This window comes from Astatotilapia calliptera, chromosome 7 (assembly GCF_964374335.1).
Source record: "Astatotilapia calliptera chromosome 7, fAstCal68.1, whole genome shotgun sequence".
In the NCBI taxonomy this organism is placed as follows: Eukaryota; Metazoa; Chordata; class Actinopteri; order Cichliformes; family Cichlidae; genus Astatotilapia; species Astatotilapia calliptera.
Window position 1 is genome coordinate 43,206,288 of NC_137428.1, and position 144,179 is coordinate 43,350,466.

Sequence of the window (144,179 nt, forward strand, 5' to 3'; positions counted from 1 at the left end):
TGGAAAATTATTTTTTAATCATTTTAAAGAAAATTTACAAAATGTTAAGCAGCATTGTCCATCCATCTATCCAGCGATGCATCTATTCATCCATTCTTTTTAGCGTTTTTCCATTTCTGGGTCAAAATGTAAATCATATACTAGAGTAAAATGTAGAGTGTTAACATTCATGTGACTTTCTTACAGGACTGGACTGAGACAAAAACTTGGCCCACCATTACATACGATACGAACACACATATATTTATATATATACAAAGTGTCTGTGTGTGTGTGTGTGTGTGTGTGTGTGTGTGTGTGTGTGTGTGTGTGTGTGTGTGTGTGTGTGTGTGTGTGTGAATATAGTATATAGTAAAAAGGTAAATATAGTGTATAGTAGATGACCTGCTGTACCTCCTGAGCTACAGCCACCCCTTACAATTTATGGACATCTGTGGTTTGATTTCTTTGCATGTGTGGATTGGATTAATTGTTACTATTAACTGGGGAGAATTTTATGTCAATAGCACCTTCAGAAATATATTCAAAATTGGTAACATATTCAATACTTATTGTACCTGCTGTATGTCACTAATAAATCAAGGAATCTCTGTATGGCTGTCCGACAATCGTTCAAATGCTCCACAAATGTTCTTCAAATTTAGTGTTAGGATTTGTTTAAATCAATAATTGCATGACAGTTGGAGCCAATTAGGTATATTTTTGTTCCAATAAATTTAATTCAATTTTATTTATACAGCGCCAGTTCACAACAACAGTCGCCTCAAGGCGCTTTATATTGTAAGGTATAGCCTACAATAATACATACAGAGAGCAAGCGCTTTGGCGACATAGGGAAGGAAAAACTCCCTTTTAACCGAAAAATAACTTCCAGCAGAACCAGGCTGCGGGAGGGGCCGCCATCTGCTGCGATCGGTTGGGGTGAGGGGAGGAAGACAGGACAAAAGACATGCTGTGGAAGAGAAAACAGAGATTAGTAACAAGTATTATTCAATGCAGAGAGGTTCATAAACACATCACGAGTGAGAAAGGTGACTGAAGAAGAAACACTCAATGCATCATGGGAATCTCCCAGCAGCCTATGCGTATTGCAGCATACCTAAGGGAGGAGTCAGGGTCCCCTGATCCAGCCCTGACTATATGCTTTAGCAAAAAGGAAAGTTTTCAGCCCAAAGCCTCATCAAATGAAAATGTTTGTCATGTGATGATGTTGGACTTCAGAAAGTGGTTTACACACTTAGGTTTGCTTTATAACCTCACAGATGATGTGACACTCCTCTGTGACCTCAATATGGTTCCACCACTTCAGATAATACTTAATGAACAAACATCCACTGACTGTGACATTGTTTTTTGTAAATCAGTGGAACACTACTACTTGTCCAGTGTTCAAAGTGTCAGCTTTAAAAATGTGAAGGATCTGGACTTCCCTGACTCTATACTTTCTTTTTAGAGTGGAAATACTATTGTGTGTCTTAGGCAGTGAAGTTACCGCTCTGTAAACAAGATAATCGGCTTGTGTGGGAGGAAAGTTGGCACACCTGGCCTTGACAAGCCGTTTGGGTGAGGCAGGCCAGGAGGGTCATTCACTGATGTCCTTGAATTTCTTGTTGTTAATGTTACCAAAGGGTGTGTTTTAAGCCAAGCCATCATAATTTCCTAAGCCTAAACAAATAACAACAAACGTATATGTTACGCACACAACAAAAATGCAATAATAAGGCAAGAGCATCATAGAAGAACAGTCCCACATGGAACACCACCTCAGTCCTGTGTCCTGTGACTGACCTATGTCACCACCACCCTTTGTTCTATATAAAAGAACTATATCATTGTTCAGTTTCCTGTCTCTAACAAACGCAGTTGCAAATCTCAGCTGTAGTACTCTGCATGCTGAAAAATGACCCTAAAGAGGCACTGTGGTAAAATGTCACCCCAAGGGGTTGAGGGTGAAGAGCTGAAAGTGAGAACGTGTTGAGCCCAAGTGAACTGTTCTTTAGGTGTGGATGCTTTTGGAAAGACGACTGAGACAGAAATCTATGTAGTGATGTTTCATTCTGTCTGTGTGTATGACCTTTAACCTCATTATCTCAGGGTGGCCCAGTTTAGGGTCATACTATGGAAACTGCATACAATAGCGCCTGTAGATTCTATTGAGTCACCAAGACCGAGCCCTCCTACAACAGAGATTGATCTGTGATGACCAGCTTTGCTAGCCTTCTGCTATGTTGTCTGTTAAAAGAATTGGATAAAAAGTGCCCGGCAAGCTTTAGAAGAGGTTAAGGAACTAGAAACACTTGTAATATAAAACAACTTTATGTCTGTCTGACTTCAGACTTCTCCAGGCACTTTGGACAATGAGCCTTCACATTCTGGAGCATTTGCATGTGACTGCAGGGAAGGAAGGACGCTTCCATAACCTCTCAAGTGCGTCAGCGTCTTTTAAGTCCTTGAAAGGCCTGTTTATTATGACAATCATATATGGACAACAGAACAGAGAAAGGCCCAGAGTGCCCCCAAAGAATCTGGCCTTCATCCCCCACTACTAGCCCCCAACACCTCTTCCACATCTAGGGGGGATGGTACTGTGCTGTGCTTCCACTGGGCATTTACAAGTGAATAATTTACTGCTGCATGTTAGAGAACAATTTATACCTCTAACATTTAGAGAATAACAGATGGGCTCATTGCAATCAGACAAATTATAATCTCTGCAGTTTTGACAATTGCAAAAAACTGTGTTGTAAAACATTGTACCACCTACTGAATCTAGAAGTATGTCTGTTAACAACGAAGCAAAACACCCTCATAAACCTACAGCGAAGGAAAGTGCTTTAGATATGCAACAGGATGTACCATGACTAAATCATTACCCCAGTTTACTTTTTTAATCTTTTCTTAATCAAAATATAAAATACCAATATATCAATGATATTGTCCATTATCTTCTAATAATTAATAGTTTTTAGTGTGCTCTAACTGTAACAGTAATATGCTCGATCTTATGTTAACACTGAAATCAGCTGTTATGGATAAATATTGATAAAGCCATTGGTCTGAAGCATATATTTACTTTTACGAAACCAAATGTAGTAGAGCATAAAACTAGCATTTATTTGACTTTTGATAAACAAAACCAAGAAGATTACCCTGTATCTCAGTCTTTCTTGAGAAAAAATATTTCTAGAGATACCTTGTTGACAAGAAAAACTGTTATTATGCTTTTACTAAGCTTATGAAGGCTGCAGATGAAGGCTTAGAATAAAATTAGAAAATAATGTAAAAGGTAAAATAAAAGGTAAATGGTTCCTCAAAGAAAACAGTATGTAAAATTTAAAAACTATAAGGCATGCCTTGAATACTCCACTATGAATAAAGCATTTTACTGATCCTCCCTGAAGATCCTAAATCAGTATGATCACTGTGTTAAATTATACAATGTGAATATAACCATAGAAACAGAAAAATATTTCCTTTCCATAAACACTTTCTAAACCAAGGATAAAAACACAAAGAGCATAATGAAAAGATGTCTAGAGTAATTGTCCTGTTAACTGATCCGAAAAGACAATGTATGGAGAGGGTGGAGTGTGTGTGTGTGTGTGTGTGTGGGTGTATGAGAGAGAGAGAGATAGAGGGAGGGAGACAAGAAGAAAGGTTCAAGACAATACACTCTTGGGTGCTTCTCATTTTTTTCTCTTTACCCCCAAAATGACTGATAAAAGTAAAGCTTTTAAAGTGAAATGTATTGACTTACTCTCATATATACATATATATGTGTATATATATTTATATATGGATGTAGAGAGATAGACACAGCTCTCAACTGAAATGAAACAAATGGTCTCTCGACTTAAAATTTAAAAAAAAAAAATCTTGAGAGGTAGAAGAAACATGACTGGCCAAGTCAGCATCTTAGTGCTGTAAAATTTACAAGTGTAACAGGCTAATGCAAAATGTTGAAATGCAAGACATTAAAGCGTACTTTTATATGATTTTACTGGACAAACATTTCTTACAGTTAGTTCCCAGACAGTGAGGGAGGCTGGTAGGGTGACTGACAGGCATGTAGGGTTCTTGAGAGGTGAGAATCTGAAAATTTGTTAAGGTATACACTACAAAGTAAGATCAACACAGCATGGCTTTCTTTGCGTTGACTGGCTTGAGAAAACCTAAAACCACAATAGCAGGTATCACCACAGTGGTTCTCATCTTTCTCTTTTAACTTGGGCTTTCTGCTTCAGGCATATGTGTGAGCATACTCACATAAAAACATGTTTAACATGTCAGACGAGTCTTCTTTAACACAAAATCACCCAAGGTGATTTTGATCATTTATGGAGTATATAGTGTAGGTGGCGTGTACTCTAGTATAAATTCCACAAATGGTCAAAAAGCCACCAAAGATAGATTGAAATGTAAATGCTGTCTCCAGATGAAAAGCAGGCGATGACATATTAGAGCCAATATTTTATTTTACAATATGTTGACCCATATTTAAATATTTTGTGATGATCTTTACATCATACAGTATGTGTTACTTGTAATTTTGATCTTGATCATTTCAGTTTATGTTGTAATTTAATATATTATGCTCCGTAAATTTGTCCTGGCTTCTCTTCATTCGAGCCTTTAGCTTCCAGGCCGCTTTTCTGTAGAACCTGCGCCCAGTGTCACAAGGCCTGGAGGCCACCATGAGAGATGGACCCAAATGCAGATACCAATATACTGACAGAGATCAGATTCACAAGTCTTTATTCTAAACACAGATTTAATACAAGGAACACCACGCAACTAGTGTGGGAAATCACTGGGGCAGTGGGTTTGCACCACGGGAGAAATGGGGTTAATGACAGTGATGGAACCTTTGAGCCTGAGATACTAATGGGAGAGAGCAATGGCTTACTTGCAGGGGGAGGCTTTTCTCCGACTAGCGGAGGGACAATGTGCACCAAGTGAGTGGCAGAGTAGTGTGCAGAAAGAGAGATTGTCCAACCTGATGCTGTGAGTTTTCTAGAGAAGACAGAAGGCGGGCAGGTGAGGCAAAGATACCCAAATATTGACGGTGGAGCAAGATGGATGAGGTGAGATTTTCAGCACCAGGCTGCAGTTTCTTGACAGCATGAGTGGTTAGACAGAACTGTGAACACAAAGAGACAAGGTAAGTGAAAGACAAAAGATTAAAGGAAACACTAAAAGCATGTGGCCTGTTAGGCACACCCTACGACACACACATATACACACTGTGGCGAGATGTGGCTTTGGCGTGGTTGCAGAGGTGGATGAGACGCATCGGAGCTCCATCAGCTCATCACATCTCCCCAGTTCAAAGGACTGTGCCGGGACCTGGGGGTTGTTAAGTGTAGGATACAGCTGAAAAGCTGCGGCCGTGTGTAAGAAGTGACAGCCGAATAAAGAAGTGTTGAAAGAGTGAAGTATGCGGTTGGGTCCATCGTTACTGCTACACACACACAGATTCAAATCGAGACTAAATGGGAAGGAAAAAAACCTGGAATTTTTAATTGATGTTCACAGGATCCTTCTAACAGAAAAAGCCTTTGACACCATTTATAATAAAATGAAGACCAGTGTCTGGTGTCCCCAACCCTTAATTTAATATTTTGCTTGTTTATTTTTATGATTTTGAGGAATTCTAGCCTTTTCTGTTGGAGTAATGTGTTGGAGTAATGAAATATTAAGAATTCCTTTCAACTCCTGAAAAACAGCCCCACACCATAATCACCAAACTTTACACTTGGCACAACACAGTCAGACATGTACCATGCCCTGGCAGCTGCCAAACTGAGACTCTGGACCGAGCAAAGATCCCGTGGAACTTCCAGATAATGTAGGACAAACTGGTGATGGCTAACTAACTGGACATAGTAGTGGTGGACAAATAGAAGAAGATGGTCGTAGTAATAGATGTAGGCATACCAATTTATAGTAACACCAGATAAAAGGAACATGAGAAGATGGAGAAAACCCAATGACTGAGAAAGGAGCTCAAGAAGATGTGAAGGGTGTAGGCAACAGTGGTCCCCATGGTAATCTGACTGCATGGGGCAGTCACCTCCAAACTGGGATGTGGCTCCATCAATTCCCAGGTGCAACATCCAAGATCACTGTTGAGAAGTGTGCAGTCCTAGGAACAGCAAAATACTGTGCATTACCCTCAAGCTCCCAGGCCTTTTATAGAGAACCTGAGACTGAAGAATACAGAGCGAGTAGGGAATTCTTTTCCTTTTGTATTTAGTCCACATTTTGTGTACACTGCCAAACTATAGCCAGCTGTACAATGAGTTCTGGGTAACCAGAGTTCTGGGTAACCATGTGTGTGTGTGTGTGTGTGTGTGTGTGTGTGTGTGTGTGTGTGTGTGTGTGTGTGTGTGTGTGTGTGTGTGTGTGTGTGTGTGTGTATGCATTTGGCTGTCGAGGTGATTAGGAGATGGGATGTAATTAAACAATATAGAGAATTTAGTGAACCACTAAGAAGCGAGGGTCTCTGGACAACCTGCTGGGCTTAAATCTACTAAAACACACACACACTGAGGCATACAGCACACTGCAACTTACACCATTGTTCAGTGAAAGCTGTCTGGCTTGAATTGTCATTATGTGTTGGTATTGTTGCTGCTATTGTTTAAGCCAGTAGGATTGTACTGAGTTCCTATGTATCTTGATGGCCATTATGCTGCTGTAGACGGGGCCATGTCAGATCAATCCAAGCGTAGGGGAAACAAAGAGACAACATAGCTTGGCTTGAACCGTGTGGTAATGGGCTGAGAAAAAGAATGGCAGTGAATATGAAAAAACTCAAATGCTGGAGCTGGATGGGCTGCATGGTTTCACTTGTATTCTACCTAGGATTGCAAGACTGTGTTGCAGAAAAGGAACAGGAGAGATGGGAGAAAGAAAGAAGAAAGCTGACTTTTGTTAATACTTCTACTGATCAGTGAGCTAAATTTGACAGCTTGCAGCTAAAATGAAGAGGGCTAAAAAGCAATCACATTTACTAAAATGCTATCATTAAACCATTTGCTATTGTGATTACCTTCTCTTTGAAATGTAACTACATTTGTATCCACAGGTTGTTGACCCAGTGTTCTGTGTTTCAAACCTTTTGAATCTTGTTAAATTCCTTTTTGATTTGGAGAAGTGAACCTATTTTCTGGATTTTATTATACTGGGCTTTCTTGTTTTAGTTCTTGTGACTAAAACTCTACAAATAGAAATTGTAGAGTTTGGTAATCCCTGGTAATTTCCCTGCAATATTATTAGAGGTCTCAAGTTTAGTTTTAAGTTACTTTAGGGTTATCAGTTTATGCTCCTGTTCCCTTGGTCTGGTCTCTATGTTTTGTTCCTTGGTATCCCCTCAGGTCTGTCATGTCTCTCTCCCTCTCTCTCTCTTATCCCAGTCATGTCTCTCACCCTCATGTCTCTCTCTCTCTCATCCCTTTCATGTCTCTGTGCTCTGTCTCCATGTCTTCTTTCCATTTTCATCCTTTGTATACCCCAGGCTGTCATGTGTTTCCATGTTTGTTTATCTTAGTGTCAAGCCTTCATGTGGCTGTGTGTGTGCAGCCTTAAAGGCCGCATTTTAAGGCCGATTACGTCACAGTGGCGCACCGAAGGCTGTCCCAATTCAAAGGCTGCTCAAAATGCGGCCCTCAAATGCGTCCTTCATTTCCCTGAATTTTAAGGCTGTGGCAGTGTAGACTTCGTGGTCCCATATATCCCACAATTCATAGCGCGACAGTCGGTGTGGATAATTCTGCCGCAGATGGGAGAAGCGGAGCAGCCGAAGAGTAAGTACTGAATATTATGTCACTTATTTATGTGCAAATGTTTAATAATGAGGAACATTAAAACATTACTGTTGGCCACATGTCGGCGAAGTTATTTGCCATTAGCGATGTTTGTACGTTCAGCTTTTACTTGCTTTTAAAGCCTTTAAAATATAATAATACAATAGTCGACCTTAATCTTACAGAGAATGTGATGATTTCATGGATAATCAAAGTCAGTCATATATCCACAAACACAACAAGCTGAAAGTCAGTGATGCTGCTCGGTTTGCAGTCCTGAACATCGCGGCACAAGCAGGATTCACGGCACTGTTAATGTTAGCTATGTTATATTGCTGCCTCTGTTTGGTGGTGTCGAGCCAAACGGACTTTAACGTGTGTTTGAACGAGCTGACGGTTCACTCGACAAGCTGAAAGAAAGATGCTTTAATCACAGCAGTCACACATGTGTCCACTGTACCATCTGGGAACTCTTCTTGTTTAGCACTCGTAATAAAACAAACACTAAATCCTCCTGTTTGTAGCAGTGTGTACACCTGAGACACCTGTCTGTCTGTCCTGCACTCTCTGTTTCTTTCTCTCTGATTGTGTAATAAAAGTATGAACATGTATTTATAAGTTACACTTGTGTTTGAATCCTGTAGCTTATCACACATTTGATTTCCATGTGTGACAACTGCAAGTGTCCAGAGTGAGGACAGACTGAGGGACCCACTGCTGCACATCATCTGTGAGGCTTTGCACCCCTGATGATCCACCAGGACAAACTCAGCAGTGTGTGAGGAAGAGGAGGAGGAAGAGCCAGCAGCAGCTGACAGATGGAGAGAATAGACAGACTGTTCCCTGTTTGTGAAGGACTGCTAGGAAAGTTTAAAATAACTAATTGTCTGTCCTGAATCAGTCTTATTAGGTAATGCTCAAATAATTTGATCATTCCAGTGTTTTCAGTGTGGGAGAAAGTACTCAGGGCCTTCAAGTTACACACTATGAAAGGCAGCAACAAGTTTAATATTCAGAAACCTAAAGTATGTATCAGCAGCAGAATGGAGCTAAAAATAAATGTTTGTTTCAGTTCTATGAAGCTTTGAGTATTTTGGATTAGTAGCACTGCTGTGTTTGTTGCATCATATTGCTGTAATTGTTTATATGCTTTATATATTCTGAGGTAAGTTGATCTATAGTGTTACACCATATTCTATAAGGATGTTATGTGTTTGTATACTTTCTGCCCAGTTTGACCCATTTAGCAGACGTCAGCCTGTTTAAGGCTCTGATATCTATTCTGTATGACTTAAAGCAGTTATGACATGGTCTGATTTTCTCACCCAATAAAGGAATGTTTCATATATCAGTCTACTCTTCATTTTATCAGAAACAGTTATCACAGCTCGTACATTTGACTTTTACACATATATGTAAGCATTGAGCCAAATGTAATAATGCCAACATACTGAAGGAACAACATTTGTCTCTTATATATGATACATCTATATATGCACTGTCAAAAATACTTGTCTTTGAGTGAAGATTTAAGGTGATAGGACATATAAATAGCTGCAACTTGAATCTGTACTGAAGCTCAGTATTTGAAACAGAGTTCACTCACATGTGCTGTACCAGTGTACCTGCACATGTGATGTGCAGGTACAATAGAAGTGATTTGATTTGAGAGTTCAAACTCACTGCTGTAATAGCTAATAATGATTAATATAATAACTATAATATTGGCCATATCATATTTACACTGACTTTAGTCTCATGAACAACATTAACTATTTGTTATTTACTAGCTAATCTTAAATGACTGTTCAGTACAGATATGAAGCCCAACAATCATGTTTTACAGTCCTGTGGTCTCAGCCTCAGATACTTATTAAATCACACAAAGCTCATGTAGAAACAAACAAACGAACAAAATATGTTCTCCTTCATTTCTGTCAACCACACGTTTCCAGCTATCATGGTTGCTAGGCAACCTGGGCAGCGCGACGGAGGCCAGACCGTCCCATTTCACAAGCCTCACGCTTCCGGCCTTAGCGGTCTTTGAGTACGCGGCCCTTGAGGACCGTTGAGGCTGCGTATTTTAAGGCTGCAGACCCTGAATTGGGATACAGCCCTTGTCTGAGGCTTGGTGTGCGTGCTACTTCCTGTTTCATTTTGACAATCCCTTGTCTCTTGTGCATTGTGTGCGGTTTCGCTTCCCCTGTATTGTTATGCCTGATTTGTCCCTCCTGTGTTGCCATGTGTCTCCACTTTCCAAAATAATCCTCATGTGTATATATTAGAGATGGCACGATACCACTTTTTAATGTCCGATACCGATACCGATATCATAAATTTGGATATCTGCCGATACCGATATGAATCCGATATAGTGTTTTTTAATCAATAAAACGTTTTTTAAATATCTTGCTACATTTTGTATAAGTTTATATTCAAGTTTAAATAAATAACAACACTAAAGGTATTCTGTTATACCTGTATGTAAAAAATACACTGCGCCCAAAATATTTCATAGTTCAGCAACACTGATCAATCTAATAGAATTAGAATAGAATTCAACTTTATTGTCATTGCACATGCACAGGTACAGGGCAGTTTCGGTTTAATAAACTTAAACCTACTCCATCCTCCGTATTCTGGTATTTTAAAGAGTACTTAGGTTGCTTAATATTTCTGCTAACTAATAGGGTTGCAAACTCCCAGCAAAACAAAATAGGAAACCACCCCCCACCCTCCACCTCATGATGCTTAATTGATGTAATCAAATTTAATTTGATGCAGGGGGGGAAATGCACAGAAATAAATTATTTTTCAAGAATAATTAAATAGATTCAACATCTTTCTTCAACAGAATTGCAGAATTCACAGATGGTACTTTCCCAAAGGAAAAAGTACTATAGCTTAGGGTATATTAGACTTAACAGTTACTATATACAGTAATGGACTTCTATACATTTTACATCAGATTAAAACTTTGGGTGTAAGAGTCAGATAATTATTTATTAAAAGCTCGACATTTTAAATGAGAATAAGAAAGAAAAGTATGTCTTTGTGCCCCCTTTTCCCTGTTCATGCCCTATCGGCCCCCCTGGCTAAACTTTGCTAGATCCGCCCCTGCACAGTTACCAGCCGTCACCTATGTAGAAAAGGATCCTGGTGTAGAAAGTAATATTAAATATATCCTAACAACAGATTAACAAGCTTAAACGTGCTGCTGTTGTTCAGCCGCTGGTTTCCTCTTTCTGGTGAGAAGTGGGCAAAAAACAAAGAAGAGAGACGGACTCACGACAGAAAAGCCGATCAGCTGATCATTAAGCAGTTTGACAATTGAAGTAGCAGCAAGAGAGAGAGAGAAAGAGAGGCAGTTGCTCCGATTTAACGTGGGAATGCTTTACAGGCATTCAGAGATGAACTTACACACTTGCTTTACTTCTCTCTGGGAAAACTTCCTTGGAGATGAAATGCTGGTTTGGTAGCGAGGCTACAAATACACACAGCCGCTCTATCACGTGATGCATACTGCTGCAAGTGCTACGGTTATGAGCCGAGTTACGCCTTGTAGCAAGTTTTGTGAGGTGCTTTTTTGATATTTAATGGATCGGATTACATTTTTTATTTCTCGCCGATATCCGATCCAGTAATTTGGGTCAGTATCGGACCGATACGTAATATCGGATCGGTCCATCTCTAGTATATATACTGTATCAGTTCCCTTTTTCCTTCACAGGAATGTCAGTTCACCTCCCTCCATGTGTCTTGTCCTTGTTCCAGGTTTAATGTTCTATATTCTGAAGATTTTGTTTTGCATAGTTCAGTAAAGTCTAAGTCTCCCTTTGCCTAGTTTGGTTTTTCACCCAGCCTAAATAAACGGCTGGCTTTTTGTTAAGTCCAATCTTGTCTCTACACATCTGCATTTGACTCTTCTCTCCAACACAATCTGTGCATGACACATGAGACAGATCATGACACATGCATACAAACTTAATTATAATCTTAACTCTGAGCCGTTGTCCATTGACAACGTATCCAAGTGTACACACACACACACACACACACACACACACACACACACACACACACACACACACACACACAGTTACGGTTCAACGTGGGGGACTCAAGCGCAGGACTCCAGAATCAGTTGAACACAAGAATTTATTTACAGAGTTTACCCGATGTATATACAGGAAGTGCAGGGCAGTGCTATATACAACAATGTGGGGAACGGGGCTCCAGGGAAATCCAAAGGGGGGAATCACTCGTTCTCCAACTCTCCACACTCACGACCGCAGTTCCTTTCTCCACACTTGACACAAAGATTCACACAGGGAAGGTTATCCAGGAGGTCTGTATGTAGGCGAGGAAACAAGAATGAGTTACAACGTTCACAATAGACACTTGACTTAGCTTGAGCTGTAGCTTGACTCTCACTGACGCGTAGTAGACAACTATCCAGCGAAAACCAGCAGACTCCTCCTGGCTTAAACGCCGTTTGCCTTGATGGGCATCAGGTGTGTTCCCCTTCAGTGGGCGTGGGCCGAGGGTGTGAGCCCACAATGAGTTCTGCCCCAGCAACAGAGAGGAGGAGAGAGAGAGCAAGAGAGAGAGAAAAAGGCGGAAATGGCCGATCAGCGTCTTGCTGATCCCCCAGGCCATGACACACACATCGTATACAAGTGTACACACACACACACACACACACACACACACACACACACACACACACACACACACACACACACACACACAGATTTATGAGTTGTTTTGCTCATTTCAATTTTAAATCAATTTCAATTTATTTAAACAGCGCCAAATCACAACAACAGTCACCTTGAGGTGCTTTATATTGTAAGTTAGTTATATAATGTTATATATGTAAGTTATATTGCAACCCAACTATCAGACGACCACCTATGAGCAAGCACTTTGGCAACAGTGGGAAGGGAAAACTGCCTTTTAACAGGAAGAAACCTCCAGCAGAACCAGGCTCAGGGAGGGGCGGCCATCTGCTGCGGCCAGTTGGGGGGTGAGGGGAGGGAGACAAGACAAAAGGCATGTTGTGGAAGAAAGCCAGAGATGAATAATAACTCATAATTAAATTCCCCTTCACTCACTGTGTGTTTATATACAGTGAGTGAAGGGGTGAGAGAAGGAGAAACACTCAGTGCATCATGGGAAGCCCCCAGAAACCCAAGTATACTGAAGCATAACTAAGGAAGGATTGAAGGTCACCTGATCCTCATGTGTATATAGCCCTAATTATAAGCTTTGTGACAAAGGAATGTCTTCAGCCTAATCTTAAAAGTAGAGAGGGTATCTGTCTCTAGAAACCAATTTTAATTGTTGGGTTCTTTTCTTTATGTATTATTGTATGGTCTACCTTTCAATAAGGAGATAAGAAGACTGTTGTTGTGATTTGGCTTTGTATAAATAAAAATGAATTTAATTGAATTATGTCCAGCTGTGATGAGTCAACTGCATGAAGGATGCACTGGGATCACCCGGTGGCATCTAGAGCCACCCATTTAAGTTCAAGGTAGTCCGTAGGCCAGGGGCATAGATTGCCGTGGCTGTGGAGGTGGGAGGGGTGTGTGTGGAATAGGGAGCAGGGGGTGTAAGGTCAGCCGGATGGCTCTCCAGCTTAAGTTAGGGTGATGGGGGTATGTGGCGGGGTGTGGTCTGCGACTCTGCTTCAGAGAAGGGGTGGTGCAGTGAGTTCAAGGGGGCAGTGCCAAGGAGGCTGGCAGGGCAGCTGGGACCAGAGAGTGGAGAGCTAAGCACCAACAAGGTTGTTGGTGCGCTCCACAAGGAATTGTAGACATTGTAAATAAATTGCCACTGTCCTTGCAATATTGTGTGATCATTTGGTCATACTTGCAAAGTGTAAATATCTAGAGATAAGATGGGATACATTGCTGTGTCAGACAGAAAGACAGTTCCAATGATTTAATTAGAGAAATAATCACTAAAATATTAGAAAAATGATGTTGTCCTGATAGCCATTATTTATTTTTTCTCTGAGCCCCTACATTCACCCCCGACTCTGCTCATTTTCTGTCTCCCAGCCCAATTCCGCTATCCTTCTGTCCTTCACACATTCTCTGTATTCTCCTTTCCCACAGCCTTGAGTCTATGTGACCCCTGGTGTGTCTATTGTTCAAAAAGTGGGGCAAGATGGACCAGCCATCTCCTTATTGAACCAGTAGTTGGGAAAATGAGGCCATGCTTAATGCCAGTTATTGTGTGTGTGTGTGTGTGTGTGTGTGTGTGTGTGTGTGTGTGTGTGTGTGTGTGTGTGTGTGTGTGTGTGTGTGTGTGTGAGAGAGGGAGAGAGAGAGAGAGAGGGCGCATGAGCAGGCAATGAACGATATGCTGTTTAATTCTAATCCTATAAGGATATCCTGTCTATTAAAGGATTATGGGTAGAAAACATATGCACTGTCGCATAATCACAACATAACAGTCTGTAATGACATAACTATAGAATAATCTCTTAATAATATTTTAATAGTGCACTGCAATCAGTGTGAAATGTTCTCCATGTAGTAACTGAACATTACTACATAGAGAAAAATATCTAAGAATAACTAAAATAACTAAAAATAACTAAAGTATCTTGAATAAGACTGGCTTGGGTTGAGAGGACAAAGACAGTACAAAGGCATGCTTTGGAAGAGAGCCAGAGATGAATAAAAACTAATGATTAAATGGAGAGAGGTGTATGAACAGAGAGTGAGTGAAAAGAAGTGAATGAAGAAGAAACTCTACACAGTACATTACGGGAAGCTCCCAGCAGCCTAGACCTATTGCAGCATAACAAAGGGAGAATTCAGGGTCACCTGATTCAGTCCTAACTATATGTTTTGTCAAAAAGGAAAGTTAAGCTGCAGGTGATTCTACAGAAGAAGGGCCTGAAAGCTGAAGCTCTCCCTCCCAGTCTACTTTTAAATACTCTGGGAACCACGAGTAAGCCCGCAGTCTGAGAGAGGAGTGCTCTAGTGGGCCGATAAAGTACTATGAGGTCTTTAAGATAAGATGGGGCCTGATTATTCAAGACTTTGTACATGAGGAGCAGGATTTTAAATTCAAATTCTGGATTTAACTGGGAACCAATGAAGAGCAGCCAAAACAAACACAGATATGAGTCAACTGTCAAAGGCCATAAGAAGATCAATGCTGTTTCTGTACTGTACTCTCCTTTCTAAAAGGAAAAAAGGACGGTTAGCGATAGAGGCCTATATTTAGCGAAAACAGGTGGGTCAAGAGATGGATTTTTAAATAGAGGCCTAATTGCTGCCACCTTAAACATTTGTGGTATGTATCCCAATAATAGATACATTGATCAGATTGCAGCATTAATCAATCATAGGACTTCTTTGAGCAGTTTTATCGGAATGGTGTCTAAGAGAGACACTGGTGGTTTGGAAGAAGTGATTACTGAAGTTGAAGTAGACATATATGCATATAGAGTGTGTATACACATGCAGTGGACCCAGGGGTGGGTCCATTTCATACATACTGTAATAGAAGAGTTACAGCTCTTTTTAATTTTGAATACTTAATCAGTGTTGCAAGAATAATGTGATAGTAATATCCTTGGATTAGCGTTATAAACAGAAGGCACAAGGATTTTTGCAGGATTATATCCCAAATGAAGGTCATTGTCTGTAAAGACAACTATCAAGCAAATCTTTACCAACTTAAAAAGCCTGAAAACAACATCAAGTTAGTGTAAGAAAATCCTTCACGTCAGTCAGCCTGTGTACATTTATGCTACACACACACATATATATATATATATCGCACATCGCACATATTGGCACAATTGTCGTTTTATACCTCCTGAGCTACAACCACCCTGGTGTGTGCAATGGGTAGGATCATTTATGCACGTGCGGTGGCATACCATCTTTGGAATTTGGACTAATTTCCTGGCTTAGAGCATTTTTTGTTCAACAATAAATGTATGTGAAAGATCCTAAGAAATAAGTCTTCAGTTGTGTGGTATCAGCTATTGGATCCACTAAAGAGCTTTTGTCTCAACTATGACTGTACATGTCTGTGTAGGTTCTCAGCCATCCAGGTCATGGTAGTCTAAGGAGCTTGAAAAGAAAGCAACTAGATTTCTTTAAATTTCTTGACGACATTTCACCTCTCATCCAAGAGACTTCTTCAGTTCTAACACCAAATGGTGGAGAGTCCCAGGCATTTAACTAGTTATGTGCCTAATCACATGAGTCAAGGTGTTTGGGTCATTGCCACTTGAGTTTTGCGGTAAAACCAGTGTGAGACTTGAAAAACATTGAACAGAAGGGGTTGAAGTTAAGAAGCTTCTTGGATGAAAAGTGAAACGTTTTCAAGAAATTCCCTTAGATTATGACTGTACATGGTTCCTGACCTTAAATACATCTTTTAAGTAGGTTTTCATTAAAAACTGGCTGAGACTAAAGCTGAATTAAAATCAGATGTCAGTATATGTTGTCAATATTATTAGGCATAGTAACTTGTTCTGGTGCTCCTAGTGGCCCCAGAACACCACCATCAATTTAGCTTTGAAATGTTCTTTTAAAAACTCTTTTAATATCAAACCAGCTGCTAATAGAAACACCAAGACATGGTGCTACACAAATACATTGGAGGTAGTGGGTAGGGGTGGGTTTTTATAATCGATTCATCGATTAAAATCGATTCTGGCTTGGATAACGTAAAATCGATTCATTAAAATCCTGAATCGATTTTTTAATATAAATTTATTTTGTCCGAAATGCCAGAATCTCTGGTGACATCTCACAAAATTTCAAGAACCACCAAACAGTAAATGAGAGCAGGTACAGGGATTCTGCACATAGACTTAAACACACAGCGCGACCCGCGGATCAGAATCAGTTAGATGTCGCCTTTCTCACAGTCGGGGCTGAAAGCCGACAGCTCGCTGATCCGGGTCCGCGCTTTGTGTTCACGCCCTTTATGCGCTGATTCTAAAGCTGTTAGTTTGATCTCTCTCCAAACAATATTGACCGAATCAGCAGCAAAAGAAGATCCAAACGCTTCACATAAACATCGTCATGAATTCACTCTTTTACTGTTTTGCTTCCATTGCAATGCGCAGCTCTTTCTCTCTCCCTCTCTCCCTCCCCCTCTCTCCCGAATCGAATCGAATTAAATCGAATCGTGGATCGAATCGATTTGGGACCTTGTGAATCGGAATTGAATCGATTCTAGAAATCAGTGACGATACCCAGCCCTAGTAGTGGGTAGTGGCTTGCTCCTACTCTGTCTGCATCATGTAGGCATTAGATCCATTTAATAAAACAGGATAACTGACTGTGGGATGAAATGGTGAAATCTTTCCTGTTTTCTATCTGAATAGAGATCTGTCCTGTGGTATCTGCCCACCTGTTTTTATGATTATTGCTTTGTCCATTTGATCTTTCTAGGCCTCCTATCCCATTTGAATAACTGTAAAGGATTCACAAATCACTTAAGATGATGATTGGCCATAAAATGAAAAGTGGTCAAAGGTTATTTAGGGTGACTGGTTCAAGGGTTCCAGAGAAGATGCTGGTATTTAACAACCTTTGGGGATAACAATCATAATAATATTTATGTAGTTCTAAAAGCATTTGTCAAAGACCTTTTTAATAATCATTAAAACCTTTATCATTTAAAAGCTTTTCTGAATTATTAATCACAGAAATCTATGATAAAGTATAAAAAACAAATCGTGCAACAAAAAAAGGAGGAGTCCACTGTGGGCGTGGTTTGTGGCTCATCTGCAGGGGTGGAGTGGACCAGTAGATTCAGAGGTGAACTGGCTGCTCCAGTTTGCATGCCAAATATCCATGGATATGATACTGCTGTCCAATGCATCCATTGGATGCATGTGTGATGGATAGAAAGCACAAAAGCATATAAGAAAGTACTTGTGTGAATGAAGAAAATAAGAATCAGACCATCTGCCATCACATTACTCCAGTGTTAGCAGCCTAGTATAGTATAAAGTATACTTTATACTGTGGCACTGTTCAAGTGACCTCAGGCAAACATCAACTGTAACAGTTTTTAAAACTAAGCTGAAGACATGTCTTTTCTGTCTTTTCTGTAAGCTTATGGAAACTGCTGATTTTTCTATTGGTTGCTGTTGGGTTAGTTCATGTAAACATTGTGAATGTATGTAGGAAGTTGGGTTCCTAAAATGTTCCTAAAATGTTTTAGGAACCTTTTTATTCTATTTTACTTTAGTGTGAATCACCTCAATTTTATATGTGCTATAGAAGTCAAATTTATTGAATCAACACCAGTTCCTTTCATCTCCAGCTACTTGCAAAGGTGAAGCCATTCCTCTGTTTCAGAGACTTTGAGAGAGATATCCATCCCTTCATTTCATCTCATCTCGACTTTTGGAATAGTAAGTCTGTCATCAGTTAGCCGACTGCTGCTGGTCCAAAACGCTCCAGCACGGTTACTAACTGGCACACACAAACGAAACCACATATCTCCCAAACTAACATTCTTACACTGGCTGCCAGTGAGTTTTTAAATTGATTTTAAGATTTAATTATCTAATGCTCCTAGCTGCCGCAAGGTCCAGATTAAAGCACTGAGGAGACCAGGCCTTTGCTGTGACTGCTTCTAAATTGTGGGACAAATTGCTCCTTCACATCAGGACCTCCCCAACATTGGACACTTTCAAGACCCATCTGAAAACCCACTTTTATTCTTTGGCTTTTAAATCAGAATGAGTTTGTACTGCTTTTATTTGTCTTATTTCTTACTCAAATCTTCCCATTTTATGCTTCTTTTCCTAAATAATATCAGGCATATTGTCTATATTATTATCTGTTTGGATGATCTTAAATGTACAGCATCTTGGTCAACAGTTGTTGTTTTAAATGTGCCATATAATTCATTTTGACTCTGACTACAAAAATGAATCATCATGAAGGTGTTTATCAGCTTGGTAAAATAAAACCTGGGTTTAACTGGGGCACATGAAAGGGAAGGTGTTTTGTGGCAGATGAACTGTACATAAAAATGTGCATGTTTTTAAAACACATAATGACTTGCTAACATGTGTCATTTCTTACAGGAAGAAAAAACCTTTGGATGTCAAAGAATCAAAAACTTGGAGAAACCTAGGTTAAAATAATGTAAAAATACCACAACAACTGGTCCCACATAAAAGTAAGTGCAGGTCGCGTTATCATTGCAGAAAGGATCAAATTACAGTTCAGCTGTGGATTTGTTTATTCTGTGATTTTTGAGGCCCCTTTTACTGATATATTCAACAAGTCAGCACAAAACATTTTGCAATCTGTGTGGTATTTCGGCAGGTTGAGCATCTTTTTGGAGGGAAAAGGGAGCGTGAAAGGAGGAGAGAGTAGAGCGAGCATTAAAATAATGTCAGGTGCGAGGGAGCGAAAACAGAGAGAAAGAGAAAACCAACCCAAGCAGCTGGTGTAATTACAGAGCGGCAAACACAGGGAGAATAAAGGGAGAGAAAAAACAAAAAAATGATATAAGATTGAATGCTGGGCTCCACCTCTTGCTGCCTCTGTGCAGCCCTCAACACCTGTCTACCAGCTGGACTAACTTCACTGGACCAGTTTGCTGTTTCTCTCTTAGTATTTTTAAACTTTGACATGCATTCTCTTAGAGTCCTGTATTTACGGCTCCAAGACTTATTCCCAGCACAACACAGCACATTACCTGGGCTGTAACATTAGCAGACCCTCAAAAGTTTGGAATAAAAACTTTTTTCTTTTTTTTTTTAAATCTACAGCTTCTATAAACTATTACTGTCAGATGAATACAGGTTTTTATCATGAATATGGTATTTCAGATACCCTTCCGTTCTGGTAGAATATAACAAAGGATTTCCCCCTATTATTTTTTTCTTTCTTTTTTTTTTAAACACATCGTCACTGCAATGTCAAACACAAAGAAAGCTCAATAAACCAGGAATCCAGGATCAATCAGTGACGCCATTCCTGAGTTGCAGTTTCCAGAGGTTCCAGGTGTCGAGAGTGCCTACATGACTGAAACATGACCACTGCTCAAATCGGTTCATATGATGAAACATCACTGGCCCTAAGAATACTTAAAGAGAGATTTTTCATAGATTTTCCAGAGAGATAAAATGAGGAAGACTCTTGATGAAGCGGATATACTGGATCGCAGGTTGACCCAGGGCACTGCTCTGTGTCAGTGGTGGTCTTAAAATGTACTCCCAGTTTCTAGATGATACTTCCTTCAAGCAGTGGTACAGGAAGAAGCTCAGTCAACAGAAGTCAACATGATATACAGAACAAAGTTCCATCATATCTGCAGCCAACTACATTACACTACATTGCTCTCTCTCTCTCGCTCTCTCTCTCTCTCTCTATTTGCCTATTTGCACTACTCTGCCTGGTTTGCACTCAATGTCATTTACCCTTATATTGTATATTGTATAGCTTTCTTGTTATATGTAAAATTGTATTATATTATTTAATTTTTTTTACTTTAAAATATTTTACTTGCATTTTTAATCACTCTTATATTTAAATGTTCATTTTCTATTTTATCTAGGAATTGAGAGTAACGAAGTTTCTATTCTCTGTATGTCCTGTACATGTGGCAGAATTGACAATAAAGTTGACTTGACTTTGACTTTGACTCTCTCTCTCTCTCTCTCTCTCTCTCTCTATATATATATATATATATATATATATATATATATATATATATATATATATATATATATATATATATATATATATAATATTATATTCATCTGTAAATTCTGCATGCTAATAATATCTAAACTTAAACTTAACTTAAACTTTCCCTCTGCTCTACATGTTCAGGTTTCAGATGTGGTCATTATGCTATCAGGGAATATACAAGTATAGGCTAAAATTGTGTTTGCAGTGGATCAAATACTTGTTAAGATTGATTCATTTGACCCCTTTAAAAGTCACTAATAAAGGCTTTGGAGCAGCACTCGTTTTGCTCTGCTTTTACCCACATGGGGGCAGCAGAGCATTTTGTAAAGACGACTAAACGTGATCAATTGTTAATGTTATTAAGGTGTTTATAGGAAACAGAAAAGGTTAATAAAATGAATAAATTGGATATTTGTATTTTTTTCTGTAGTAAGTAATCTCCAGCAAAGGTTTTGAAAAGCGTTTTCTCTCCTTTTAGGTGACTGTTGTTCACAGTCCAACAAAACACATGGACCCTGATGTTCACATATAGCATAAGGTCTACATATTATAGATTATAGATAGATTATTGATGGATGATGGTATGCCGTGAAAATGTCTGATGCAATTGAGAAATGATTTTAGAGATTATATCAAGTTATATGTAACATTTGTTCCTCGCGTGATATAAAATATTTAAATACGTTTAGATGGACAAATCAATGAGCAGAGATAAAAACATACACAGCTCCAAGGACCGAGTTCATTTACTATATCTACCAATAGGTGTCGCACTCGCCACACGAGGCCGAACAGCCTTATGAATACGTCTGGTCAGGCGCTACAATCGGAGGCTCGTTGGTCTAGGGGTATGATTCTCGCTTTGGGTGCGAGAGGTCCCGGGTTCAAATCCCGGACGAGCCCTCTTTTCTTTTTATTTGTACATTTCCTTGTTTCTTCAGAAAAGCAGTGACTGGAAGCAATTACTGCATGATTTTTCTTTTCTAACATCTACATGTTAGAGCAAGTTATACATTTCTTTCCATGATTTCTTTTAAAGCATTGTGACCGTATGTGATTTAGTGGTTGCCTTGTTATAGCTGAACTCCTCAGCAGCTCAGAGAGACACAGTGTTCTGGTTCCTCTGACTGTATCTACCTCCAAAGAGCTTTAAAGGATATGCAGAGGTAAAAAAGCCCACATGGGCTTTGCATTTGTTGTACTGTATGTAGTTTCTGTGTGCTTCTGTTTTGTATTTTCCATTAACCAAACCTTAGATGGTTTCCCCTCCCTGATTCTGGTTCTGCCACATTGCCTTCCTGTTGTACAGAAGATCTTGTTTCCCACCTTCTGCATCTGAATGCTGGGATGCTCTCCAAAACTGAAGGGTCTTCACCTCATATAAAGCAACTGCGACTGTTGTAGATTATATAAATAAAATTGAACTGAAGTGAACTGAATAACCTCAGACAAAACTTTCCTTAAAATAAAACCTTTATTATATAAAAATGCTTTTGATACAAAAAATGTCACAAGGGTAAATTACGCAAAGCATTCTTAGCAGAGACAACAAGTACAGGGTTTTACTGACACAGTGGTTTGAGGCAGGGCCTATAGCCCTCAACATAAATGTGTTGTGCTGCTAAAAAAGCACCCAACTTCAGCTACCTAAGCTGGAAATCTATTTTAGCTGTAATGTCACCTGACTGGAGATAATTTAATCAGGCAACAGGAACAAAGCTTACTCCAAGACCATGCAATTCCTGACCTTTACAAAGTGCTGCCAAACTGCACTTCCCTCTAACTCATCTAACACAGGTGAACTTCTTCCAGGCACAAAGGGGCAACAAAGGACACTTTCACCTTGATGACTGCTAAAAGAAGCACTTTTCTGACCCACTATCTGTCTTTGAACTTGAAAATGGTTAATTCTTGTGCCAATCTATAGTCTTTACGGTAACAGTGCCAAATATTCCTATAGGGAGTGAATAAAGTTGTGCCCCCTGGATCAACATGAAATATCGTTGGAGAAAATTCTTTCTTTGAAGCAGGACACAACCAAATTAAAACAGGTCATTCGTAAGTTTAAAATTGTTCATTCTTTTAGGAGCATGATCACCAGCTGTTACTACGACATCAATTTCTTGTATGTAACGAGCAAAGATTAATGGGTCAGCAAAGTCTCGAGATTTCATCCTCAGTGGACTACTAATAGACAACTTCTTCAAAATCTCTCCAGTAGTTATTATCTTACAAAATGTGGCAAAGCTCAGAGGCCAGAAAGTTTGTCTAACCTGAGGCAACTGCTACCTTTGGTTTAATTTAATCCAATTTAATTACATTTTATTTATACAGTTCCATATTAAAGCAACAGTTGCCTCGAGGTGCTCGGGATTACTCAGGATGCTTCAAACTGTGTGTGTTAGACTCACAGCATCTAAACCATCCTTCAAGCTCAGGTTGTGCAGTGATGAGTTCATTGTACGAAAACCCGCAAAAGACTTTGTGGGGAGATCAGGGAAGAGTCATCTGAAGCATGGAGGTTTTCAACCTTTTAACCTCCTTCCAAAAATAACTCCTTCAAACCAAACATTTCAACTGACACAGAGACATACATAATGATCTACATACAAAGTACAAAGAACAAACATGGCTATAAGAATAATTTGCTATTAACTGTAAAGTAGCTTCACGATCTACTGTCAGTATAAGAGTGGCAATTTTGGCCTTTCTGTGTAATGATAGTAACTGATATCGTATGTACACAATAGCAGCAAACATATTTTTGGTAAACAGGATGATGAGAATACAGAAAAAGTGATGGAAGAGGTTCTTAGTTACACCAAAAAGCATTAATTTCTCATAACTCAATCACTGACTTCATTACACATATTTACAATAGCTTTACATGTTGGCATTCGTCTGGTGTTTGCAGGCAGGCGGTGACTTTACTCAATGAAGAGACTGTTAGCAGTCGCTTTGTTGACTGGAGAAGGCTCTACTTCTTCACAAGGCACAGGGCTCAGCTATGGAGGATTGAAAGTTTGGAATGGAGGAACACAATGTGGGAAAAGAAGCAGACTTGACCTCTGTGATCATCCACTCATATTATAAATCAGTCATCAGATTTTTCCAATTCACCTAGCAAGCCTTCACATGCCTGTATGCTCCTGTATATTCATTCATCCTTCATTCACACACTCACTCACTCCACTGTCCTTTGTTTTCTGTCAAGCTGGGGATCACCCACTATGAATAAAGTATGAAAAACATTTCCATTATTTGTTGTTTGTTTTTTTTGTTTTGTTCATGTGATTTTTAACACTACAGTATATACAGTCCTGCTGACACAGATGCTGTGAGGAAGGACAAGACAGATCTGTGAAGATTGGGGGAGATGAGGTGGTGGTCTTTTGGATGCACTGGATCTGTGGTTTTCACACTCAATTGGTGAGGTCACTGCATGCTGAAGAGGAAGTAGCATGAGAAATCAGGATCCTTTTTGGACTGATGGAAACCCAAAACCGGCCCAGCACAGGAAGGTTTCTTCATTCCATGGAATGAAAGTTAAAGAGGGAATGCCCTGAGGCATGGCAGGGACAGCCTTGAACCTTCAACCTGTTCCATGAGAGTGAATGTTCAAGCAGGGCATTTGGAAGATTAGACAATGGCCACCCTGAGAACTCCTGGATGACTGGAATGATAAAAGGACCAATAAGGCACTTGAGCCTAATCAGCTGATATGAAGCTCTCGTAGCTAGCTGACTTCATCCCTTTCTTTCTCACAGGGGTCCCAGGCTGTTGAGGGTCATGAAGAGTCAGTGCAGGGAGAGGGAGGAGGGGGACATAGGTGGAAGTAGGAACGCTCTGTAGAAGGGGATGGAGGGCAGCTTTCCTCAGCTGACATGTACTGGGATCGGGGCGTGGGGGGTGGAGGGTATGGGTCAGAGTCTGAGTTGAGGTCCATGTAGTACTTGTGTTTGGTTTGGCTGCCATGGCCAGAGCCCTTCCAGCGACCCACTGACAGCCCCAGCCCAGCCGGCGGGTGGTGGGGAGTGTAGTCGCTGTCGCAAACATCGGTACTGCAGGGAGTGGTAGGTGGGACGGTGCCACGGACCGGGTTATAGGGTCTGAAGGAGAGATGACACAAACTTAGTTTTCATTGCAGTTTACATACAATTAATCTTTGTTTACATCATAATAACCGAAAAAAGTAAAAAAAAAAAAAGATCGCAAAATCAACAGCAGGAGATGTGAACGTCTCCTGCTGAGGAGGAAGTCCAAAGCCCAGTAAAATAATTACAGTGTCATAAAGTTTGCAAGTGTCTGGTAAACACACACATGACAGACACTTGCATCTCTGGCATGTGTGTGCTTGGAGATAGGCAATGATAAGACTGTATGACCTATATGATCTGGTGGTAGATGGACTGTTGGAAGAGTAGAAGATCTCTGTGTTGTAGAGAGAGCGGTCAGTGGCTGGAGAGGGAGGAGGATTCAGGATCTACAAAACAGAACAAAAATCTGTAAGTAAACCGGAAAGTAAACCATAAACAGCCTGTGCACTGTGTGTGTGTGTGTACCTGAGGATAGAAGGCTCCCTTTGTAGATGAAGAGCTGCTGGATGAAGCTCCAGTCACATGATTTCTATCATAAAGAGGAGCTCCACTGCTGCTGCTGCCCATCAGACTGACAGAACTCATCATGGACTTCCCACAGGAGATACCTGCACACAATAGTTTACAGGTATTATTAACACCTGTGCTGATAAGTAGCAGTGTAACCATAGCACTGCTGTTGTGTGCTCCAGCTTACCTTGATAGGTACCATGCTGAGAACCGCTGGGGGTGATGAAGTTGAGAGGTACATGGGGTGTCCCGCTGATGTACTCATGAGGAAAAGTCCCACTGGGGCCTTTGTATCGTCGACACACCACACGCTGGCAGACAAAATAAGCTCCCCCGATGATGAAGACGAGCAGGATGATGGCAATAACTGGGCCGATAGTGTTAGGCCCAGTGCTAGGGATGCCACTGGAGGGAGGTGACACATGCTCTGAACATGGACAAGAAAAAAAGAATACAGTGTAAGACGGGAAGTTTACCAGAGAATATACAGCCATGTTTCTGCAGTTTGAATATCTGTGTTTTTACCGCAGGCGAGCTCATCTGATCCATCAGGACAGTCGGAGTAATTGTCACACTGTTGTTTCTTTGTGATACATTGATTGTCACCACAGCGGAACTGGTTGGGAGGGCAGATAGCTGGAGTAGAAGAGGAAACGTAGCAAGATGTTTCAATGGCATTTTTTTGTTTAAAAAAACAATAAAACCAAAAGCTGTCGCATTTATGTACATTTTATACGCAACAGGAAGAAGAACGATGGAAAATTATATGCCAGTGATTGGAAATTTTCTTTGTTTAGACCGAGCATGGGGGGAACTGTTACTGAATGCAACACAAATATGAGGTGGACAAGATAGCAGAACACATACGTGGAACCTCTGCAAATATTTCTGTTGCAAACAGACAAATCCAGCCATAGCAGTGGAGAATCAACAAAAGAAGGGTGACGTTTCAAAAAGTAGGTGGGTTGGTTTTGTGACTAAGGAGACCCAGGGAAGATGCTCTTTATATATTCTATGAATGATCAGATCGATGAAAATAAACACACTGAGAGCTCCAAGACAGACACGAACAGTGTCGCTGACTTATTGTTTTTATCTATGCAACTGAAATTTCAGCAGTTTAAAAAACTGCAGACATCTTTAAGCGGCAGTTGTGAGCCTGTATGAAAATGTGAAAAATGGCTGTTTGGTGCTGGCGCTACTCATTAGACCAAACACAACAATGCAAGACTACAAGGAGTCACTTTAGTAACTGGCTGTTTTTGTTGGTCAGGCTTCTGTGGCTGTAAATGCAATAGTCTTCTATTCTCCCTGTAGTTTAATTTAAACACAATCTGCATTAAGAGGAGCCAATAATGCTCCAAGCACGCACTTGGCAAGAATGGTAAGGAAAAACTCTTAACAGGAAGAAACCTCCAGCTCAACCAGGCTCACACATGGAGAGCCAACTGATGTGAACAGTTGGGGGTGAGGTTAAAGAGAAGACAGCAGAGGGAGGTAAGGCCCTAACTATATACTCTATCAAAAAGGACGTTTTTATAAAACAGTTTTTGAAAAGCAGAAACTTTTTAGAAAGAAGTGCACTATTTGGTCAGTACAGTCCTATGGGTTCTTTAACATTATAACTATATACACTGATAGAGCTTTAGAGGACGTAGAGAGGATGATTTTTTAACCCCACGACAATTCTGGTCCTAATGAGGAAAAAATGACTTAGAAACTTCGTATAAAGAGTATTTATACATTTCATAACTGTAAGGGTTTATCTTACAATAGAAAGTGCTTCGAGGCAACTGCTGTTTTGATTTGGTGCTATGACTCATAGGTAAACTCAGGCTATTATTTGTTTAGTAGAAATATCAAGCATCCTAAAGAACACTGAAAGTAAAACCTAATTTATCAGTCACAAAACTTCCATGCATAATGCTGCAAACATCTGTGCCTGAGTTGAGCGTGTAAACCTACTTTCACAGTCCTGCTCATCAGAGTGATCAGCACAGTCCAATTCACCATTGCAGCGTCTTTGAGCATCAATGCAGCCTCCTTTGTCACATCGGAACTGGTATGTAGAACAGATGGGACAGTTGTCTTCATCACTGCCATCTTCACATTCTGGAAAGCCGTCGCAACGCCAGGCCATAGGAATGCAATCAATCTCCCCTGTGGAGCAGGTGAATTGCTCTGTTGAGCAGGTAGGCGGCTCTGAGAAAAAACAGAGAAGACAACATATAAGGAAGAGAATGAAGCAGAGAGACAAGTCACAATTATCTGTGGAAGGGAGAAGCACTGAACTTTAGATTAGACCCTTCAGACTAAGAGGGACAAAACCTAAACAACAGGAGTGAACATGCATGCAAATGTATATACAGTGTATGTACAGTGTGTCATTAGACATTTAAACATTCCTATAAATAACCTCTGTCACTGTTAGAGTAATTACAACCAGCATTGCTTCCTCTCTGCTGCCTGTATTAATCTGTTGTGCAACAGTATAACTAAAACACAAAGAGTTATTGAATTGGAGTTTTAGAAGAAAAAGCCTTGAATGTCCTTGTACTTCTGAAACTCAATCAGATATGCAGGTCGGACATGTCTGCTTCTCTGAATTCTCCACCCAGAAATGAAAAGGCACCTGAGTGCTGTTACTGTGTTGCTCACCTCCACAGTGCAGCAGGTCCTGCAGCAACACCAGGTGCATGGGACAGGAGCAGCGAGGTGTTCCATCACCCTTAGCAATGCAGATGTGAGAACAGCCCCCATTGTCACGAGAACATGGGTGGGACGCTGTAGAAAGAAAAACAGCCATTGATACAAAGGCCAAACCATAAAGCCACACTAATATAGCTAATAGTTCTGTGGGAAAGATCTGTACCAAACTCCTGTGGGTCGATCTCTTCCACAGCGTGGATGGAGGTAAGGTATGATATCCGTCCCTGTATGCGTGTGCGCCCATCTCCAGTAAGTTTGTCCACCCTTTCAATCATCTGCTGCTGACGGTCAATCCAGTACAGATGGTCACCCAGCACTGTCAGCCCCATAGGCTGGAGAATGTTTGAGTCCTGTAGGACAATGCGATTTGCTCCTGGGATAGATGCAATGATATAATAAGAACAAGAAAATAGTTTTTCCTGGTGATGATAATTGAGAGTTTGTAAAATCCAACAACCCTACGTTGTTTTTTCCTCACTTCTCTAAATAAAAATATTGATTAACGACAACTCATTGCCACCAAACTAAATGTGTCAGTGTCTCTGGTGGACAACCTCAGGGATGGGAACAGTAAGCTTGGAGTAATAACCACTTATGTGATATATTTGGGCAATGTAAATGAAGCCTATGCATAAGTTCAATAAGGAACATCTGTAATCATTCATCTGCCTGCTTTCCTGGGTGTTCATCTGCTTTTCTGTTGTAAACACAACTACTGCATTCCCACGCCGTCAATCACAATACTGACAACATTACTCTACTCGCCCGCCTTGTGTGAGCCAATGGCGCATGGTTTAAATCTGTGCTCTCCCTCATTCTCCCTTTCTGACTTTTCGTGCATCCCCATCTGCACCTCAGACACCTCAGCCAGCGCACTATCCAAGCCTCAGTCTTCATCTTCACCACCACCAGCGTCTACACTCCAAGGGGCCCTGTCCTAAATCTGATCATCACTGGGATTTTGTTTTGCCATGATGGGTCATCTGGGTCTAATTGCCAAATACATGAATTTCTCTATCTCAATAAATCTTGTTCACTACTTCCAAATGATCTCTCCTTGTTTCATATTTGTTCATATTTCTATTTTATTTTCAATATTTACTGTGAGGCAATATTTGAGTCATATTCTGGCACTGTTCTTTGTTTTATCCAAATGTGTATGAAAACATTTCTTTCATATAAATTACTTCTTTTTATGGTGACTCACCTGTCAGGTCACTGCTCTCAATGCGTTTAAGGTCAGCATCAACCCAGAATAGTTTTCCCAGCTTATTGTCGAGTGCCAGAGCTACTGGTCTGATGAGACCAGTGGTGAACAAAGACTCCCTCTCTGTCCCATCCAAACTGGCACCTTCAATCTTAGCTGAGCGCTCCTGCACTGTGGTGAAATACATGTACCTGTAGAAGTGGACATGTGTCAGCAGGGTACAACTCAAGTTTATTAATAAAGCACCTTTGACGGACCTGAAGTCTCAAAGCACTATATAGCAAAATAAAAAAAAATAGGGATAATCACAATAAATTGTAATAAAAATAGTTAATACTGATATAAAAACAAGGTTAAACAGAATAAAATAGAATAAAAGAAAACTGATCATTTAAAACAGTTAAAATGAATTTAAGCAGTGTACAGAGGAAGCTAAATAAACTTGGAGTTGGAAACTCGTCCAACTTCCAAAGTGCTAAAGACTGAAAGGCTCTATTCCCTCACTCTTCATTGTCATACGAGGAAAAGCCAATTGATTCTGAGCTTGCAACTGAAGACTGCGAGCAGCATTGTGTTGGAAGGAAATGTAAGAGTGGACTTAGTAAAAAGTGGCAGAATTCTGCCCATGGCATTTTGTATAGCCAGGAGGTGAGAAAGAGGTGATTTATCTAAGCTGGTAAACAGAACCGCGGAGTTACAAATGCAAGAGCAATTTTCTCCTGTTCAACCAAAAAACTACAGCTCTCAATTTAGAAAATCTCCTTAATTGGAAAAGGAGTATGCAACAAATGTCACATGCAAGTCAAAGCCCAAAGAGGAACCAAATATTATATTACATTATATAACCAAAATTATGACTGGTGGACTTTCCTTGGCTGATTTGTGAATGTAGTTCGGGAAGAACAATAATCATGGTCTCCTGGTCTTTTAAAAACGAGACTGAAAATGCCCCAAATCAGCAATTTGCATGATAAAACTCTGAATTGACTTTACAGAACTTTTTCTTAAAATTTGCTTATAAACAGCATGTTTGAAATAGCCTGCCAACAGAAATGGCATGAAAATGAGCATTTTTGAGTCACCATTTTCCTCTGTAACTGATGATTAAATGCAGAGAGGTGTACTGTCTATAATGGAAATGGTCCTAGCGTGGAAGCCTGTAGGACTCCATAATTAACGTGTGTGTTAAGAGGACTCTCATCTCTCAGGACTTTCATTCATTGTATTATGAAGCACTTTGTGATTTTCATCTGTGAAAAGCGCTACATAAATACATTTTACTTACTTACTTACTTACTCCATTTACATGGTGGAGTCTATTACATAGATATGATTAAAACCACTGAAGGACCGTTGACACCCACAGCATGCTCTACTCGCTGTAATAAATTATTATGGTCAACAGTACTGAACGCTGCCCTGAGATTTATAGCAGGACAAGCACAGATGTACTGTGATGAGCTCTGAAACCTGACGGAAGCTCTTCAAATAAACTCTTTCTCTACAGATGATTAGTTAGCTCCTTTACAACCACTCTTTCAATCATTTATGAGATAAAAACAATATTGGAGATTAGCTTATAATTAGTTAAGATAACTGTCAAGTGATGGCTTTTAAGTAATGGTTTAACCTCTGCCAGCTAGAACCATCAATCTTTCCAACTGAGCTTAGTAGAGTCACTGTCACAAAAATGAGCTTACCCTTTCTCAGCATTGACCACAATGGCCCTTGGCTTGTCTGTGTCATCCTTGATGACCACGCCCACAGTGTGACCATCCATCCTCTTGACGTTGATGGTGTTGGTTGTCTCACAGGTCCAGTAGATGTTCCGACTATAGGCATCCAGGCTCAGGTCATGAAGCTGGTTGTCCACTGGTTGAGCAGTGCTGCTCACTATCATTGACGACTGAAAACAAACACAGTAAGGTCATAAGGTCAACATTTGACCTGTTCTGACATTCACTTTGAGTCACATGAAGCATGAAAATAATATAATAAAAAGGTCTTAATCATGATTCTATTCTAATTTCTAAGTCAATGTTTATTTATCCTTTTTTCCACAAAAACAGCCAATGGTGTCAAATGCTGTGAGTATGTGTTTTAAGAGGGTGATGTGGATGTACCATGGCCCCATCATCTCTGGCTCTGCGTATATTCTGTCGCCCATCGAGCCAGTAAACCAGTCGTTCCACCGGGTCATAGCTGACAGCTCGAACATTTCTCATTACATGGATAGGAAGGATGATGTCGGGACTCTGCTCTCCTAAAACCATTCTGCTGATACTAGCCTTTTGACTGAAGAGCAGGAAACTTGAAGGAGCTGCAGACAGAGAAACAACAGAGAGGGGTGTGGGATTAACAGGGTGAACAAATGTAGAGAAAGGGTGTGCCTGGTGAAAAGACTCCATGTTCTCTCTGGCAAAAGAAAGCCAAAGTTTTCTCACACTCACGCACACACACACACACACACACTAGAGGAGCTACACTCATGGGAAACAACTAAAGTATGTTGGCTTTCACAGTCTTTCTGTTGGCTGTTGAGAAAGAAGCGGCCGAGGTTTATCGTTTTACTTTCAGTCATTTCTGTTCCATTTGTCCTAACTGTAGACGCATAGTCGTATAACACCAGCAACTATTTTAATGATCATATTTTTCATTGACACTCTGTTCAAGCCACTAGCCTGCACTCTCTCTTACTTGTGTATATGTGTGATTCCCATCAGCTGTACTTACAGCTACAGTTTCGTCCATCTGGGTTCAAGGTGTAGTGGGAGGCACACCGGCACTGGGCACCAGCAGGAGTGGCCAGGCAGAGGTGGGCACAGTTGCCGTTGTTGTGTGTGCACTCATTAGTGCCATCCTGGCGAGAAGAGTGGAAGACCAGGATGTCTAGCATCAGCTCAAGCTGGCCCTGAGGAAACAGTGTGTTAAAGCTCAGCAGTTTCAGATGGAATATGAAAGGACCAACAACAAGTTAGCAGTGCCAAAAAACAAATACACTAGTTAAATGCACAACAGTAAAAATGAGATTACATTTCCTTATTAGGAATACAAAAAAATGTTATGGTCTTAAAATGAGCCGTGTCCAAGTATATGCAGGTCATTTGGAAAAAAAACAAAACAACTGAGCACAAATTAGCAATCCAGTTGTTAAACATATGATTGAAACTTGGTATAATGTGGGAAAATATTTAAAAGAAATAGAAAGTATCTAGTGAGAAGATTTTAAAGTACAACCATGGAATAGAACAGAATAGAATATAATAGAACAGCTCTAAACATGAGGTTATTTGAGAAGGCTTGTGGATGTGGAAAGTGGACTGGCTTAGTTTGATGTAAACTGTGGCTTTGAATAAATGGGTCAGAGTGTTGTTTAGTTTCTTTTCATTCCAGTTGTTTGGTTCTTGTCTGTTTGTGTTGTCTTGGTTATATAATAAATTGTTATATTAATGTAAAAAATGAACACATTGTTTAGATAATTAAAGTGGTTTCATACCTGCAGCACCACAGTACGGTTGTATCCGCTGCGTTTGTCTGCACGTTCAATGCTACGCAGGTTAAAATCAGTCCAATAGATAAAATCGCGGTACTGTGTGAGACCAAAGGGATGAGGGAGGTCATCTACTATGATCTCTCTCTGAAGGCCTGCAGAAGATATTGAATTGGGACAACACAGGAAAACTCATAAAAGCCCTAAAATCAATACTTTTTTCTTTTTGCTGTAAGAATTTCTTGTGTAAATTTACCAAGCAGCCTTATGGATTAGACAGGAAAAAACTAACAGACTATAAGACAAATTCTTTAGTTTGCAATGTGCCTAAGGGAATTACATACATATAATTGTATGTATGTATCTGTATATTGGTATTACACTCTCCACTGGCCCTGAAGATGAAGTGAAACTTTCTGTGCATATACAAAAGCATTTTACTCTGTGCAATATCCCACAAAGTCTGTAGCAGCCACTGGAATTCAGTGGCTGCCAACCAAAAAAAATTGTCTAGAAAAAGCTAGTGATTAATCTTTTGCTTTTAAAATTACTAACACATAAACAATTGTAAAGTTGTGTCCAGCAGGCTCTAAAAATACAATTCTGAATATGAGGAGGAAAACAAATTGATGAGTTGACCCATTCAACAAGTATTGGAAAATATGGTCATTTTCTTAATTCCTGGTCACTCCACAGTTCTGCCACTTTCGCCTTCTGTCTTTGCAAGTTTTCTAGTGAAGCACTGCCAAGTGTTTAGGACGAAACCCACACAGGCACAGTGCAAACATGCAAACTACACATAAAAAGGCCTTAGGTAACACTGATATTTAAACAAGGCATTTTCTTGGCAACTGTGCTACTTTGCTAGTTTCCCCCTGGTCTGCCCCACCCTCAACAGTTTCTTTTGTTGTACTCGTGTTCCTACTAGATCGTCTATCTAACTTTATGGACTGGTTTTTGGACTTTGCTTGCCTCATTGCTGCTACAGTGTATTTTTGCTGACTATTGAAAGTTTAAGTCCTCTTTCCCGTGAATCATTACCATGGTAAGTTCTTGGTGTGTGTTTTCAAACCTTGCATGTTGGTGCTTTCAATCATGCATGTGTCTAGGTCAGTCCAGTAGAGACGATGGTCTACATAGTCAATGGTCAGTCCATTGGCACGGCCCACTTTATCCACCAAGGTTGTGATGGTGCTGCCATCCATGTAGGCTCTGGCTATGCGTGGCCGACCTCCCCACTCTGTCCAGTACATGTAGCTGCAGACAGAAAGAACTCTTATGCCTTGTGATACACATGACCAAGGTAATCACATCTGAACGTAAAAGGATGTAAAAGCTTTTGGTGGTTTTATTAAAATCTGTTTCTTTTTGTTTTTTGGGTACATTATTTATCTAACTGGCTAATCTAATCCAAACAGGGAACACGCTTCGACTTTAAGAAGACAACTTTGTTTTTCCTGTTATCAATATTTGATCATGGAATGACATCAGCTGGCTCCAGGCAAGTGTGTTGAAAGGTCTGGCCCATGACAGCATGAAGCCATCACCAAGTGTGTAGCAACTTGGCATGCTGACACACGTACTTAACAATCAAACAGAAAGACTCACACAGGCACATCAGTATGTTTTGGGGTGATCTGCATACAATGTAATAATGCAAGGTTTGTTAATAAACAGGTTTAACAGCACCATCCCTCACAAACTGAAGGTAACTGAGGAGAAGGCAGTGGGATGCAAATGTTGTTTTATTTGACTGTCCATTTGTTTGATGACATACATTCGTCTCACACACATATTCATTAATAAAATGTAGAAAATCAAATGACAGACTTTTCTGCAGATTGTATAGATAGATAGATAGGCCACAGGCACCTGGTAACGCCCCTGTACTATGAAATAGGGGAGGAATTTTTATATCCACAGCAGTGAACTGGGCCAATATATCAGGTATTTTTAAAACTGTATGGTCTTACCCATTGGCTGGGTCCAGTGCTAGTGATCGTGGGTTGTCCAATGATCGAGGATTGTCAAGATCCTTACAGACCAGAACCTGTCGATACTGGCCATCCAACCGGGCCACTTCAATGCGGTTAGTGCCTGTATCTGCCCAGTAAATGTTGTGACCCATCCAGTCAACTGCCATGCCTTCTGGGTAGTCCAGCCCAAACTCTATAATGTGTTCTACAGAGCTGCCATTCATGTAGGCTCTGCTGATTGTCTGGCAGGAAAACGAGCGGAGAGCAAAGTAAGAGATAGACAACAGGAAAGAAAAAGAGCAAATTCTCCTTTAACTGATAGAAGTGAAGAATTCCCAGTTTCTCTTAATCTGATGCAAAAAAAAACCTAACACATCAGGACATTTCTGTTGCAAAACATACCTTTGCCTGTATGTCTGTCCAATATATTCTTCTTTCATAGACGTAAACATCAAGAGCAGAGGCCTCTTTAACTCCTGTCACAGGAATGACCACATCATTGCTGTTGGTACCTAAAGAAATACTCCTGATGTTGTCCCTGAGGAGAAAACAACACAAAAGAATCCCTAAAATTCCCGTGCAAGTTACATTCTCACCTTCAAGGCTGATGGTGAAACAAGCCCGAGGTCAAAGTCTTCCAAGATCAAGTCAAGTCCAAGGTGACAAAAGTTAAAAATCAAACAACGAAAGAATGAAACAAAATAAAACTTCAAACTTATGTCCTACTGTTGTTCAAGGTGCACTACAACAGTATGAAACTCCTATTTCTCAGGTTTGTGACATTTGTGACATTTACAAAAACACGAGATAATAAAATGCGAGAGTATAAATGTGGGGTGCATTTAGACAATTATAGAACCTGGTAAGGACCAGATGATTTTTTTATTGTGCCCTGATACATAAAAAATTAGTACTCAGTATTGTGTTCACCGTCTCTAATTCAGGCCACCAAACAGTCCACTACCATTTGATACAGTGAAACGTCCTCCCCACTGATGCATGCATGTTGTGATAGCTGCTCTAGCCTCACTGTGTTAGAGCCATTTGTTAATACTAAAACTATAAAAAGTAAGAGGTTACAGTTGGACAGTGCTTAACAGTGTAGGAAAAGATGAAAGAAATTTGACGGCTGCAATACAGCAAATCTTCAGAACCCCCCCAGCAAAAAAACCTTATGACACTTCAGGGGAAAAAAGAAAAAAATCAGCTGAATTTGTTTGAAACCAAATACTGTAGCATGAGGTCTGCACAGACTGCCAAGAAGTAGCCACTTTAGTCCTCCTTCAGATGGCACATTCAGGCACACTACTGAGTGTGGTTCACCCTCATTTTGAAAGCACTCGCATTCCAAGACACAGTGAAGTTAGACGTATAAAAACAGAATAAAACAGATCTGAAGCATTAAAATAAACTGCATCCATTGTGTAGACAGCTGGATTGATTTAAACTGACGTGTATCTCTTCCTTCAAATACAGAAAAGAATGAAAAATGCAGCTGTTATAAGCTTGTATAATCAGAATTACTGACACAGATTGACACACAGCAAAGTCAAAGCACCTACTAGACTAAATCATGTCTGAGATAGCAGACACTTTCTCAGGACTGAAGCCTAAACCCAAACTGAAGTACTACAGTCAGGTAAGGAGAATGCTAATCCCCTATGCCATTCATGTTTGTGAGCTTTTCCTGTTTTTTTTGTCATTTGTTTTTGACATAATAATAACAGAATGGCTGTAATATGCACCAGTTACAGATAACAAGAGCAGCAGGGCATTTCATGCTATTGATTGAAAGGCAGACAGACCTATTAGTGAAGAGCAGGAAGGCTTCGGGCACCACACAGGTCTGGAGGTCTGAGAGGAGCTCCATCCCCATTGGACAGGCACAGCTGACAGCCTGCTGACGCCAGAAACACAGATGGCTACATCCACCATTATCACCAGCACATCCATTTGTACCTAAAAGAAAAAAACATTTTTTTATATGCCATTTGATTTTTTTTTTCTAAGTTCCGCTTTGTTGCTGCATGTACAGAACTCAGAGGAAAATAAGCTTACTCACCAAAGGTCTCTGTCACTTTAGTTGCCTTCAGCCCCATTAAATCTGGCAGCTGATCGATAATGATCTCTCGTACAGCTGTGGTTTTGTGGACCCTCTCAATGCTCCGTCTCTGCCAGTCAGTCCAGTAGATATAATCCCCCAATAGAGTAAAACCAAAGATATGAGGCAGCTTGTCCTCTAGTAGAGTCTGTCTGTTACTACCATCCACACTGATCACCTGAAACAGAAACAGAAATGATGATCAGAAAAAAGCGCAGATTAAAAGCTCAGCTTCTTTAATCCATCCTTACAGTTGTCATCATCCTAACCTATAGTTATTTTTTATAGATTAAAGGTGAAAATATAGTCTATGTCCATGTTTTAACTAAATGTAAAACACACAAATGATATAGATTAAAGAATTTGGTCCATATAAAACCATCAACCATTCACCAAAGTGTTGCCAAGCAGAATAATTAGTTAAAGAGGTTTGAAGAGTGGGATTTGAGTTTGACGCATGTTGTAGCAGCCAAAGAAAACACTGCTGGCAATGTGAAACCCTTCCTGCTCCTAACAATATGGTGACACGTCACGTGTGTGTGTGTGTGTGTGTGTGTGTGTGTGTGTTTCTATAAGCAGAAATTGAGAGCTACAATTGACAAGGCTGCAATTAGAACTTGTGTCCAACCCTCCTCCTCACCGCCTGTGCTATTACTGGACTGGCCTCAACTGAAATAGACACGGGGTTTTATTTTAGACACACTACAGTCATTTGCAGTCTACATGAAGGTTTGCGAGCGTGTGTGTGCATGTGTGTCTGGTCACATGTTAACTACAAGGTCTCTAATGTGCCATGGTAGACATTTCGCAAACTATGAGCATGGTGGACAGATATATTAAAAATGAGTGCTGGGAAGCGGTTTAGCATAGTAGAGTAAAGCCTGGAGCTGGGGAGGGATCTACCGTTTTCAATATAACTGAAGAGATTATAATAGGCTATTGTTAATGCCAAGTTGTAGCACAAAGAAAATGATCTATGTTGAGACTGAAGGCCAGCTTATGAAAGGTAACTGCTGTTCTGGTATGTACTTTCTTACTACAGCCTAGGCCACACAGTATTAAGTACTGGGGAGTACATGACCGTGTTCACACTTCCATTTACACTAAGCATTTGTTTTCACAACAAAATCCAGTATAACAGAGGAACATACTGCACTTTCTAATTAATTACAAGCAAGCAAAAAGTTTACAGTTCACTGGTTTCTAAATGGGGTCCAGGTATGCTGTGGGATTTTGGAACAACCGTACATTATTGCAACATACAGCTGCACAAAACTTTGGGAATGATTTATTAATTCACATTTCCCCTAACTAACCACCAGTGCAGATCACCAACCACCAGTCTAATGCCTTTAACTGGACCAGTGATGCTTACAAGCACGCAGGCTAGATTAGAGTAAGTCCATGGCCTAAAGGCTGGTTGGCGACGCCCAAACAATCTATGGTTGCCAGGAAAAAGAGTGTATTCCCTGAAAGGTTGGTTGATCGCTTTTCCAAGTAGTAAACTTCAGTTTAATTCGGTTTTTTATACAGCGTCAAATAACAACAAAGTCGCCTTGAGGCACTTTCTATTCCAACAGACCAAAATTTTACTGTGAAGGTTAACGTTCTCTGTTTACAGTTTGGATAGCACTTGCACAGTTTCTGCACATATTGGCTAAAGTAACATCAGACACCTAACAAGAAAACACTTTAAACTAGGGCTGCCACAAACGATTATTTTGATAGTCGATTAGTCACCCATTATTTTTGCGATTAGTCGACTAATCAGATCATCATCCATTGGACGTACAGCTTATTGCACCAGCAGCATCTGCTCTTATATAACTATCATTAGCTTACAGCTTTAAGTGTTTAAGGTCTGTGCTAACTAAAAATAAAGACAAGATGATAGTTTATTAATTTTTAATGAAATTTGCAGATTGTTTCGGTGAAGTTTAATAAACTCCTTGCTATCTAAAATATAACAGGACACCAGAGTAAATTCTGGAGCATCTCACACTTCTGATAATCAGCTGTCTGCTTGAAGTTTATTTAGCTGTGTAAAAACTATAACTTTAATCTCAGCCAAACCGATTTACTCAGGAACAAATAAAATACTAAAGAAAGCCAAACAATAACATTAAGTTCTCTAAGTGACTCATATATCATGTTTAACCTGAGTAGCGAAAGACGGCGGTGGGTTTGAAAACGATTTGCCGGGAGTCCGGTGTTCTCACGGCTCTAGTTAGCCTTGCCCCCGCCTAGCTATCGAGCTAGTGGGTAACAGACGTCTCCGAAAACGTCGGAGCGCTTTTGAAAATACGTGGTGTCTTGATAAACTGAGCAGATATTTGAGGTTTACACAGCTACATTCTCGCCTGAAAATATGTTAAACGTTTATTTTGTGACCCAGAAAGAATAATAAGAGTAAAGTTAAAACTAACTAGCTGCCGCCATTGTTGACAGCTGCGCTATGAATTCTGGGACACAGCTTCTTCTTCTTCGGGGTTTAACGGCAGCTGGCATCCTTGTACATGCAGTGCTGCCATCTTCTGTTTCAGTCCGTTATTACACTCTTAAATCCTACTACTCATTCCTGCGTCCTTTGTGATCTTACAAAGCTTCAAACGATGCGTCGACTATTAAATTAGTCGTCGACGATTTTAATAGTCGACATAATCGTGACTAGTCGACTAATCGTGGCAGCTCTACTTTAAACAGAAACTTTTTTTGTTTAAAAGTGTGTTGCATCTCAACTGGAGGCAGCAAGACTGTGTTGATTTGTGCGAACATGCATAATAAGGCAGTGGAAGCAAAGTATTTACTACAGGACCACTGACATTCTTGCAAAATAATTGCTAGGTTGTGCTTGATCAAGACGAAGCAGAGAGGCTGTCAAAAACGTATGCGTTGTCAGATCACACATGAACACATCTGGGGGCTGATATATGTGCAGGTGTACCCTTTGGTGTACCTTCAGCTCAAGTTTAAAAATCTCTGGCTGAGATGACACTAACATGATCATTTTACTGTTCATCATTGGATTAGCCATCAATAATTCTTATTTCACATCAATAATTCAACATTTGTCAGACTCCAAACTGAAAATAAGGAGTACAGACTATATGATACATTGACTGAAAAACTTGCTACAAATTTGAATTAAATTTAGTCGTCAGTATTACCTTTCAGCTCCTGCTTTTATATATATTTCGAACACAAGAAAAAAGCAGAATTAGAATGAGTGTTTTGCTGTGACGGGCATCTGTTTAATGAATACTCATTTAAATATCCATTCACAGGCCGAGGGGGTGAGCAAACAGAAATAAATAGAACATTCACTTTAATGGGCCTCTGATCCAAGGCAGGCTCCTAACCCCTCCACAAAAAAACCTATTCATTTATCACTGTGAAACAATTAGACATGGACATCCCAGTGAAAAGATGGCAGAGAGACTCCCTTTATCTCCTCTCTCGTCCTCTCTTACTCACTCTTTCTTTCCACTGACTTTTTCAGGAAGAATTATGCACTGGGAATGTGATTTTTTTTCTCATCTTTTTCATTTTGGGTGTGAGAATGTCGCTTTTCTTGATGGACGTCCGGGGGGGATGGGAAGAGGGGGCAAAAGAAAGCTAGCGGAAAAGTAACAAGGTCTCATCAAGCACACAGTGAGACATCAGAGCATCGGATGGTTCACAGACGCTCACACGTGGATTTTCTCTGATAAACATAAAGACAGACCCAGGATGAATAGAATCTACACAAAAAACCAAAGAAGCCACAAAGCTTATACCAATCACAAACCACACCACAAAAGCTTTGACACAAGCAGTGTTTTCCATAGGCAAAAAAAACTACCAATGCATTCACTGTAAATGTCTGGTCCAACATTGATGCTGATGTGAAAAAAAAAACTGCCAGGAAAACAGAAGCACTAAAGGAAAAAGCAAGAGTGATTTTAACGACTTCCTTACATGTGTCATCAGCACTTCTGTGACTGGTTAGTTTCCCTGAGCGCACTTGATCGTAATTAATTAATTAATTAATTTGCAATTGCGTTCACATAAAATACTGATTGTCTAACGTTTTCTGATTGGTATGATCTGATTTTTTCCCCCAACATAGTAGAGATGAGCACATTTGACTTCACTCTAGTTTTAAGCCTTAATTTCTTTAGTCTGGTAAAATAATCTTTACTTATACGATCCGTATACTGTCTTATTCCAAAGCTTTTCATTCCAACTTTTGGCATATATCTAGCTATTAGAAGTTCCACTACACTGAACTACACACATAAGAAAACCAGATTATAAAGACTTTGACAGGAATACATAAGAATATTTATCAGTCAGATGTTCAATATAGGGCTGCCACGATTAGTTGACTAGTCACGATTATGTCGACTATTAAAATCGTCGACGCATCGTTTGAAGCTTTGTAAGATCACAAAGGACGCAGGAATGAGTAGTAGGATTTAAGGGTGTAATAACGGACTGAAACAGAAGATGGCAGCACTGCATGTCCAAGGATGCCAGCTGCCGTTAAACCCCGAAGAAGAAGAAGCTGTGTCCCAGAATTCATAGCGCAGCCCAGCGCAGTTGTCAATAATGGCGGCAGCTAGTTAGTTTTAATATTACTCTTATTATTCTTTCTGGGTCACAAAATAAACGTTTAACATATTTTCAGGCGAGAATGTAGCTGTGTAAACCTCAAATATCTGCTCAGTTTATCAAGACACCACATATTTTCAAAAGCGCTCCGACGTTTTCGGAGACGTCTGTTACCCACTAGCTCGTTAGCTAGGCGGGGGCAAGGCTAACTAGAGCCGTGAGAACACTGGACTCCCGGCAAATCGTTTTCAAACCCACCGCCGTCTTTCGCTACTCAGGTTAAACATATATATAAGTCACTTAGATAACTTAAATGTTATTGTTTGGCTTTTTTCAGTATTTTATTTGTTCCTGAGTGAATCGGTTTGGCTGAGATTAAAGTTATAGTTTTTGCACAGCTAAAACTGTCAAGCAGACAGCTGATTATCAGAAGTGTGAGATGCTGGAGAATATACTCCGGTGTCCTGTTATATTTTAGAAAGCAAGGAGTTTATTAAACTTCACCGAAACAATCTGCAAATTTCATTAAAAATTAATAAACTACCATCTTGTCTTTATTTTTAGTTAGCACAAACACTTCAAGCTGTAAGCTAATGATAGTTATATAAGAGCAGATGCTGCTGGTGCAATAAGCTGTACGTCCAATGGATGATGATCTGATTAGTCGACTAATCGCAAAAATAATGGGTGACTAGTCGACTATCAAAATAATCGTTTGTGGCAGCCCTAGTTCAATATGATGCCCTCACTGGAAAGCGTGATGTACCATGTCTCTATCTATTCTAACACTTTATGCACACATCTGGGGGGGAAACAACTACAACAACATGTTAGACCTGTTGCACACCAGCAGATGGGAGGCATACAGAAATTCCACAAAGGCTAAAAATTTGCTTTAATTTGTCACTCATCGGGAAATATATAGACTGCTGATAGATCTATCCTATCCATTTTGGCATTCCCCCTATAAAGTTTTCCTGTTGCTTAGTCTATAGCCAGTCCATTTGGCCAGCCCAGAGAGATTTGGCACATATACAGCAGGTTAAATAAGTACTGACCATGTCAACAATTTTCTAAGTAAATATATTTCTAAAGGTGCTATTGACATTACTTTTCACCAGATGTTGGTTACAACCCAATCCACACATGCAAAGAAACCAAACCATAGATGTCCATAAATTAAGTTGTTTGTAATAATGAAAAAATGACTCAGGGAAAAGTATTGAACACACGAAGAAACAAAGGTGCAAAAAAGCAGAGAAAGTCATGACACCAGCTGAAATCCATCAGTAATTAGGAATCCTGCCATTTGTGCAAATTAATATCAGCTGGTTCAGTCCCAACTAATGGCCTGTAAAAATGTGTCATGTGTGTCACACAAGAAATACAACCTTATTGTTGCAAAACATACAGATGGCACTTGACACACAAGAATTTCTGAAGGTTACAGTGAGCACTGCTGGGGCCAAAATCAGAAAGTGGAAAGATCATTTTACCACAAACTGATCACAACCAGGTTCTCCGACAGAGCAGTGAAAAAAATTACGAGAAGCTATCCAAGAGCCAAGGAGCACTTGTAGAGAGCTACAGAATGACCTGGAATCAGCAAGTACAATTGTTTCAGAGAAAACAATAAGTAATGCACTCAAGAGCCATGGCCTATATGCACGCTCACCATCCAAGAATCCAAAGCATGTTGCATCATGTTTAAAGTTTGCAGACAACATTTAGACAAGCCTGTGAAATACTGGGAGAAGTTTGGTCAGATGAGACCAAAACTGAACTCTTTGGATGCCATAAAACACACCGTGTTTGGAGGTCAAAGGTCAAAAGGCACTGCACGTCACCCCAAAACCACCACATCAACAGTGAAGTTTGGAGGTGGGAACATCATGGTGTGGGGCTGTTTAGGCTGTGCGGAGGCGTTCTAAAGCTGTCATCACCAACAAAGCCTTTTGTACGGTGTTTAAATAAATTTCATTAAGTGTGTTGAATAATTTTTCCCTGTGTCATTTCTCATCATTACACATAATTTATCATTTGATTTCTTTGCATGTATGGATTGGATGGATTGCGATCAACATCTGCTGAGAATTTCATGTCAGTAGCGCTTTTACAAATATATCGACTTAGAAAATTGGTGACGTGTTCAATCCTTATTTGACCGGCTGTAACACCCCTGACATTCTCTCATTCTATACAGCATGAAGCAGTGACACTAGACTTGTTACTCAAAAAAAAACAAAAAAAAAACGCGCAGGGCCTTAAGCAGGGGAAATTCCACTATATACACCTCCCCATTTTCTGAGTCCCACATCATTCACTCACACACACAAAAAAAAACACAGGCACACATATCCACAAGTAGTAACCATATGGCTCAACAGAGTGGCTGAATGGCGCTACGCACAGTCAATCTGCATAATCACAACAAAGCAGCCGTTTTATGTATGTGTGCTGAGAAAGCAACACATCAGTCAACGCTTTCTCACATGAACACATGCTCGTTTCAAAAGGAGGGGGCCAGCGCGGTAACTTCAGAGGGGTTTTTTCCACAAAGAAGGAGGCGAAGGGGGAGTCAGATTTCTTCAACAAAAAGAGTTGAAAACACTAAGACAGAGGAGGGGCATGGGTGGGGGTGGGGGCAAAGAAGAGAAGCAAAGAGAGGGAACCTGAGGGAGTGAGAGCATTCCTCCAGTGTTCTTAGAGAAGTTCTTCACTTAGCCGAGGCCTTTTGTCGTTCTCTCTTTTAGAAGCTAAAAGGCTATGTGCTGTTAGGCTTTCAGCTGTTTGGTAGGCTTGCTACAACCGCTAACAGTTATGTTTCCAACACTTCAGAGGAGCTTACATGCTATGATATTAATCTCCTGATAAGCAGAACTACTATTCAACCCTCTTGTGGTCATCACACTAAAATTTGCTGGTTGCATTATGGGGACTTGATTCTTGCTCCACAGTGTAGAAACACTTTTTATCTTTTCACAACAGGAGTACATATACACACACATGCCTGAGGTACAATCCATAATCAGTTAAAACAGTTAAAGTGTAAAAGAATGGTGAAACCTTTAACCTTCTAGGACCTGGCGTCCACATATGTGGACATCACATTTTGGATTATTTAGACTAAAATACTCAATTTTGCTCTACATGGGCCTGATATCACTTACGAGGACATTATACTGCTCCTGTTCTATCAAACGTTTAAACAAATATCCTCATATGCGGCTCTTATTTTTCTTAAAAACAAAAATAAGGTTAAAAAAAAATCTGGTAATTCTTTGTTTTTACATTCATCGGGCCCCAATATATCCAAAGATCAAAGAGAAATTAAAAATGCATGTCGTGAAAGAGTTCGGGTCTTAGGAGGTTAAAGCACTTTTCTGATCTGATCAGGACAGTCCAACCAGATACTTACTCTGGATGGCAATGCCTCCAGTGACACTATGAGGAATCTTGGAACTGGATATGTTCTTCAAAGTGCATATTAAAAAAATATGTAGGACTGCTTTGTTACACTGTTATATTTCTTGTTTCATTGTTGGGGTTTTCTCTGTATTGTTGGAGTCTTTACCTTACAAAATACAGCACCTTGAGGTGACTGTTGTCGTGATTTGGCACTATATAAAAAACTGAACTGAATTGAAATTAAACTGACAAGGAGTAGAACAAAAATTCTGTAAAGGCTAGAAATTTTACTTTCATTTGACACTCATCTGGAAAAAGACAACTGTTGAACGTACCTCTATCTTATCCGTTTTGGCATCTCCCCAGTAAAGTTTTCCTGCTGTATAGTCTATAGCCAGTCCATTGGGCCAGCCCAGAGAGCTATTGACCAAGACCAGCCGGGCTGTTCCATCCAGATTGGCTCGCTCAATCTTCGGATGCTCACCCCAGTCAGTCCAGTACATGTAACTGTAATAAACAAGAGACAAAAAAACATTTTAGTTCCACTGACAGGAGAATATTAGATTAGGCAGGTATTCTTTTTGAAGCTTGCAAAAGAAATTTCACATTCCTCACGGTAGACAATTATTTGTAAAATCTAATGTTATGATATAAAACATTTTTTTTCTTTCTTTCTTTGTTAGGCCATATGCTTTTTTCAACATCAAAATCAATATTTCCCAACTTGGAACACTTGGGACTGCATTTTGATTTGCATGTTATAAACTCTCATGAATTTGGATTAATATATGGATAAGACGACTTTTGTATGTCGGATGACAGCTGTGTTCAGGTGGGAGAGCCAACTGAAGTACTCACCCATTAACAGGGTCCAGAACAATGGCTCTGGGTTCTTCCAAGTTCTCAGAAATCAAAATTTTCCGAGAGGTTCCATTTAGCCTGGTAACCTGCAACACCACATAACATTCCAATGTAAAAATGTAACACGACAATGCAACATATTTTTTAGATTTATTCAAACGGTTTGTTTGCATATATGTTTAAAATTTCATAGTCTTTTCTTTTTGAGTAATAATCACCAGAAGCTGTCTTGTCAATTGCACAGGCATAAACTTCAAAAGTCTGATTGGTAATCGGTTCACACAGATCCAAAAGTATGCAGACAGGCATTACAAGTGACCCAGTTAGACTTTTGTGTTCAATTCTTTTTAATATAAACCATGCAGCCTAAGAGTAAACTGTACTTAGAGTTTTACATAGTGAATTTTGAAAAATCTAATAAAATCTCTAATGTAACAAATCAGATATACCTCAATCCGATCAGTGCCCGTGTCAGTCCAGTACAGGTTTCTGGCAACCCAATCTACAGCAATGCCATCTGGGTGGTTGATCTCCGTGGTAACCAACATCGTGGCATTACTCCCATCAATGCTGGATCGTCGAATGGCCCGAACCTCATCATCCGTCCAATAGACATAACCTTCAACTGGGTCATAATCTATAGCTATGGCATGGCGAATGTTATCAACCTGCATAATTAGAGGAACAGCAATGACCCTCAGGAACCCTAGCTCAGGTAATTCAGGAGCAGTCAATCTTCCTATGTCTTTTTACCTGCAGTACTATGTCTGTGAAATCTGGCAGGTCCAGTGAGATCCTCCTAAGGTCCGTCCGTCGAGCCAGCAACAGAACTTGCTCTGCTCCTAAACAAGACAGACAGTTAATAATAAGTAATTAGTAATTTATTATTACATTATAGAAATAATGCAATGTATTCTATATACTATAAGCACTCCATCTACTTCATATCCACGGCTAATAAAGAATCCTCAATTAACCTAACATGTATGTCTTTGGACTGTGTGAGGAAGCTGAACCTGAAATAAACGGCGTACCTGAAGTAAACCCATGCAACCATAGGGAGAAAATGCAAACGGCATAAAAAAGTCCCAGCCAGGGTTCAAACCCAAAACATTCTTGCATGTCGCCCATGCACAAGGACAAAGCAGCACAATGGCAAAAATCCCAGTTCAAGTCATTTGTGTAGCATGTTATGTACTGCCTTCTAACTTGGACACTACACACTGTTTCATTGAAAACTACCACAATAACCGCTGACATCAAATAAGATGACTCTTGAAGGAAATTGATACCAGAATTTTGCTTTTTATAAATGGATTCAAAGAACTTTTAGAATTCAACTCCTACCCCCCCAATCCAAAAAACATATGTTTAATATTGTTAATAATATTAGCTGTAGTTGTATCTTAAGACAATGAGATGGCATTAAGCTTGAGGCTTCTATCCTGCATATGTAGGACTAATCTGCTGTTTAGTCATAGTTATTATGCACAAATACCCGTCAGACATTTCTGTCCTATCTGGAAAATCTAACATTTGCCAAAGCCTCCGTTATTTAAACATTTATATCAAGAAGCCATCCAACAAACCAACAAAAGTTGGAGTATTTGGTATCTGGGTTGGAGCCAAAGCCCACAGCCCAATATAAATCTGTCTGTTGTCAAAAAAGATTTCAAGCCTGAGCCAAGCTTGCACTATTATCAGTTTTCTTGCCTCCTCCTTACTCCAACCAGTCTGGAAACAAAGGGCTCTGCTATCCTGGGGGATTCTCCACTGTGCTTGGCTGTTGATTGATTTAACAGGAGCCAAACTCACCTCATGGGAGACAATTAACTATTTTTCTTTGTGTCTTACACGTCTGATTCTGAGGTGCTCGGATTATAAAAAGTTAAAAGTGTTTCTTTCTATGTTCCTACTTGATTTATCTTTCAAATCAATTCACTCAAATCATAAGACAAAACAGTTACTGTACAGCACGTCTGTAAAATAAATTACAAAACCTACAGACAATAAAGATATGTAACTGAACGTTACAAAATACACACCACGCTGAATTTTACTCTATCTGGATAAATCTCTAAGAAGTAAAATCTCATTTTCGAGGCCTCCAAATGTCAGCCTAAATATAAGCTCATATAAAACACACTTCTCCAACGTGTCAGCAAAAGCTTTAATCTGTGTTCTTTCAGCTGCACAACCAGCCAAAATCTGGCATCTCTCAGCCTTGGCACCAATCAGATTTTACAATGAGAGTTATTCATCGTTACTTAAATGTCTGAGGCAAGGCGGGATAAATAAAGGAAGAGAATGAAGAGAAAGGAGGGACAGCATCTGTGATTCCACTCTTCTCTTCGCTTGACTTCATTTTGAGACACTTAAAGACCCCTAACAAACAGTCTTACACACACACACACACACACACACACACACACACTCTACAGGCAGCGCAATAACAAACGCCTTCAATTTAACCAGCCAAGCAAAACAAATTAGAAGCACACACAAAAACACAAAGACACACACACACACACACACACCCACAGACACACAAACTGCAGCCTGACACAATAGGGCATTGTTGTTTTTATTGTCAACAGTGGCTAAGTGATTGGTTGGCATGCTTCATTCAAATTTAATACATTCCCATAACACAGCCTAACAGACACAGAAAACTCTAATACAGTGTTGTGCTATTATAGAATAAAGCTCTATTGTTTTAGCCTCATGGGAATCAGCATGGTGGCCGGTCAGCTAACTGTTAAACTACAGGGTTCATTTTACTGGTCATTTTACTTGTTTTCTAGCTGATGCTCCCCACTCTGCATCACTTTTCACACACCAAACGCAGTGGTAAATGGGGTCGGCAAGAGTACACACTAATTATTCTAGGAAACTACAAATAGAACTGGGTTACTCTAGACCAGGGGTCACCAACCTTTTTGAAAGTGAGAGCTACTTCTTGGGTACCGATTAATGTGAAGGGCTACCAGTTTGACACACACTTCTCAAATTTCCTCAGTTTAACTTAATTATGTGTTATCATTAATAATTAATGATATTCATCTATGTACGGACACTAATTATGTTAATTATTTTTCGCCATAATTATAAAGAATGCAAGCAGTGTTGGGGAGTAACGGAATACATGTACCGCCGTTACGTATTTAGAATACAAAATATGAGTAACTGTATTCCGTTACAGTTACCGTTTAAAAAGGTGGTATTCAGAATACAGTTACTTTGTTGAAATAAATGGATTACACTGCGGTACTTTCCTGTTTCATTTTGTCGCGGGTCAGGACTGTTTGGGTTTTGTTTGACAGCTACGTTCTGTTGTTCCAGGCGGCAGCGTTACGGTTGCCATGGTTACAGGGCGACGCTCTCTCTCTCTCTGCGACTGTGTGTTTCCTGGGTGAGAGAGCGCCTTTTCGTTGTTGTGCTAAGCTAACAGGCAGAATGCTACAAGCATAGCTCTAAAGAATGTAGCATCATGGGCAGTGTAGTCCGTGTTGCAGGGAGAATGGACTGCCATACACGTTATGTGTCTGTGAGCGCGAGGAGGGAGAAAAAGGCGAGTGGAAAGGTACGAGTTGCCGTCGAGGAAAAACGGGAGCTGGAAGCATGTAAATATAATAATAACCACTGCAGCCAAGAAGAGTGCCTGACGAGCCCAGTTGTAAGTAAGCTATTAAGACTCGTGTTTTCCTCCGAAAACAATAAGTTCCGTTGGAGCAGTCTTTCAACGCCTCTCTCTGTCTCTCGCAAGAAAAGTTGACCCACACAACAAAGTAAAGCTATTTTTCGGCTACGAGCCGACAGGGACCCCGCCGTATTAGTCAGAGGTCCCTTTACTACAGTTCGGAGTCGCGGACCTTCAGTAACAGTAATAAATCACACAGCAATAGTACATTCACGTTGTTGTAAAAAGCACGATAATATATTAAGTAATCCAAAGTATTCAGAATACGTTACTCTCATTGAGTAACGTAACGGAATACGTTACAGAATACATTTTGGGGCATGTATTCTGTAACGGAATACATTTTAAAAGTAACCTTCCCAACACTGAATGCAAGTAGGAAACAAGGTAGGAAACATAAATATCAATATGCAATGCTTTATTTCTATATATCTCTGCAAGTATTTACATTTTGAAGTGATCACTTCTACAACATTTTCACTTACCACTAACAAATTTTAACAAATCATGCACTGTGACATACATTATTTTTGTATGTATGTAACATACAAAAAATCAACTTTCAAATTTTACAGAACTTTTCACCAAATTGGCAGCATTTTAAAGCAAATTGCCACTGAGAACATCTAATATGGCTTTCTTTGTCTGTTAGTGGGAAACCTGGCATTGCATGCTGTTCACCAGTGTGTTGTAATCTGGGGTATAACTTGACACTGCAACTCTGAGTGAGTCTTGCAGATGTGCATCGGAGAGGCGTGTTCTGTGTTTGTTCTTGATGAAGTTCATGTCAGAAAAGGCTGATTCACAAAGATAGGTTGAACCAAACAGGCTGGCAACCTTCATAGCTGCTGTGCAAACACCACTGTACTTTTCTGTGTCAACAAGGCACCAAAAGTTTGGTGCACCCTGATAGGCTTTGAGGAGGACGTCATTTTGCAATGTTACAATTTCGATTTCCACCTGTCCAGCATCCAAGCTGAACATTGAACTTAGTTGCTCAGCAATGCATGTTGTGTCCACATTCATGAAAGGATTGGAAACGAATGAGATGCATGGCTCAAGCTGATCAAGGTCACAAAACCTGTTCTCAAACTCTTGACCAAGTCAGTTTATGACTTGAGTGTACTTTTCTGCAACTTTGGCAAAAGTCTCAGATGCAGAAGCATTGTCTTTCAGCACCATCTGCACAGAAAGAAAGTGCAGCACCTTTTTTCTCTGTAAATGCACAGAGAAGATGCTCATCTGGGCTTTAAATCCATTTAAAGCACTTATTATGTCAGCAACAGTCTTACCTTTGCCTTGCAGCTCACAGTTCAAATGGTTCAGTTTCCCAGTAATGTCTGTTAAAAACGCAAGGTCAAGTGTCCACTCAGTGTCCTCCAGCAGAGATGTGTCTTCCCCTTTGGATTGCATGAACTCCTGGATTTCACCCAAAAGTGACAAAAAACGAAGCAAAATCCGTCCCCTGCTGAGCCATCGGATTTCCGTATGTAGTAGCAGGTCACCATATTCAGCTGACAGCTCCTCCAATAGCACCTTGAATGTTCTGTGCTGTTTAGCTCTGGAGCGGATGCTGTTTATGATCTTCACGACGGGAGTCATGACGTGCTCGAAGCCGATCACCTTTGCGCATAACGCCTGCTGGTGAATGATGCAGTGGTAATGCATGAAGTTTGGGAACTCTGTGTCACCTTTACAGTGAGCGATGAATCCCGTATGTCGGCCGATCATAGCAGGAGCCCCGTCGGTAGTCACTGATACCAGCTTTTCCAACGGTACCTTTTTCTTTGCGAAAAACTCCTTCACCGCGTTATAGATGTCAACTCCCTTCGTAGTTGTCTTTAGCGGCAGTAGTGTCAGAAGTTCTTCTTTTGTGGAGAAACCATCAAATACCATCCGGATAAAGACCATCAGCTGTGCTGTACTGCTGCTGTCCACGGACTCGTCACACTGGATGCTAAACCAACTGCACTTTGCCAGATCCTGATCCAACTGATCGGCCAAGTTCCCGGACATAGCCGACACTCTTCTAACAATTGTAGTTGCCCCCAGCTGGACATCAGAGAGAGTGGAGATTACATCGTTTCCATATTTCTCGTCTTTAAGCACAGTTTTTGCAATTATCATCATTGCTTCTTTGAAAACCTCCCCGTCTAAAAATGCCTTCTTTTTCTTAATCATGAAATGTGTAGCTCTAAATGAGGCTTCGGTTGCTTTTTGAGAGTTTTTCACCGGTCTCGTGAAAAAAGACTGCTGTTTGCTCAAACCTGCCTTTAATTCGCGGGCCTTTTCCGCTGCCCTTTGGGTAGTTAGCATGGTAGCTTGTGTGACACGTTCGGAAATGTCTCTCCACGTTGTGCCGCTTTGCCGTTGCCACAGTTGCCCCGCAAATGAGACACACGCATGAATCTTTCACAGTGGTAAAAAAGAACTCTTCCTCCCATTCACTGTTAAAATTATATGTTTTCTTCCTTTTTTCCGCCATGTTTTCCTCATCTCCTCACCTTTGCCTTTGCTGGTCTTCACGGCAACTGTTTCCGTGGAGACCAGCTAGCACTAAATATTAGATCATGATCTAATATTTAATAATAAACTTTTTTTTTTATATATTATCTCTTTTTTTTTCTCTTTTTCTTCCTTCTTTTTTTCTTTTCTTTTCTTTTTCTTTTTTTTAATATATTATCTCTAACAAATTAACACCAATGCAATTGTGATTAAAAAAAAATAGCAAGAAAAAATAAAAATAGATGCAGCTTACTGGTAAGTTGTTATGGTGAGCTATTTTTAGAACAGGCCCGCGGGCGACTCATGTGGTCCTTGCGGGCGACCTAGTGCCCGCGGGCACCGTGTTGGTGACCCCTGCTCTAGACTGAATATGATTAGCACAGATATGAAGATGTAATTAATGATTATATAATTTATACTCACTATATATTAATTGCCCTTCATTTGTGGTAACATATTCAAAACAATCACGTATTTATTAAAGAAGTCGTTTGTTGTTGTCCACTCAGTAAAATTTCATGGTGTTGCTGATCATGGCATTAAGTTTTTATTTAAACGGTTTGCTAGCATTGCTACCATTCTCTGAGCTTTTTACTACATTTCGCAGACTTACAGACAGCTTGCTATGTCACAGATTCTGATTAACTTTATTTTTTATAACTTTTATCTAGAACTTCATTAATATGACATTACTCCTCCACATATGCTAATTTCTCATGAGCAACATTTAAACCCTTTTTAGGCAATAACTTACTCATGTACCTGAAATACCAGAAAAGTCCACAGTTATGTTACAGAACACAATACATCATTTTTCAGTTCAATGGAATTAATTTTATTTATATATTTATACATTTTGTCTACTCTCTCCAGTAGTTTGTGTTTTGTCCTTAGCTCTCTATGCTTTAATTTTTTCCCTCTTCTCTTTCCCCTCTGAGCCTGGCTCTGCCAAAGGTCTCTTCTTTTTAAAAGGGAATCCTTCCCCATTGGCACAATGTTCCTGCAATAGGAAACTGTTTGAGTGTTGGAGTCACAATATAATAATATATCTATCCTGAAGCAACTATTATTGATAACTACCATTGCAAAAAAACCCAAAAAACGTTATTTTTTATTTGTGCACGGCACGCATACTGAGTTTTTCACAATAAATTACTGGATTTATCTGTGCTAAACAGCTAAATGCAGACCAACAATGGAATGGATTTTTGATTTTAAAAAATGCAGCCTACCCTACCCCCTGGTTCCCCTGCGACATGCAAACACCCCAAACAAAAATAAAGAATGCCAAAGAGCAGAGAAAATGGACAAACAGACCCAGTACAGAAACTAAACTTAAAAACTAAAACTGAAGGAATAGAGCCATTCCTTTAAAACAAATGGTAAGTAGACTAGCCCATTTCTACTCAATTTGAGCACTAAAAACACATGTTTTTATCCGTACCTAAGCACTTTTAACTACACGTCCATTCTTTCGCTCTCTCTCTCTAGTGGACACATTGGGGGTAACTTGGGGTTCAGTATTTTACCCAAGGACACTTTGACACATGGACAGGGGAAGACAAGGTTTGGTTTATTCTGAGGTTATAGTAATGTAAATGATCCATACCTGGTTTGCATGTCTTTCTGTCTGGTTTAAGCTGCACGCCAGTGGGGCAGGCACAGCTATAGAAAGGCTCAACTGGAGAGAGTAAGCAGAGGTGACTGCAGCCTCCATTATCGATACTACATGGTGTCTGGACTGCAACAAAAATACACGTTGGGGTGAGAATAAGCAGAGAGATCATTAAATAATTACCAGAAAGTAGATCAAAGTTGGCCAGAATTATCCAGCTACAAACCTAATCTACAAACACAAATGTAAAACAGTGAAACACGTACTGTCTGGTTGGCGGTAGGGCTCCAGAACCTGTATGTCCATGGGAGAGTAAATCCCACTGAGGATCTCTCTGGTTTTGTCTCCACTGTGTTTGCTACAGGCGTGGATGGAACGAGTCTGCCAGTCGGTCCAGTATAATGTCTCCTCAGACAACGTTAGGGCAAAAGGATGGGTCAGGGTGCCTTCCACCACCGTTTCCCTGCAGGATGAAATGAAAGCTTATTAATTTATGTTTACTCATGTCATTAAAAATGCATTTTGAAATGCTGATACAGGGAATTAATGAATAAATATAAACAACGTGATTTATCGGGTTTTTTTGTTTGCTCTATAATGTACTTAAAAATCAACATTTGTGTTAGCATTCATGTTTGCAAATTTATCTGCACTTCCATTAACACTTTAACCGATCTTACCAGTGACTCACAGGATTATATTTCTCAAATCATATAAATGCTCAGCCAAACCATTTTCAACACCACAGACAAGAAAAGGATTCTTAGAACTGCAAACTCTTGTGTACAAATGAAATTTTGGTTCAATGGAGGCAACGTAGGAATGAAACTGTCCTCTTTAGAACATAAATATCTAAACCACATTCAGGTACAACCTCACTCACTCTCTCCATCGTTAATATAAAAAAACTACATAAAACTAAGATTGGAGAAGTGTTTGAGGAATCACTGATAAGGAATAAATGTTTCATTTCTGAAACACAATCATGTAAAGAAAAATATAAAGAAAACACAAAGAACTGGCTGTAACCAGTCATCATTCTTAGTTACATGCCTGAGTGTGTTTGTGTGTGTGTGCATTAGGAAACAGGAAAAATGTAACTAACTCCAGATTTCAAAGCTTTGTCCAGCTTTTGTATGTAATTGAGGGCGAGAGCAGATATTGATTTGCAGACAAACATTATCCACTGATAATTACTACAAGTTCTACAGTTACTACAAGTAAAAGGCCTGTGTGACTTGGCTTGTTCTAGACAGAAACATCATCAATCCAAAGCAGTGCTGGTAAATCCTGTGACACACAAAAATCCGGGATCTATGTTCAGGGATGGCCAGGATTTTATCAAACCAGGAAATTAAGATGAGCACTTTTTCTGTTTCTCTTAAAGAAAGTATGTCTGTTTGTCTAGTTCCTTCTCCTTGTTTTTTCCAGTCCTCATTTTCCCAGTCTCTGGTACATCTGGTCGAATTCCATTAACTATGTTTAAAAGGTCAGTAACTGGAAATCTTTTACAGATGGACTGAATGTTGGTGGGCTAACTAACTATCAGTAATATAATATAGTAACTATCAGTTATATGTGCTTTACTCTGCACTATTTGGTACATTCGTTTTTTGGATGGAAACAAAAAGAGAAAAAGAGTTAAAGAGCATATGTGGAGAAAAAAGGCCAATAGAAGGAAAAAGAAACAAAAGAAAATCCTGAGCTGTGAGCAAAATGCAGTGTGTGTGTGTGTGTGTGTGTGTTTTGACTGGGGAATGCACACCACAGCTCTGTTTGTCTTGGACTATTCCATCTATTTTTTTATTCGGTCTGTGCAGCTATTTTTCACTTCCCACCTCCATTTTTCTGTTCCCAGTGAAAACTCAAAGCGTTATTTGCTGATCGTTGATGTTTTTATTCTTGATCCTGATTAAGAATTTTGAAAATCATGTTTTATTTCTGCCTTAATTAAAGAGATACTGTCATAATAGGTGACTGTTGACAACTGAAAGAACTATATGAAGTAAGACATCAGTAAATCTCATCTCTCTTGTACGGTGACAAATATTGTTCTCACATAAAATGTCAATAGTGCTTCAAATCAGTGCTACACTGAGCTAGGGTTTTCTATTTCCAATTCAATACTGATACCTTGGTACAAAGAATCAATAAATACCAGTGATAAGACAGACAGGGAATGTATATGTTTAAGACATCCTCAAACATTGATCTTCTAATTTTGGCAAGATACACTGAAAAAAAATATTGGTGATGTTCATCTAATTTATTTGAATTAGCTTTCATGTCTGCTCTAAGTGAGAGTCATCATGCTGCAGCACACTGCTGTCATTAAAAGTTGCAGTACTTTCTTTGTTTCCTGCACCTCTTTATGCATTTTATGTAGATAAGACAGCTGGAAAGAAACATTAAAAATTCAGTTTATGACAATATATTACATACCATTAGCGTACTTATAGTATTTCAAACGTCCTTCTATCTTCTACCATGTACATTGTAATTTAACCCCTAATGCGTGTAGTGCATCTGTCCTGTCTGCCTCTCCTCGCCCAACAAGTTGCAGAACGAGGCCCAGGGAGGAGCAGCCGTCTGCTGCGACCTGTGAAAAGGGAGTTTTTCCTTCCTACTGCCAACAAAGTGCTATTTTCTCTGAATTCCTGCAGGGTTAGGGCATGGGGTTGAGAGATATTGGCTTGATATAACTGGGCTCCTCTCACAGCACAAGCTTGGTTTGAAACCAGTCTCCTGCAGAGGGGCTAGCTTCTATTCCACTCTAAAGTTGTACTCAGTAAGAGGCAACAAAAGGGGATTTGGTTATACTGGCTTATTGTCTTTGCAGTGTAGTTTTTACCAGTGGACCAGAACAACAGTCAGGGTATGCGGTAATGTTTTTGGTTTTGGATTACAGTATATGGATCCCCATATACTGAACTGAATGAAAAGGAAGGAGGAAAAGCATACATCATTACACTCTTGGTTTGAATTCATTCTAAGACAGTCTTTTACACGCACGCACACACACACACGCAGATGTACATAAAGCTGCATACCGTGCTGATCCATCCAGATTGGCTCTATGAATGAAGCTGAGTTTGGCATCAGCCCAGTACAACTTCTGTTCCACCAGGTCTATGGTGAGACCGTTGGGCCAGTAAATGTCCTCATTCACTATTACTCTCCTGATACAAGACAGAGATGCTTAGAATTGAGATTTAAAAAAAAACATTTTAATGTGACTTTTTTGTAACACATCTAAACAAAAAGTCCACACTACAAAAGTAAAACTACAACTAGTATACTACTGTAAACACAGAAGATCTGAGTGCAGTCTTATGTAGTTACCGTACCTGTTGCTGCCATCCATGCCAGCACGCTCGATCCTGGGTTCCTCCCCCCAGTCTGTCCAGTACATGTAGCTGAGGGGAAGAGCAAAGAAATATATCACTCATACACATAACATTAAAACCAAAATGGTTTTGTTCTTTTTTGGGGGTTTTTTAATTTATTTATTTAGTTAATTAGTTTGTTTTTTGTTTTTACGTTTATACAACTTCTCAACATGTGATGTTTTATCTGTGTAATACGAGTTAATGAGTACTGTGCTAGAGGTTATTAGCATCTATTCCCCAGTCTCCTGTAGTACACAGGTCATCCAGAAGGCTGTGGAAAAGTGTTTTTGTTGGTGGATGATATCAAATATAACTTTTTGGTTTAAATGATAAACTTTCTGTTGGTAACAGGAAAATCCTGAGCTCCATCAGGACCTTATCCCATCTTTGAAATATGTTTTTAGTGTCAGGGTTTGGAGTTATTTTGCTTAATCTAAACCACCACTGATGGAACAAAGTTTTACATTTTAAGTTACATAAAGAAAAATTTCAGGAAAGGTGCAAGTTTTGTATAGTTTCCCTTTCACAGATACTAATACTAATACTGGATAGTAATACTGGATAATTAAAGTTAAGTAACTAAAGTTAAATTTGTACTTTTCATCTGTTTTAGTAATTGTTCTTATTATACTGACTTGATATCTATATGCTACTCACAGTGGTGGTATGGTGGCGCAGCGGCTGGTACTGCTGCTTGACAGCAACAAGGTCCTGGGTTTGAATCTGCAGTTTGCATGTTCTGCCCGAGACAATGTGGGGTTCCCTCCAAAGGAATACATCTTAGGTCATGTGGTTATTCTAAAATAACTAAAAGGCACGTATGAATCGATGGTTAAATGTGGTTTGCAGTCTGAAGAAGTCTGAGTGGTCAGTATGACTAGGAAAGCATTATAAAAGCCAGTCCATTTGTGCAAAAACTATTCTTAAACTCCTGCAACTGTAGCTAAAGAATTGAAATGAGAAATCTGGGAATAATGTGTATATATACAATATTGTCTTTGCATCTCAATGTTGTCTTTTATGTTTTTTTAAATATGATTCCATATATATACTGTATATATACTACAGATTCAATGACCCCACCTGTAGTAACATTTCACTGGCACTGTAATGTGAATGCAGATGCTTCTTAAGAATTTAATCGACCTGCTTGAGTTTCATCTTTTCTCACACCACCAATGATTATTTTCTTTATAATGAAAAACATTGGCCTGAAACTCCAACACAGAAACACCGCATGGTTCTTGTGCTCTATAAAAATGTTATCTGTGCACACTGACGATCTAACTTTTTCTGTCATTGACATGTTTTTTAGCCTGTGGTGAAAAACTTTTCTTACTGTGAAATGTGTATTTAAGGGAAAAACACATTTAAACATAAAAAGGTCAAATGCCTTTAATGCAATAACAAGAAATGTGATTTCCAGCTCCACTGTTCTAGTCAGGCTGAATTTACCTGCAACATAATATGTGTCGTCTGATGTTCTCAGGTGCAAACAAAACTGACCACGGCAGCTTTTCATTTTTTTAGTCATAATAAAAAATAAAAAATAAATAAAAAACAAGCCTCTGAAAAGGGAACTTTGTATAAAAATGGCTGTAGTTCATAAAAAATGTTCTTAACCCCTTGAATTAAAGGCAAAAGCAAAAAACAAACAAACAAAACAGCAGTGTCACTATCCATACACTTAAGGACCTAATTGTATGTACAAGGCGCCGTTTAGCAGGGGTTTTTTTTAACCTTTATTTATACAGGTATTTCCATTGAAACTCAATGTCTAATGTACAAGGGTTTTGGTTCTTAACCCTATTAAAACAGTGAAAGTAAAGTGCAAACCATAAAGCTCCTAAATGGGACACAACCTGTCTGGGTTGGAAACCCTGTGACTTCTTACATTACAGCCAAAGAACAAAGGCGAAGAACACCTTCTGTGTACATTTGGGACCCCACTGGCTTCTGACAATTTTACTCTTTACTCTTTGGATAAGAAAGCTTTGCCTACCTGTCTTTTTTTTTTTTTTTTTTAAATCTGGGTATGTGCAGCATTTCCAGCAACATTTTCAGTTGCCCTTAGCTCAATTGTTCAGTAACCCAGTGTGTTAAAGAATGATCCTCATCCTCTCGGAATATTTGTGGTAGCATATAGATATAAAATTATAAAAACTGTGTCACTGTCACTGTATCAGTGTTTTTAGGGTTTGTTTTTTTAGATGAATTGCTATTTCTTAGTGCCCTAAACATGTTTATCTCTGTGTTCAGCTTGCCCTGTCACTCATTCAGCCAGCCAGACTCATTTTCCATCATCACTGATTGTAAGGTCAATATAATCATAAAAAATAGTACAGCTTTTTTTTTCCTGTAACAACAACAGTAGTTACATTTTGAAGTGTTTCTACTGGCATTTATAATAATTAGTGAGCTTTCCAGTTTCATTGAGGACAACATGAGCTATAAGAGATCAAATCAGCAGAATCAGTAGAGCCAAGAAACTAGAAACTAGGTTATAAAATGTAAAAAAAAAAGATTTTTGATATCCATATCAGTTTTACACCCAATTATTAATTTGATGTAGAATCTGGTCTGTGGTTTGATTGTGAGGATATTTTACATAGCCTACACCCCACCCAATATCTGATCCATTCAATAACAAAAATGAATGGTGTCAGACACATCTTTGCACATTTCTGTGTGTATTTTGTTACCGCTGGCCAGGGTTGAGAGCGATAGCCCTGGGCTGGTCCAAGTCCATCCAGAACAACACCTTTCTTGAGGTTCCATCTAGGTTGGCCACTTCAATGCGATTGGTCTCTGAGTCCGTCCAGTATAGCTTTTTACCCAACCAGTCACAGGCCAGCCCATCAGGACTGTCTAACCCTGATACTACCACAGTCTGGCCTGTTCCCAGTGCCTCTTTAAGGGCTGTAGGTAAAAAAAACCCAACAAACTCAGTTGAAACTGTTACATGAAAAAGGGTGTATATTTCAATAAATCATTAACACATGCAGCAATAGTTATTTTAGCTTTTTACGAGAAAGTCCTCACCAAGTAGAAAAATTAAAAGTAAACAGTGTCTAGTCTTACAGTTAGAAGACTGATTCCAGTGAGTCTGTTTGATGGCTTCTTCACTGACATCCGTCCAAAATATCAGGCGTTCAGAATACAAGAAGTCCACAGCTGCTGCATCTTCCAGGTCACTCACGATGATGGCGGACTCCCCTCGGACACCATCTGCATCTACCAATCGCACGTCACGTCGATTGGCAAAAAGAAGGAGCGGTGACCCTGGAATGGAAAAGATCCTTTATGTAACATTTCATACATCACTCAGATTTCTCACAATGTTATTTCATACAGAGACGCAAAGATGCTTATATTCGAACAGTTATTAAATTTCACTGGTTTGCTAAAAAAACAAAACAGCTATTGGATCTGCCTCTAGCAATCTGACTAAAGCTTTCAATTGATATCACGGCAATTCTCTCAAAAAATGAATAAACTTTTTCAAACAAAATGCTGCTTTATTTCTTCTGAATATTCTCATTTTTGTCTTTTTACCAAGTACAGACTGGAAATATGTGGGAAACATATCCAAAAGACTGACAAACACTCATTTCAGGGAGTTACTGCACTGGGGGAAAAATGCATTTTGGAGTCTCCATACTCTAACCTTTCGTGTCTCCTATAAGATCAGCAGAGGGGGAAATTAATGCATTTTGCAATTATTACGGTACCACTCTCCACCTTCTCTAATGCAGAGACGCACACCTGGGGGTTATTTTGCAGTTCCAGCACGTGTTACACCAGCGGAAGCCTTTTCTCTGTACCTACAGTTCTACTGACTCTCTAATCAGTCTGCTTTTATATGTGTAAACTGGCTGACTGTTCTCTCCTCCTCTCTGCACGGCACACACACAGTGGTGTCTTTCACATGCCCAGTGAACTACAATCCTTTTCTGAGCTCAGAATTAAATATACATAAAAAACAAACCTATTCTCAGATAAATACTGACACTGAGCACAGTGCTGATTCTAGACCCACACACAGTCAAGTTCACAATAGAACATAAAACAAACCAGGGCAATATAAGAAAAATGTTTGTACAAGAAAGCATTCCCACTCTGTCCCAACCATGCGGTAAGTATGCAAATGTCAGGGTCCAGATTCCATAAACCCATGTCTTTGTTAGCGCGGTTCAGTAACTCAAGAGATGTTGTCCTCCCACTGTTGAAGCCAGTAGTGATCACAGCAGCTGCCACAGAGCCTCTGGGGAATCCTGTGGTTTTGGCCAGGCAGGGTGGCAGAGCTACTACGCTGTGGTTTGGCACAACCGTGCCTCCTATAATCCCACAGAACGAAGCCAGTCTGCCTCTGTTAGTACGAACGCTGCCCAGAAACAATACCCAAGCCCTAAAAGACACATGGTACTGCTTTTATTAAACATAGTGTCTCCATAAGGCAATGGTTTAAACGTTCACTTAGCAAGCTAAAGCTCTCAGTTCCAGGATGAGCAGGGATTGCACCAGGAAGGGTATCTGATGTAAAAATCTGCCAAGTCAAACATATTGCTCTACCTGTTGTGGCACCCCAAAGTGAGCGCTGAACGTAGTCTCTACTGGTGTTATTGAAATCAAATTACATAGGTAAAAGCAAGCACGGTGGTGCGGTGGATAGCACTGTTGCCTCACAGCAAGAAGGTCTGCGTTAGATTCGAGTTCGGGTTCGAGTTCAGGGCCTTTCTGTGTGGAGTTTGCATGTTTCTCCCCATGTTTGCGGGGGTTCTTCCTCCCACAGCCCAAAGACATGCAGTTAGTAAGGTTAGGTTAACTGATGATTCTAAATTCCCCGTGAATGTGAGTGTAAATGGTTCTCTGTCTCTGTGACAGGCTGGCGACCTGTCCTATCATTCATGCTGAAACACACTGCTGATTAATCAAACCAATAATTCTTTAAAATATTCAGTTCAAACACAACGTTGTTATGTTACTAGAGAGGAAATAGGTAGCTTTACTGTAACAGTAATGAAACAGATACATTAAACAAAATGACAGGAAATTACAGCAATTCACATCAAGTGAGTGGGCATCACGTGTCCATGCTCATCCACACTCAGGCTACACCCTTGACATAAACAGTGTGCTTCCAGTACTGAAAACAAGTCTGAAGCGGTGCTGTTTGCTACATGTCAGAAATGACAACTGTGGATAATGTCCAGAAGCGATTCTCCTAACAGAGGTAGGATTTCATGTATGAAAACACCTAAGCAGAGCGAGGCCCCCCAGATGGACGAGGACAGGGATAACTCTGGGAATCAGAGAGCTGATACATTTAAGTGACTTTCAACACACTGGCAGTTTTTTAGTTGGAATAAAACCTGGAAATGAATGAAATGAATGTTAAGCAACACAAAGTTTAACACAGGTTACTCCTACAGTTTCATTGAACTGTGTTTTCTCTATCACTTATTTATTTTGCACAAAGAAAACCAAAACAATAACTTAAAGACCAACTTCCAGTTTGGTAACCTCAGTGAAAGAAATGTGCTGGAAAATTATCTATACATGCTGAAATAACAACTGAAGTAATTTTTATAACAGTGTTTATTCTTTCCTCAAAACACACAGGGCTGAGCCGTAAGAATGAGAGTGCCATTCTTATAATCCTATGAGTGAGTGCTGTTTTTTCCTACTGTTGCTTTTTTGCTAAAGGAGATGTTTTTTTTACATTTATGGGGGACTCTCAGAGAGCTTATTATACTCTGAGGAGTTTCATTTTTGTTATTGATGAATAAGAATATAAACTTTGTTAGTATTAATGTAAACGGGCTGAATGGACCAGTTAAAAGAAAGAAAGTTTTAAACCAGCTAAGAAAAATGTAAATTAATGTTGCCTTTATGCAAGAAACCCATCTTACTGCAATAGAACAAAGTAGGTTGGCCATGTTATGTCATCTTCATTTCATTCTACAGCCAGAGGACTGGCTATACTGATGAATAAAAATATTCCAGTGACAATAAAAGAAACTTTAATTGACCCTTCTGGTTGATTAGTTAATTGTGAAATTTATTCAGAACAATGGACACCCCCCCCCCCCCCCCTAAATTAATACAACCCAGTTATGATCATAGTTCCTTTTTCAAGATATTCTTCTGATAATAGCAGAAGGTCAGAAAAACATACTGGTACGGAATGATATATCTTTTTTTCTACTTCATATTTTGGACAAATCAACTACAACTGTATCCAGTTTAAAACTATTCCAAATAACTGTGGCTTTCTGCTCTTGTTTGCGTAATTCCCATATTAGAATAGATCGTTTTTTTGTTTGTGTCAACACAACTATTCCACAGAACACTGGATAATCCACAGCTGCCCAGGATCCTGTCTGACCACTCAGCTCGTGATTCCAGGAAAAACAGCTGTTTTATACAGACAGCCTTAAAATCCCACAATTCTCCAAAAACCTGTTTCTTTGTAATTAATTAGAAATCAGATTAAAATAATCTGTGAAATGAATCGCATTTCCGCTCCCAACAGCTTTATACTATGAGACACATTAAAAGCATATTTGAAAGGTCAAATAATATCATTAACAAAAAGTATTAAAAATATATAATGCAAATGCAAACAATAGAAGAATTGAACAAAGCAATGTCTAAACCTGTAAAGGAATTTCAACATACTGGCTGCTGACACAACAAAATGCACATCATATCGCCTATTTCTTTATGAACACAGACTATAAATTCACTTCTAAGGCACTGGCTAACAGGCTTGGTAAGTATTTGCCACGCCTGATATACCAGGATCAAAATGTAGTTATTTATAATCGCTCACTATCTAACAATTTATGTAACCTTTTTAACAGTGTCCATCTTTCAAAATCCCAGTACAGCCCAGTACAGCAGTAACTCATGATGCAAAAAAAGCCTCTGACAGACTGGAGTGGCCATATTTGTTCAGGCCCGGGCGAAGGCTTCCACTAATGCACAGATTTCAGCTGAACAGGTCAAGTCGACAGGGTTGTCCTCTGTCTCCGGCACTATTTGTTTTAGCTGTTGAGCCTTTGATAAGGTCAATCAGATGGGATCCTGATATAAAAGGCTTTGAAATAGATCACAGAAACAAAAACACTTACCCTGGTAAGTTCCTCGTTAGGCTACAGACATTGGTTAATGCCTCCACTGGTATTTCAGAATGCAAATTAACTTGATTGGAAGGGTTAATTGTGTCAAAATTTAAATTTTACCAAGACTGTAAAATTCTTTTTAGTCAAGTTTTTTTCTTTTTTTTCAAAAGAATCAATAATTATGTCAGACAGTTTCTATGAAAGGGTAAATCATTAAGAGTCTCCCTTGAAAAGTTAACTTGGGATCATAAATATGGGGAGGCTTCAACTACCCAACTTTAAAAAAGTTTATTTAATTGCTCAGTTGAAATTTATCTCATCTTTCTTTTAGGCTGATAGATCCGTGTGTGGACTCAGATGGATCAGGATTCTTTGAAAGAGAAAGTTGGCAGTGAATTTGTTTATAAATGAATATCTAGGTTAATAGTGTCATGGTCCCTTAATTAAAGCTGCCTCCCTTAGTTAATTCTTTTAAGTTTTGGGTCCTGCATTTGGGTCCTCATCCTGACTGCCACAGGACCGTACTTGACAAATACCTAGAAAATCTGATAACATCATCATAACATCTGTTGCACTTAATTCAAATCTGGTATGACATTCACAAAATGCTTAGACTGGAAATTCTGGATGCATGAAACCAGCAAGTAAACTTGTTCAACTGGAGACAGAACAAAAATGTATTCCCAAAGCATATTCTCTATTATAGAGTCCAAAGCTCTGTTTGCATGAACCTAAACAGGTTCATGCAATGTCAGATTTAAACAAAGATTTAAGCATAAGAACTGATGACCATCTGTGATCAGATTTATGCTGGAATAGCTGAATTGTCACATTACAACTTCCTTCACCAACTGTAGATCCAGATCCAAACCTGAAATCTCAGAAATGTGTTTTAGATGTGATGTAGAAGGTGGTTCCTTCCACCACTGAATCTGGCTTTGTACAAGGGTACACTCTTTCCTGCACTCTTTATAGTACCACCAATATTATGGGGATTAATATTCCATTAGATCCTGAATTGTGTTTACTGGAAACAAAGGTCAGTGGATCTATGAATAAATATCAAGTAAAACTTATGTTTTATGTCATTTCTCCATTTGGCATTCACATGGACAAGTCTTGGTTTGGCAGTCGCCAGGAGAATGATACTTGTCTTCTTGTCTGACTGCATAGTATCAATTGTAAAGCTTGGTGTTAATGGTATGAGGTTGGTTTTCAGGATTTGGGCTCAGCCCCTTAGTTCCAGTAAAAGGAAATCCTAATGCTTCAGCATACCGAGACATTTTGGACAATTTCATGCGCCCAACTTTGTGGGAACAGTTTGGGGATGGCCCATTCCTGTTCCAACATGACTGTGCACCAGTACACAAAACAAGGTCCACAAAGACATGGATAAGTGAGTTTAATTTGGAAGAACTTGAGTGGCATTCACAATCTTGATTCTCAAAAGTCAGAAGAAATAGTAAAAAGTAAAAACTGGATTTTCTAAGGAGAGTTCTTGCTAGCTGAAAGTACTTGCGAAACAAGATAAAAAACAACAACAAAAAACCAACTGACAGCAAAAGAAAAAAACAGCAATATTGATAGTGAGTTGTGAGATTTGTCTGTCTGTCACTGTTAACTATGTTAGTCTCTTTTTTTTATAAACAAATCGGGGGTTTCTCCGATGCGTCATCTAGCAGGCTATTTGAGGAGCAGCTGGACAGCTCTCAGGTGTTGGATTATTGTCTCAGTCTTAAGTGGTAACACGTCAACTGTCTATTATGTAGAACTTTGATTAGCAGGACATTCACGGATCGTGACGCTCACTGCCCAGCTATTCTCAGCCTGTGATCTCTGCCTACCTTTCCGTACTACCTCAGTTCCTCTCTTCCAGACCTCAGCCTCCCTGCTCACCTGCACTGCCACTGGTCCAAGCCGTCCCCGTTTCAGTCTCCATCCTTACATACCTCGCCCAAGACTGCAGTAAACATGTGGCAAACAGTTCGAGTTTCTCGTTCTCATTCCAGTGTTCTGTTTATCATTTCATCCTCACTGTAAATAAACCTGCCTTCACTGCAGCTGTGTCTGTCTGAGTGATCTGCCACCAGGGTCCACTAGTGTAAAATGGTAAATGGCCTGTATTTATATAGCGCTTTACTAGTCCCTAAGGACCCCAAAGCGCGTTACATATCCAGTAATCCACCCATCAGTGATGGCAAGCCACATTGCAGCCACAGCCACCCTGGGGCGCACTGACAGAGGCGAGGCTGCCGGACACTGGCGCCACCGGGCCCTCTGACCACCACCAGTAGGCAACGGGTGAAGTGTCTTGCCCAAGGACTCAACGACCGAGACTGTCCAAGCCGGGGCTCGAACCGGCAACATTCCGATTACAAGGCGAACGCCCAACTCTTGAGCCACGATCGCCCCACGTGTAATTCCTGACATCCTGGTACATTTCTGGAATGAACTCCTGATTCAGCTGTTTATTTTCCTCAATGTGCTTCATAAATGGGAGGTGAACCTAACCCGCAGAATCACTGAGCGAGAGGGATACTAATGCCAAGTTTTGGCCCAGATGTGCCAGAGGTCAGTTCGAGTTGCTTCCTTTCAGGCGTTTTTACATTCTGAAAAATTTGGGGATATTTTTTTAATATTAGTATAATGTGTTTAATAAGTTTAAAAGAGCATTTGCATTACATATGGTTCACTTTTTGAAGTATTCTGTTTTATTGTGAAGAGCTCATGATTGTAAGAGGAAGTCAATGTGGTTGTGATCGGTAAATCAGATATTGCATCTGTATATATGAAATTGTGTTTTTTCATATTGTGAAACATGTTGCAAAACAGTAAGGCAGACTAACTGTATTATTTAAAGATTGCATGAATATACTCTGCAGGTTAGTGCAGAATGAACAGGTTAGTTTGCTGTACTGTGATGGGTTTAAAGTAAACAACAGTGTGTTGGACTGGTGCACAGTGGCTGTGCGGTCGTGGTTAAAGTTTGATTACATGAAATGTAACATTGGCTAATATGAACTTTAGCTGATGATGCTTCATACCAGCTGTATACTGTCTAATATGAAGACAGCATAAACAGTGTACTGTTAGTACATAGAATGGAAATTGGCCAGGACAACTCATGAAACATCTGCTGACATCTGGTTCAAGTTTATAAATCCACAAAGGGCAGCAGGTCAGCTGATCACAGCTTGTACACTAACAAAATCTACTGAAGCTCTCAGTTTTTATTATTGTGAGTAGTGATTCTTTTCTTTGCGCTGAGCCACTACAATTGATTTTAGGGTTGAATCCCACTGTAACCCCTGACTGTGCTCATTTTCCTGTTTAGAGGCAAAGTCACCCTCTATAATGTAGGCAACAGAAAATATGTTTTTCTTTTTCTTCTGACTTAAGCTGCCTACAATACTACTTTCTTACTTTGAGTCCATTTCACAGCCTGTACTTTTTTACTTTTACTTGAGTAACGAACATTACTTCAACTTTTACTAAAGTAATTTTTTTAAAACTAGTATTTGTACTTCTACTTAAGTACAGAATGAAGGTACTTTTGCCACCTCTAATGTTAAGAAATGAGGATGTCATAGGGACAGCTCAGGTTGAGTGGATTCAGGCAAAATTACAGAAGCAAGGCTGAGATGGTTTGGACATGTGTGGAAAAGAATTTTAATACAGAGCTGCCAGGCTGGAGGGAAAGAAGAGGACCAAAAAAAAAGATTTGTGGATGTCGTAAAGGATGTTATGCAGAGGGTTGGTGTAACAGAGGAGGATGCTATGAATAGGATCTAATGAATCCACTGTATTGATCCCTAAAGCGAGCAGCCAAAACCCAAAGAAGAACACTTAATGTAATGACCACGCTATATCTTGACTAAATTTTTACCCCAGATAATCCTCCTCCGAAACAGCAAATCAGCCCGTAAACTCATCAGGAAAGTCTCTAAAGATCTATTTTCCCAAAGACCTCTATTTAACTTTTTCTATACAACAGGCAGGTTTAAGGCACTTCTGCACTAGCTTTACCTTTCAGGCCCAAAAGCTACATACATCTTTTATACTGTCACCCCTAATAAAAAGTTCTGAAAGATCCTACACCATGACTTTACGTAGTAGGATCAAACTAAAGGTGCAGGGCATCAAAAATCTCCTGATGATTCCATCACTGGAAAACTGTTTATTTATATTATAAGATGCCAACGCCCTGTGGCAGATTCCAAGTAAGGACCAAGTCTCTCTGTGATCCTACAGCCAGCAGTGTGTGTTAAGTCTGAATCAGTACATTATGAATCCAGTGTCAGTCAAGTCATAGAAGTCCTGAGAAAGACAGGGTATGCCTGTGTGTGTGTGTGTGTGTGTGTGTGTGTGTGTGTGTGTGTGTGTGTGTGTGTGTGTGTGTGTGTGTGTGTGTGTGTGTGTGTGTGTGTGTGTTGGGGGTGGGGGCTTGAAAACAAAGAAGGGCTCCAAAAGAAGTTTTGAAGGAGTAGGCAATGCACTGCTGAACTCTTTTCCATGCATACACGCTCATGCACAAATGAACACACACAACTTCTCAGCTCTCCTGTTTTGTTCTGCCTGGAGAAAGCCAGCAGGCCCCCCTCACTTTACTTCTTATCAGAACCCATCTCAACAAAGGCGTCTGTGTGTTTGGTGAAGGGCTAAAAGGAAGGAAGAGATTTTCTTCACACCTCCCCAATCGGGACGAGAAAAATGTGCATGATAAGAGTGGGGAACATGGTTAGTGTGTGCATGTGTGTTAGAGAGTGGACCCCAGAGAAATCAAGGTAGACTGCCACAGACTTCCTCTGTCTCCACCTGTGCGAGTTCTTTCCTATTTTCTCTCTCATTCTTTCGTCCTACCTACTTCTCCCGCTCTTCTTTTCTCTCCATTTGTTACATCAGGCTTTTACAAAATCCAAACAGCATAGAGTCTCCAACCAGGCTAATGCAAACACGAAAAGTCATAAAGCATGCTGTAGTCCACCCGATTCTTAAAAAAAGAAATTCTGACTGTTATGACCTTTCAAACTATAGACCGATCTCTAAGCTTTCGTTCTTGTCCAAGATCCTGGAGAGACTAGTTCTCTCCCAGCTCCAGGCGTACTTGGACACAAACAATATTGCTGAGAAATTTCAATCTGCCTTTAAGCCATTGCATAGCACTGAAACAGCGTTGGTTAGAGTTCTTAATGATATTCTTGTAACCACTGATACTGGACGCTCTATGGTCCTAGTTTTACTGGACCTCTCTTCGGCCTTTGATATGGTAGACCATAACATTTTATTACTAAGACTTGAGCACACTGTGGGTATTAGAGGCACTGCCCTCGACTGGTTTAAATCATACCTCGCTGATAGATCCTTATCAGTTAACTTAGGCACCTTCTCCTCTTCCTCCGCTCCGGTCTGTTGTGGTGTGCCTCAAGGATCAGTTTTAGGCCCTGTTCTCTTCTCATTGTATTTGCTCCCTCTAGGTGCAATCTTTGAAAAATACAATATCGCCTTCCACTGTTATGCCGATGACATACAGATTTATTTTGAACTTACTGACGACCTTGCTGTGTCCCTGCACTACTTTCAAGAATGCATGCGGGAGGTCAAAGAATGGTTCCTGAGTAATTCCCTCGTTTTAAATGATAAGAAGACTGAGATTGTGGTGTTCAACAGTAAAATCCCTCGTGCCCAACTCTGTGCTGCCCTGGGTTCCTTTGCTAGTTTTTCTTGTGACTATGTCAGTAACTTGGGTGTACTGCTGGATAGCTCGCTCAAACTCGATAAGCAAGTGTCTGCTGTAGTGAGATCTAGCTTCCACCAACTGCGCCTTATCTCTAAGGCTAGGCATTATGTTCCGCATGAGGACCTGGAGAAGCTTATTCACGCTTTTGTGACCTCCAGGTTGGATTATTGTAACTCCTTGTACTACGGTCTTCCCTCTTCTCTTCTTCTTAGACTGCAAACAGTCCAAAATGCAGCAGCCCGCCTTTTAACAGGTACCAGGAAATTTTGCCATATTACCCCTGTCCTAGCTAGCCTGCATTGGCTGCCCATAAAGTACCGTATTCAATTTAAAATATTACTTCTTACTTTCAAAACTATTAATAAATTAGCGCCAAGTTATCTTAGTGAACTTCTCAAACCACATACTCCTGCTAGAACACTCAGATCTGCCACTCAACTACTTCTGACCCAACCCAGATCTCGACTGAAGTCTCGGGGTGACCGTGCGTTTGCTCTGGCTGCCCCGGTACTGTGGAACACCCTTCCTCTCGACCTCCGCGCATCTGATTCCATTGCACTGTTCAAATCACGATTAAAAACCCACTTATTCAATCTTGCCTTTCCCTCTAGTTAATATTTCTTTTATGATTTTATATCACGCACTTTTATGCTCATTTAAATTCTTGTTTGCTCTGTACCTGTTGCTTTCCTATGTATTAGTGACAGTTATCTGCTTGCATATTTAGTACTTGCTTTGGTCCTATTTCTATTATTTCTATTATCCTCCTCCTATACTCTATTTTACTTGTTAAGCACCTTGGCATACCCTTGGTTTTTAAGTGTGCTTTATAAATAAAGTTTATTATTATAAACCCAGTACTTTCATTCCTCCTCAGTGCTGTTACCATACCCCTTCTCCTCACGTTTAGCTCCTCAGATTTCCCTTCCTACCCTTAAACCGTTTTCCCTTCCCTTCTCATATTCTAATGCATCTCATTCAGTGAGCTTTTGCAAGGCTGGAAATCACATCAACTTTTTAGTAGTAACAGATCAAGCATATCCTAACTTGTAAATCTCAGAACATGAGTTTGGTGTTAAAGTGTGGATTTGCAAAACCCTGATGTATGCCACACCAGAGAGGTCCCAAAGTTGTTGCCTGAAAGCTTCTTTATATTAATTGTGAATATTGGCAAAACACACAGCCTAGCTGTTTTCAACTGTGATCATCCGCTTTTTATCCTCACAACTTAAGCATAAAACAGTTTCGATGTTGTGCCACAGTAACTTGTTAGCATGTGGCATTTATGAGGTTCAATTACAGCAGCATTTCATTTTCCATCCAATATTGTCATAATGTCTGACAACAGAAACACAAAAAACATGTGAATGAGAACAACAGTATTATAAATGTAGCTGTATTGTTGCTGCTGGGATTTAGCTGTTTTTGGTTTGTATTATTGTAGGGTCTTCACGTTGCAATATAAGGCACCTTGAGGCGAATGCTGTTGTGTTTTGGCACCTTATAAATAAAACTGATTTGATTTGAACTGAATTGCTTCAGCGCAGGCAGAGGTCCATACTAAAACATTTTAAACATCAGATATGAGTGCCATTCATCTCTTCTTACAGTTTCATAAGGATACCTGTCAGCATACACACACTTGCATGGTATTGCACCTACAGTGGACTAAAGGTAATGCACCACAGTGATCGGAATTATACGTATGTATAAGACTCCAATTTGTTCATGTAAATGGAGAATCCTCTTCAGATACTAAGGTTAATTATGCAGTTCACAGAGTTCTGCACTAGGGCCAATTCTGTTTACATTATACATGTTTCACATAGGTAGTATCATTAGAAGGCAATGCATACATTTTCACTGCTATGCAGATGATACCCAACCAAGAAGCCTGATAACATCCACCAATTATTGAAATAATGTCTTAAAGACATAAAGACCTAGATAGACTCTAATTTCCTGCTTCTAAATTCAGATAAAACTGACGTTAATGTACTTGTCCCTAAAAATCTTAGAAACATGGTGTCTAACCACATGCTTACTGGAGGCCAGCATTACCTTGGCCTCCAGTAACACTGTGAGGAAAAGACTGAAAGTAGCTTTTGACCAGGATTTGTTCTTCATTGCACATATTAAACCAATATGTGGGACTGCTTTCTTCAATTTGTGCAATATCTCTAACATTAGAAATCTCCTCTCTCAGGGCGATGCGGAAAAACTAGTTTTAGGCTGGACTACTGTAATTCATCATTATCAAGGTGTGATCTAGTGCTATATAAATAAAATTGAACTGAATTAATACACAATCACTGCTGTGCTGAAAAATGCTAACTATGGAATGCTTGATACTCTGTATAAATATTGCTATATTCTATTGTCAATCACCATATTAATAGTTATGTTCCTAACAGGCAAAGCTATCTCAGTGTTTCCTACACTTGGAGTGTACTTATTATGCCTGGGTGGCCAGCCAGGTATATTATCTTACATAATCTGTAGCTAATGTTGCTATTGTGGCAGTCCTCTATGTCTTTCAGTGGCCTCCCAGAAAGGATCTCATCCTGTGGTTCTGTGTATGTCAGCTCCAACTGTTTTCCTCTGGAAATCTGCTAAGCACCACACTAAGAAGAACCTGCGGCAGGTGGTGAAGGGGTTCATGGTTACCAAGGGTAAAGAGCTAAACAAGGACAGTTGAAGCCCAAAACCGGAGAAACTGAGTTCAGGATGAGAGATTTTCTTGAAAGGCATAGACTCATGCACATACAAATACATCCTAGATGTGGATCTGTAGGAAACATATACATGACTTGGATGAATGTTCTTATGGTTAATGGTTAATTTGACATTACTCTGTTCAACTGTAAGTGATAATGAATAGTGTCATGCTTTCTCAAGGGTACAAGATAAATATGTTACTTTGAGCAACAGGTTCTTGTTGGACTTTGTTACCATTTATGACACAGCTGAAAGTGTGTGAAAGATTTCATTTGAAAATAGTACAACAGGCCTAAGGAATTTTTCAACTGGCCTACTGTGCTGTTAGAAAAAAAACTGTTAAGAAAAAACTGAAGTCCTAACAAAACATGCTTCACTTTAAATAAGAGGACAGTTAAATTATAACAATGACACAGTGGTGCTCAGGCAAAAAGTAGCAAAATACAACTTAAACATACTTGAACAGAATTAGAGGACCTCTGTTGAAAGATTACTGAATGAAAACGATGTAAATATTAGTAAAAAAAATGTGTTTAAAGAATTATTTTTTGCTCACAAATTAGGCTTCATTAGCAGTTTACTGGATGCATTAACAGGTTTGTAGTATTTAAGTGCTGCAGATGAATAATATAAAATGCATGTTTTATATACTGCCGCAATTTATTTTATTTTCTATCAACTATTAAACCACGACATTGTTTTTTAGTCCCTAACCTTTAAAATAATTATTGCTGTTAGCTACATGTCATTAAATAAAAAGCACTGTGCTTTCTCTACGGTTAAAGTGAAGTGAAAACTAAAAGAAAAGAAAATTACTCACCCAGCTTTCAAGCTGAGAATTGTTCCTTACCTAATACCACAGTTGTAAAGTAATCATGAAGGACTTACTACTAGAAGGTTGGCAGTAGTTGGAGTAATAAGTAATGAGTGAGTATTTACTGCGTTTTCTCTGGCTGTGTTTGGTTAAAGGTTTATCAAAAATAACTCAGAGAAAGCGTATGAGCTACTTAGCGATCATAAAAAGGAATGATGAAATCTGAAGAGTCAGTAATACAGTGCCTTTCAGTCGGTTCTCTATTATCTACTATCTAGTCAAGGATTAAGAACGATAAGTTCTTAAGAAATGTCACTATTGTGTGCTTGAGGGCTATACACAATCCAACAAACACAAATACTGTGGACACATTTTGTTTTTTTGAACCTCATAATATACATTTACACAGTCAGCAACTACACTTCATGCTCTTTGTTTGAGTAGTAAAACCAGTAAGATTCTTTTAACACATAATTGACCAGCTAACCAGCTCAGTGACGACATGAGGTAGCTGACTCAGTAAAATTGTAATGATAAAATAGCTGAGTAGGTGCGGCATATAGCTCAAACTGTTAAGTTAGAATGAAGTCAGAGATAGCCTCCACTTTGGTCATTCTTCTTGTGTAAATTATTGTTATGCAAAGTTATAACTAGCTTTGAGTCAGTGGCCCGGTGACACTGACGGAAAGTAGAAAATCAAAGATTGCAACTTTCATCAACAAATCTGGAATTGGTCTTATCTGTACCTTAAAAAAAACAATTGAGTGAGCTTAAAGGGAGCTAGAGTTTTTAGAAGTTAATTTTATATGAAGTATTGGAGCATGAAATAATATGCCTGAGCTGTAAGTGGCCGCATAGAAAGCACCAGGACCTGCAAAAATGTATCCATATGAGAGAAAACTAAGCTCCGCCTCTCGCTGAGCCGTTTCAGGCGATTAAATAGTAATAGCGCAATTCAGGCGGTGGAGAAGGGAATGCTTATAAAGACATCGATCCTCATTGGAAAATGTTTGCCTGGTTCTCTGGTGTGCTCTTTCTCAAATAAACATACCGGCGTATTTGCACCATTACAGAAGAAAGACTGGCTGACATCCGACACCGAGCACGAATGGAGCTACCGAGGCCCGACAAAACAGCCAGGCTGACTTTAAAGTTAATTTATTTTCCTGTAACTGTGACGGCTGTAAAACTGAGGGGGAAAGCAGGGGTCCGTTTGGTTACACAATCCCTCTCATAGAGCGTGTCGCCAACACCAATTCAAAGTTTAAAGACTTCCATTGTGTTGGTTTGCCCTTGGGATATAAAAATCTAAAGTTTGACACAAGAAATCGCTGCTAGACTCAGACTGACCAAATGTGGTAACATTTGAGGGCAGTGAAGTGCACAAATGCGCGGCAGGCTCGGACCGTGTTCACCAGTGTTCTTATCAGCTTTCGTGCTTCCACCTTTCTTGAGGATCCATGTTGTGAACAAAAAGTAAACGTACCGTCAACCGCCGACAGAAGGCAACTCCAGAGCAGCAACGCCAGCAGTAGACCGCCCATTTCAAGTCCTCTGCACTTTAAATCCATAACTCCGGGTCCATTTTCTTATATTTACTCCTCAGTCGAGTTGTGAAGCCCTCCACTCCTCAGTGCTCACATGTACACATATGGTCTGTGTTCCACTGTAACGCCAGATGTGGCTGCATGCAGGAGTGTGCGCTTCTGTGTGTCCTCCGCTATCGACTACATTCCCCCCCACCCCGTCCCACTTAAGGCGCTCGCGCTACTTTATACTTTGGACTCTCGAGCTCGCGCACTGAGAGAAAGGGCAGGCGGGCGTGGAATTACGTCACTCAACACGAGCCTGTCCCATTTTTTATTCTTACTAATTTGACTTTTGTGTAAATGTCAGAAATATCAGATGTTGGACAGCAGTTAGAGTAAACGCTGCTCTGTTGCTTTAAGGACAGACTTTTATGTCCCTGCACATGAAATTCTAAAACAAGATGTAAAGTATGACTTTTAAATGAAGTGAACCTCTGTAAAACTAGGATGAAACAAAGGAAATTACTAGTTAAGAGACTCCTTCCACTTGTTGTTTATGTCGAGTGGGGCGAGACACTTAAAATAACCTGGATTTCTCTGTGTATGCTAATAATCCACGTCATTAAAGATGATAGCAAATGAAAAAATCACTTGATTGAATATCAGCTGCAACTGATTTTTTTGGAAATAAAGCTGACTTTTTTTCATAGGTTTGCAAAAAGACATGCTGCAACAGGTCATTTTAGCCTACACTTACAGGAATTTTTAATGGATTTGCCGATTTTGTTATTCATAAGTAATAAATTATCCAGTTAATAAGTAATAAAAATCATTAAATGTGTCCTTAGTAGGGACAGTGACAGCAAAACCTTCTAACAAACCTCACCCTGTCAGTCATGACAGAATATGATGCCCTTCTTAAATACACTGATGTTGATACAGGATAACCTTGTAAATTCAAGTAACCAAACAACCATTCAAATTAAGCAAGAACTCTAGCTTGTTTTTGTCTGGACTCCAAGCATTTTTTTTTTATTAATCAAACTGACTTCCAGGATCTATTGCAGCATACCTCAGTCGTCCCCAAATGTTCTTGGTTTTAAACGCAAAAGCAAGTAAGCCATGTAATCATCGACTAGTTAAAGAAATATCGTACACCAGTCTAACGATATCTCCTCCTCCTTCCCAGACACCACAGATCCGCTGCAGTTCGCCTTCCGATCCAACAGATCCACAGAGGATGCCATCGCCCACGTCCTGCACACCACCCTCAGCCACGTGGACAAGAAACAGGGTAACTATGTGCGAATGCTGTTTGGTGATTAAAGTTCAGCGTTTAACACAATAGTGCCCTGCAGACTGTTCACAAAGCTGAGGGATCTGGGACTTAACAGCCGTCTGTGTGCATGGGTGTTGGACTTCCTCACTGGCAGAACTCAGGTGGTGAGGGTGGGCAGGTGCTTCTCCAACAGCATCACCATCAACACAGGAGCACCTCAGGGATGTGTCCTCTCGCCACTGCTCTACTCCCTCTACACTTCAGACTGTGTGTCCACCCACAGCTCCAACACCATTGTGAAGTTTGCTGACGACACAGTGGTGTTGGGTGCCATCTCCAACAACGATGAGGCGGCCTACATGGATGAAGTGAAGAATCTGGCATCATGGTGCCAGGACAACCACCTCCAGCTGAACGTCAGCAAGACCAAGGAGCTGGTGGTGGACTTCAGAAGGGGTCAGCACAGAGACTACAAGCCCATTATCATCAATGGAGCTCCAGTGGAGAGGGTGCAGTCCTTCAAGTATCTCGGTGTCCACATCTCCTCAGACCTGACATGGTCTGCCCACATTCAGGTCCAGACCAAAAAGGCTAGGCAGCGCCTGTATCACCTACGACAACTGAGGAAGTTCAGGGTCTCTCCAAAGATCCTCAGGATTTTCTATACAGGCGCTGTGGAGAGCATCCTCACACAGAACATCACATCGTGGTTTGGGAACAACTGTGTGAAGGACCAAAAAGCTCTCCAGAGAGTGATCCGTACAGCAGAACGCTGCTGCAGGATTGCTCTCCCCCCGCTTCAGGACACCTACACCAGGAGATGCCGGACTAGAGCAGCGCAGATACTGAAGGACCCGTCCCATCCAGGCAACAAACTGTTCCAACTTCTGCAATCTGGTAGAAGGTTCCGCATCTTCCGGGCAAGGACAGAGAGACTCAAGAGGAGCTTCTATCCCCAAGCCATCCGTGCCCTAAACACACACACCCGCCCTCTCACATCATCTATAATTGACTGAGACAGGACTCTCTTCCAGACTCTCTCTCTCTCTCTCTCTCTCTCTCTCTCTCTCTCTCTCTCTCTATCTATCTATCTATCTATCTATGAATATGAATGTAAGAAGGAGGGAAAAATGAATTTGAGAAAACAAATGAAGCTTTTACCCACTGACACAGGAGATGCACAGGGGACAAAAGACAGTGGAAGACAAATGTATGTACATGGGGGACAGATTATGACACAGCTGTGAACAGGCCACAGGTACTACCTACTCTGTAATTTCTGAGATTATTAGCCATAAGTAATAAAAAAAAAAGACATTTAACTTCAGAAACGGCATGATTATTTGTTATTGAGTGATTTCCATAATATTTATCTAAAAATATTATGGAAATCACTCAATAACAAATAATCATGCAAAAAAAAAAAAATACACTGAGCCTGAGATTATTACTTATGGCTTGGAAACATCAAATATTCGCTCCCAACTACTGCTACCGCTGCGGCAACCAGGCGGCAATCATGGAACTAGACGACACCCTAAAATACTCTTTCTTGCAGTTTGATCCAGCGCCTCGCAGAGGGGAGCCCCACGTCACTCGCCGCACCCCAGACTACTTCCTGTAAACTCTGATTATTGATTGCCCTTTGACATTTGTACAGTATGACTTTCAACTGATGACAACATGAACTGGGAGGGTGAGAGACTTGGGGTGGAGCAGGAGGCACACCGGTACACATTGTATATCAAAACACACGAAAAAAACAACTATTTAAACATTTAGCAAAAAACAATGTCTGTGTCTGAGGACGGACCAAAAAGTGTGTGCCATAATCATAACAATATCCATTGCCGAGGACTTGTATTGCGAATCTTCCCATTATATGGAAAAAACAAAACAGAAATGTTTAAATTCCCTTTCCTGTTACTGTGTAGCTGGACTGATGGCACCGAGGTCCAAGACATAAATTTTGCTATTCTGAATGCGGCTGTTTGAGTCCCACGCGCCATGGCTTATATTGAGTAGATCTGAACGTGATCTGTTTGCACTTTTGTAAATGAAAAGAAATGTAACATATGTCAAAATATGGAAAAGATTTCACACTACAGATGTTTGTTGTTTGTTTTTTTTCCCTTTTTTTTTTCTTCCCAACCCAAGCTCTACACAAGGTTTCTTGTTCTTGTTTTTTTATTTAATTTTTTTTTTTTTTTTGCTTTGTTTTGTTTTGTTTTTTGCAGTCACACAGCTTGGTGTTTAAGATTACATGGAGTGTTCATCCACTTCAGCTCACTGACTCCCTCTGAGCTACAGCATCTGTATTAACCAAACAATTTTATTAATAAAGACGAAGGTGGCTTCTTGATGTGAAAAAAAAAAAAAAAGAAACATCAAATACCAATCCGGACCAAATCCTCCAGTGGTCTGTTGTAAAGTTTGCAAACAAGACTTGTAGCATTTAACCAATAAAATCCATGTTTTCAAGTCACATAAAAAGTGAGTGGAAGCAGACAGTTTTTGATAAGGCCCATGTTACACATCATATTTGATTAGATTCAAGGTCATTTTCATTAAAAAATACATGTAAAAATGCCTGTGCTATATGGTATACTGCTGTATGAAACAATCATCAGCAAATGTGATCATAAAAGAGTGTGACAATTATTCGTATTATTATCAGTTCTTGGCATTTGTACTGTGTGCTGCTGTTACTAGCCACCCAAACCAGAGACAGATGAAAACTGTGTGCCCCCTAAATAATGTCTTTGATTGTTGATTACATTAATAATGGATTTGCTTATTCAGTCAAATCAGTGAAGTAGACAATAAATCATTTCCAGATCACACTAAAAAAAGGTGCAATATCAGTTTCTTAAGAAATGTCAAAAAAACAGATAAAGGCTGTATACAACATTATACATTATGTGTCTGTAGATACTGGACGGTTCTCTTGTGTTGTGCAGCTGTTGTTAGCTGGCATACTGGCATCCCCGGGGGAGGGATAGCTCAGTAGGTAGAGTGGTGGACCCAGGATTGGAAGGTCGGGGGTTTGAATCCACTGAACGGCTACCCTGAGTTACCCCTGAGCAAGGTACCGTCCCTACACACTGCTCCCCGGGTGCACAGTGGCTGCCCACTGCTTCACTGAGTGAATGGGTTAAATGCGGAAAGGATTTTCCCCACGGGGATCAATAAAGTATACATTACTATTATTGTTGTAAAGGCTCACCTTTCAGCACATTCACTTCACCAGATGCACCTTGTTTCTTTCCTCACCTTTGATTGGGTGTGGTGCTTGGCCTTAATTGCACTCACCTGTCACTCGTTATATAAGGGCTGCACTCACCTACCCCTCACTCTTTCTTCACTCCCACATGGGGTGGCAGCTGAGAGATAGCAGTCCATGTGTGTCTTTCCTTTACCCCTTTATTCAATAAAACGACAAAACCTGCAAATGATAGATGACTGCTTATTCCCATTCTAATCGGATGAGCCCATGATGATGACTACTTAAACCCTGAACCTTCCTTCCTCCAAAACAATTATTATTATACCACAGCAAATAGCATGCACTATTGTAAATGCAAAAAAATACTTCCTGAAGTAGTCACTCAATAGGATTTCGGCACTCACTGTTTATGAACTGTGGTCTAAATTTCATCTACAACACAAACACAAGAATAGTGGAGATTGTGTAAATGGCTCCCTTCCAGTATGTCTGTGAAGGTTCTCAGTCATCCAGGTCATCGTAGTCAAAGGAGCTCGCAAAGAAAAGCCACACCGGCTGATTGGGACCCACACCCAGTTTCACACCTTGGCTCAGGCGATTAGAGGATCATCAGGGGGCCCTTTTGTCCCTCTGTGGGGGGACACTCCCCACTAGGTTTATATCTGGGACTCTCCACCATTTGACCTTAGAACTGAAGAAGCTTCTCGGATGAGAGGTGAAACGTCTTCAAGTAACTTAAAGAAGTCCAGACGCTTTTCTTTGCAAGCTCCTTAGCCTCCTTCCATTATGCAACTTAGAGTCAGATGTTTTAATTTAGGACATGACATTGGATCTATAGCCCATAGAGGCACCCCTCCCAGCAAATACAGGCATATAGCTTAGTTACTGACAAAGTCATTCTTGTTAGTAAAATCTGGTAGATGTGAACCACGATACAATCACAACAACTTAGAATGGACCCTAAAAAAAACAAACAAACATTATAAATATGCAGAAAGAACTCCAAAAGCATTTCTAAGTAGCTGACTTTTTTGTAGTTTGAAATGATGAATAAAGAAAAGCAAACTCTCAAAGAACTTCTTTTAGACAGTTTAGAAAAGCTCCTTCAAAGATTACACAAAAAGAACTACGTGCAATTCTGTGAGAGTATCCTGCCTTTCATTTAAGTGTTTGTCACACTTAAATGTTTCAGATCTTCAAACAAATGTAAATATTAGTAGTAGTAAGTTCTGAGTGTTTCTTTGTTACAAAATCCCATTTAAGATACGTAGCTAACATTTGTTATCTGTACATTGGCACCAGCAGGTTATTCTGGTTGAGTAGATGTTTATACTGTGATAATGTCATGGTCCTGCGACCATGACTCAGTGACTTTATGTTTATGTACTTATTGTTATTACTTTCATTATTATTCATGGCTGTTTTGGGATGGTTTGTGTTTGGGATTTTAGACACTGGGTTCTGGGTTTGTGCTCCCTCTGTTGGTCCCTGGTGTTAGTGTTCCCCTGTCTCGTCAGGTTAATCAGGTCCAGCTGTTTCCCCCATCTGTGTGTGATTTCCCAGTGTCTCTTTGTGTATTTATAGCGTGTGATTTCCTCTGCTCCTCGTCGCGTCGTCTGTGTTCCTACCTGTGTTCATCCTCTGTGTTACCCTGCGTACTCTGCATCTACCCTGTGAAATCCTCTGCGTGCTCTCCCTGCTGTTCTCCCTTCGTGTTCAGGTTTGCCACTCCTTTGTGTAGTTTCACCCAGTTTAGTTCATCCGTAGTTCTGTTTTGCCATCTCCTCTTTATGTTTGTTATTATCAATAAATCACCCTCACACCTGAATAAGTGCTGCGCCTTGAGTCCTCCTTCCACTCTCCACACGGCCGCTGCCCCGGACCGTGACAGTACGACGCGACCACAACATGGACCCAGCAGCGCTTAATCCATCCAGGGAACTACGGGAAAATCTCATCGATGCCAGACAGGAGCTGATCGACCTGTGGCTGGAAAGCCCGGGTGGCACGTCCCAGCGCGCTGTAGAGAGGCGGCTACAGCGTCTGGTGACCGGTCTCTCATGGCTTCTGGGCTCGCTTTGTTCGTGGGAGCGGGAGTTCCTCCTTCTGGACCTCGGTCTTCACCCCCCGTCTGCTTTTACTTCCGAGCAGTCCGAGGCGGTGAGCGAGCGACATGTTCTGGCTTCCCCAGATTCCGAGACTCTGTTTTCTGGGGCTATCCAGAGCGGGATGGGAGACTGTTCGGATCGCTTACCCACCTTCGTGGTAACGGACCCTTCGCAAGTGGGCGTGTACAGACCCTCTGTGAAACCGAGAGACTGTTTCTCTGCCGCTCCTTCTGAGCCAGGACTCTATCACCATTCTCCGGCTCAGTTCTGTGTCCAGCCACAAGCTTCCCAGTCTGTAGCTCAACCATTAGCCTCCCTTAAGCCACAATTTTCACACTGTTTTTCCACCGCCGTTTCTGAGCAGGGAGACAAACTGTTACATTACGGACCTGTTCCTCAACAGCTGGCAACATTAGTGACTGTTACTCACTCCGGGGCTTCCCCAGAGGCGGGGTTGCTGCCCTCAGCTTACTCTGGACCCCTGGTGGCCAAGATGCCAGCTGTGAACTGCACCGGGCTGTCACTGCCTGAGCAGGGTCAGTGCTCTGCGCAGCTGCAGCCCTCCGTATGTGTGCCAGAGGCCCACGTGCCTACTGGTTTTGTTTCATGTGTGCCAGAGGCCCACGTGCCTGCTGGTTTTGTTTCATGTGTGCCGGGGGCCCCGGTGCCCACTGGTTCTGCGGCTGTTTTCGCTGGGGGGCCCGAGGAGCCCGTCCAGTCTCCCGCTTCGCCTGCTGGGGGGCCAGAGGGGCCCGTCCAGCCTCCTGTTTCGCCTGCTGGGGGGCCCGAGGAGCCCGTCCAGCCTCCTGCTTCGCCTGCTGGGGGGCCCGAGGATCCCGTCCGGCCACCTGTGGCTGCTTCTCCACCTGTGGCTGCTTCTCCACCTGTGGCTGCAGCGCCGCCTCCTGCAGTATCATCACCCGCAGCGCTACCACCTGCTACTGCCACGCCTCAGCCTGAAGCTTCAGCCTCGCCTGGTTCTGGTCCAGCTTCATCCTCACCTGGCCCAGCTTCAGCTTCAGCGTCTGCTTCGCCTAGCCCAGCTTCAGCTACAGCTTCATCCACGCCTGGCCCGGCTTCATCCACGCCTGGCCCGGCTTCATCCTCGCCTGATTCTGGTCCAGCTTCATCCTCACCTGGCCCAGCTTCAGCTACAGCGTCAGCTTCGCCTGGCCCAGCTTCAGCTGCAGCTTCTTCATCGCCTGGCCCGGTTTCATCTTCGCCTGGCCCGGTTTCATCTTCGCCTGGCCCGGTTTCATCTTCGTCTGGTCCGGCTTCATCTTCGTCTGGTCCAGCCTCCGTGTCTGCATCCTCGCCTGGTCCAGCCTTCGTGTCTGCACCCTCGTCTGGTCCCGCCTTCGTGTCTGCACCCTCGTCTGGTCCCGCCTTCGTGTCTGCATCCTCGTCTGGTCCAGCCTTCGTGTCTGCATCCTCGTCTGGTCCAGCCTTTGTGTCTGCATCATCATCTCCGCCTGCTGCGGTCCCGGCTTCCGTGCCCTCAGCCTCGCCTGGCCCAGCCTCGTTTGGGTCTGGAGCTAAACGGCCGTTTTCTGGACCGCTGGCTAGGCTACTGGCCGAGCACCGTCACCTGACTGGCCGCCGTTGCCTTCCGCACGGCTGGCCTCCTGAACTCTTTACGCGCCGCCGTTGCCTTCCGCACGGCCGGCCTCCTGAACTCTTTACGCGCCGCCGTTGCCTTCCGCATGGCCGGCCTCCTGAACTCTTTACGCGCCGCCGTTGCCTTCCGCACGGCCGGCCTCCTGAACTCTTTACGCGCCGCCGCTGCCTTCTTCGTGGACGGCCTCCTGAACTGTGCTTTGGACTCTGCTCCCCTGTGGGTTTTGTGTTCATCTTTGTTTTGGGACTCTGGGGCGTCCGTCCGTGGTCGTGGTCCGGTCCCTCCGTCCTGGGCCCCCTGCCGCCCGCCCGGATCTGGTGGTGTGTTTCTGTGGCTGTCGGGGGCCAGCCCTTGAGGGGGGGGTACTGTCATGGTCCTGCGACCATGACTCAGTGACTTTATGTTTATGTACTTATTGTTATTACTTTCATTATTATTCATGGCTGTTTTGGGATGGTTTGTGTTTGGGATTTTAGACACTGGGTTCTGGGTTTGTGCTCCCTCTGTTGGTCCCTGGAGTTAGTGTTCCCCTGTCTCGTCAGGTTAATCAGGTCCAGCTGTTTCCCCCATCTGTGTGTGATTTCCCAGTGTCTCTTTGTGTATTTATAGCGTGTGATTTCCTCTGCTCCTCGTCGCGTCGTCTGTGTTCCTACCTGTGTTCATCCTCTGTGTTACCCTGCGTACTCTGCATCTACCCTGTGAAATCCTCTGCGTGCTCTCCCTGCTGTTCTCCCTTCGTGTTCAGGTTTGCCACTCCTTTGTGTAGTTTCACCCAGTTTAGTTCATCCGTAGTTCTGTTTTGCCATCTCCTCTTTATGTTTGTTATTATCAATAAATCACCCTCACACCTGAATAAGTGCTGCGCCTTGAGTCCTCCTTCCACTCTCCACACGGCCGCTGCCCCGGACCGTGACAGATAAGGGCAAAGTACACTCTAAAAAATCTGCTAAGTGGAGTTCAGTATCAAAATCAGGCTGTATAGAAACATGACTGAGTAAAGTTGTCAGGCTTCTTTGTTATGCTGTTTTAATGCCAGTTAATGTTAAACCCCCAAATCAGATTTTAAGCCATAAAAGCTAAGATAAAAAAAAACCTATTTGAGATCTCAAATATTTAAAAAATGTATCTGGTAATTCCAAAAGGCTGGCAAATCTGTAACATAGAGCGTGGCTGCTATTCTCTTTGTCAAAGATTATTTTTTATTTTTTAGTTATATATGACTTTAAAAAACAACTTCAAACAGCTGGATGACAAGTCTACAAAACAAAAACATTGCACAGGTTAACATTCAACATTTAGTTACACTAAACTAAAACTGTAATCGCTTTACAAGCGGATATACTGCAACTGTTAAAAAACTGTTAACACACACACACACACACACACACACACACACACACACACACACACACATATATATATATATAAATGAAAAATATCCAGATTACATCCTCACATTTCACAGGCACTTGTATTGACCTTGTTGTTTCACTCTTGCAGAGGACACACATGTACAGTAAAGTGTACACTTTACTGTAGCAGATTCTTAAATTTTGCAATATTTTGGCAAAACAAAAATTTTTTTAAAACACAATAGCAAATAATCATGCAGAAACAAAATTGCAGTCCCATTTAAAAGGAAAAATTGAAATATCACATAATTGAATAGTTGCAGTTTTTATGTTTTTCTCTGTAGATTTGTTTCAGACTCTGATAGGATAGATGGGAACCGTCAGTAGACAATTCAATTCTGTTTTATTTATATGCCACCAAATCACAACAGCAGTTGCCTCAAAGCGCTTTATGATGTAAGGTAGAAATCCTGCAATAATACTAAAGAAAACCACAACAATCAAACTAGCTCCTTTGATAGAGTACTTGGCAACAGTGGAAAGAAAAAAACCCTCCTTTTTACAGGAAGAAACCTTCGGCACGTCCAGGCTCAGGGAGGGGCAGCCATCTGTCATGACTGAAATATGGCAGATGCGCTGATGCTCAAATTCTCAATATAAATTTGAAGTTAAGAATAGAAAAGTACTGTATTTACACTGTTCATTTACAATTTAAAGCTTTATTATCATCGGTGAGGCAAGAAAAGGAGTACAAATTCCAGCCTTTTCTATTTCATATCGAAAGCAATAGAATGGACCTTTGTGACAGCAGCATTGATGTTCATGAATCGTGCATGTGCCCTCAGATTACTGTACATTTAACTACAAACCGTGTGTGTCAGTGTTTGTACTGCAAAAGAAAAAAGAAATAATGCGAATGGAGCTTTATATGTCTTAACTTCTCATCCATTGCTCATTGGCCCCAAAGCCATGCTGTATATGCATACTGTATATCTGCACAACATAATGACATTCCCTAACATCTTCCAGGAGGAGTACACAGTCCAACAATGAAAAATCTCAAATAAATGATGAATTATTCTGGTCAATACGGTCTTTGCGACAGTAAAATAGACAAGAGGAGAAGGAAACTTGGGGACATATTGTTTTCCAAACAATAGAATAGCTCTCGGTTTTCAAACACACCTAAACCTAAGCCACGCTCTCATTTCTTCTCTATTTTCTCAGTACCTTGCTTCTCTGCTCCAATTGGCTCTTCACTTTAAAGGCTCTGAAAACTCAAAACACATGTTTCTCTCCTCTGTCTTTCCAAGCACATGTAGAGAGGCTGGCAGCTTTCGTAACATAGAATATGGAATACAGAGTAGGTAGTACCTGTGCCCTGTTCACAGCTGTGTCATAATGTGTCCCCCATGTACATACATTTGTCTTCCACTGTGTCTTTTGTCCCCTGTGCATCTCCTGTGTCAGTGGGTAAAAGCTTCATTTGTTTTCTCAAATTCATTTTTCCCTCCTTCTTACATTCATATTCATAGATAGATAGATAGATAGATAGATAGATAGATAGATAGATAGATAGATAGATAGATAGAGTCTGGAAGAGAGTCCTGTCTCAGTCAATTATAGATGATGTGAGAGGGCGGGTGTGTGTGTTTAGGGCACGGATGGCTTGGGGATAGAAGCTCCTCTTGAGTCTCTCTGTCCTTGCCCGGAAGATGCGGAACCTTCTACCAGATTGCAGAAGTTGGAACAGTTTGTTGCCTGGATGGGACGGGTCCTTCAGTATCTGCGCTGCTCTAGTCCGGCATCTCCTGGTGTAGGTGTCCTGAAGCAGGGGGAGAGCAATCCTGCAGCAGCGTTCTGCTGTACGGATCACTCTCTGGAGAGCTTTTTGGTCCTTCACACAGCTGTTCCCAAACCACGATGTGATGTTCTGTGTGAGGATGCTCTCCACAGCGCCTGTATAGAAAATCCTGAGGATCTTTGGAGAGACCCTGAACTTCCTCAGTTGTCGTAGGTGATACAGGCGCTGCCTAGCCTTTTTGGTCTGGACCTGAATGTGGGCAGCCCATGTCAGGTCTGAGGAGATGTGGACACCGAGATACTTGAAGGACTGCACCCTCTCCACTGGAGCTCCATTGATGATAATGGGCTTGTAGTCTCTGTGCTGACTCCTTCTGAAGTCCACCACCAGCTCCTTGGTCTTGCCGACGTTCAGCTGGAGGTGGTTGTCCTGGCACCATGATGCCAGATTCTTCACTTCGTCCATGTAGGCTGCCTCATCGTTGTTGGAGATGGCACCCAACACCACTGTGTTGTCAGCAAACTTCACAATGGTGTTGGAGCCATGGGTGGCCACACAGACTGAAGTGTAGAGGGAGTAGAGCAGTGGCGAGAGGACACATCCCTGAGGTGCTCCTGAAGACACCTAGGCGGAGGAGAAACAGTCCCTGATGGATCTTTTCTTAATAACTTTGCCTCGACCTTGATGGAAAACATCATGAGGTGAAGGAAACACGTTAAGGAGAATTTATAAGGACTTACTCAAAGAAACCAACTCCAGGCAAGGCTTCTAATGTCACATCAAATGCTGGTGTTGCTTTGTTGTACAACGATGGTTTAGAAAAAGCATATCTTGACATGTTCTCATTGTTGTTTTCATATTAAAGGGAACCACATTTGCAAATTTCCCTTCATTACAGATAAATATTTGTCATATTGAGATTAGATTAATCTGTCCTACCCACTCATATGTTTCCTCTGTTGGAGAGAAGGACCATTTCAACTCTTGTCTTTATTAACTTTCCATCTCTGAAGTCAAATGAATTAATGATCATCTTAAAGGCTGTTGTACAGCAACAGACATAACCAGTGCAAACTAAGATGTGGCGAACCTAAAATTTATTGCGATCATCATTTTAATATGATACAAATAATCTTTATTTATAGAGCCCCCGTGTTATTAATTCAAGTGTAGCCAGGTAACTCAGAGTATCATGTATGAGCAAGATATACAAATCTGTTGGGAAATGTCTGGGACAAATGAATGACCTCATGAACAGAATATCTTTTGGGACAAAGGGACGCATTTTTGGAACTGAAACAGGTCTTGGGTAATAAGGATTAGGATTTTATTCTTTAGTGAGTAAAATGTGTCAGCCTATAGCAGCCACAGCTAGCTTTTCCTATCACTATAAAAAAAAGAAAAAAAAAGAAATTTTTATCATGTTCAACGTTTTGTGTCTGAGAAAAGGCAAGAAAGGTAAATATTTGACATATTAGAAACTTTGAAACATTGTAATATCAAGCTGGGTTAATGTGGGTTAGTTTGGTTTTGTGATTGCTTGACTGTATGTTTTCATTAAACTTTTTTTTTTATCCAAAAAGAAAAATGAAGTTCCAAAGAAATTCTGAATCGAGTGAAACTCCCTATATGTAAACAGTATGTGGGGTATTCAGCACTTTAGTCACCTGGCACTCAGTGTCACCTTGTAAATGCTGACAGCTCGTACTGCATAGTAATTTTAAAAAGCATACTGCATCCCATCTAGTTTATTCCATTTCTATGCACCCACCCTGGTGCTGGAATGCAGTAATAAAATATTTTTTCTTTCAGCAGTCACCTGCAACTCACAGCCGCTGGCCTGACTTCACACTGCTCTACAAATATCAAAACAGTCTCTGCATAGGTCTGCATTCTTCTTTCTGCCCAAGTCCAAGGCTTAGGAGTAATATAGCTGAGTCTAACAAATACCTCTCGCTTTCTCCGTGGGTAACAAGGAACAGGTGAGGCTCCCAGCTGGCTGAGGTAAACACTGACTTTTCTAAATAAAACTCTTTCACATGTGGTATCTTTTACTCAGACTCTCACTCAGCTCACAGCAGAACATCATGCCACTCAGACAACTCTGAAAAGTATGCACATTAAAACAAAAATGAAAAAAAGCAAGTTATTTTAGACCTCAGTCTGATCCATACACCCTCCTTATCCAGGGCCACCATTCCATAATCATTTAAGATGGTATATGTAATTTGAAAAAGTTTTTGAAAAACAAAGACAAAAGAAACTTGGGTATAAGACTGACAAAATTGTAATTAAAATACATTATTATTTAAATTCATTATTCAACGAGCATATTTCAACTCCACTGCTGTAACTTGACTAATTTCTTGGTACCAGTTTATTTTGTTTGCTTTGTTTTCCACTGCAAATGCGACTTCCTGTGTAGATAGTGCTGATCATAGAAGAGCTGCTTGAAACATCTCTGATGCATAGGGAGCCAATGTTTTTTTATATTTGTACATAGCTGCTTGGCACAGTTGGCACTGCCAGTCTAGCCATTTAAAACTGCCATGACTGATGTCGTGTTGCATATAGGACAGTTCTAATGCCACTTCTTTCCAACCAATCAGCATTCTGCATCATAGTCTTAAGTATCAGCTCAGCTCACTTAGAATCATGACTGGGGTGCTGACTCAAAAAGTACAAGGTACTTTCCAAAATGAAAAAAAAAAAGAGAGAGAAAAGACAAACCATAGAAACTGTACAGAAGAAAAGAGAAGGATTCATACAGAGATGGTTACCTGTTGAATTGTCTGTGGGTTTAAATTCAGACAATTCAACATGAACTGAACAACTGCTAAAGGATTTTCATCAAAGGGAAGTTTTTCTTTTTTGAGAATGATCCATAACAAAAATATATACTTAAACTAAATGGTTCATACATTTAAAATAAAGTTGTATCAGACCTTAACAGTAAACAATAAATGTTGGTGGTATATTTATTGACCGAGTCCGACTCAGATCACTCCTTATCATCGATCCACCATACTTTATCAATAAATGTGTCTGGTCATACTTGAGACTGTGGTACAAGCTCCTCGTGTTTCACTAAAAGACTAAAAGTAAGTACTTCGGATTAGTCTCTTAAATTATAATAGGCCAAATGAATACGAATTTGTGTGCCTATGTGGCGACGTTTCGACCTGTGGAGGTCTTCTTCAGGCCTAGGCACACACAGAAAAAATGAAAAACAGGCTTGCTCTCAGAGGTCTGCTCTGTCCGATGGTTTGGAGTGGAATGAGCAGAGTGCCTTCCCCTTCTATTTATACCCTCCCACTTTTTTTCAGTTCGAATTTAGTTTTAGAAAGCCAAATTAGTGTTTTTACCTTTTAGGATTTGGGTAAAGAGCAGGCCCGGCTATGCCGGAACCTGAGTGCACGGGCCATCACTGGGACTGGTGTTGGTGCCCCCTGTTCAAAAAATTACCCTAAGCGGGTGTAGTGCACTGTGGTGGGCCAATCGCGACGTTTCGGCTCAATTTAGCCTTCTTCAGGCTGGCCCACCCGCTCTTGTGTTCAGTTTTGCCACTCTGGGCCTTTTATACTCTTCTTTTTCATTTCTGTTTTTCTTAACTTTTTCTGTTTCTTAGTTTTTTTCTTGTTCTCAGTTTTTTCTGCTTTAGCTCTCCCTTTTTCTATCTTTTTCTGTTGTTCTTTGTTCTTTCTGTTTTTCTTTATTCATTCTGTTGTTCTTTATTCTTTCTCTTTGTTTTTCTGTTGTTCTTTTCTTTATTCTTTCACATATTTCTTTAAATGGCACCCCCTACTCTTTAGACATCCCGTCCTATGTTCTGTATTTTTCTTTTATGGCACCCCCTTCCTGTAAATCCTTTCCTTTATGTACTCTGTCTTTTTTTCTGACCTTTCTTGTGTTTTTTTCTCTTAGTTTAGGTTTTTAGGGCTCCATTAGGGTTAGGGCTAGAAGGGGAGGGGGGCAAAGGGTTAGGGTAGGGTTAGGGTTGTGTAAATAAGCAGGCCGCCAGCAAGCTGGCAACCTGAAGTGCACGGGCCATCAATGGGGCTGGGTGGTGATGTCCCTGCCCTGTTTCAAAAAATTACCCATCTTGGGTGTATGCGCATTGTACATCATTGGGCCCTCGCGACGTTTCGGCATATCTGTGCCTTCTTCAGGCTGGCCCAATGTGTGTTCTCTTGTGTCTGTTTGACTTCTGTCTTGTCTGTGCCTCTCTTGGCTTTTATACTCTTTCTTGGCTCCTCCCACTCTTGGGTTTCCAACTTGTGTTTCTTACTTGTTTTTCTTTCTGTTTTTCTCTCTTCTTTCTCTTTGTCTACTTTTCTTCATTTCTCCACTTGTTTTCTGTATTATTGTTTTTCATGGCACCCCCTGCTGTTTTGACATCCCGTCCTTTGATCTTTATTCATATTTATGATTTTGGCACCCCCTTCCTTTTATGTCCTTTCCTTGTTTCCTACTTGGTTTTTTACGTGACTTTGTTTCTTTTTCTTTGTGTTTTAGGGGACCCCCCTGGGGTTAGGGGGGTTAGGGTTAGGGTGTGGGAAAGAGCAGGCCCGGCTATGCCGGAAGGGTTAGGGGTTAAGTAAGGAACAGGCCACCAGCAAGCTGGTAGCCTGGCGTGCACGGGCCATCGATGGGGCTGGGTGGTGGTGTCCCTGCCCTGGTTCAAAAAATTACCCATATCTTGGGTTCAGTGCACTTTATTGGGCCTTCGCGACGTTTCGGCGTAGTTTCGCCTTCCTCAGGCTGGCCCAATATGTTTCTGTCTGTTTGTTCTCTGTGTGCCTCTCTTGGCTTTTATACTTGTGTTGTCTCCTCCCACTTTTAGGTTTTCTGTTTGTGTTTTTTTCAAAATTTCTTTCTTAGTTTCTCACTTGTTCTTTCTTAGTTTCACACGTGTTTTTTCTTTTCTCTCTTTCTCTTACTTGTTTTTCTGTTTCTCTTATTTGTTTTTCCTCTTCTCTTATTTGTTTTGCTGTTTCTCTTATTTGTTTTTCTTCCCCTCTTATTTGTTTTTCTGTTTAGGGTTAGGGGTTAGGGTTAGGGATTGGGTTGAAACAGGCCAACAATGGACCTGACGGGCACTGTCCATCAATGGGGGCCGAGGGTTCTTGCCGGGAGGTGGAGACCCTGCCCGGCGTTTCCAAAAATTACCCATGTCTTGGGTTGAGTTTTCAATGAGCCGTCGCAGCAAAGTGGCCACAAATGGCCAGTATAGAGCCACAATCAAGTGGGCGGTGGGCCGTTGGGGTAATGCAACATGGGGTAGAAGGACCGGGCGAAGTTATTGGTAAGGGTGCAGCTGGAGTCACTTTCCGACATTGGAATCAGGCAGGGCAGGAGCAGGAGCAGGAGGAGCAGCAGCAGGAGCTGAAGAGGGAAGGCGGCACGCAGGGCCCGGTAGAAGAAGGATCGAGGGGGAGACGATTCCCGCTTCTCTCTTTGAGTGGAGGAGCCTTTCTTTGAATTTGCAGCCTCCTGAGAAACACTTTGACACTGGGCGGCTGTAGCAGATTCACAGTCCAGAAGTTGCCGCAGGTTGCTGAGGTCGCCGTCCACCTGCTTCAGGAGCAGCTTCAGCTTGCTCCCCGTCACGTGGAGTTTCTCCCGGGCCTCGTTGCTCTCCTCTGTGCCGTCTTCAGGCTGGAGCTGAGACCACAGAGTCTGAAGGGAGGCCTGATGAGCCTGCCTGTCCTGCAGCTCCTTTTGCAGAGCAGTGAGGGTGTTGCTGTGCTGTTGCAGCGCTGTGAGAGTCGTGTCTGGGTGGCCGATGTCCACTGCGTAGCGTCTGCTCTCTGCGTGAGCGAGCCACAGCAGCAAAGAGTGGAGGCTTTCATGAAAGTCCTGCTGCATCTTGTAGCTGTGTCATCTTAAATTGGTCATGATGTTTCGGCTGTATTGTGCCTTCTTCAGACTGGCTCAGGTAAGTATGTTCTCTCCTTTTATTTAGGTTTTTCACAGGTAAGTATTTTCCTTTTAACTTTTTTTCCTTTTTTAGGTTTCACGGTAAGTATTATTTACTTTTTTTCTTTTTTTAGGTTTTTCTTAAGTTGAATTAAATCCCCCCTGGTTAGGGTTAGGGTTTGTGACAGGCAGGGGCATCTCCCACCCCCATGAGGCACGGGCTGAGTTAGGGATTGGGTTGAAACAGGCCAACAATGGACCTGACGGGCACTGTCCATCAATGGGGGCCGAGGGTTCTTGCCGGGAGGTGGAGACCCTGCCCGGCGTTTCCAAAAATTACCCATGTCTTGGGTTGAGTTTTCAATGAGCCGTCGCAGCAAAGTGGCCACAAATGGCCAGTATAGAGCCCTGAGGGATACTACAATCAAGTGGGCGGTGGGCCGTTGGGGTAATGCAACATGGGGTAGAAGGACCGGGCGAAGTTATTGGTAAGGGTGCAGCTGGAGTCACTTTCCGACATTGGAATCAGGCAGGGCAGGAGCAGGAGCAGGAGGAGCAGCAGCAGGAGCTGAAGAGGGAAGGCGGCACGCAGGGCCCGGTAGAAGAAGGATCGAGGGGGAGACGATTCCCGCTTCTCTCTTTGAGTGGAGGAGCCTTTCTTTGAATTTGCAGCCTCCTGAGAAACACTTTGACACTGGGCGGCTGTAGCAGATTCACAGTCCAGAAGTTGCCGCAGGTTGCTGAGGTCGCCGTCCACCTGCTTCAGGAGCAGCTTCAGCTTGCTCCCCGTCACGTGGAGTTTCTCCCGGGCCTCGTTGCTCTCCTCTGTGCCGTCTTCAGGCTGGAGCTGAGACCACAGAGTCTGAAGGGAGGCCTGATGAGCCTGCCTGTCCTGCAGCTCCTTTTGCAGAGCAGTGAGGGTGTTGCTGTGCTGTTGCAGCGCTGTGAGAGTCGTGTCTGGGTGGCCGATGTCCACTGCGTAGCGTCTGCTCTCTGCGTGAGCGAGCCACAGCAGCAAAGAGTGGAGGCTTTCATGAAAGTCCTGCTGCATCTTGTAGCTGTGTCGTCTTAAATTGGTCATGACGTTTCGGCTGTATTGTGCCCTAGGGGGTTAGGGTTAGGTGTTGAGGTAAGACCAGGCCCGGCTATTGCCGGAGCCTGAGGTGCACGGTCCATCAATGGGATTGGGAACGGTGCCCCCTATTCAAAAAATTACCCTTAGCGGGTGTAGTGCACTGCCGTTGGGCCATCGCGACGTTTCGGCTGGGTATAGCCTTCCTCAGGCTGGCCCAACGTCTCTCTGTGTTCTTTTCTGTTTCTGTCTTTCTGTTGCCACTCAGGGCCTTTTATACTGGGCTGTCTCCGCCCCTTTTTTTCAGACATTTCTTTTTTCTAATTCTTTTCTTTGTCTTTTCTGTTTCTCAGTTTTTACGTGACTCTCCCTTTTTCTATCTTTCTCTGTGTTTCGTCTTTCAACTTTACCCCTTGTTCATTTGTTTTTTTCTCTATGTTTTTTTCTTTCTTTTACATGGCACCCCCTGCATTTTAGACATCCCGTCCTGTGTTCTTATGTTCTCTTTAATGGCACCCCCTTCCTTTATATCCTTTCCAGTTTTTCTTGTTTGTGTCACTTGTTCCTTCTTGTCTTTTACGTGACTTTCTTATTCATTATCTTGTGTCTTTTACGTGACTTCCTTATTCTCTTTAATCAGTTCACAGGAAGGAAATGTACGCAGGTAAGTGAGCCTTCTAGGTGATCAAGCAGCAAGTCAGATCAGCATCTCTCTTCATCCAGGCCAAATACGTTTCTTTGGAAACAGAAACACAGATTCTCCTATCTTTTTTTAGGGCTGAGCTCCAGTGCTCAGAGCAGGGAAGTAGCTACAGCAGACAGGGTGAGAGAGCAGGTCATGCAGGTAACTCATTTTTACAGGTTTTCCAACAGGTTTTGTAAGAGAAATGAGGTACAGAATTAGAGTAACAAACAGCTTCAGCCGGAGATGACAACCTGGCAACAAGTGGTGGAGAACAGGTTTAAATACGGCCTTGATTGAAGATGAACGACAGGCGTGCCTCCCTGGGGTTTTCCTGAGACCACGCCCACAGCTGACAGACTAACAGACTGGTTAGTTTCCATTCATGCCAACATTCACACAGACAATGGAGAGAGGAGCTGGAGGAAAGAGAAACACAGGTACCCCACCTGGAGGACAAGGTGGGCCATGACACCATACACTCCCTCTCCAGTTGTATGCCTTCCTGCCCTACATGGCTGGTAGTTCTTGATATCAGGGTTATTGTGTTACATATCTAACATTTAAAAAAAGGAGTAAATAGACTGGTTTGTTTCAACTCTGCTTGAGCACTTAAAAGCACTTTATACAGCATGCCTCATTCACCCATTCATACAAGCACTTTTCTCTATGTGGTTAAATTAGGGTGACCATATTTTGACTCCCAAAAAAGAGGACACTTGACCCAGTCATAAAGAACTTTAATAACACTGTTTGTTTAAAGAAAACTTTAACATATTTAAACAATGACTTCTGTGTGCAGTTAACGAATGGTGAAATAAAAAAGGTCTTATTGTCACAGGCTGGGTCTCTGACCCAGCGCTCTGAGTTCATGTTTGTATTTGTCTCATTTTGTTATGTGATTTAGTTTGTGTTATTTCCTATCTGCCTTTAGTTTAGGCAGTTATTATTCCTGGGATTTCTATGTTTTGGGGTTTTGTATTTATTCATCACATATTAGGTCTGTTAAGTTGTGTTGTCATGTTTTAGTATTTCCTGTTTTATTCTGACAATGTCATGTGTTCTTTGTTTATTGTATTTAGCTTTCCTCTCCTGGTCCTGTCATTAGGTTTATGTCTGTCAGCTGTTTCCCCCATGTGTCTCCACTTCCCCTGATCACCTCATGTATGTATTTAAGCCCTTTGTTTTCTGCATGCCATTGTCAGGTCGTCTGCTCATCCATGTCTCATCTCCAGGTACCCATGTCAGTTCATTATGGTTAAGGTTTTTTCATGTTTTGTTATTAGTTCACCCAGTTTAGGTTATTGTTTAGTTTTCACCCATGTCCTATTATTTTGTACCCTTGTTTCTTGCCTTATTAAACGGCTTGTTTTGTTAATCCACACCACGTTTTGGTCTGCGCTTGAGTCCTTCCCTGCAACACATACGGTCTGCCCCAGCCAGACCGTGACACTTATAGGCTTTTACAAGTCAAGAAGTGCAAAAAAAGAGGACGGTTGGTCACCCTAGTTAAATAGCTTTTAAAAAACAAACAAACAAAAAAACCCTTTGGGCATGAAAAAGTGAGGTCACTCAGAAAACTTTGTACATTAGAAACTTTGCTTCATTTATGGAGTAACTGTTGGGTTTCTCCAATGTAGAGATCTGCACTGTACAGCATAGCTTGTGTTTGGGAGTTTTGTCGTTGGGACGAATTCGTTTTTGTCTGATGGTGTGACTGGTTTGAAGTGAACTGGGATGTCATGCTTGGAGAAAATTCTCCCGAGTTTCGCTGATAAACCTGCTACATGTTTTTCCATTAGTCTCAGCTACTGTGGTGAGGTCTTTGATGATATTCCACTGGGCCTTCCCTCTGATGCCCAGATTTCCTTCAGAAGACTTGCAGTGAAATCGGTGATAAATCACCTGCATTTCACCTCCATTAAATGCACCATCACACTACAGCCTCTTTCCTCTGCTTCAGCCTCCAGATTGGCATAGCACAGCTGCTTCGTTTTATGTGCTTCATAAAGGCGTCTTACCAAGGACCTGTGGGCTCAACAGTGTAGACGCGACAACAAGAGTTGGACCACATTACCAGGTCTGGGCACAGGTTAGTCATGGCAATGTCTGGTGGGAAAGCAGGTCTCTGATCTGAGATTACATTTTCTAATGGACTCGAGTTGAGAAGCATCATACAGAAAGTTGGCGACCTCTGCTCACTATGTAACTCAGAGACCGCTGACCCCACTCTGTGATTTTACGTGGCCCACCACTTCATGGTTGTTATTCCCACTCACATTCACTTTGCTATATTACCAATATTTAGTTGCAAGGAAATTTCACGACTGGACTTGCTGCACGGTAGCACAGTACTCCATTTCAGTTGAGCAGTGGAGATATGTGGTGAGGTAGAGTCTGTGGCTCTGCTGCAGAGCAGGGATGGTGCAGTGGGGCCAAGGGCAGTGTTACTCTATTTAGATTAGAAAACAGCATGCAACCCCACCAGCACTTTATCAATGTGGGTTAGTATTAGATATGCTTGTTTGTCCCCATTATCTATCCTGTAATTGGCATAATTCAAACCAAACTGTTGCTGGTGTCAGATGGGCTAGTTTGGACCAGGAATTGATAAGAATTTAGTGATTCCAGTTCCCTTATATCTCTTATCGATTCTCATTGGGTTCTCATTCGCTCCGCTTTGAGAATCACCACTGCCGTTAAGCAGGTCAAATACATCAAATACATTACATTTGTGCATGCTGCATGGTCAAATGTTTGTGGGTATGGTATTTCCCCTCATTGTTGTGTTTAGTGATGGGGTCGTTACTCAAAAAAAAGTAATGTTTTACACAGAACACTTTTCTTAAGATTAATGCAGTACGCTAAGCAGAATTGATAGGAAAGCAGACTAACAATGCCAAGTATCTTGCCCAAGAATATTTTGGCATGCAGACTGGAGCAGCCAGGAATTGAACTGCAACCCTTTTCATTTTTAGATGACCCCCTCAACCAACCCAGATGGAAGGGAAATGTTTTTCCATATCCTTACAGGTACCTGAAATCACAATATGTCCAGCTGTATGTAGAACCGTTTAAATGGCAGATTCAGACTGCTGTTTCAACAATCTCCCAGACAGAATTTGATGGCATCTGTGAGTAATTATGTTGAGGCCATGACTGGGGATGGGAAAGGAGCGTGAGTATAGATTGTTATTGCACAAAAGGACCAGAGCGTGATTGCAAAGTGCAAAGTGCATCAAAGACAGAAATAGCGGCATTATGTGTGCATGTGTTAGTCCCCGTAGGGAAATTACTCCTCTGCATTTAACCTGTTCACCCAGTGAAGCAGTGGGCAGCCACCAGTGCAGCACTCAGTGAGCAGTGTGTAGGGACAGTACCTTGCTCAGGGGTACCTCAGGGTAGCCGTCCAGTGGATTCGAACCCCCGACCTTCCGAGCATAGGGCAACCACTTTACCTGCTATCCCTGCCCTGTCTTATTATGTTGTGTTAACAGCATTATTGTGTTGGTTTTCATTTTTGCTTGATGTTGTCGTGTAATGGCTCTGGGTAATTTTGACCAAGCATTTTGAGTTTCTGGTGTTTTGGTATTCTGTATGATGGGCGATCGTGGCTCAAGAGTTGGGAGTTCGCCTTGTAATCGGAAGGTTGCCGGTTCGAGCCCTGGCTTGGACAGTCTCGGTTGTTGTGTCCTTGGGCAAGACACTTCACCCGTTGCCTACTGGTGGTGGTCAGAGGGCCCGGTGGCGCCAGTGTCCGGCAGCCTCGCCTCTGTCAGTGTGCCCCAGGGTGGCTGTGGCTACAATGTAGCTTGCCATCACCAGTGTGTGAATGTGTGTGTGAATGGGTGGATGACTGGATATGTAAAGCGCTTTGGGGTCCTTAGGGACTAGTAAAGCGCTATATAAATACAGGCCATTTACCATTTATGTTGCTGTGCTGTTTTGATTAGCACTATCTAATGTTTTGGTTTAATTCGTGTTAAGAGTTTAGTCTTAGGTTTTTGTTCTCTCTCTCTGTTTAGTGTCTACTCTGCATTTCTGTGCCCGTTGTGTGCTTCCTGTTCCATTTTGATAGTCCTGCTCTGTGTTCAGCCTCTGTCCCCTGTCTCGTCTGTGTAATTAGCACCAGCTGTGTTTCCCAGGTGTTTCCTCTTTGCTCTGTTCCCCTCTTGTATTTTAGTCCATGGGCTGTGTCCCAATTCAGGGTCTGCACGCTTGAAGCACGCGCACTACGCATACTACGTACGGTGCGTACTATAAGTACGAGAAGTGCGGAAGTGAGAGGCTTGTGAAATGGGACGGTATACGCTTCATATATATATACATACCGTATTTTCACGACCATAAGGCGCACTTAAAAGTCTTAGATTTTCTTCAAAAAGTGCGGCGCGCCCTATAGCGCAGTGCGCCCTATGTGTTGTAAGGAGGACGTAGTAGAGAACACCATGAGAACGTTAAAGGGTGAAGTGTGGGCGTTGATCGTATATACCGGGACAATCGCACATACCTGTATAAAAGAACAGGTATGTGCATTATGCAGGACATCGTTGTTTTAACAAGCCTGAAAATGGCAAAGAGACACGCTTACGAAGCACAGTTTAAACTGAAGGCCATCAGCTACGCGGAGGAACATGGAAATCGAGCAGCGGCGAGAGAATTTAAGATAAACGAATCGATGGTTCGCAAATGGAGGAAGCTGGAAAACAAGCTCTGGCAGGTCAAGAAAACGCAGCTGAGTTTCCGCGGACATAAGGCGAGGTGGCCCGAGTTGGAGGAAAGACTCGAGCGGTGGATCATCGAGCAAAGAGCGAGCGGGAGAAGCGTTTCGAAGGTCACCATTCGGCTAAAAGCAGTTTCACTAGCTGAAGAGATGAACATTGAACATTTCCAAGGAGGTCCGTCTTGGTGCTTTCGTTTTATGAAACGGTGCCATTTTCCCATCCGGACCAGGACTACGGTAGCGCAGCAACTTCCAGCGGATTATAAGGAAAAGCTGGCCATCTTCCGCTCCTACTGCAGCAAACACATCGGCGACAAAAACATCCAACCCAGCCACATCACAAACATGGACGAGGTCCCGCTCACTTTTGACATCCCGGTGAGTCACACTGTGGAGAAGAAGGGGACCAGCACGGTAGCGATACGCACAACGGGGTATGAAAAGTCTTCTTTTACTGTTGTGCTTGGCTGCCATGCTAATGGACAGAAACTGCCGCCTATGGTGATTTTTAAGCGAAAGACTTTGCCTAAAGAGAAGTTTCCAGCAGAAATCATCATTAAGGCAAATGAAAAGGGCTGGATGGATGAGGAAATGATGAAAGAGTGGCTGAGGGAGGTGTATGTAAGGAGACCAGGTGGTTTTTTCCACGCATCACCATCGCTGTTGATCTGTGACTCTATGCGTGCCCATCTCACAGCCGATGTGAAAAAACTTGTGAAGCAAATGAACTGTGAGCTTGCTGTCATTCCGGGAGGCCTGACAAAGGAACTCCAACCGCTGGACATCGGTGTGAACCGCCCGTTCAAAGTAAGGCTGCGAGCGGCCTGGGAGCGATGGATGACCGGTGGAGACCACAGTTTCACTAAGAGTGGAAGGCAGCGCCGGGCGAGTTACGCCACAATTTGCCAATGGATTGTAGATGCTTGGGCTAACATGTCTGCTGGCACTGTTGTTCGAGCTTTCGCAAAAGCCGGCATCGTTTCCGAGGAGCCGCACGGCACGGAAAGTGACTCTGACGGTGAAGACAGTGAACCTGGCATGTTTGATGGAGATTTAGCGCAGCTGTTCAATTCAGACACAGAGGATGAGGACTTCGATGGGTTTGATTGATGATAAAAATGTGAGTACCAAACTTTGTTTTGCTCCTGCTTTATTTTTAAATACGCACACTTGTATGCTTGTGTGTTGTTGATGATGACGATTATTGGTAATAAAAATGTGAGTACCAAACTCAGTTTTGCTCCTGCTTTATTTTTAAATATGCACACTTGTATGCTTGTGTGTTGTTGATGATGACGATTACCGGCAATAGAAATGTGAGTAAGGTACCGAATTCACGTTTGCTCCCGCTTTATTTTTAAATACGCATACGGTACTTGTATGCGCCCTATGGTCCAGTGCGCCTTATGTGTGTGTTAAATACAGTAAGGGCACACATAACTGAGACTGCGCCTTTTAGCACAGTGCGCCTTATGGTCGTGAAAATACGGTATATATATACACATATACATATATCACTGACTTTCAGCTTGTTGTGTTTGTGGATATATGACTGACTTTAATTATTAAACATTCGCACATAAATAAGTGACGTCATATTCAGTACTTTTGACAGTTCACTCTTCGGCCGCTCCATCTTATTAGGGAAATTCCACATACATAAATGTAAATTTCAAAACTCAACCCCATCATTTAATTTGGTTTTGATTGAAATTGAATATTACTTAAACTCTCTTAAATTAACTTCCAATAAAAAAGGTTTATCATTGATTGAAGTTCATTCAGAAATGTTTAACGAATGAGCTGTCATAACTTTCAAGTACAAAGTTGTTATGAAGTCTGTCACATCCCCCCCCCTTTTTTTTTCTTTTTTTATCCTTTATTTATTTATCCTTCTTATTTCATTGTACTGTATATTGTTACTCTTATTTGCCTTGTATGTCTACTGTACAAACTGGACTGGAATGACTGACTGTTTGCTTTATAAGTTCAATAAAGTTTGGAGAAAAAAAACCCCTCTTCAGCCGCTCCCTTCTGCCTTCTTGTGGCAAAATTATCCACACCCACCGCCGCGCTATGAATTGTGGGATATATGGGACCACGAAGTGTGCACCGGACCACGCTTGATATTTGGGGAAATCGACGGCGCATTTGGAGTATGCATTTGAAGTACACTTCGAATTGGGACAGCAGTCGTCGCGTGGCGGTGACGTAACCGCACTTGAAATGTGTACTTCAAGCGTGCAGACCCTGAATTGGGACACAGCCTCAGTCTTCCCCTGCTTGTTGTTGCGTATTTAACCTTCATTCACACCTTCTCCGTGCTGTATCTCCCTTTGTGTTCTGGTGAAATTCTATTCCTAGTTTCTGGTTTCATTCTTCTAGTTTATGCTGTCTAGTTTTAGTTTCTTGAGTCTAATTTAGTTGTTAGTTTGGGTTTGTGGTTCTTAGTTTGTGTTTGTAAAATTAACTTCTTAGCAAGAGTGTTCCAGCAAATAAAACTGCACTTTAAGTTAACTTCCTGTTTCTGAGTCCTGCGTTTTGGTCCACATCCTGCCTGCCACACAGCGCGATCTTTGACATGTCGGCTGTTTACTAAGATAACGATCAGATATGTGTCCTCACTACTCTATAGGTTTATATTATTAAATGGTAGTTATGAGACATTAAGTTTCAGGTCAATTTTTGAAGAAACAAAAAAATTTAACGAGTAGTGTAACAAATTACTTTATCCTGGGAGTAATCCGGTTGTTCAGTGATGACGCGACGAATCCTACTTCCGGGTCTAAAGTAGTCTGCGTTTAATATGTCTTTTGTATTGTTAACATGTTTAATGTTATGCATTTTCTTCTATTTGATCTCAAAAAGCTCCTAAAACAGTCAGTGATCACTGTTGACCTCCCTCATCTTTTATTACCGCTAATCATTTATTTAAGCTCAGTTTTTAAAACCTTAGGATGTAGCTACAGCCCAGCCCATGCAGCAGTATATGAATGACTAACCTCGTATTGTGGATGGATTATCTCAGTTGTTCTCCTGGCTGAAGTTTGGTCCTTTTACAGCATCCTGCCATGCGATTACATTTGTTCCTGACCACCGAGAACACTCATGTTAACTTTTATCGAGTGGAAAAAAGGTTAGCTTGTTTATATTAAGCTAACATAGCTGTGTCGCTAGCGGTCACGTAGCACATCATTATATACCAGCTAGCCCAACTTCAGTAACCCTACAAACGTCACTGCTGTTTAGTTTTCTGTCTTCATTTATGCTGGAAGTGATAACAGAGCTGTACGTTTTAATTTGTTTCCAAAACCCCGCAGTCAGGACATGCTATATTGTATTTAAATAGAAGCTAGCGAGCTAACTCCCTGCTAACTTCTAACTCCGTTAAATGTCATAAATTCCGTTTTCATGGATGCCTGGATGTTAAACTCAATTGTTAGAATAGAATAGAATAGAATAGAATAGCCTTTATTGTCATTGTACAGAGTACAACGAAATTGGAGTGCCACTCCCTTGGTGCAAGTTTCAATAATAAATATAAATGTAAAATATAAAAAGTACAAAAAAAACAATCGTAAGTACTCAAACAATAGTATGTACAATATATACAGGATAGCAGCATTAATATAATGACAGTATGAATAGCAGCATAATATAATGACAGTGACGGTATGGAATAGGTTCAATTGTTTTTGTGCTTATTTACTACGGTGATAGCTCTGGGAAAGAAGCTATCCCTGAATCTGTTTGTCCTGGTTTTATGTGACCTGTACACCTGGTAGAGCAGAACGCTGATCATTTTATTAAAGATGAAAGACTTTAGACAGTTTTTCAACTCTCAGTAATGCCATAGTGATCGTTTGATATATGGACCTGCAGCGGAGTTTAGACCCAGACACGGCTAGTGACGTCAGACTGAACAACCGGATTAAGTAACGCACTCCAATAATTTTAAGAAAAGTATTGTGTTTATCCATCCATCCATCCATCCATCTTCATCCGCTTTATCCGAGGCCGGGTCGCGGGGGCAGCAGCCTAAGCAAAGAGGCCCAGACCTCCCTCTCCCCAGCCACCTCCTCCAGCTTATCCGGGGGAATACCAAGGCGTTCCCAGGCCAGCCGAGAGATATAATCTCTCCAGCGTGTCCTGGGTCTGCCCCGGGGCCTCCTCCCGGTGGGACATGCCTGGAACACCTCACCCAGGAGGCGCCCAGGGGGCATCCTTGTCAGATGCCCGAACCACTTCAGCTGGCTCCTTTCGATGTGGAGCAGCAGCTGCTCTACTCTGAGCCCCTCCCGGATGGCCGAACTTCTCACCCTATCTCTAAGGGAGAGGCCAGCCACCCTTCGGAGGAAGCTCATTTCTGCCCCTTGTATCCGCGATCTCGTTCTTTCAGTCACTACCCACAGCTCGTGGCCATAGGTGAGGGTAGGGACATAGATCGACCGGTAAATTGAGAGCTTCGCTTTTACACTCAGCTCCCTCTTCACCACGACGGACCGGTGCAGCGTCCGCATTACTGCAGCTGCAGCCCCAATCTGTCTGTCGATCTCCGGCTCCCTTCTCCCATCACTCGCGAACAAGACCCCGAGATACTTGAACTCCTCCACTTGGGGCAGGAACTCATCCCCGACCCGGAGTGGGCACTCCACCCTTTTCCGGCTGAGAACCATGGCCTCAGATTTGGAGGTGCTGATCCTCATTCCCGCTGCTTCACACTCGGCTGCGAACCGTTCCAGTGCGAGCTGGAGGCCCTCACCCGATGAAGCCAACAGAACCACATCATCCGCAAAAATCAAAGATGAGATTCTGAGGCCACCAAAGCGAAAACCCTCCGCCACTTGGCTGCGCCTAGAAATCCTGTCCATAAAAATTATGAACAGAACCGGAGACAAAGGGCAGCCCTGGCGGAGCCCATCACCCACTGGGAACGAGTTCGACTTATTGCCGGCAATGCGAACCAAGCTCTTGCAACGGTTGTATAGGGATCGAATGGCCCGTAGCAATGGGCCAGACACCCCATACTCCCGCAACACCTCCCACAGGACACCCCGAGGGACACGGTCGAATGCCTTCTCCAAGTCCACAAAACACATGTAGACTGGTTGGGCAAACTCCCATGCACCCTCAAGTATCCTCGAGAGGATAAAGAGCTGGTCCAGTGTTCCACGACCAGGACGAAAACCGCATTGTTCCTCCTGTATCCGAGGTTCGACTAGCGGACGAACTCTCCTTTCCAGCACCCTGGCATAGACTTTCCCAGGGATGCTGAGGAGTGTGATCCCCCTGTAGTTGGAACACACCCTCCGGTCCCCCTTCTTAAAGATGGGGACCACCACCCCGGTCTGCCAGTCCACAGGTACTGCCCCTGATCTCCACGCAACATTGCAGAGGCGTGTCAACCAGGACAGCCCTACAACGTCCAGAGCCTTCAGGAACTCGGGGCGGACCTCATCAACACCAGGGGCTCTGCCACCAAGGAGTTGTTTAACTGCCGCGAGGTCACTGAGGCAGTTAAAGCCAGAAATTGGCGGGTCATTCCCCTCATCCCCAGACTCTGCTTCCTCCTCGGAAGACGTGTCAGTGGGATTAAGGAGGTCCTCGAAGTATTCCTTCCACCGCCCGACAATTTGTATTGTGTTTAGTATATCTGATTACTTTATTGGTGTAATGACCCCAACACTCATCACAATAAAGAGGGGAAACACCTCCAGCATCCACAAACATTCTCCATAAAGCATGTAATTAATATGAATAATGTAAAGTATTTGATATACTGCTCAGTGATGGTGACTCTCAAAGAGGAACCAATGAGAACCCAATTAGAATCGATACTGGAATCGAAATCACAAAATTCTTATCAATTCCCATCCTTATTTTAAAGCAGCATAAAAAAATTAAACTAAAATAAAATACTTAAACAAAACAAAAACTTTGATACTAACGAACCAGAAACAATTCCACTATGGCTGCCCACACTAATTCATAAAATATGTCAGCGAGCAGATCGAACTTACAATTACAAAAAACATAACTCATTCTGCTGACACCTTTGACACTCCTACTTCCTCCAGTTTTGACCTAAACTATGAAAAAACACAAAAATGAGCTACAGAGTAGTAATCGTGTCTGGCTTTACTTATTTGAAGAGAGATTTTTACAATTAAAAGTTGAGAGGGGGTTCAACCTGGCACCTGTTGAGGTGCCAGAATTACTGATTGCACAGACACACCAGCTGTGCCAAAACCGCTGAAAACAAATAAAATGCCCTCTGCTGCTGCTTTGGAAAGGCAGCAACCTCACACTTTAGTATGAAATGCCAATACTGAATGTCATCGCTTTCACAAGCTAGGCAACCGAAAAAGGCCTTTGAAGCCAGAAAGCTGTGTTCTCACATTTTTTACACCTTAATGGCTCCCATGTTTGCCTCTTAAAACAACCTTGTGTTCCTGCAACCTGAAAGTGCTCCTGCTGTGTGAGTGTTTGTGTGTGGTTCATCTGTCCGTGTGTGTGTGCAGGTCACGTTTGTGCATGTATACAGTATCTTTTCAAAAGGCACACTTGCAAGGAGAATTTTTGTTTTCTCAGTCTTCATACATATTTTAAGGGCACATGGTTTCCAAAAGCACTTTTCAAAATGTGATTCTTCAGACCTTAGACTCCATTTCACCTCAGTGTATCTTAGCTGAGCTTAGGAGGACAGTGCTGTTTCCAGAGGACAGCTGGAAACAAACCGTTTTAGTTCCCCCTCTCTTTAAGGTTTTTTTTTCTAATGTGGCCACAGCTGTGTGCCTAAGGTGACAATATTAAGGATTTACCTTTTCAGCTATAGCATGTTACACATTGTATAACATGTTTAACACAGCCACAGTGTTTTATCTCAGTCAATTAACTCGCTCGGCTGTTCAGAGCAGCCTGATTCCTGGCAAACAGGACACAGAGAGCAAGCACGTGACTTTTAGGAAGCAATCACCTCTCTGCAGATGACTCTTGTGTATCAATTACTTTGAGTGTTATGTGACATGACTCATATAAACTGGCCAATATATACATTCCTAAACCTCTGTGAAACAACACTTTCTTAGACTCATCTCAAACACACCTTGAGTTGAGTCAACTACTGTTGTCAACTAAATGAAATTGAAAAATCCCTTGGTTCTCATGTTACACGATCAATGGGTCTGGCTCTCATTTTGTTCATGGTAATAATTTTTTGTTTCTGTGCAGTCCTCTCTAGGAAATTGGAACCCTTCTCAAGTTTATGTATGTATTGTGACCACAGACCGATCTGAGTCGATGCTTATCTTTTTCCCCAGTCCAGTCAAATCTCTGACAGTGTTCTTCTGCACAAAATTTTCACGATGTCTTTCGGGAGAGTTTTTGGGTTAATACCGCATATTACAGCTAGAGGTCACCCTTTTCAGTTTTCTGTATGGTAGGTTTATGTAAAGGTATTTAAGGTAGACGCACGTAATCAGCGTCAGATGTGTTGTTAATCGGAAGAAGGCAAACAGTTTGTGGCCGCTGCGCTATGTCAAAAATGATGTTGGGATAAGGACCAAAGGGACAAGATAAGTACTGATGGAGTTATTGGACTGTTTAATTCATTCATGCATACCATTGACATCGCGTCACCCCCGTTAACAAACATCTCAGTGGCTTCAAGCGTAGGCTTAGCCTCTACACTGGTGTTTTTAATTTTTGATTTTAATCAACTTCATGAGAATCAAGAAATAGTTGTTAAATGCTGAAATGCCCAATAAAGCTGAGGGAAAGTGATGTTTTTTTGCAATAGATGTGAAACTGACCTCTTTCGAGGATTACAGGTGATCCTCTTAACACCCATCTGTTGTTTGTTTGCATTTTAAATTTCTCCTGTTTTAGCCTTGTAAGTATAAAAAGAAAGAATCACCTTTCAGAAAAAGTAATTTAAAAAAGCTGTGCTGATATGATGACGATTGGTATGTCTGTGAAGGTTCTCAGTCATCCAGGTCATCGTAGTCAAAGGAGCTTGCAAAGAAAAGCGTCTGGACTTCTTTAAGTTGCTTGAAGACGTTTCACCTCTCATCCGAGAAGCTTCTTCAGTTCTGGGTGTGAAACTGGGTGTGGGTCCCAATCAGGACCCACACCCAGTTTCACACCTTGGCTCAGGCGATTACAGGATCATCAGGGGGTCCTTTCATCCCTCTGTGGGGGGAAACTCCCACTAGGTTTATATCTGGGACTCTCCACCATTTGACCTCAGAACTGAAGAAGCTTCTCGGATGAGAGGTGAAACATCTTCAAGCAACTTAAAGAAGTCCAGACGCTTTTCTTTGCAAGCTCCTTTGATGACGATTGGTATATTTTACAGCATAACACAAAGTTGAAATATTTTAACAAAGCTTAAAGTGGTTATTTAATCGGTTTATCAGGAGCGAAGCAGAATCAAATAATAAAAATCACTAAAAAATTCTTTAAATCATCTGAATTATAGCTATCTGATTAACCTACTCTAGGCCAACACTGACATTATTCTGATCCTTTTGCGGAAGGAGGTTAGAGAGAGAATGGGCACACCCAGGCCTGAAGATGCGCCTATTTCTGTGGAAATACAAATCTCCTTGAACTAATGGTCTTCAAGCTCTCTCTCAATCCACCACTCTCGACACATGGAGCGCTGAAAGATAAAGACCAAATGCAGGGCAAAAGGGATTTTTTGGGTTGTTTTGTTTTTTTAAACAATGATTTATTGATTTTTGGGGGGAACAATACAAACAGCAACAAATCAGCACAGCCAAATACGAACAAAAAGAAGAGAAAGAAAAAAACAAACAAATACAGGTACAAACGAACATGTCTGGGTCAAATACAGTGTTCCACATTTACAGTCAAGGGAAAGGACAAAAAAAAAGGGGAATATGGACATTAATTATTATGTTTAAAAACAAAATGTGATCCCCCTTTATGTCAGCACAGCAAGGTCACAAGGTAGGTGACCAAGCAAAGGCCGCCATATACTACAGAAAGCATCACAATTGCCCTTTATAATGGCACCAAGGCGCTCCATTGGCAACACCTTGAACGTTTCTCTGTACCATTGTGTGACAGTGGGGGGCTGTCTCTGAATCCATTGAAACTAAAGGGTGTTTTTTTAAATAGATGGGTAAATAGATAAAGTTGTTTTAGTTTTTGAAGACTTTGCAAAAAAGAAAAACTTTCTCCTCTTCAAAAATGACCACATCAGTAAGGACAGATTACTGTAGAAAATTCAGTTATACGGCGCCAACTTTCAACAACAGTCGCCCCAAGGCACTTAAAATATGATAAAATGAAAGCAAACTACTCAGATACTTTCTTTTTCTGTCCTTCCTGTATTCTGAGTGTACATTGTGACGACACTGCAGCCAGTTTGATTCACATTTTAGCAGGTTTGCTGTATGTTCTCTATGGTTACACATAGCATTCATTCATACACAAATAGGAATAAGACTTAGAATAACTTTATTTATCCCAAGGGGAAATTCATATGTCTGACATGACTCATGTGCTATCTGTATGAGAAGCTTAAGAGAACAGATGATTTTCTGTTTCTCTCAGTTTTACAGTGGCGAGAGAGGAAGTTCCATGAAGATGTTGTAAAGTGGGTGATCAGAGTTATTCAGGATGGTTTGTAATGTCTTTAGTGGGCACCTTTCCACCACCTCCGTGTGTGTCCAGTCTGGTTTCAATTACAGAGCCCGTTTTCCTCACTAGTTTGTGTAATCTCTGTGCACCCTTGTTTCTGATGCTGCCTACCCAGCAGACTGCAGCATAGAACAGCTCACACCACCACAGACTGATAGGCCTCAATCTTCAGAAATCTACTATCATTTCCTTCATCTCAGAGGTGTTCAACATGAGGTCGCTTTTGTCACTCTACTCACTGAAAGCCTTTACAAGATCCCTGTATTCAGAGTACTGTCCATTCCTGATTATATATATATATACACCACAATGGCAGCGTAATCCGAGGATTTCTGGATGTGGCAGGACTCACAGTTGTATTTGAAATCTGCTGTAACCGACCTGATAAAGTGCCCTTTCTGTCAGGTAGTCTTTAATCTAGGAAACGAGGAGGAATCTACTCCCATCTCTGTCAGCTTGTCTGAGTATGTTGAGCTGGATGGTTTTGAAAGCACTTGAAAAACGAATATAGCTCTTACATAAGCATCAGATTCCTCCAGATGAACAAGCGCACAGTGACGCATCATTCACTCCGATGTTTGTATGCAGACTGAAGGGGGTCAAGTTCATCTTTGACCTCAAGTCTCAGTCAGTGTAGCAATCGTATCAGTGGCCACTAATCTGTAGTCAGTTAGTGCAGCTGGACAGTTTATTTTTGCCAAGGTAGATATAACCGTCAGGATTTGTTTCCACTGTGTCGGGAGCACGCGCTGGGCTGTGCAAATCATGGACAAACAATATCCATCATTCTTGATTTTTAGCTCACAAACACTTCTTATAATGAATAACTACTCCTGAAATTTCTGAGGTCTTAGCTCTTTATACAGTAAAGTTATAGTAAGATAGAAATAATTATCAGGCAAACTGTTGTCGGTTTGTTGAAATATTCCTGTCCAATAACACTTGAGAACAGTGAATGTGTCATTTCTGTTGTAACCCAGAAACTGAGCAGTAATTTAACAACACTAATGTTTCACTTTTTCACTGAAGTAAAACGTCACGACTTCCATGTCCAGTTAGTTGGAAAGGAGGCAGAGCCAACTGCTCCACGTGCTCCAGAGGAAAATAATTCTGTCGGGGATACCTACCTTTACCTTCCTTGGTACAACACTGGCACCAAGGACTAAGATTTGAGGAGCTGTATGTGTAACTTATATTTTAGTTAGTATGATGTTCATGAGCTACAAGCCATAATAATGAAAATTAAATTAATGAATTACATTAACATGTGCAGCAGGGAAACTATGATTAATGTTAAAAAGTGTCCGGGGCAATGAAAATAATGTTTATAGTGACCTATGCTGCCTTGAAAAATAAGTACATTTTCATGTTGGAAAAAACAAATTGTTTTGAATGGGACCACAATGCTGGGAAATTCTGAGACCTATAAACAAAAATATCATAGGTTTGATAAGGATAACTTGTGTGAGGATTGAAAACAATGCTGTGGGACCGTAGACTCCGAGGCTCTCTACTCCCTAACTCTAACTCAGCAGAATATTGTAACCAGATGATGTGTGTTACTAGCTCCACATATCGACCTGGTTTTGATGTTGGGACTGATTGATTCTCAAAACCACTTCTGTGACAGTTCCAGTTATACTAAATGTCTCTAGGATCATATTTTGCCACAATCGCCCACGGTGAAATTACTGCTACTCAGTCACAGGTGCTAATAATATCGTGTACTGTGAATGATCTCTCCAGGTGGCAAAAATTGTATGTTTATACATATGTAAACTGTACAGGATCGCTGAGGACTTTTTTTTTTTTTTTACTGTGTGTGGTATTTAGTCTGCATGTGGCTTGCTATGTTTGGACTCCCATGCACCCAGACTGATGTTTTGCTATGTGTGTGTTTTTGTTGTGGGCATGTTGGGAGAGTTACCAGATGACTAAGGGGTAAAGCACTTGCTGATGCTCTGGAAAATGCATCAGCACCGTGGTAAACTGTAGTAAACCTTGCATTGCTTCAACATGTCTTTGTACACATGGAAATTGTGTTATTGAGGGATTCATATTTAATTTAAGTGGTCAACAGTACAGTACAGTCTAGCTGATGTAAACCTTTAAGCTGCGTGTGTAGAGGCTGTTTTATAACATTCCTCCCATCTGTTTATCCTTTAGTCCTTCAGTAGATACGAGCCGCTGTTGTCCAGCTGTCCTCCAGCTGGTTAGATCTCCTCGTCACTAAAACAAGTGAAAAAGACTTTTACGAGACAATTGAACCCTAACCAAAAATGGTAAATGCAGGTTAGTATCTTGCCCAAGGATATTTGGCACGCAGACTGGGGGAGCCAGGGATCAAACCACCAGTCTGATCAGTAGATGATGTGCTCTACCATCACAATATAATTCAACAATTGTTAATGCCTGAAATTAGAAATGTAAAAACTCCATCTTTACGATGTGATGAACCTGATGACATCATCACAGTTTCTTCCACTTGTCTTTTTTTTCATCCACTTCACATTCCTGCTACACCCAAAGTGCACCCTGAGAAAAGACTTTAGCTTAACAGCTTGACAGCTAACTGTGGGTGAAAAATAACTGGGCTCATTTGCACCTAATTACGTGGTTTGTAAACCACCTTTTGACAATTTCCATTTTATGCTACTTTATATATTTTTTGTTGCTTTTTAGTGAAATTGCATTATACACCATGTCTTTTAGCTGTTAAACAACAAGTGAGTCAAAAATAATGTTAATTTTGTAACCTCCCATTCTCAACAGAGTTAAAGGATGATAAACCGAGTTATGTCATGGTCCAGTTTCCCTGTGCTGGCTCATTCTTTTCTCTTCTCATTTTCCTCTCACTGTCTGAGTCTTGCTCTGTGTGTGTGTGTGTGTCTGTGTGCGCGCACGTTGTGTTTGAGGGATGGGTCCTCCTCTGGTGTCCAATCCTTTGACTCTGTACACCTGAAAGTAAGTCATGATCTCAGCTGTTGGTAATTACCTGATTCCCAGTCTCCTACTTAAGATGTTCAGTTGAAGCCTGATTGTTGTTTGAAAACAGAGAGTGAAGTCAGCTTCTTTATCTGCATGGTCCTTTGTTTGCTTGCTTTTTTGCTCTGTGACTATGTCTTAGTGGTGGTGAGATGAAGCTTCGTGAAGTACTGAAACCTTCCATCGAATTGGTCCACTCATGGGCTGAAGCTTCACGATGCTTCATTTGCTCCACTCTGCCATCAAGTGGACAATAAATGTAAAACAGACAAAGCATTTATAATGACATGGATTTGGTGTGCGAAGCTTTAAATTGAATAAATGAATGATGTTTGTGATGCTCACATATTAATTCTGAATATGGTCTGAATATGATTTTAATCTGTCTTTATGATACAATATCTGGGTCAAAACAGGAAAGTGGAAATAAATTGGGGAGAGTGTTGTGATGTGACTGTGCTTCTGTTACTTTATTTGTAACTGTCCCTATGTTACTAGGGACAACATTTTATTTAAAAATAACTTTTCCACCACCCATCCATCAACTGATGCCTTATCGTGGTGGTGGGGTTTGTGTGGCCCAGGGATCCCGCGGGCTATGTTGTCCAGATGAACAGAATCAACTTTTCAAGATTTCCTTACCTGGATGATTGGGCATGCATCAAGGGTTCATGTTTTTCAGATATTTTTTCCACTCCTCTGTATATTAGTGTTAACGATTGTTTACACATATAGTGCATTTTATCCTTAGTGTTACGAAGACATAACGTGACATCACCTTATATGTTTATATAAGGTGATGCCACCAATTAGTTAATGAAGCCTCAAGATGAGTATTTTGATCTTAGCTTTTTGAAACCAGATGTTGGATGTGCAGAACTGACTGAGAAATTGAAGGATTATGACAAATTGCAGTGTTATATCTGGGGGTGCAAATTAAGTCAAGGAAGGGAGGAAAATGAATCACTGTTAAAACACTGTTTTCCAACCAACGAAGTTGGAGACTTTTAGATTCAGTTCTTAGTGGAATGCTTTTAGTTGACATCCAAACTTTCTGGCCTGAGATGCAACTTGCAGCTGTGGTTTTTTGGTTGTCGGCAAGGCTTCTGTTCTTTGGTTCTTAGTCGGCTTAGTAGGTGGAGTATATCCACTCCCTCATCTGCACCATCTCAGCCCTGCCTCCCTAAATGTGTCTCCTAACTGCTCAAATTGAGCGGTCCTTCTTATAACCCTCTAACCACAATCCAGTGATTTCTTTTCTATTTTTTTGTTTTCTTCGTCCATCTTAAAAGCAAATTTCTGCAAGATTTTAACTTCAGATCTTTTTTTCTGTCATTGTTGTTTTAAGCATGTTAGCATGTCACCTCTCTTGTGGTAATACTTGCAGAACTACAACAGAAATGACTTAAACAGAAACACCTCATAGAATTTTTGAGGTTCACTAGAATCAATGCAATCCTCAGGTGAAAACATTACAGCACTCTGTGATAAATGGTTGATTTGTAGTGAAAGAACAATAAAGTAAAAAAAAAAAAAAATCAGAGTAAGAGTGGAGAAAAATGTTATTCCACAACAAAAGCACATCCCTTTCCTGTCAAACCCTGTGCAAGAATCAAGTGTTTAGCACGCATGTACATTAGCATGCATCCTTGCCATCTCATTAACAAGAGTGGGTTAGAACAACAACAACAACACACCAATACAAATAGTTCACCTTTCATGAATACACAGCATAACAGCCAAGTCAGTCGTGTTGTGCATCTATCAGAATCCCCAAGGCTGGGCTGGTGCAGCTTGATGAGCTGAAGTGCTGAGAAATCCCACCACACGAACTGAACTGCTAGTTAAACCTGGCACTGTTGCTTTGATTAATGAATGTTCCTTTCATGTAACATGATGGTAAAACTCTGCAACTGTACTTCATCGATGAATAAAACATTCAACTGATTTACTCAAACACCAACACGATCAATTCGGTTCTTTTTTCATTTATTTTCTGCAAAGTAAAAATCTCTGTTCAAAGTGCATTAGAACATCAGGTTGGCACAGGGCAGGTTTCATGACATCCTGCACATCAGTCACCACAAACACAAGTTTACCTTTAACACAGTCCACACTGGTTCCAGGATCTATGGAAAAACTATGAAATTACGGACATCAGTAAACCATCTTCACTTGGGGGGTAAAATCCACTTGCTTAATGGACACGACGACACAATCCAAGACAATTTGACACAGTATGAACTACATTCTGACTGCCATAAAAGACATTTATGTCCTCATTGCAGACACTCTTACTAACAGCTATAGATTATGTTGTTTCAAACAGACCTCAGAAAAATGGAAATACACCTCAAATAAACACTACAAAATGTTTTCATGAAGTTGCAATTTGGGTGATACTGATGACAAAAATATATTTTGGGGGGTTTTTTGTCCATGAGAGGAAAAAGAAACAAAGCAAAGTATGCCAAACACATACAGAAGCCTAAAGAGGTCATGGTTAGAACTAACAAGTTGTCATTTTTGCCATTTAATTAAAAAAAAAAAAACTTTGGATAATGTGATTTTCCTAATTTCTCACAGAAAAAAAGGAAGAAACAACAACCCAAACAGAAATCTGTTTAATAAAACAGAAAAAAAAATGAGGAAAGATTAAATTCTGAGAAAATCTGAGGCTGTTTTTAAACCATGCAGAAATAGTCGTTTATACAAACTCTCCTTTCATGGGGGAATAATCATCTCTCTCAGCAAACTCTACAGTTGAGCTAAGTGATGTTCCTGCCTCCTATGCAGGGGTATTGCCATTTGTGTATTTTTCCAGTATCTTTAAGCAAGGAACAAGATTTTAGGTACTGGAAGCTTTCTGAATTAACTAGACAATCGAAGAGGAGAACAAAAGAGGACCGTCATCGTCTGAAACGTCTCAAAAGCATCAGCTATCATTTGATGAGGAGAAATCAGAGCAGGCAGTTAAGAACTGCTTTGAGATTTACACATCAAACTTTTACAGTTTTTTTTTTATTGTACCTTCGGTTTTTATGATGAACAAAAACATATATATGGGAATAAATTCAAAACCAAATGAGACCAATATGACAAAGACAATATCATTAAAAAAAAAAAAGTTTGTTTGAGAAAAACAAAGATAACAGCCTGCCATACTGATCCCCTCGAGGTCTTGTGACCCAATCAGTGCATTGCCACAAGACAAGAGAGTTGTCTCCTCTCAAAGAAGAATGCGAGCAGCGGCAGGAAGGGTTAAATGCATTTACAGCAGAACAACATCTCAAACGTTACATTTTCATTTGAAATCTGTGTAGGTTTCAGATGAACCCAGAAAGGTCACCTTGCTGTTGTGGAACAGTTCAAGTTCCCTCTCATTCAGTCACTAACTGATCATGGCTTTATGTTTCCCTTGGCTTTATCACACAAAGATGTGCTTCAGTGATTATTTGGTGAAGTTCCATCAGCTGTGTACTCTACTGGAAGAATACACCAAATACAATGTGCTCAAGAAAAGGCAAAGTAATTCAGTTTATGGCAATGGATACTGACTTCAAGGACCGCCTTTGTTTGTAGCGCACAGCTAAATCACTGAGAATCATTCGGCAAAGGACCGGATGACGAAATCAGTCTGAAACCAAGACACTGAGTAGATTATATGGCAAAATGGAAATGCACCTGATCTCCAGAGTTTCTGTAATAGAAAGAGACCAGCCTCATGTGACAGAGCTTTTACCATCTCATTCTTTATCAAACATCTGCTGCTTTCTCTCTTTGTGGGAAATAGTGTAAAACGTTTGCTCTTTGCTGAATTCAATGTGCACGTTTGAAGGAATGTTGAAATGTAATGAAAATGACTGAATAAATGGCTTAACATTCAAGTTGCTTCTTACAAAGGCATGGGAAAGAGCACAGTGAGGTAAGCCAGACGAAGACTGGAGAAAACATACCAGTTACATGAACAAGCAAAGACACAATGCATTAATAAGACAATATATACTCAATATCTTTTAAAAGAATACATTCACTGTGAGAATCTAAAAAATATAGTAATAAACAATTAAGTATGGCCTTGTTCCTGTGATTCACTGGAAGACATGTGCAAAGGAACACTGCTGAAATGTCGTCTGTAGCAATGAAAGCTAATGAAATGTCAATACCTTTAAAGGAACCCTCTAACATTTGGAAAATCTGAGTATTTAACACAGTGAGGTTTGTTTAACATAAATCTGCCATTAATGGCTTGCAGTCCAATAGTTGGAAAAAAAAAAATCCTTTATTTTTTCTGGTTGTTATTCACTGACCTCTATGGAAAACATCATGATCCCAGGGAAAGTGTGAAGGAGAATTCATAAAGATTTCTTTAAAAAGAGAATGTTGTTTGTGGAACTGCCATGAAAATAATAATGAAATAATAATAAAACCTGAAATTATCCAAAAAAAAAAAAGTTTGAATAGCCTACAGATGATCAAAAATATGAAATGCCGTGCTGGAGAGGACCTAGTTTAACTTTACGATTTATAATCTGTCACTGACATAAAACGAACAATCAGACTAAGGGTTGGCGTTACAGCAACGGTGCTTCTGTTTGATCTGAAATGTTAGAAATGTTTGTTTAACCTCCAAAATGATTCTAATAGCATAACTGCTCGTGAATTCAAGGAGTTCAGTTCACACCACACCAATGTCATTTCTTTATAACGTGACAGCACAACCACATGCAGGGTTTAGCTGCTATAAAACGGATACGACACCGTCACAGCCTGCAATCCTGCACAATCCTCAACTTTTCAAACCAACCTGGCTAGTTTCCAAAAATCTCAGATTTAATCCTCCTCAGAGGGCGGAGTAGTTTTAATGCTAGCTGTAAACACAGCAGGAGCTGTGCGTTTTAAGATGAAGCGGTGTTAGTGTGTCTGTCTGACCTTCAAGTGGAAGAGCTGCCAGCCAAACAGGCTCTGTGAGCGCGGCCTACAAGTGAACTGACATTAACAGAGTGACAGTGGGTGGAAAATCCTCAGCTTGATGACTTAAATGTCTCTGTGGTCTCTCTCTGGCCTGTTAGCTAAAGCAGACACCACAGTGTGCACTCTGGCCCTGATCCACCAACATCAGGCTTCAACACACGCGGCCACATCTGATGGAAACTTAACCAGAGCAATGGAAACACATCTTGCAGTGTAATTAGCTGGCAGCAGCACCTGTGCAGCATTTTTGTCTTTCTGAGAAAACATCAACGCTTCTATAGAGTTAAGTTTTCCACATATTCATTTACCTTGAATACAGTTTGAGAGGCTGGTTCAAGTTCACCCGTCTGTGCTGATCAGATCCTGGTTTATACATAAGTCGATTTTTAGCTTTGCCATCTCTTATGAAAACTAAAATGATGCTTTACTGACCATTTCCATCACTAGACTATAAACAAGCCAGAAGTGTATCCAGACTATTTAATTGACTTCACATGAGGTCAAACTCAAAGTACTGACAGCTGGGATCTAATACCCTCTCTCTCTCTCTCTCTCTCTAATCTGCTGGTTTTATTCAGAAAATTATTCACTTATCAATTCTTTGTCCTGTACAAGGTTGTTGACTGGAAGCTTTTGCAGCTTCCCGTGGTCACGTGACTGTTCGCAGCTGATTTCAGATGGCACTGCCTGGTGTGTCGCTGTCTGATGAAAAGCCGGTGTGCTTGAAATGTCCCTAGATGTAATAAATGAGGAATCTGGAGTTCTGCAGTGTGCGAACAGCTACTTCTTTCTCTTTTATAGAAATGATGGTCAAGATTACAACAGACTAATACTACAACAGACCCAGGTGTCTCACACCTGCAACTGTGAGGACAGAGCTGCAGTAATTCACCATGTTGATAATGATTACTTTAGAAAAGCTTCAACAGTGAGTCTGAGTCTAGCTTTGTGGTTGGAAATTACAACAAGTGTGCATCATTCAGTGCCAGCTGTAGTTAAAAACGTGGAAAATGTGATATCTTAAAGACGGGAAGGGCCGAGAAATATAACGACACCACAGAAATATGGCAAATTTTAGCCACAACGTCACATTAGATTTCTGTCAAATGTTGCAAGAGTGATTTTATACACTTAGATCTATGTGTGATTCATTTTTACCCCATTTTTCTGTAGAGTATTAATAACAAAACAAATAATCTACTTTGCAGTAAACAGTGCAACACTGTGTACAGGGGCTGGAATGGGAAGGTTCCAAAATGTGACTGAGATCTGATGAACATTTCTTCACTATCAAGGTTATATATCCAATTGTAAAGAGCAAATATAATAATAACTGTAATTATTATTGTTGTTATCAAATCAGCAACACCAAATTCCAAAAATGTAAACAAACACCGTCTAAAACAGTCATTTCTGAATTGAAAGAACTTCAAAAGTTGTCAAGCAGAAACTGTTTTGTGCACTGCTGCATGAAGCACTGAATAACTGAATTATCACTGTGGCCAATTAAACCACATTAAAAAGAATTTGCAATGTGACATATTTTAAATGCCTTAAGCGCAGAGCTAATCTTTGTCAGTTACACACCCTATTTGGCACTGAGATGTATGTCCATTGACTTTTTCAAAAATAAAATAAGCATCAAGGTAATGACAAGGAAATGAATCATTGGGCATAACATTCTGATTTGGTCCTTATATAGATGTCACTTAGGAAAAAAATGTTTGCAAATTTAAAAAAAAATACAATAAATTATTTGCTAGTTTGATTTTTTTACAACTCTACTTTTAGATAATCCCGACATTTCTTACCAGCAGTAAATTAACTGATGACGAGGTCATCTGCTGAGCTTTGGAAACGTCCCAACTGAGCCAGCCAACATCTAATCGATTCCAATCCTGTCAGGGGCCACTAGCAGAACCAAATGTAAGCTATAAGGTTTGAATTTTGACATCCCCCCCCCCCCACACAAAAAAACAGGAGCTGCTAGAAAACAGATCAGTGTGCATCACCGTTTTATCGTCAGTGTACCTTTTCCATTTCTTGCTGAACTAACTGGACCATCCTGTAAATTCACAGCACCATCTTACCATTCAGTTAGTCTGTCATTTAGTTCATTTAGTTTTTCCTGCTCCGAGTCAAAGAAAGAAAAAGCTTCATGAAATATAATTATCCTCTTCCTGTCTCATACCCCAGAGTCTGAGTACATGCCATTTATCAGATAGTCGACCTGCGTGTAGTCCTTCCTCTTGTAGCTGTCGTAGGCCAGTTTGACAAACACTGACACTGTGACCAAGAAGAAAAGCAGGCCAAAGAGCAGGACAGCCAGTAAAGACGCTGTATCGACGAGCTGCTTGGTCAGAACAGCCCCCGCCTCTTCTACCACAGGGACCCTCGTAGCTGAGGCAAAAGATTTATTGTGATTGGCCAATGCATCAGTACTGGCAACAGTTATAGCAGATGGTGATTTGGTTAAAGATGATGTCTGAATCGGTGCCACCTCAATACTGGGGTGTGGCAGGGCAGCCGATGGAGACGTGTCTGAACCATGGACGGAAGTAACAGCAACACTTGTGTAAGCTATCGTCACCGAGTGTGGGGCTACTGTTGTTCTTGTTGTTGTTGCAGTTGCTGGTGCTGAGGTTGTAGATTTCACAGGTGTAGTGACCACATTCTTAACAGACTCTGAAGTGGTTGCTGTTATACTGCTAGTGCTGGTGGTGGATCCAGTATGCAGGCGCTGAGCAGGCAAGCTAGTGGGGGTAAATGCCTCTGGTGATTTGAGATGCTCCTGTGACGATGGCTGCTCAAAGGATGCTGAAGATGTGGAAGAAAGGGCTCCTTCTGTAATTTGCTCATTTTTGTTCACCGATGTTACAGACTCATTCAGTCTGTGGCTGACAGTGGTGTGGTTGGTGGATGATGAGTTCAGGGAGGACTGAGTGCTTGCATTTGGTTGCAGACTGTTATTATCCTTGCCTGTACTAGAGTGGGTCTGTGTGATGACATCTGAAGTGCTATTCGGGTTTAAGGCAGAGACTGAAGTGTTCGGTGGAGTGGTCACACCATCCAAAGAGGTCTTTGTTGTTGCATCAGTAGCACCTGGGAACAACAAATTCTAGTTAGCACAAACTAGTGAAACAACATTCGCTACAAGCCAAACATACATTTATATTTCACTCGTATATTTGCAGAGCATCAGTTTGTACCTTTCAAAGAATTTTAACCCTGTAAATAGCCAAAGAGCTGTGCTATCTTCAAGATCGAGATACCCTTACAACCAAAACAAGTTTGGGAACTCTGAAATTACACTGATAACTGATTTAAAAAATGTTTATGATCACCATCTAAGTCAAAATTGTAGACAAAAACAATCAGACAAAATGTCTGTGAAGGTTCTCAGTCATCCAGGTCATCGAAGTCAAAGGAGCTTGGAGAGAAAAGCATCTGGACTTCTTTAAGTTGCTTGAAGACGTTTCACCTCTCATCCGAGAAGCTTCTTCAGTTCTAAGGTCAAATGGTGGGGAGTCCCAGATTTAAACCTAGTGGGAGTATCCCCCCACAGAGGGTGAGGATCATCAGGGGGTCCTTTTGTCCCTCTTTGGGGGGGGGGATACTCCCACTAGGTTTAAATCTGGGACTCCCCACCATTTGACCTTAGAACTGAAGAAGCTTCTCGGATGAAAGGTGAAACGTCTTCAAGCAACTTAAAGAAGTCCAGACGCTTTTCTTTGCAAGCTCCTTTGAATCAGACAAAATTAAAAAAACATCAATTTTCATGCCTTTAGTGAAGCCAGAAGTAAGGTGGCTCAATAGTGAAGCAGATTAAACATTAGCTTGGCAAATGAAAGGAATACAGCAGGAAGGCATCCGGCATGGAACTCATCCAAAGCAAACACATACAGCTGATCACTTTGACAAGGAAGCAGCTTAAAGCACCTTTCATTGACGGCCCAAAGTAGTTAAACCTGTGTGCTATTATATCTACATTAGCTCCTTGGAGTCAGGCATCCTACTAAAAGGAGATTAGAGTAGAAGTGTAGCACATTCACTGCCTGAGTTGCTTCATTACTTGGCAAAAGCCAAAGAGTACAGCTAGGTTATGAAGGCATACCAGGAGGCGATGCTTTCAGACGGGGATGTCCAACACAACAGTAAACAAATGACTCAACAAAGCAACGCTGGCACTTGAACTGTTCATGGAAATGACTTATTTGGTGTATCTGGCTAAAAAGCTCAACCCACACCCATCCTGTATGGAAAATACTGAAGAGTTACAAAGTTCAACTATTTCTGTTATTGGTAAAACTAAATGCTCAAAGCAGTTGTGCTTTACATAAAATTTCCAGGCAAAATACCCTCTAGGTTACTTTTGTGCCTTCATTTCATTATTCTATGCCACTACTGAACCATGTCATACTGTAAGCTGCAATCACTGATAAAATGGTCTTCAGCATTTCCCCAATAATAAATATCTTAATAGTAAATTTTGTTGAAATAATAATATTTCTTTTTGAGGCTATTGATACCCCAGCTATCCTCAGCAGTAATAATCATCCACACAAAATACAGGTTGCTTTAAAACACAAGTTGGCATTTTCTCACAGTCGGACTTTAAAATAACGTGCTGCCAGCCATCTGAACTTGGCCAAGAAGATGACTTTGAATGAGAGATCGGCCTAATTAAAATCAAGCAGTCTTTGTTTTTTGTGGACTTGATCACACCTCTTATGGTTTCTTTAACATTCCCAAGAAAGATTAATTGATGAATCGTGCCTAGAGCTACATGAAGTGCTTATTTTTGTTCAATTTAATTCAAATTCAGTTCAATTTTATTTACATAATGCCAAATCACAACAACAGTTGTAAGGTAGAGACACTACAATAAGGCAAAGTATAAAAACTCCAACAATCATGAAACTCCCTACGCACAAGTGCTTTGGCAACAGTAGGAAGGAAAAACTCCCTTTTAACAGGAAGAAACCTCATCAGAACCAGGTTCAGGGAGGGGCGGGGCCGTCTGCTGTGATAGGTTGGGGTGAGAGAAGGAAGACAGGACAAGAAGAAGAAACACTCATTGCATCATGGGAACCCCCCAGCAGCCTAGACCTAATGCAGCATAACCTGGTCCAGCCCTAACTATATGCTTTATCAAAAAGCAAAGTTTTCATCTTAAAAGCAGAGATGGTGTCTGTCTCCAAAATCCAAAAGCTTGTTCCACAGAAGAGGGGCCTGAAAACTGAAGGCTCTGCCTCCCATTCTACTTTTAAATACTCCAGGAACAACAAGTAAGCCTGCAGTGTGAGAGCGAAGTGCTCTAATAGGGTGATATGGTACTACAAGGTCATTAAGATAAGATAAAGCCTGATTATTCAAGTATGTGAGGAGCAAGATTTTGAATTCAATTCTGGATTTAACAGGGAGACCCTGTCTTTCTACATAGGGTCTCGTCCCTGTCAGGACTCTTGCTGCAGGATTCTGGATCAACTGAAAGCTTTTCAGGGAGTTTTTAAGACATCCTGATAATAATGAATTACAGAAGTCCAGCCTGGAAGTAATAAATGCATGAACTAGTTTTTCAGAGTCACTCTGAGAAAAGGGTAGTTGGAGCCCATATTTCTATGACTCTATCCAAAGTACAACAAACTCAGTTTTATCTGAATTTATAAGCAGGAAATGAGAGATTATTATGTCTTTAAGACATTCCTGCGGTTTAACTGGTGTGTATTATCTGCCTTTGTGGAGAGATAAAGTTGGAGTCTATTAGATATGATTCAAACCACTGCAGAGCAGTACCTGTAATACTTACCGCATGCTGTAATCGCTGTAATAAAATATTACAGTCAACAGTATCAAACGCTGCACTGAGGTCCAGCAGGACAAGCACAGATGTGAGTCCAGGACACATACAATGCGTATTTTGTACACTTTATCAACCTGGCACCAACGACAAATGACATATAGATACATTCGTGCCAATATTGTGACCATGAGTGTCACAACATTGAAGGATACTTGTGGCTGCCAGTGTTAGTAGATTCACCAATGGTATCAAAATGAAAATCCTACCTTACCTAATCTTCAAGTTATTGTGTTAACAATGTTCGGTGTCCACACCGGGTCTCACCTTTTTCTTTTTTTAGTTCTGTCACAAGCTGTTCACACACTGCCCATGAAAACAGATTTTAAAAAAGCTTCACATGCTTACACAGAGAACCTTTAAGACTCCTGCCACATACTTACATCCAGAGGCGCAATTAACTGTGGGTGTTGAGAAGAAGTAGGCCCCATTTGGTCCTGTGGTGGCGGAGTCGGTAAGGAGCAGAAGCACACAGGGGGGGAGGAGAAGACACAGTGATACGCTCAGCTGGAGTTTTGAGGAATACAGGGACATGGTGGGCTGGGAGGGAACGAGACAGACACACGCTCACATAGACAGAGGCACATCCATATGCGCACACACACACACACACACACCGGGTACAATGAAGTTCACACAGTCAACTTGTACAAACAATGAAATGAAGGAGGGGAAACCAGGAGGAGGTGAAGTCAGTTTCTGGTTGGACCTACAAAGACAAACACAAGCAAGAATCAGAAGCAGCCTGACAGATGGGGTCGATAAACTGTGTTCTTATAGATTTTCTGCGTGAGGACATCTTATTCTTCTAGTAAACAGAGACAGTCCTTAAACAGAAACATGTAAAACCACAATTACAGCTGTATTTAACATTTAGGATGACAGCATTTATTCATATTGGTTGGATCACTTCATCTTAACCTTTTGATGGAGTCTTATATTTTCTTACCATGTTTCACTCAAACAAGTAACACACAACACTTACTGGGCCATTCAGCCAGATATTAAAATAAAGTTACTATAATTCCACTGGTTAAAAATATACAAATACTCTCTCATTTAATAAGACATTTCAGGCCCTATCAAGACCAGCAGAGTCAAAGTTGAAGGATGTTACTAATGATTTGGTTCAAATTAAACAGTATTGTGGAAACTACAACTTTTTTACAATGTTCTACATTATCCAGGCTAAATCTTGGGATTTGTAGTTCAGTAAGGCGGATTTCCTGAAGCACGCTATTCAAGCCTCTTCACCTGCACAACAGTAAAGAGCAGTTAGTCCACCCAAATGTGAGGAATGACTACCATCTAGTGTCAAAACAATGCACATCTCAAGTAGTGCTCCTGGAGGAAGTAGTACGAGTTATAATCACCGTTATTAGTTATGAGTTTAATTAGACTCCAGGCTCAAGTTACAGAAGCACAGAGCTAATTATAGTGAAGTGTTAATGACAACATTTAGCTCAACAACAATTACTGCATGTATTTCACTTTCAAATGAAGAAGCCCAAACAAAATTAAATTACACATGAAGTGTCAGAATCTCTGAAATGGTTTTCTATACTGAAACACAGTGACACAGTGGTGCCTTTACATTCAAGTGTAGTGAGCAGCTTCATTGGCTGTGCAAAGGGTCAGTCAGGAAAGATCCATCCAGCTAGTGTCTTCTTCCAAAGCCTTAGTACCATAACTACCACTACTGGCCAACCTAACAATCTCTAACGCTGCATTGTGGTTCGCTGGAGTCCCACGGCTTCAGAAATGGCTCTATAACCTTTTCCAGACTGAGATTTCAATTACTTTGTGTCTCATTTGTTCCTGCACGTCCTTGGATCGCAGCATGATGTCTGGCTTTTGAGGATTTTTTGGTCTACTCCACTTTGTCAGGCAGGTCCTATTTAAGTGATTGTGGCAGTAGTCAGGCCTAATCAGGTTATCTTTCTCCAGTGTTTTAATTTGTTTGATGATCTGAAACATTTAAGTGTGACTGACATACAAAAAGATAGGAAACCAGGAAGGGGGGCGAACACTGTCAACTGTCTCATCACAATCACAGATGAATCCAACCACAGTGTTGTCATTGGCATACTTGATGATGCTGGTTGGGTGGATTGGTGTACAATCATGGGTGTACAGTAGGAGGCTGAGAGCACAATCCCAGACACACAATCTGTACGCTTACATCGCCGAAGAGGCTGCTGGCGCTTCAAGTCGTATAAGAGAATTTTACTTTAACCACAGGCTACAGTATTTATTTTGATTGTCAAAGCTAATGGTAATAATCAGTGTAAATTACTGTAGGAGTCATAAATGCAATCAGGCAAAAATTAATGAATTTGTTTTGAAATTTTCTCCATATGTTGTAGCTAATATTCACGTATAAAGAAGGTAAGGACATGATTTTTTTTGACAACTAAACTTCGAGTCATTTTACTTTAAAGGGAACACTTCAGTGTTTTGCAAACCTAAAGAGTTGTAGCTGATTGCACTGAAATGTACCACTTACAAGACTTTGTCCATAAATTCTACTACAATATCTACTCCCACTCAGCACCTAGACTACCTTAAGTTAGAGATAAATCAAAAGATTGCGATAAGCCTGTAGTCACAGAAATCACAGTCCACGAAAAGTGAGTGAGAGCCAGAAACAGCCAGCAAGTTTTGTGTGAAACCGACCTCAAAGACACTAAAAGTAAAGAATAAAATATATCAACATTACTTCTAATACACGAGTAGACAGCACAGTGCTGTTTAATGAGGTCTAATGTGATATATTTCCTGGCTGTATTCTGCACAGGCTGAGTGGGATGAGTGGAGTCTGATGTCCACATGTAAGGCATCAGCTCTCCTCCACTCATGTGGAGCACCTTGTGCTTCTTTGGGAAAAATAACTAAAAACAAACTACACTGCATTTCAAAAGCAGAAGCCATTACTGAATAACACACGCGGCATGATATTTGTGACAAATGCCAACAATATATCCACTGATCTGTGAGCACCAGTTTGGTTCATCAGGTTTCTGGTGCAGTTTTCCACGTGTGTAAAGTAACAGGGAGCTCCACAGGGAGTGTGCACTGTTATTTGTGGACCCTCCACATTAGGCCAGCCTTTACCGGATTTGTAGCACTGCCCCACAGTGCACCAGGACCCAGATCTGTGTGATAGGTACTTGACTGTAAACAGGATGCGTTTTAGACAGCTGGGGCACAGGACCAGCCCTCAGTGTAAACAGGAATACTCGTTGAAGACGCCAACGTGGAGAGAGCAAGTGCCGCGCGCTCTGCCACGCTGCCGACCTGCCAATCAAAGAAGTTTGGGCTAAAACGGGAACTCCCGAGCACACAGCCGGCAGCTGCTTTAGCACCAAATAACCCAAAACATTACATCCGAGAAATGTCCCATTAACTTTAGCCGAATAAACAGAAAAAATCCAAAGCAACAAGAGTCAGTCACGTGTTATTGTGACTTCAAGTCAGAGCAGAGAAACGCAGCTGTAGCTCACACAAGCTAACACTGGGCCAAGTGTAAGCTGCTCCGAAGGAAGACACGGAGCTTAGTTCAGATGGGAAAACCCAAAGTTTAACTGGCTCGGTTACACAAACCAACAAGGTAACGAGCAAAACCACACCATCGATAATACAGTGAATAATGCTGTAATCGCTATGTCACCGGGCAATAAACACACCGGGAAACGAGTTAACGGAGCATGATGAAGAGACATCTCCCCTCAGCGGCGAGTGCATCCACACTACCGAGCAGCTAACACTAACAAGCCACGGTCACGGAGAGTTACTGCTCACAGGCTAGCTACAGTCCGTGTGATCGGGGGTCCTTACCAGCCTTATGCGGGGGCTCGTTTGCTGTAAACCACACACAGGTACCCAGGAACCAAACATCTACACCTTCTGTACGAGACGCTGACCTTCTTCCTCAGCTGCGGTTTTAGCTGTGTTGACTGATAATCTATGTGCTCCCGCCCTCTGCTGGCCACACCACGTTAAAACAAGAACGCCTCCTATTGTTACAGTTTACCAAAATTTATCATGACTAATACCAATACTTTCAATTCATTGCTAATAATATTATTGCTATTAATATCTAAACATATAGAACGTTACTAAAGTTAAGTCTGTGAAGGTTCTCAGTCATCCAGGTCATCGTAGTCAAAGGAGCTTGCAAAGAAAAGCGTCTGGACTTCTTTAAGTTGCTTGAAGACGTTTCACCTCTCATCCGAGAAGCTTCTTCAGTTCTAAGGTCAAATGGTGGAGAGTCCCAGATATAAACCTAGTGGGAGTATCCCCCCACAGAGGGAGCCAAGGTGTGAAACTGGGTGTGGGTCCCAATCAGCCAGAGTTTCGGGTGAGTTCATTGTGAAACCTGGCCCCACCTTATCATGCGAATACTAAAGTTAAGAAATACCGTTTTGACCAAACATATCAAGGCAGATATGAGCAGGTTTGCCTTAGAAATGCATAATAATAATAATAATAATAATAATAATAATAATAATAATAATAATAATAATAATTTACATCAAAATAATTTATTGAAAGGAACAAGTGAATTTCTAGATTTATATGTGTGGGCAGAAGGCCACGGATTCAATTTAAAATATTACAACTTCCTAAAGAAACAGCTGAATCACTGCCATGTCTATCCATTTATTAGCTATCCAACTAAGATCCCTAGCATGCTGCTGCAATTCCCAGTTATTTTACAAAATGGAAGAACATGGTAAATTTCACATTTCATTACAATCTCTTCTGGGAAGCAAAATGTTATATAGACAGCATGCTAAGACCCTAAACCAATGGTCCAAGGTACCACTCAGAATTTGGGTTAGTGAGTGTAAATCACCACTACTGGAAAAACATCCTAGAATATAAAAATGGATCACATCTGACCCAGATTTCACAGCAGACACAATCAATGGGTGCTTTAAATATTGGAACAAAATCGTTATTACCTTCTCCTGTTTGGTCGTGTCAGATGGAGATGGAGCTGTATAGCTTTCATAAAATCCAGGAAACTAATGGCTTAGGTAAAATTAACTTTTTTTAAGTACTTTCAGGTTAGAGACTATTTTAATGACAAGATAAAACATTTAGAAATACAAAGGACTCCAATATAATTGACATATTTACTGACATGGATAAAACCAAAAGAAATAAGAAAGTTGTGTGAAGACTGTATTCAACTATCTAAACAATAAAAAAACAAAAATAACCTTTCAAAATCTAACTGGGAGAAAGGTTCCATACCAGAGGGTGATTGGCAGAATGTGTATCTAATGCAGCTGACTTCTACCAGCTCAGGCTCCTGGAGAGAATTTTGCTGGAAAAATGACAAATGGTTTGTGTCGGCAGAAGTGTGGAGAACAGCTGGCAGACCACCATATATTTAGGAGATGGCCAGTCATTTTGCCTTATTTGGAGGAGGTAACAAAGACAACATAGAATGTACTTGGAAGCGAGATGAACCTTTCTTTTTGAATGGATTGTCTTATCTAATAGTACTAATAGTGGGGCGATCGTGGCATAAGAGTTGGCAGTTCGTCTTGTAATCGGAAGGCTGCTGGTTCGAGCCCCGGCTCCAACAGCCTCAGTCGTTGTGTTCTTCGGCAAGACACTTCACCCGTTGCCTACTGGTGGTGGTCAGAGGGCCTGGTGGCGCCAGTGTCCGGCAGCCTCGCCTCTGTCAGTGCGCCCCAGGGTGGCTGTGGCTACAATGTAGCTTGCCATCACCAGTGCGTGAATGGGTGGATGACTGAATGTGTAAAGTGCTTTGGGGTCCTTAGGGACTAGTAAAGCGCTATACAAATACAGGCCATTTACCATTTATCAATAGTAATTAAGCAACTGATATTTATGCATTTTTTCCCTTTAAATGTACAGACTGATCAGTGAATTGATAGCATATGTATGACCAACTGGTAATGTGTTTAAGTTTGTTCCATTTGTGAAAAATACAGTTAAATAAACAGTTAAAAAGATACTGAACGTCAAGCTGATCCCCAGTGCATTCATCGGCGTGTGAGTGTTAGACAGAAAACACCTAGGTGCAGAAAAAAAGTGCTTGCATGAAATGGTGAATGAGGCATGTTGTATAAAGTGCTTTCAGTGCTTGTGGAGGGTAGAACAATGCTATACAAGAACCAGTGCATTTACTATTTATTTCTAGACCCCATGCTTCTGTGCAGCCCTGCCAAATGCCAAGAAAAGCATTTAGCTACAGTTTTTAAACCCACCACTGACAGACACTCTCTGCATTTGTTTGCAGACTGCATTTAGGAATGACAGTGGCTGCTGAGCTTGTTTGTTTTTCTTTGGATTGCTCTGCATTTCTTTTTTTCCTTTTTCCTTTTGGTATTTTGTGTCCATTTCTCATACAAAGAACTTTAGATGTAGACGGGTCTTCCAGCAGAATCTGCATGAATACTGAAGACACTTATCTACACGGAGGAATAATCACACGTGGGGCATCGGCTTTTTGACGGAACATTCACACCAATGTGTCTTTATTTATTGAACTCTGGCGTAGCATAACAGGAAGCATCCTTTCAAAATAAAATCCCAACAGATGCCAATGAGGACATACCTATTAACTAGCTCAACACCCCACTTGCACTCACATTGTCAGCTTTACATGCATTTCAAAAGAAACAGTTTTTCTTTACTATTTGTTTACACTCCAAACATATATTTTGCAAACTTCAATAACTTCCCCTTTGTTGCTGGCTTTGTCATAACATTGGCCACGATCAGACCTGTCGAACAATATTCCAATATCAAATTTCCAGCATTAACTGTTGATCTCACAAAATGATACTTGATATCGATACGCTTACACCTCTGTCTGTTAACAGGATTCTTTGCCAATGCAATAGTCCCTTGATTGTCCTCAAAAATCTTTGGTGGTCCCTTTTGATGCTCATACATGCTTTGCAACAGTTGTGTCAAGTACAAACATTCTTGTGTTGTTGCTGCCAAAGCTATGTACTCTGCTTCACAAGTTGATAAGGCAACAGTTGGCTGCTCCTTTGTTCGCCATGACACCAAAGTACCTTCTTCATTCAGGCTTATGCAGTAACCTGTAGTACTCCTGTCAGTCACATCTGCAGCCCAGTCTGAGTCACTGTGACCTTGTACTCTCAAATCTTTTGTCACTTTTCCTGTAGCACAATGTCTTGTCTTTTGATTGTTTCAAATACCTCAGAACATGTTTCACAGCAGTCCAATGTTCTAAAGTTGGTTCTTTGAAGTGCTGTGACAGCTTACTTACAACAAAACTCAAATCTGGTCGTGTGCAAGAGGTCAAGTAAATAAGGCTACCTACTGCCTCTCTGTACATCCTGACATTGTTCATTGTCTCAGCATCATCATTGTAGTTCAACTTTTGCTCACAAGGAGTTGATCTTCTGAAGAAGAGCAATTTGGATTGTAATGATTTTAATAATTACAGACCTGTATCCAACTTACCATTTTTAAGTAAAATTTTAGAAAAACTTGTTTTTATTCAGATTAATGATTTTCTGAATGATAGACAGATCCTGGAGATATTCCAGTCTGGATTTAGGGTGAACCACAGCACAGAGACGGCTCTCCTAAAGGTTTTAAATGATCTTAGATGTAACTGGGACGCCCAAAAGCTCTCAGTCCTGGTGCTACTGGATCTAAGCGCAGCCTTTGATACAGTAGACCACGCTATTCTTTTAAACAGACTGAAACACATGGTGGGCCTCTCTGGTGCTGTACACAACTGGTTCACTTCCTATCTCTCAGACAGAACTTTTATGGTGAGTATGGATACATGCTCCTCTAAGATCCATAAAATAACTTGTGGTGTGCCCCAAGGGTCGGTTTTAGGCCCTGTACTTTTTAATTTGTATATGCTCCCTCTTGGCGGTGTCATCAGGAGGCATGGAGTGAACTTTCACAGTTACGCTGATGATACTCAGCTGTACATCTCCGTGTCTCCTGATGACACCAGACCAATGGATGCCCTTTTTAACTGTATTCTAGATATAAAATCTTGGATGGCAGCTTAACCAGAACAAAACTGAAGTTTTAATTGTCGGTCCTGAGGCTCAGAGAGAGATGCTCTTGTCTAAATTACAGGCATTTTCACTATGCCCTATACAAGTGAAAAACCTGGGTGTTATTTTTGACTCTGAGTGTGTGTATGTATCCATGACCGCTTATGTTAATGAGAGTGTGGGGAGTGAATTGGAGGGTGGGATGGGGTGGGGTGGGCTGCTTTTAACCATGTAAAGCACTTTGTGCTACATTTCTGTATGAAAAGTGCTTTATAAATAAAGATTGATTGATTGATCTTGGTTTACAGTCTTGCATTTGAAATCCTTCCAGTATGTTTTCTACATATCTCTCTTGTGACATTTTTACACAATCTTTAGTTTGCTCAAAATCAATACCAAGAAAATGTTTGAGTTTCTCCATACAGATTACCAAATTTCCCCTTGTGGGACAATTAAAGGATTATTCTATTCTATTCTATATCTTTCATTGCAGTTAGCATTCCCTTCACAGTTTTCAAAACACTTTCAACACTGGCTGCAATAATAATATCATCAACCCATATGATCACGATCACTTTGTCTTTTCTTGCTTTCCTTGTGTAAACACAATGATCTACAGGACTCTGCATGAAACCGTTCTCTATCAAATAGTCATGTAATGTCCTGTTCCAGTTTCGGCCTGACTGTTTAAGCCCATAAAGTGACTTTTCCAGCTTATAGACCAGTTTTTCATCTGTTTTACTTCATAGCCTTCCGGCTGCTCAAGGTAAACTACAAAGTCTCTTGGTGCATGCAAGTATGCAGTTTTTACATCCATCTGATGCAAAATCAGGTTTTCTTGTATTGGACACTTCATCAATACTCTTATGCTTGTCAGGTTAGCAGTCAGAGAAAAAGTTTCGTCATAGTCTATTTCAAAACACTGGTTGTAACCTTGAGCTACGTACTGTGCTTTATATTTTTCTGATCCATCGCCACTGTTTTTCTTCACATATACCCATCTACCCCCACTGCTTTCTTCCCCTCAGGTAAGCTAGTTAGGGTAAAAGTGTGGTTCTCTTTTAAGGATTGCATTTCCTCATCCATAGCTGCTTTCCACTCTTTAGAGTTGGGTGACTTTACAGCTTCACTGAATGTCACGAGTGAGTTACTTATCAGTCTGTAACAGTAGTCTATGTTAGTCAGCACTTGATCATCAATGTCTTCTCCTGACTCATATTCATTTAGATAATCTGCTTTTTTTCTTGTTCTAGAAGGATAGCTTCTGGAGTTTTCAGTCTCATCACTAAGTGGCATCTGACTGTTCACTTCTGGTTGGTTGTCAGTATCTGGTTCCTGTGAACTGGTACTGGGGCTTTCCTTGTTCACGTTTCGTCTCTCCCTCACCTGTATGTCCTCATCCTCAGATGTCGTATCAGTTTGTGTTTGCTTTTCCTCATTGTGTTTGGTTACAAACTTAACCAGCCTAAACCTTTGCATTTTAGCGCTGTCTGGGAAATAAACCTTGTATGCTGGACTGTTTTTGTCGTAGCCTACAAAAATCCCTTTTGTACACCTAGAATCCAGCTTACCCTTGTGTTGCTTGTAAGCATAACACTCACACCCAAACTTTCGCATTCTGGATAGATTATGCTTCTGACCAGTCAGCAAAAAGTAAGGTGTCTGTCCTGTCCGGTTGTTAAAGCACCTGTTTCTCACAATAGCCGCTGTTTGAACTGCATATGTCCATAATTCCTTTGGTACAGCACTCTCAATAAGCATGCACCTTCCCATATCAAAAAGTGTTCTCCAGCCACGTTCTGCTGTACCATTCTGGTGAGGGCTGAAGTTTCATGTCTTATTCCATGTTTGTTTAATGATGCCTGGTAACTCTTTGCCATGAACTCTGTGCCGTTATCTGACCTGATACACTTTACCTTCCCGTGTGGGGCTGTATTGGCCAAAACGATTTCAGTTGCTTGCATTGCTTCACTTTTGTTTTTGAGAAAATATACAAATACTGCACCGGAAAAGTCATCGGTAAACAATAATGTATATCTGTGTCCATCTCGTGATTCTGGATCTATCGGCCCTGCTAGATCCGTATGTACCAGCTCAAGGGGTTTCTCAGCTCTTCTGTCAGGGTTTCTATTCCTAGTCTGGACACATTTTCCCTGGATACACACCTCACAGTTCAGACTTTGGTTGTCTGTTGTGCTCATGGATGTAGAACTTTCTCTGTGTTGAAGGACGTTCCTTCCTTTCTCAAAGATGATAGTAGCTCCATTCGCGGTGGCCGCTCTCACAGAGAAGATATTCTGTGGAAATGAGGGAATATATAGAGCGTCTTTCAGTGTTGTTTTACACTGTCTCCCTCTGCTGTCAACCAAGCACACCTCTGCATCTCCTCTGCCTTCAGCCACTCCTTTACACCTGGTGCCATCAGCTAATTCCACACAGTGTGTTCCCGGCTGGAAGTCGTCATTAAATCTCTTGAACGCTGTTTTATCATTCAGGATGTGTGATGTTGCACCAGTATCCACCATCAGGCCTTTGGTCCTGATGTCCTGTCGCTGTTGAGGTTCCGCGTAGTCATCGCTTATCCGGAAGACATAGGTGTCGTCGCTCTCTGCATTGCCGCCCTCCTCCGAGGCTGTGCGCGCTTCATCATTCCGTTGTCGTCTCCTGCAAGTCGACTCTCGATGGGTGTTGCTCCTACAGTGACCGCACCATTATTTGTAGAGGCATGCTCTGGCCTTGTGTCCCCGCTGGCCACACTTAAAACAGACTATGTCTGACATGTCTCTCCTGTGGTCACTAGCAGCTGCTGCGGGTCTCGCGCTAGGTTGCACTCTCGCCTTCATGATGTTATCCTCTTGTTCCACCAAGCGCATTTTCTCAGTGTCCTCATAGCTGCGGAGTTTTGTTTTAAATTCCGCAAACTTGATTTCTGATTCACTTTGCGTAATGTGAACAGAAAAAGGTTTAAATGCTTCTGGTAAACCTTTTAACACCATCGCTACAAGCAGACCATCACTAAGTGTCTCTCCAGCATTTCTCAGGGCTGTAATAAGTAGAGATGGACCGATCCGATATTATGTATCGGTATCGGTCCGATACTGACCTAAATTACTGGATCGGATATCGGAGAAAAATAAAAAATGTAATCCGATCCATTAAATATCACGAAAGCACCTCACAAAACTTGCAACACGCCGTAACTCGCCTCAGAACGTTAGCACGTCGGAGCAGTATGCATCACGTGATAGAGTGGCTGTGGCATGCGGGACCTGTCGGTGGTCTGGATAGCATTTGGAGCTTCGCTAGCAACCCGGCATTTCATCTCCGACAAAGTTATCCCGAGAGAAGTAAAGCAAGTGTGTAAGTCCACCTCTGAATGTTTGTAAAGCATTCCTGCGTTAAGCTTAACAAGCGACTGCCTCTCCTGCTGCTACTTCAATCATGAAACTGCTTAACGATCAGCTGATCGGCTTTTCTGTCGCGAGTTAGTCTCTCTGGTTTGTTTTTGGCCCACTTTGCACCAGAAAGAGGAAACCAGCGGCTGAACAACAGCAGCACGTTTAAGCTTGATCAGCTATTGTTAGAATGTATTTAATATTACTTTCTACTCGAGGATCTTTTTCTACGTAGCTGACGCTGGTAACTGTGCAGGGGCGGATCTAGCAAAGTTTAGCCAGGGGGGCCGATAGGGCATTAACAGGGAAAAGGGGGCACAAAGACATACTTTTCTTTCTTATTCTCATTTAAAATGTCTAGCTTTTAATAAATAATTATCTGACACCCAAAGTTTTAATTTGATGTAAAATGAATAGAAGTCAATTACTGTATATAGTAACTATTAAGTCTAATATATATACCCTAGTAAGCTATAGTACTTTTTCCTTTGGGAAGGTACCATCTGTGCAGTCTGCAATTTTGTTGAAGAAAGATGTTGAATCTATTTAATATTTCTTGAAAGATAATTGATTTCTGTGCATTTTTTTCACACTGCATCAAATTAAGGTTGATTACGGCGATTAAGCATCATGAGGTGGAGTGTGAGGGGTGGTTCCCTATTTTTTATTTATTTATTTTTGTTGTTGCTGGGAGTTGGAACCCTATTAGTTAGGTTGCTTAATATTTATGCTAAGTACTCTTTAAAATACCAGAATAGGGAGGATGGTGTAGGTTTAAGTTTATTAGATTGATCAGTATTGCTGAACTATGAAATATTTTTTTTTGCATACAGGTATAACAGAATAGCTTTAGTGTAGTTGTTGTTTTAAACTTGAGTATGAACTTATACAAAATGCAGCAAGATATTTAAAAAACAGTTTTGTTGATTAAAAAACACTATATCGGATTCATATCGGTATCAGCAGATATCCAAATTTATGATATCGGTATCGGTATCGGACATAAAAAAGTGGTATCGTGCCATCTCTAGTAATAAGTAGGGGTGGGTTTTAATAATCGATTCCTCGATTAAAATCGATTCTGGCTTGGATAACGTGATATCGATTCATTAAAATCCTGAATCGATTTTTATTAAAATGTATTTATATTTTGCCCGAAATTCCAGAATCTCAGGTGAAACGTCACAAAATTTTGACAACCACCATACATTTAAAAGAGTAAATGAGAGCAGGTACACGGATTCTGCACAAAGACCTAAACACAAAGTGCGGACCCGCGGATCAGAATCAGTGAGATGTCGCCTTTCTCACCCGACGGCACGGACAGTCGGGGCTGAAAGTCGACAGCTCGCTGATTCTGATGTTTCGGCGGGTCCATGCTTTGTGTTTACGCCCTTTTTGCGCTGATTCTAAAGCTGTTAGTTTGATCTCTCTCCAAACAATATTGACCGAACCAGCAGCAAAAGAAGATCCAAACTAAGCTTCACATAAACATCGTCATGAATTCCCTCTGACTTTTGCTGTTTTGCTTCCACCACGATAAAAAAAATAAAAATAAAATCACACTTCATGCACAGCTCTCTCTCTCTCTTTCTCAGTGTACTTCAAGAACAGTTTCCCGTCTATCCCCGAAATCTGTTTTCTGCATTATTCGCTTGCTTATTTACGCTTATTTACAGCGCTGTCGGCCGATGTTTTTTTTTCCTTTTACTTACTTCTGAAAAGAAAACCTAATTTCTGCCGTTCAATAGGCTGAACAAATTTAAACTTTATAAAATTATGCAAAACGTTAGCCGTGTCTCTAATAAAACCGCTGTAACTTCAGAGGTAATGTTCATATGTTGATTAATGGTTTTCTTTCGTTTTTGATGTACTGCAGAATATTTTTATAAAATCCCAGGCCAAGAAAGTCGCCTTCATGTTTTTCTGTGTTTTATCTTCAGCTACTTTGACACAAAGGCATCTGCTGTGACGCTCACACCTTTGATAAAGTCTGGAAAGTGTCAGCTTCCTTTTTATAGATACAAAAATATGTAAATGTACTGATGCATGATCTGAATTATAATATTTCTGACTGAGGCAAAATTTCCCCGATTCAAATCGAATTGAATCGAATCGTGGATCGAATCGATTCAGGACCTTGTGAATTGGAATCGAATCGATTCTAGAAATCAGTGACGATACCCAGCACTAGTAATAAGTGTCTCTGCGCTATGATGTACTCCGTGACGCTCTCACTGCTTGCTTTCTTCAGAGAAGTCAGTTCAGTATAAAGGCTGATAATTCTTGGTTTACCTTTTCCGGCATAGTAGTCTCTTAATATTTTCAGTGCCTCGCGTCCATCATCGGCAGCTTCTCTCGTCACAAGCAATAAACTCTTATCATGCAGGATCTGTATTAACTCTGCATAGGCCTGGGCATTCTTATCTTCGTCGTCCTCATCTTCGTCATTACTCTTCAATATTGTCTCTTTTAGACCTTGTAATCTAAGATGTCCCAAAAAGGTTGTCTCCCACAGTTCATAATTCTTCTCATCTCCGTCAAAAACCAACCTTACTCATCGGCCACTGGGTTCACCAACACGCTTACTCATGGTGCTAACTTAGCATGCTAGTCCTCACCGAACACGCTGTACTTTGCGACTTTTCTGGTGGTAAACTTTCCCCTGGCGTAGCTTCAATATTTTCCTAGGCCCATAACCTGTTAGCAGAGACGGGTCTTCCAGCAGAATCTGCATGAATACTGAAGATACTTATTGGAGGAATAATCACACGTGGAGCATCGGCTTTTTTACTGGAACATTCACACCAATGTGTCTTTATTTATTGAACTCTCGAGTAGGGCTGGGCGATATGACCCAAAATTCATATCTCGATATTTTTTAGCTGGATGGCGATATAAGATATATATCTCGTTTTTTTTTTTAAGCCATAAAGTAAGAACAAAAAGAGAGTTCTTAGTCAAAGCTGTGTCCCAGATGTCACACAGGCACTTTTATTAACATACAGCACAGATGTACATGAAAAATTACTCAAAATTAAATTATGAGCATTCATTAAATAATAATGCTCCATAAATAAAAGAAAACAAGGTTGTTTTTGTGCTAAACAAAGAGCTCACAATTGTGCAGTCAAAATGTAAACTAAAAGACGCTGAGCGTAATAACAAAGACAGACAGATTTCACAGCTGCTCTGTTCCCAAGTTTTACTGTGTGACTGATAGCCTGGAGTTTGAAATCCGCTTCATAACCACGTCTCTTACAGGTGCCATTTATGGTCCTTATACACACACAATACGGTAATATTACGTTGATGCACAGTACGTATCACACCGCGAAGCTCTTCGGTAGCCGTAATGCGCCGACAATCTATCAAGCGGTGCAGCTCCGTAGCTTACCAAAGTCGTACTCAAACATTTTTGACAGATTGCTGAGCGCCGTGTACCACATAAAATCGGTTCGCGGCCATCAAGCACAACCAGAATTCATACATAAGGCGCGCTATCAACTTTTGAGAGAATGAAAGGATTTTAGGGTTAGCGCTGTTAGCTCGTTAGCGCGGTTAGCTCGTTAGCATGTTTAGCTCGTTAGCATGTTTAGCTCGTTAGCACGTTGACGCCGTCCAGCCCCACGCATGGGGCGATGCGCAGTAACTCGTTAACGGAGATTTGCCGTGTCCGTCTTGTCGCTGCCTGCACGTGAAGCGATGGGGGAGGAGGGGGAGTTGTCTTCAGTGAAGGCGAGGCGGAGTAACGTTGCGTAGAGACAAAAGTGGACGAAAGAGAGGCAAACTTGCGGCTCCACAACTATAATTATAACGTAACATAGACTATATCGATATAAAGGATATTGTCACATCTTATATCTCGTATAAAAATATATCGATATGTTTTAAAAACTCGATATATCGCCCAGCTCTACTCTCGAGTATACTCCGCAGCATAACAGGAAGCATCCTTCAATAATTACTTCCTCCAAACCTTCAACGTGTCTTTTAGACCCCATTCCTACAAAACTGCTCAAAGACGTCCTGCCATTAATTAATTCTTCGATCTTAAATATGATCAACCTATCTCTAATAATCGGCTATATACCACAGGCCTTCAAGCTGGCTGTAGTTAAACCTTTACTCAAAAAGCCATCTCTAGACCCAGCAGTCTTAGCTAATTATAGGCCAATCTCCAACCTTCCTTTCATATCAAAAATCCTTGAAAGAGTGGTTGTCAAACAGCTAACAGATCATCTGCAGAGGAATGGTTTATTTGAAGAGTTTCAGTCAGGTTTCAGAGCTCATCACAGCACAGAAACAGCTTTAGTGAAGGTTACAAATGATCTTCTTATGGCCTCTGACAGTGGACTCATCTCTGTGCTTGTCCTGCTAGACCTTAGTGCAGCATTCAATACTGTCGACCATAATATCCTATTAGAGCGATTAGAACATGCTGTAGGTATTACAGGTACTGCACTGCAGTGGTTTGTATCATATCTATCTAATAGACTCCAATTTGTGCATGTAAATGGAGAGTCCTCTTCACACACTGAGGTTAATTATGGAGTTCCACAGGGTTCAGTGCTAGGACCAATTCTGTTTACATTATACATGCTTCCCTTAGGCAGCATCATTAGAAGACATAGCATACATTTTCACTGCTATGCTGATGACACCCAGCTCTATCTGTCCATGAAGCCAGATAACACACACCAATTAGTTAAACTGAAGGAATGTCTTAAAGACATAAAGACCTGGATGGCCGCTAACTTTCTGCTTCTTAATTCAGATAAAACTGAGGTTATTGTACTCGGCCCTGAAAATCTTAGAAATATGGTATCTAACCAGATTCTTACTCTGGATGGCATTACCTTGGCCTCCAGTAACACTGTGAGGAACCTTGGAGTCATTTTTGACCAGGACATGTCCTTCAAAGCACATATTAAACAAATATGTAAGACTGCGTTCTTCCATTTGCGCAACATCTCTAAAATTAGAAATATCCTGTCTCAGAGTGACGCTGAAAAACTAGTTCATGCATTTATTACTTCCAGGCTGGACGACTGTAATTCATTATTATCAGGATGTCCAAAAAACTCACTGAAAAGCTTTCAACTAATCCAAAATGCTGCAGCAAGAGTCCTGACAGGGACTAGAAAGAGAGAGCATATTTCTCCTGTTTTGGCTTCCCTTCATTGGCTTCCTGTTAAATCCAGAATTGAATTCAAAATCCTGCTCCTCACATACAAGGTCTTAAATAATCAGGCCCCATCTTATCTTAATGACCTTGTAGTACCATATCACCCTATTAGAGCACTTCGCTCTCGCTCTGCAGGCCTACTTGTTGTTCCTAGAGTATTTAAAAGTAGAATGGGAGGGAGAGCCTTCAGTTTTCAGGCCCCTCTTCTGTGGAACCAGCTTCCAGTTTGGATTCGGGAGACAGACACTATCTCTACTTTCAAGATTAGGCTTAAAACTTTCCTTTTTGCTAAAGCATATAGTTAGGGCTGGACCAGGTGATCCTGAATCCTCCCTTAGTTATGCTGCAATAGACGTAGGCTGCCGGGGGATTCCCATGATGCATTGAGTTTTTCCTTTCCAGTCACCTTTCTCACTCACTATGTATTAACAGACCTCTCTGCATTGAATCATATCTGTTATTAACCTCTGTCTCTCTTCCACAGCATGTCTTTTATCCTGTCTTCCTTCTCTCACCCCAACCGGTCGCAGCAGATGGCCGCCCCTCCCTGAGCCTGGTTCTGCCAGAGGTTTCTTCCTGTTAAAAGGGAGTTTTTCCTTCCCACTGTCGCCAAAGTGCTTGCTCATAGGGGGTCATATGATTGTTGGGTTTTTCTCTGTATCTATGAAGCGCCTTGAGGCGACTTTTGTTGTGATTTGGCGCTATATAAATAAAATTGAATTGAATTGAATTGAATTGAATCCTTTCAAAATAAAATCCCAACAGATGCCAATGAGGACATACCTATTAACTAGCTCAACAGTTGCTTCTGTTCATCTGGACGTAGCATTTTCAGTGGGAGAAATGTTTCATCATCATCCAAGGGACTTTTTCAGTCTCATCTGACTGCAGGTTTCCCCAACCTTATAAACAGTACATTTGCACAATGACTGAAACTAGAACCACTGACAAACAATGTGAGGTCAGTTTCTTGATCATTAATATGCAAATTGTCATGACCACTGATCAACAACCACTGATCAACACCCATTGATCAATGACCATGAGTATCACAGAGAGTTCGGGAATGGCTGTAAGATGGCCAAAGATGTACCCTTAGGCCCCTTCCTCGATTCACAAATGGTCTTTCCCTTTTCACGTAAATGGCCTCCTTGACTCCGCGCTCAAACCAGCGTTCCTCCCTGTCCAGCATGTGTACATCCTCATCATTGAAAGAGTGTCCACTGGCCTGTGTTGTATTGTGTCATCCGCTTAGCAAGAAGTTGTTTGGTATCCCCGATGTATAAATCCTGACAATCCTCCTGGCACTTAACAGCGTACACTACATTACTCTGTTTGTGTCGGAGGACCCGATCCTTGGGGTGGACCAATTTTTGGCGAGGCGTGTTTTGGGGTTTAAAAACCACAGAGACGCTATGTTTAGAGAAGATGCGCCTCAACTGTTACTCCTGACACAAAAGGGATAACTAGGGTTTTTTGTTTAGGCAGGCCCTGCTGCCTGACCAACAACCACTGATCAGTTGATCAATGGTTGTTGATCAATGGCCATTTTAATTTGCATATTAATGATCAAGAAACTGACCTCACAGCCCATTGTTCATCAGTGGTGCTAGTTTCAGTCATTATCTAATTTTTGGGGGATTTAGATGTTGTTCCAATAATTAGTTTTTTATGTCACCAGCGACTAAAAAAGTCTAGATAGTTTTGAGCAACAGGTTCCTTTAACCTCGCTGTCTAAGGGAACGTTATCCCGCTGCTATCAGACTCTTTAATTCATCCACTTAGTCAGACCTACACATGTGGAAGAGAATTAATTACATCTCAGTGCACCCTGTCACTTTTGTACACCACGCCATATTTGCACACATACTTTTCCTTTTATATTTATATGTATATTTATACCTATAGCTCTATATTTATCTTTATCTCTCTCTTTATCATCTTTGTTTCTACACTCACTTTGTATGAGTGCTTGTTATTTGTTGTATATTTGCTGCTATGACAACTCAATTTCCCTCTGGAACTAATAAAGTTTCTCTGATTCTGATAACAGAGCAGTCTGAATTTTTGCTTGAAAGCCCGTCCAGAAAAGTTTAGTTACCCATTTAAGGGAAACTGTGTGTGACGGGGTGTGGTCTGTAGCTCAGCTGCAGGGAAGGGGTGGTGTAGTGGGTTCAGGGGGCAGCGCTAGGGGACGTGGCCAATACAGCTCGTTGTCATCGTCTAATCACACCTCTCCTATTTCAGTAGCATGCTGGGACCTAGAAGGAGGGAGAGGGGCTGAGAGTGGCCGGCTGCAAGAGAGCAAACCCCACTAAAGCAACTGTGTGCGCTAGCCGGTGATGACAGCCTTAAAAAGCAAACTGAATAAATGACTGTGAAGCTGTAACCGCTGTGTATGTGTCTGTTCTGGGCAATATCATACTGAACTGCGTTTGGCCTTGACATCTTCTTAAACCAAGTTTTTTTTTCTTTTTCTACGATTTGCAAACGAAAACTGAAGAAGAATCCGATTTAAGAAGACAACAACAACAATACACAATGACCTTAAAGGAGAGTACACATGGAATGTTCTGGGGAGCTTGCAGGAGTGCTCACAGACATATTCAATCTGTCCTTGGCCCACGCTGTGGTACCGGCCTGCTTCAAATCCACCTCCATCGTCCCGATACCCAAAAACTCCAACCCATCTTGCCTCAATGACTACCGCCCAGTAGCACTCACCCCCATCATCACTAAGTGCTTAGAGCAGCTGGTCCTAGCACACTTCAAATCCTGTCTCCCCCCCACCCTGGACCCCCACCAATTCGCATACCGCCAGAACAGGAGCACAGAGGATGCAGTCTCCATCGCACTGCACTCTGTCCTCTCACACCTGGACAACAACAACACCTACGCCAGAATGCTGTTTATAGACTTCAGTTCAGCGTTCAATACAATCCACCCCTCACAACTCATCAGGAAACTGACAGACCTGGGCATCAGTTCCCTCATCTGCAAATGGTTACTGGACTTCCTGACCAACCGCCCCCAACATGTCCGGCTGGATAACCACTGCTCATCTACAATCACGATGAACACCGGTGTACCACAAGGCTGTGTGATGAGCCCTTTCCTCTACTCCCTCTTCACCCACGACTGCAGACCTGCTGATTGTTCCAACACCATCATTAAGTTTGCAGATGACACCACGGTGATTGGCCTCATCAGTGACAACGATGAGGCCGCCTACAGGGAGGAGGTGGATCGTCTGGCTGAGTGGTGCGACACAAACAACCTGCTGCTTAACACCGAGAAGACCAAGGAGCTCATCGTGGACTACAGGAGGAATGCTGACACCCATCCACATTAAGGGGACGGCTGTGGAGCGTGTGAGCAGCTTCAAGTTCCTGGGAGTCCACATCTCCGAGGATCTCACCTGGACGACCAACTGCTCCAAGCTGGTCAAGAAGGCTCACCAGCGCCTCTTCTTCTTGAGGACTCTGAGGAAGAACCACCTGTCCTCAGACATCCTGGTGAACTTCTATCGTTGCACCATCGAGAGCATCCTGACCAACTGTATAACAGTCTGGTACGGAAACTGCTCTGCCTCGGACCGGAAGGCGTTGCAGAGGGTCGTGAAAACTGCCCAGCGCATCGCCGGAGCACCACTTCCTGCCATAAAAGACATCTACAGGAAGCGGTGTCTGAAAAGGGCTGGGAAAATCATCAAAGACCCCAGTCACCCATCACATGGACTCTTCACCCTCCTGCCCTCTGGGAGGCGCCACAGGAGCCTCCGGACTAAGACCACCAGGTACCGGAACAGCTTCTTCCCCACAGCTGTCAGACTCCTGAACTCTGCCTCCTGACATCTGACCCACGTTAACACATGGACTGAACATACACACACCCACAATGGACAACTGTACCCTCAAACACACAATAATAACATGGACTGAACCACCACTCACAACCACTAGCACTTTATATAGCCTCTGTAGGAATTATATCTCACTTATCTTAACTGCACTACTGTATAGCTCTGTGTAAATAATCATTCTGTACATTCGATGATTTTTAACCCTACAACTGTTTACAACTTGCATAGTTCCCATTTCTGTATAGCTGTATATCTCAGATTTCTGTAAAGTTATTTATTTCATATTCTGTATAGTTTTTCATATTTATATCCTGTTCATATCCGGTACATAGCTTGTACTCACTACAGCCTGTAAATACTTATAGTTATAGAATATTCACAACATACTTCATACCGTGTACATTATGACATACCATAATAGACCCATTTCTGTCATATACTCACATATCTATATTATTGCTAATATATATTGTAATATATCTATATCACTAAAGCACTTCTGGATGGATGCAAACTGCATTTCGTTGCCCTGTACCTGTGCATGCGCAATGACAATAAAGTTGCTGTCCGCGTGAAGGGTCTCAAAACCCGAAGTGCTCACGTGCCGTTATCTCTGTGTCTCTTCATGCTGTGTACGAGCGATTCGTGAACGATTTGTAAGTGAGAAAAAAGAATGTGACCAACACTTTGCAGAGTCACGGGCAGCTCTCTGAAAGTGAAAACGGTCAGATTTGTGAAGTAAATATGTGTGAATAATCATTCTTTATTACTTATTTGGGTTTTTATATACACATTTGTAGGATGGTTTGATGAATGTGTGTTGACTGGACTGCGGAGTTGTAAGTACTCAAATCAATCACACTCGATGTTGTTCACATGTGGATCATGTACAGATCATATTTTTTTTCTTCTCAAAATCTTTTTGGGGACCATTTTCTCCAAATAAAAGCAGCATGGAGCCGGTGTGTGCGTCCTTATACAGGCACTGCTGCCTGGCCCGTTGTGCTCTCAGCTCTGCGCTCTGAGCCTAACCCGGGTTTTCTTCCTCTCAAGTTCACGAATGTGTCATGTAGTATCATAAATGCAAAGATACGATAGAGAAAGGTGATCTTTTTTCTTTTTTTTAATCACGGGGTAACAGAGAAATCAAAACCGGATGTTGTCGTTTTATTCGTTTTGCCCGCTCTCCTTTACAGAGAGAGCAAAGCACTTGTGCCTTTCCTCCTGCACATTCCCTCCCTCTACAAACACACACCTCTGACTTCACCTGAAGCGTGAATTTCGTTGTTGACGAGGCTAAACTTTTTAAATCTGTGAACTGTGTTTCACTGTAATGTCTCCTGGACGGCTACACAAACAGCCTCGACACTGCGCGTGGTGACGCGAAGACACGACCCCGAGCTCATCGGTCACGGTTCAAACCCGGAGGCGAGACGGTCAATTAAATTTCGACGCTGCTTGGGGGCTCGCGTGCGCGCACACGCTCTCTCCCTGTCATACGGCTACTGCGCATACCTCTCAGATAAGCTGCACCAGGCTGAGTGTCAGTTACAGAGTACAGGCTCTCTTCCAGGCTTTCTGGCAGCAGTGAAGCAACGCTATGCCTCTGCCCACCGTCTCCCGACTGTTCAGGAGCGCGCTGAGGACTCAGCTGGTCTCTGTGGCTAATGTGACGACCAAACCTGCTAAACACACCGTAACTGCAGGGGTGAGTTCATATTCGTTCTGTGAGCTTTACATGCCTGAAGCAGGGGTCTTGTCCCGGCTGAAGTTGCAGAGGTTCTTAATTAATAGCAACAGGCTCAACTTCATCGCCCGCTCCT

General features: G+C 41.2%; 4 protein-coding genes and 1 non-coding gene across 5 annotated transcripts; 1 reads left to right on the forward strand and 4 right to left on the reverse strand.

Moving 5' to 3' along the window:
• The first annotated feature begins 21,349 nt into the window (after positions 1-21,349).
• Positions 21,350-21,421, forward strand: trnap-ugg (transfer RNA proline (anticodon UGG)). The gene has a single exon. It is a non-coding gene; the product is annotated as a tRNA-Pro (tRNA).
• A 1,983-nt stretch (positions 21,422-23,404) lies between these two features.
• Positions 23,405-74,851, reverse strand: lrp5 (low density lipoprotein receptor-related protein 5). Its single transcript, XM_026174839.2, has 29 exons — positions 74,562-74,851; positions 59,761-59,961; positions 59,382-59,598; positions 56,638-56,706; positions 56,341-56,469; positions 53,557-53,753; positions 53,285-53,416; positions 46,224-46,312; positions 45,920-46,138; positions 45,468-45,556; positions 44,945-45,116; positions 36,570-36,786; positions 36,313-36,466; positions 34,910-35,045; positions 34,505-34,749; positions 33,604-33,788; positions 32,538-32,686; positions 31,775-31,952; positions 31,165-31,361; positions 30,742-30,947; positions 29,042-29,232; positions 27,998-28,207; positions 27,784-27,909; positions 27,091-27,327; positions 25,651-25,761; positions 25,313-25,552; positions 25,081-25,223; positions 24,904-25,001; positions 23,405-24,627 (listed from the first exon to the last, which is right to left on the reverse strand). The coding sequence occupies exons 1-29, from the start codon at positions 74,644-74,646 to the stop codon at positions 24,306-24,308; spliced, it is 4,944 nt and encodes a 1,647-aa protein (XP_026030624.1). The 5' UTR covers positions 74,647-74,851; the 3' UTR covers positions 23,405-24,305.
• Positions 74,852-90,350: 15,499 nt separating this feature from the next.
• LOC145430122 (nesprin-2-like) lies at positions 90,351-91,859 on the reverse strand. The gene has a single exon (XM_080304525.1). It carries the CDS (start codon positions 91,857-91,859, stop codon positions 91,233-91,235), a length of 627 nt encoding a protein of 208 aa, XP_080160651.1. The 3' UTR covers positions 90,351-91,232.
• Positions 90,351-92,991, reverse strand: LOC113024935 (nesprin-2-like). The gene has a single exon (XM_026172238.2). It carries the CDS (start codon positions 92,989-92,991, stop codon positions 92,335-92,337), a length of 657 nt encoding a protein of 218 aa, XP_026028023.2. The 3' UTR covers positions 90,351-92,334.
• A 20,022-nt stretch (positions 92,992-113,013) lies between these two features.
• Positions 113,014-125,859, reverse strand: c7h11orf24 (chromosome 7 C11orf24 homolog). The gene is made up of 4 exons (XM_026174838.2): positions 125,713-125,859; positions 122,531-122,584; positions 122,259-122,415; positions 113,014-119,117 (listed from the first exon to the last, which is right to left on the reverse strand). The coding sequence occupies exons 1-4, from the start codon at positions 125,770-125,772 to the stop codon at positions 118,201-118,203; spliced, it is 1,188 nt and encodes a 395-aa protein (XP_026030623.1). The 5' UTR covers positions 125,773-125,859; the 3' UTR covers positions 113,014-118,200.
• Between the last annotated feature and the right edge of the window lie 18,320 nt (positions 125,860-144,179).

Excerpts from the sequence above, each read along its gene's own strand:
- LOC145430122 (XM_080304525.1), bottom strand. The coding sequence starts at position 91,859 with ATGCAGCAGGACTTTCATGAAAGCCTCCACTCTTTGCTGCTGTGGCTC.
- LOC113024935 (XM_026172238.2), bottom strand. The coding sequence starts at position 92,991 with ATGACCAATTTAAGACGACACAGCTACAAGATGCAGCAGGACTTTCAT.
- c7h11orf24 (XM_026174838.2), bottom strand. The coding sequence starts at position 125,772 with ATGTTTGGTTCCTGGGTACCTGTGTGTGGTTTACAGCAAACGAGCCCC. Across the intron at positions 122,416-122,530 it reads TTCCCCTCCTTCATTTCATT|CCCACCATGTCCCTGTATTC; the intron begins GTTTGTACAAGT and ends GTTCCCTCCCAG. Across the intron at positions 119,118-122,258 it reads AGTTAATTGCGCCTCTGGAT|GTGCTACTGATGCAACAACA; the intron begins GTAAGTATGTGG and ends TGTTGTTCCCAG.
- lrp5 (XM_026174839.2), bottom strand. The coding sequence starts at position 74,646 with ATGGATTTAAAGTGCAGAGGACTTGAAATGGGCGGTCTACTGCTGGCG. Across the intron at positions 25,553-25,650 it reads ATCAGATGAGCTCGCCTGCG|AGCATGTGTCACCTCCCTCC; the intron begins GTAAAAACACAG and ends GTCCATGTTCAG. Across the intron at positions 24,628-24,903 it reads TCTACCACCAGATCATATAG|ACCCTATAACCCGGTCCGTG; the intron begins GTCATACAGTCT and ends TCTCTCCTTCAG.